The 101,194-nt window shown below is 36.7% G+C and overlaps 2 protein-coding genes across 6 annotated transcripts; one reads left to right on the forward strand and one right to left on the reverse strand.

The window, feature by feature from the left end:
* Window positions 1–14,862: 14,862 nt before the first annotated feature.
* On the forward strand, window positions 14,863–89,682 carry ALS2 (alsin Rho guanine nucleotide exchange factor ALS2). 5 transcript variants are annotated; one of them, XM_036927970.2, is made up of 36 exons: window positions 14,863–15,335; window positions 17,508–17,640; window positions 22,782–22,877; window positions 29,302–29,382; window positions 30,611–30,765; window positions 33,921–34,858; window positions 37,923–38,280; window positions 41,410–41,578; window positions 42,491–42,587; window positions 46,492–46,569; window positions 50,698–50,880; window positions 52,518–52,689; window positions 54,550–54,730; window positions 57,007–57,072; window positions 61,564–61,726; window positions 64,071–64,202; window positions 64,587–64,715; window positions 65,091–65,161; window positions 65,564–65,630; window positions 66,516–66,718; window positions 66,832–66,897; window positions 67,944–68,042; window positions 68,650–68,814; window positions 69,927–70,038; window positions 70,246–70,323; window positions 75,056–75,189; window positions 76,098–76,265; window positions 79,621–79,738; window positions 80,514–80,671; window positions 83,332–83,454; window positions 83,957–84,133; window positions 84,992–85,037; window positions 85,249–85,310; window positions 85,851–86,000; window positions 86,243–86,339; window positions 88,356–89,682. In XM_036927970.2, the coding sequence occupies exons 4-36, from the start codon at window positions 29,363–29,365 to the stop codon at window positions 88,392–88,394; spliced, it is 4,974 nt and encodes a 1,657-aa protein (XP_036783865.2). In that variant the 5' UTR covers window positions 14,863–15,335; window positions 17,508–17,640; window positions 22,782–22,877; window positions 29,302–29,362; the 3' UTR covers window positions 88,395–89,682. The 5 variants fall into 5 exon arrangements, with proteins under 5 accessions (XP_036783865.2, XP_036783864.2, XP_036783867.2 ...); XM_036927969.2 differs by lacking the exon at window positions 17,508–17,640; XM_036927972.2 differs by lacking the exon at window positions 17,508–17,640 and having other exon boundaries at window positions 76,101–76,265.
* Window positions 72,132–73,564, reverse strand: LOC130684069 (putative protein SSX8). Its single transcript, XM_057503691.1, has one exon. It carries the CDS (start codon window positions 73,215–73,217, stop codon window positions 72,786–72,788), a length of 432 nt encoding a protein of 143 aa, XP_057359674.1. The 5' UTR covers window positions 73,218–73,564; the 3' UTR covers window positions 72,132–72,785.
* Window positions 89,683–101,194: the final 11,512 nt, after the last annotated feature.

Below are 101,194 nucleotides of genomic sequence, written 5' to 3' on the forward strand. Positions count from 1 at the left end.
CTTAATTAAAAAAATTTTTAATAAAGAATACCAAGACATTATTTGACCTTCTCACTTTCATTTTTTCATGAGTTTAAATATATACCAGGTATACGATGATGTCATCACTTTGACAGCTAGTCACTTGTGTACTTGTGCATTTTTGTTTGAAAATGTCTGTTTTAACGTCTAATATGGTAATTTCTAATATGGTATTGATAAATATAACCCACATGAAGAATAGCTCTTTGAGGTCCTCAGTAATTTTTGAGGATGTATGGAGGTTCTGAGACCAAAAATATGAAAACTGCTGCTATAAGAAGCAGGTTTTACTTGGTCACACTGAACGGTGTTCTAAAGCATTTGTAACAGTTCACACTCCCACCAGCAGTGGTTGAGTGTCATTGCTCCACATCTCAGGCGCATTTTGTACTATCTTTTATATTTGCCAATCGGATGGTGAGATTATATGGTATCTGACTGTGGGTTTAATTTGCATTTCCCTGGTTACTAATGAAACTGAGTATTTTTTTTCCATATATGAATGTGTTTCTTTGTGAAATATCTGTTCATGTCTTTTGCCCACTTTTCTCTTTAGTACATATCTTTTTCTCATTGATTAGCACGATTTCTTTATATAGTCTGGATACCAACCCTTTGTCAGTTAGACATATATATATATATATATATATATATATATCTTCTCCCAGTTTGTGTATTATCTTTTGTAATTGTATTGAATCTGTTGATCAGTGTGGGAAAAATTGGTTATCTTTTCAATAATGAGTCTTCCTAGCCGTACACATAGTGTATCTCTCCATTTATTTGGTCTTCTTTCAATATCTCTCAATAAATTTTAATAATTTTTTCCACACAATGAAGTAATATATAGTTATAAAAAATGAGATATCTATATAATGACATGCAATGATCATCAAAATATTTTAAGTGAAAAAAGCAAAATGCTTTTGTGTGTTTGGGAGTGTGGTAAAGCAATGAGGGGAAATAAGAGTAGTCAGTAGTTTTGCTAATAGTAGCAATATTATGATTATTATTTTGAAGCTACTACTGGCATATTTTGGGGTTAAACAAGTAAGTAATTATGATAATCTCATTAGAAACCAAATTTCCCTGCATAAGAGAAAATAGACATAAATATCAAATTAAAGAAATTAAGTAAAGATTACAGTATCTTAAATTCGATTTGGAAATATCAATGTGAACTTATAATTTTTTCCCTTAAAAAATGCTATCAACCAAAAAGACCTAGAAACAATGACAACTGAATAGCAATGAGCAGGCGTGGTACTCAAATCTGTGGTCTCTAAGTACTGTTTTCCATTTAAAAACAACAACAACAAAAAACAAGCATGCTTCAAGAAATGGTGGCTGAATGTCTGAAGTATGGTATCTAGGAAGTTATCAAGAAAGATATCCAGGATTATCTTAAGTCAACGGGAGTCATGTTGAAAGCATGTAAAAGCCAACTTGAAGGGACTCCCATTTGGCTCAAGATGGGGCAATCTGAGTATCAAGAAGACTGCAATGGATTAAAATACACAAAATATGTAAAATTCATAACTTTATATCAATTCTAAACAAAATGGTCACTTGGAGATTTTCTATGCACCAACTCATTACTCTGAATATTGATAAATAAAGGAGGGAAATCAAATATATTTTGTCTTTCCTTTACAAATTGCTTTTCTAGGGTTATTAAAAGTCAATGAGGGAGAAATTCTTCATAGAAGAATTCCTTAATCAAAGCAGAAGAAATGATAGAAGTAGAAAATTCACTATTATGCAATCCCTAATGCAATAACAGAACTAAGCAAGTCATAAATGGATGCTAAAAACATTAGGTGAGAGATTGATATAAGGAACTTTGTACTGAAGGGTCAGGTTGACACCATCTGAGTCCACTGGTCAATTTTAGCTCCACTAAATTTGATACATCCAGACAGCATGTGCCTTCTAATGTGATACAACAGAAAGAATATAGCACCACCTGTGATGTGTTTTTGACTAAAGAGAAGAATTTAACCTGAATCTAATTCAGTGTCTAGATCTGATACCAAATTCCAAGAAATATGGAGGACAGAGAAATCATACCCTAATAAAGCAAATAGCCTAATCAGAATAGACAACCTGATTTCTTAACAAATCAAGAGCATAAAAAAAGAGAACCAGAAAGTGTTAAGAGACACAACAAATGCAATAATGTAGGACTTGTTTGGATTGAACAAATCAACTTTTAGGGTAAAATATCTCTTTCTTCAGTTTTACTGAGGTATTATTGACAAATAAAAATTGTATACAGTTAAGGTGTACAAGGTGACATCTTGATAGATGTATACATTGTGAAATGTTTACCACAATCAAGGTATTAACATATCTATCACCTCACATAGCTAATTTTTTTGTGTGAGAACAATTATAATCTACTCTCCTAGCAAATTTCAATATACAATATTGTTAATTATAGTCACCCTAGTGTACATTAGATGTCTAGAACTTATTCATTCTGCATATCTGAAACTTTGTACCCTCTGACCAACATCTCCCCATTTCCTCTATGCTTTATCCCGTGACAGCCACTGTGGAATGACATTTCTGAGACAAGTATGGAAAATTAAATATGGTGCTAGATAATCTTCAGAATTTTTCATTTGCATAGTGATTATGCCTTTAGAACAATCTACCATTAGAAATGCATACTGAAGTATTTATAGGTGAAATGACTTTGTTTCCTTGCTTTAAAATATTTCAGAAAAATAACATTGGACTGGAGATAAAAAAACAAAATTAGTAAAAATATCGATAATTACTTAACCTGGGTCACACTGTATGAAGGTTCATTTTGTGTGTTTAAGAATATTCTAAATAAGAAAGCATAAAAAGAACAATATTTCTACAAACACATTAAAATGAAATCCGTACATTTTGATTATTTATTTCCTTATATTCCTGTCTACTTCTAACAAGGCCAGGGTTAGAGTGGGGGGGATAGGAGAGGCTTTAGATAAAAGTACAGTAATAGTAATAATAATAATAATAATAATAATGGCAGTGGCTACTGTATCAGTGCTTCTCTGTGCCAGACTCCATGCTGACCCTCCAATGGTACCATGACAATGAGTAGGTACCATTATGATCCCCCCAATCTGAGTCTATTGAGTTTAAGTAACTTTCCCAAGGTTACTAAACTAGCAAATAGTACAAAATATTTATAAAGTTCCCCAAAGATTACCACATTTTATTTAATGAGGAGACACTTAATAGTATTTGCACAAAAATCTCAGTTTGGTTGCTTTTCTCATTAATTAGTAGGCTTTGGTTTAAGTTAGTTTTTATATTTCGGGTGAATCAGTAATAGGTAAGCGACTCTAGTTCATTAATCAGGAGGCATGTGATATCACCTTCAGTTCAAATAAAAGAGTATAATTCTGAAATCACATGTCTTCTGTCTTCCTGGAGTACTTCAACTTGCACTGAGAGTGCTGTCTTCTGACAATAAGCAGAACTGCAAGCAAACAGTATCTGGGTCTCCCTTGTTCCTTTACATATATTTATGGTCTTTATTTACATTATATTAGTATTGCATATTAATGTGCTATTTGTTTACTTGTACTTAGTTTCCAGTACCAGTTATTTCCAATGCTTTCAAAAAAGAGCAAGGTTCAAAACTGATGATTTATTGAGAAAATATCTGAAGCACAATGACCATACTTCTAAATTTTGCAAGTTCTTATTGATTTAAGAAAACAATTTCTGGAGCCCTGGAAATTTCTGCTTAAAATGCCAAATGCCCCAGTTACTGTTTTTTGCTTAAATTCTGCGCTCATGGCTCCAATACTAGATTCCTACCTCTTATTAAGGTTCTTTCCACAACCTGGCCTTTACTTTTGAAAGAATAGTTTACCTGTTATAGATGAAAACTGTTAACTACAGACAAAATGCTCAAGAATGCTGAGTGATACCATTGGTGTAGATCCACATTCTAAAACTACTGGAAAGCAATGGCAGGTTAAAATAGACATTTCACAGAAAGGTAAAGAAATCTAATTGTAGGTGTTCTTATGTCAGAATGGCTTAGCTTGTGAAACCATGCAGTTATACTGAACACTACACCAAAAAGAACCCATTGCCTAAAATTGTAGGAATCCTTGGGAAATCTGTAGATGCAAGGAAAGTAGAAGACTTCCTATATCTAGTATAAGCAAAACAATGATGTTTCTACAGATCAGATGTTTTCTTCATTGTCTTTTACATTCGTATGATTGCTTGTTTGTTTTAATTTCTGGTCTGAATGTATTAAGGGAAAATTCCAGAAATGACTTGAACTGATGATTTGGTGCCCACTGGAATGGAGGACACCAGTTTTATATTTAATTCAACATAGCACCTTCAATACAATAGCATGATCTTTTAAAGGAGCAAATTAATGTTATTTTATGAAGAACAGAGTTGCAAATACAGCATAATCAGGTCCCATGGTAAGGCAACTTATCACATATGTAGTCCAAGTCTGTTATAGGTAGGAAAAAAGTGACAGTAATAAGACAGACATATGGTTGGTTTACTTGTATTTACTCGTAACAATTCTGTGGTCAGAAGTATTAAGAAGTATTAAATGTTTTTCCTGAGGCCACACAAGTAAGAAGTGGTAGAACCAAGATTTGTACAAGGCAGAACAGCTTCTAAGTCCATATTTAACCTATTTGACCATTTCTCTTGATACAATTTAAGAATAGGGAGATAATCTGTCATACCAGAGTTTCCATGCCTGTGCTTAGTCCTCCCCTCTTTACTTAGGCCCTATCACCTAACACGGCTACCATTTTCTTATTTGTTCTAACCAAGCACTTCAGTTACATTATCTCATCTAATTCTGTGATGTAGACATTTGTTCTCCAAACTTTACATGAGAAAACTGGAGATTGCCAAAAGTTCCTTAGAGTGTAAGTGTCAGAACTGAATTAAACCCACAGGTACTGACTCCAGAGTCTATGCTCTGAACCATGTTTTCACACAATGAGCATCCAGGTGGGTCCCTTATCTCAGCATGCTGTTTCCTTGCACATGGAAGGGAACTTTGCTTCCTGGTACTCAGAATGGTATCCTAACCCACTTAAAGAACTTCCTCTCTGACAGGAAACATGTATTCCTGAAAGCAGAGACTAAGGGAAGCACCCTCCATCTGTGGTCTTCAGCTCCATGCATCTTTTTCAAGTAGCCCCTCACAGTCCATACAATTCGTCCACTTCAGAAATGCTCAGTCTAGTGACTAAAGAATAATGGTACCTTTATATGAGTTGTCATTGGTAATTTTTGTGCAATACATTAAAATCTCTGATGATCTACTTTAACATCACCTCAAAGTTTCTTGCTCTGTCAGAGTAGAGTGGCCTACCAGGAAACAGGTCCTTTTCCATGCTGAAATGTAGCATACTCCACAGTACTAAAAAGCAGTATTTTTACAACTGTTTGAAAGCATCTCCTGCAAGTTACTATTACTTTAAAATATGCATATATTGTGCATACATAAATACAAATAAACACAACTTACTAAAACCTTACTTGTAAATTTCTGATCCCCCAAGATGTGTGGCAGACCCTCTGAGACTCCATCCCAGGATGCCTGAACCCCTTCTGTCCCTCCCTCTGGAAAGCAGCAAGCCTTGTACTGACAGCACCACTCGGTGGCCAGGATGGAGAACTGGCCAAATCAACTTCCCTCCCAACTTCTTTTTCCTCAAGAGAACATCCTTCCCAAACCTCAAATCTCCTCCTCCCACCACACACTCACCTGTTTTCTTTGGACTTTGCCACTCACAGCCAGGTGATTCCATCTCAGGCAATCTCTCAAATTTACACACATCCCTTAAAATAATCTTTTTTCTTCACTCCAACCACTTCATAAATTTTTCTTTTTCTTCCAACTGTCTTTGACACATATATAAGCCTAGAGGTTACTAGGGCTGGGCAAACCAGATGTGGCCCCAAGGCTCTGAATGTCAGAGGGTTTAACCACATTTTTAAAAATTTAGCATGTGAAAAAAGCAAATTTATGAGACCTTTTCCCCTCAGAACCAGCTCCCAGCCTTCATTCTGTAAGAGAGGGAAAGTTGATGGAGGCGAGGACTCAAAGTTAAAAAAACGAACTTCAGAAAATAAAAAGGAAGGAAGGGAAGGAAGGAAGGAGGAGAGAGGGACAGAGACAAAAAAGAGAGAAAGAAAGGAAAGTTTACCTGGAGGGCCCTTTGTGTGCCGTCTTTCCCCACTGCTTCCCACCAGTGCCCAGGTTGGAATGACACATACGCAGCACCAAAAGCCCTTCAGTAGTCAAGACAAATCACAATGATAAATCATCTTAATGCAACATTTCCAACCAGCCGATTCCCACCACTTGGCTGCCAGCATGGCGGGTTTATGAAGGCAGACAGTGGTGTGCAAACCGATTAGCAAGGCAGGGGTTCTATTTGTAGATGTTTTTCCAAACTGCAGGGCTTTTACTAACTTTTTCCGATTCGTTCAAAATGTGGGAGGACATTTTGGTCATGTATGTATAAGGGCGCACATTTTCCCTGTTGCCCTGGCCTCCAGTGTGGCTGGACTGGGCCCTGCTTCCCACTCACGCACCCCTTGTCCTCTGTGCCCCAGGGCTCCACAAGTTACAGCCAACTCTGCATTCTTGCCCCTTAAAATCTGCTTTTCTTTAAGCACCAGCATTCATAAAAAATTACTCAATAACAAGGGTTTTTCCTTTTCCTTTTTTAAGTTACAAAGTAGTGCAAAAGTATTGCTTTCAGTTACATTTTTCATTGTAAGTCCACATTCTTTGAATGGCATCATAATAACATTTGTCTATTAGCTCAGGAACTAAACCATTATCTCTGTTTCTATGGAAAACATGTTCTACGTGTCAAACAACTCACATGCAAATAAATTTTTGAGACACTTTTTTGTAGGTTGGGGCCTAAATGCTTTTTAAAAATGTTTATAACAACTTACATGTTATACATTGTAATACATACACAAAAAGAGGCCCTTGAGCCCAAACTATTGCTGCTTCGTTTTAGGGTAACAAAAAGTGACTTGTAAAGCCCAGCTTAAGATCAGAATGCTAAGATATGTCAGTAGAACTTATTGTCAACAAAACTGATACAAGGAAAAAATGAGAGAAGTGTAACATTATTAGACACATAACACATAAAAATAACTCAGATATAGTCATTTAATTTTCTGAATTTTATTTAAATACAGATACATTTTACTAAAATATGCTTGTTCTAATGGTTACTGAGAAGTCATAATACAGGATTTATGGACATATGTCTCAACAACTCTCATAAAGCCATGTGCTTCCATTCTAAAAATAACAAATAAGCATCTGTTACCTACATCTCATGATTAGTCATTCAATCCATTAATTATTTTTGGTATGAGATGAGTAGAAGTATTTATATTTAAATTACTCCACCAAATTACAGTATGTCATCAGCAGGTCTCTGCTCCTCGTTTTGGTCATTTCTTGCATGAACTTTAGTCATGTAGTAAAATGATCCCAGATGTCAGAGTTGGGTGCCTCTTACCTAAAATCTTCAGCCACTTAGAATCTCAGCATCCATTTTCTTAAAACAAAGGTCTACGTTGTTTTTAACTACCCTTTTTAACTTGGGAGAGAAATATAATCTAATTCAGTAAGAAGTGTAGCATGCGTGTGTACACACACACAGACACACACACACAGCCTGTTTTAATGGTTAAGTAGACTAAGATACTCAGACTACAATTACTTTGAAAGCCCAGAAGATCTTCCTGTGGTATATTTTGAGAAATCCTCTTTGATCACTTCTGATTAAACATCCTCAAAGAATTCCACCCCTATGGAATCAAGGTTAAATTCCTCAGCTTGGCTTCTAACTACCTGACTGGATCCTGGCCTGCCCACCTCTACTCCCCAGTCATCCACCTGCTCTTCATTATATTCATACCGGTAGCCTCACAAACCTTCCCCTGTGTGCTGACTAAACCTTACATATTTCTCATCCGACATGTTAATTCCTCCCCTGTACCTATCCCTCTGTCAAGTCCCAGCCAAGCTTCCATATCTGCCCTGCACCTTTCCTTGCTTCTGTGATTCCCCACCAAATGCCAATTTCTCCCAAGGCTGAGCTCCTAGATGACTGATTGTCTGAACTATGCATTCTAATCACTATTTCTATTGTTTCCTTAACATGTTGGCAAGCACATTCTTTTGAAGGTATGAACTATATCTTATACTCCTTTCAGATTCTTAGTAAACTGCTGTTACATGAATTAATAGCATTTATATATGTATTACACACACATACACATACATGTATGGGATGGGAGCCTAGAACCAGTGCTTACATATTGCTCATTCTGGCCCTGCCCTGAGGCCTATCCCTGTACACTGCCCTCTATGAGTCTTAACTGTTTCTAATACTGGCCTTCATTGAGCCCATTACTTCTTCCCTGACATCCTTTATCACCTCTTTTTTAAGCTCTACTTTTTACCTTAGTCCTGACCTTAGACTTCAACCCCTTGAACCAGTGGAAGTTGAAGTAGGAAGAAACATTGAGGTTTTGGAGTTTGGAGACCTTGATTTGGAGGCCTGGGTTTGAGTCCCTCTGCCACTTAGAGTATCTGGGTTCACTTGGATAACTCAGTGGGCTTCAGTGTCTTCATCTATATTTTAGGAATAACTATACCTATCATGGTATTGTTTTCAGGATAAAATATACCTGTGAAGCATTTTGCAAATAGTACATTATAAAATATATTGTATTTCAGTATTATTAAAATTACCAAATATTATCATCTTCCAGAGATGGCATCACCCACCCTCCCCAACACACCATACTCACCCATGGTTTAGGGCCAGTAAACCACTGCCTTCAATCCTTTTACACTTCAGGCCCACCTTGTCTTCTATAATTTTAAGGATAGAAGAGTAGGAAAATCACTCCTCAATTCCTCCCATTGGCAGTCACAGGTTAAGAACTTCCTAATGTCAGCCAGGGTAGCTGGCAGAAGAGGCAAGTATTTATGTCTCTATACTGAACTGCCTTTCAACAAATTGTTAAGTTGCTCAATTTCAATAAACAATTTTATTGAACAATTACTAAAGTGTAAGGCACTGAGCTAGTCTCTAGAGAATTTAAGAATGAGAGAAACACTGTCTGGGAGCTTAGAATCTAACAAGAGAGACATATAGGTCTGCAAATTCGTGTGATAGATGCCATGCTAAAAGAGTTCATATGTAAAAGTAGATTCAACTGAGATCGTGTGCTGACAGCATTGAGTCTATATGGCAGCATAGAAAGACATATGCAGATGTCTTTTGTTTTTTTCCTTGCAAGGTCAGATTCTTTCCAATAGGAAATCTAGGTTTCTATCATATCAACTTTTTTTTAAATGATTTGGTTTGCAGTATCCGCTCTATACCACACTCCCTCCAGTTACTGCTCCCGTTTTTTATTCCACTTCAAAGCAAAACTTCTTGAAGGTGTTGTCCATACTTCCTCAACTCTGTTCTCTCTTTAACTCCCCCTACTAAAGCCTGTCTCCTGCTCCACTGAACTTGTTGCCAAGTCACCAGAGATTCCACTTATCTAATCTTATCTCCTCAGACTTTCTTAGCAACATTCAACACCATTTATCTCACCACCCTTCTTGAAAGCCTCTGATTTCTGTGAAGTGGGCACCTTTCTTGTTTTTCCCTCTACCTCTCTTGGAACTCCTCTGTAATTATCTTCCCTGGTTCCTCCTCTGCTCAACTTTCAAGTTTGGATAACCCAGTGCTCAGTCCCAGCCTTATTAACACTTCCTACCATGTAATTTCATCTAGTCCCTTTAACTTTGAATGGCACCTATGTGCAAACAACTCTCAACTCTGTCTCCAGTCCTGACTTCTTCCTAGAATACCAACTGCCAGATAGACATTTCCACTTGGATGCCAAAAAGACCTCTTCAACCATGCCAAGATTATTCTTCTTACTCTTTTCCAGTTATAAAATGGAATTCCCATTAGTCCGTTACTCAAGAAAAAAACCCAGGCAGCATACAAATCAAATATCATATCTAATCCATTATTATATCATGCCAATTCTATTTCCAGAGAATATCTCAAATCTAATTTTCCAGCTTGCACTATCATCCTAGTACAAGGCATTCCCTCTCTTCTGGCTTAATGCAATACCTCCTACTTGGTCTCCCTGCTTCTACTCTTACTCTCCAGTAATCTGTTCAGTCATTATCAGATCAGGTCTCTCCTCCCCTCAACACTTTCTAATGGTTACCCTTGCATTTATAATACAAAAGAAATGCATATTCTGGCCTACCACCAACCCCTACATATCTTTTCTACAACCTCATTTTCTACCACTCTTCCCTCTCACACACACTCTGCTAGATATTTGCCTACTTTCTGTTTCTCAAGCACAAGTATTTTTCCAGAGACCCCACCAGCCTTCTCGTCTAGATCCTCCACACCTTCTCAATCTCCAAATAGAGGAGGGTCCCAGGGCTCAGGCCTCAAACTGCTTCTCTATTCTATGGACAACTTCCCAAGTTATATTTCCTGTCCTGATCTCTCCCCTGACTAAATGGGAAGAGTCAAGTAAATTTGTAGATCTAATTGGCTTTACTATGCATTTCATGAATCAGGAACCAACCTCATCAGCAAGTAGAGAAATACTCCCAGGAGGTGCACAAAATGGAAGGTTTTTATAGGAAGGTGGAGCAAGAGGTGTTTTTTTAGCAAAATACAAGATCAGGGATTGTTTAAGGTAAGGTCACCCTCCCTTAGGAGGAAGAACAGGGGGTCTTATGCAAATGACCTCACTAAGTATGTGGAAAACCAGGTTGATTGGCTTAAAATTCCACTCCAGGGAGAGGCTGACTCTGCAAGTAGGTTAGGCATTTAGCCCCAGTTTGGTGTCTTGGCCTAGCAAAAGTGACCCTATGTTGGGCCTGTGTTTTTCTTTTTAACACCCTTCAACACAAGACTCCTATGTGTAACTGCCTACCTGACATCTCCATTCAGATCCTTAACAGCCATATAAACTATAACATGTTCAAATATAAGTAGTTGGTGTTTCTTCCCATTTTCCTGAACATGCTTTTTCCCGGTCTTTCTCATCTCAATAAACAACAGCACATTTTTACCAATAACTCAGGCCTCAATTCCCCTTTCTCTCAAAGCTCATGTCTAATCCATGAGCAAATGCTATAGACTCTATTTCCAAGATACATCAGGAATTGAACTCCTTTCCGCCTTCCTTCCACTGCCACTCTAGGCCACACCATGACTGTTTGTGTTATCGCAATAGCCTCTTAACTGATCTCCATGCTTCCACTCTTAAAATTCTATAGTCCGATCACTCCCCACAGACCAGAAGAGTCATCCCTTTAAAACAGAAGCCAGATTGTAACATCCTCTTCTCAAGTCCCTCCAATGTTTGCCCCTATCACTCAGATAAACCCAGAGCCCTTTCAAGGCCTAAAGGATCTGTTGCTACCTGGAGCGTTATCTATCTGACCTCATCTCCTTCCTTTCAATCTCTTCTCATTCAGCTCTACCCACTTTGCCTTCCTAGCCTTTGCCGTTACTTTATCCCTTTGCCTGGAGTGTCAGATATTCACATGGCTCTAGAAGTCACTTTTAGATCTCTGTCCTGATGTCTTAGAAGAGAGGCTTTCCCTGACTGCCTTATATAAAATCACACTCCCTCCTGTCTATTCCCTTACCTTTCTTTATTGTCCATAAAAACAACATTTATATAGCACTTATGTGTCAGGTACTATTCTAAACGCTTTATATTTAATCATCACATCAGTCTATAAAGTAGGTGACTTGAGTGTTCCCCTCTTATGGATGAAGAAACAGAGGTACATAGAGGTTATATAACTTGTGCCAAGGTCACAAAGCTAGTAAGTGTTGGATGTGAGATTTGAACCTACGATGTCTGGCTCCAGCATGTGCTTTTAGCTACTGCTATACTATTCTGCCTCTTTATAGCCCTAGCTGCCATCATATTTATTTATTATCTCCCACTTTTCCCGCTTGTGTCAGTTATCACTCCATAACCAACCATCCCAAAACTTAGGGGTTTAAAGAAACAATTTATTACATCTTGGGAATTTGAGCCAGGAATTCAGACAGGGTTTAACCAGGGTATTCTGCTCCACCTGGCACTGGCTAGTATCACTCAGCTTAGCTGCATTCAGCCAGTAGCTGGACTGGCTTGGAAGATCTCAAGAGGCTTCACTCACATTATGACATCTTAATGCTTTTCAGTGTGGCCTCTCTCTTCACATTGTCTTTTATCAATCTGTAGTATAGAAGCTTCTTTAGAGCATGGCAGCTGGCTTCTCAGAAGAGGATGTGGAAGCTGAAAGTTCTTCTTAAGGCTTTGATTCAGAAGCACCAGAACTTCATTTCTGCCACATCCTATTAGTTAAAAAAATAAACCCACAAGGCTAGCCCATAATTCAGGGGAAGAAGAAATAGACTCTGTCTTTTGATGTTAAGAGTGGCACTGTATACATATAGGAAGGAGTTGATGGCTGCCGACTCTGCCAGTCTGTGGAGACTACCTTCCAGACCACCAGAGTGCAAGTTCCAGGACAGGAGAGACTCTCGTTTGTTTTATTAATTATCCTGTGGCTTTAGTGCCTAAAACAGTGCCTGGCATATAATAAGCATGCAATAAATATTTATTTAGTCCATGAATTTAAGGGAAAGAAACAGTCTGAAAGAGAAAGGAACAGTCTGAAGGAGTAGGAGGAATACCCAGAAGGTATGTGTCCCAGAAGTCAAGAAAGAAGAGAGGGAAAGGAAGATAAGGCTGAAAACTATACACTTTTTTCACGTTCAAAAGTTATAAAAATAAGTAAAATTATATATATATATCCAAACTATAATTGTAAAGTTACAAGTTAAACAGTACAACATGGCATAGAGTGAAAAGTGAGTTTTTCTCCTACTTTGCTCCCAGTTCTCTTCCCCAGCAACGGTCAACTTTCAACGAATGCTTTCAGACCCAATATATGCATATACAAAGACAAGGGTATATACTCTCTCTATACTCTGTGTCTCTTTCTCCTGTGAAAAGACACACACACATAACACACAAGTGATAGGCTACAATACACATGATTCAGCACCTACCTTTTTTTCTTTTAACAACCCAACTTGCAGATTGTTCTATATCAATACATATAAATCATCCTCTTTATTTTAAATGGTTGCATTGCATGGTTCCATTCCTAGACTGTATCATTAGATTCCAAAATTAAGGGGTGACTACTGGTTTTAGTAGACCTGAAAAAGCAGAGATTGCAGATTGGGATGAGGAAGATTGGGAGGTCAGATTGCAAAGAAAATAGGACAGAGGGAAAATTAAGATGGGACAGACAGGAACAGGTGTATACACTGAAAAGTGCAGAGAGGTAGAGATTGAGAATATACAAAAAAGAAGGGATATGTAATGGAGGAAAGTCTCTAAGGGGACTGGAAGGGATCCTGAGTTCAGGTGGAGGGATTAACCTTCAGATGGCAGAACACCTCTTCTAAGGAGAAAGAGAAGGAATGGAAGGCTAGGGCTGCAGGTAGGTTTTAAAATAGTGACTACTAGGAGTTAAGGAAATCCATTCCTAGTGGTCCCATTTTCCTCAGAAATGTAGGAGGTAACGTTTTTTATTTTTTATTTAATTTTAGTTTTTACCAAATGGGCTTGATGCATAGAGTTCAGTAAGAAATAAGGAGAGCGTGTAGGTTCTAATAGCAGGGGACAGGAATAGCTGAAATTCTGACCAGCAGTGTGTTAAGGACCAGTTTAAGCTTGACTGCCTGGCTGTATGCAAGTCGCAACTGAAGTTGGACACCTTTGGTTTGCAATAGTGCCAATTCTTAGGGCTATGGATTTCTAGCACTGGTGCAAGAGGGGACTAGATTGTTGAACTGCTGCAGACTAAAGGTTTTGCAAGTGGGTGTAGGATGAAGGAGAGAAGTGAATTGAGGGTGTTTGTGAACAAACAGACCATTTATGCCCTGGAGGTTCAGACGCTGACTACACATCTGTCCTGATGGTTTGAATACAGGTTTGCAGATCCAGGGATGGCACACTGCCTAGCAGCAGAGTTTGCACCCACGAGTGGAGGCTCCGGTAAATCTCCGGAAAAAGCTGACTCGGGGTGGAGCTGTGGCTGTAGCCAGCAGACTGTCGTCAAACTGCGCTGGGCAAGCAAACTGGTTTTACTCAGATTGCATATTGGGGAGACCTCTGGGAACCACAGGAGAGGATAATTCATTTCCTCCTACCCCACTCCATCCTTCGCGATTGTACCTAGGTAGTAAAAACAGCGAGGGCACTAGGGCCAACCGGCGCCGCCTGGCGATGACGTCATTCACGGGGGCAAAAGCGACCACTGTTAGCACGCAGTCCGTCGAAGAAGTTTGATGATATTTTCCTCTTTTCACTATAAAGAGCAGCGAACTTATCCTTCTGACTCTCGCAGTTTGAGATGGCAACAAGGTAACTGCAAGCCCCCAACCCCTCTCACCATATCTGTCACATGGCAGCGCTCGAGTAGTTAGGCCCGGCAACTCGCGGGTGCGTCACTGCCAAGGGCGTCCCAAGACTGCGAATCTATCCCAAGGGCGGGGCAGCACTCCGGAGAGCGTTGTCCGCAGTAACGAGGGCCCCTTGGATAATTTTGTTCCCTACCAGACTCCGTCGGCATCTAATCCCACCCACTTCGGAAGCGATCCCCGCCCGCCAGCACACCCACTCTCAGCACCTCAGCCCCTCAGCCCCGCCCCTGCCTGGGGCCCCGCCCCCCGTGAATCAGCTGATCTCTCCGACGCGCCGGGCTGCCAGGCTCGCGCCGGATGCAGACCGCGGTACTGTCGGTGTAGTGTCAGGTGAGCGAGCCCGGTTCCCGGGTCAGCCCTCGGCTTCGGAGGGCTGACTGACCCGGGCCTTCTGTGTGCGGAGGCCGGGGTCCGGGAGAGAGGCGCAGCGCGCCGCGGGACCCTCGGAGACGGCACCCGCCTCTTCCCAAGCCACCGTCCGCCCGACGGCGCCTGCCGGTGGAGGAGCGCCCGTCGCGGCCACCTCTTCCCGGCCCCGGGTTCTCCCATTCGCCCGCATTCCTTCCTCCCAGACGGGGCGCCACTGCAGTGGTCTCAGCCGCGCCAAATTCCTCCATGCCCCCCACCTTCCCACCTCCACCCACGATGTCTTCCTCCCATTCATTCGTGAAGATTTATTATTGAATAAGCGTTGAGCAGATAAACCCGGGTCTCCGGCCTCGAACCTTGGTAAGTGGCCCAGGTGGGTTTGCCCCCAGTATGTAGGTCTGGAGTAGACTGAGGGTTTTAGTGGTTTGAAAGGCGTTTGCGGAATAAAGAAAATGACTTTGATATTAAGAATTAGTAGTTTAGCTAAGTCTTTTGGCATGTCAAGGGATCCATCAGACGGTGGTTAAATTCTTTTGAGAAGTCAAGACAGGAAAATGATATAGGGGCTATCAAAAGAGGAAATGTTCTGACACTGGCGTTTGTCTTCTGAGTTTTAGGGCTACTTTGGAGACAAGCAACTGCAGGTTGGCAGAACTGTTGTACCACTGCTTAGGACTTTGATGATGAGAGGAGGAAAAACACACTGGCTAAAGTAGCATAGCCAAGCATATTCTCATTTTGGTTTAGGATGGAAAAGGAAATAACTGTTGAATACAAGTGCATATCCTGAGTCTTTTGCCTTTTAGATATGTTGTTGACTGTAAATGTTCTTAAAAGAGCTTTAAAGAATAAAATTGTGTGATGTATGTTTGTTATGAACAGGTATGCAAATTGAGCAAACCTATTACTCCAATATTTTTTAAGTTTATCATAAATAGGAATGATTTGGTGTGACCACTTGACCTTTGAGTGAATGAATACTCAGAGTATTTAAAGCAGTGAAAATTTTACATTTGCAGTAAATTGCAATATTTTAGTCTTAATAACATAAGCATAATGTTTAAAAGCCTAGGCTTTGATCTGGACATAGTTGGAGTCACATCCGCTTAGATTTTTGACTGCGGGAAAGAAAGTTACTTAACTTCCCTGCTTCGGTTTCCTTATCGCCAAATTGGGGATAAAAATACCTTCCTCATAATTGTACCTTTGCATTTAGTGGTTTGCATATATCATGTTTATTACAGTGACTGGCACATGGTAAATATTCAATACATATTAGCTATTTTTATAATTATTAATGTCTTCTTCCACTTTTTCATGACCCAAACTAACACTTTATTTTCCTAAAATTGGTGGGAGAGGGAACTGAGTATTTTTAGAAAAGAACTATACTTACTTTTTAAAATCTAGGGATAGTTTATAGATAATTTTATGATTCATCAACTTCGAGAAAATATGATTTCAGTAATTTTGGTATTCCGTAAGGGTATTTTAATGTGGAAAATATGCTGATGGAGTCTATAGTTTAAATTTATTACTAAATATGGTTCAAAAATTATAAGTAATATTGGCAGATTAAAAATCATAGTTATAGCAATAAAAGTTCAAAGCTGTTTCACAATATTAATATTTGTACAGATAAATATGCAGAAAATGAAGTACCAAACAGGTCATCTGGGAAGGGGAAGAGTTGAGTGGTATTATAAGCCATTTATTTTTAAAATAGATTTAAGTAGTGTGAACTGGAATTCCTTTTCTCCAGATTTTAGGCTTTCAGAATTTAGGATGTCATTTGAAACACTTATCCTTTGGGCTTTTTAACTGTAAAAAAGCAAGGGTATGTTGAGAACTTTACTGAGATCTGACTTACATTTTTGTTTGATTAAGTGGAAAGAGTACTGTTTATCTTTTCTTGAAAAGCATAGGTTTAATACAGCATTGCTGGATACATTCTAAAATTATTTCCAAAGAATATAACTGACTTGTGATATTCTCCTATAATTCTGTATTAATATGGGTTGAAAAACTAGGAAAGAGTAGTGATTTTCGATATGGTGTAAAAGAAGGCCTGTTTTAATGTAGTATGAGGTTGAGCCCCTTTCAAAAAAGAATGCCGTGAGGATTTCAATGACTTCTGATTCGTTTGGTTCTTTTTATAACTTTGCAGAATGAAACCTACCACATATTCCACCTGTGTTATGGATATAGATTTTTCTGGAAGTCTCTTTTTTTTTATCAGTTTTTTTTCTTTTAACTCTTCTCATCAGTCATAAAGTAATAGATTTTGTAGGTTATCAGTCATTAAAAAAATGCATGGTAACCACAAATAAAATAGCAACAAACTCTGACTTGGTCTTTTTAGTGGTGCATTTATTTTCCTATCCCCATCTCCTGCATTATGTCTTGCTGTTCACCTGCATCACACAGTTGGTAAAACAGCTGAGCAGTTGGTAAAGTAGTTGAACTTACTATGTGGGTAGAGCAAAGTATTTAAGTCAGCAAGGTAATGAGTACTTTTTCTGGTTCTTGTAGAGTTACTCTTATTGTAGAGTTCTTTTTTGAAGAAAATGTGCAGTTCCCTCAACTCCTATGAGAAAAAGACTGGTCCTACGAGAAGACTGGCTGTACAGTTTCAGTTCGCTGCCGCCGAATTGTGCTCAGAAAGGTCAGCTTTAGTCTCATTCATCCCACAAATTGATCAACTCATGTTTCCCTTATTATCGCATATAATTTAAATATATTTTCTTCCTCATCATCATACAGCTCTTCAGTTCACATGACCTACCTATTAGAAAGGTGGTCGTTAGACTGAACAAGGCATTTGGGTGGGCCAACTTTAATTCCAGGGATCTTTTTTTCCACAGACTAAATTTTTGTTGAGTCAAGTTCTTACCTAGGGGCAATTGCTCAAGCAAACATTAACGGAAGTGATTATAGCAGCTCTTAAAATAGCAATAAAGTAGAACAATTCAGCTGTACTTTAGTAGGGAAATGGATAAACTATGGTTTTATTCATACAAGAAATACTATCTCCTATAAAAATACTATCTCCTATATAAATCTATGTTTGTCAGCATGGATCCATCCCAAGTACATAATAGTGAGTGAAAAAAACAAGTTGCTAAAGGATATATACAGTATGATGCATTTATGTAGAGTTTTAAAATAATATACATTGTTTATTGATTCAATAAATGTAATCAAAGTACATGAAAGTGTAAGAATGTACATGGATATTAACTTTAACTTTAGGAATAGTGGCTAACTGGAGCAGAATTTGGATGGAACTCTTTAATATCTATGTATAACTTTTTCTTCTATTTTAAAGAGAGCTGAAGCAAATATGAAAATGTTAGTATCTGTTTTAAGTGAGTGATGGGTACATGGATTTGTTCACCATCTGTTTATTTTCTATAGATTTACGTATGATGAAGATAGTTTGTGGAACTAGCACTTAAAAATTTTTTTTATTTCTATTCTAATATTCTATTTAACTTACTAAATAGAAAATAAAAATTTTATTTATAGTCAGAGCTCTCCCAAGTATACTTTATTTTACTTTCTAGTCTCAAGGTGGTTGATTCTGAAAAAAATAATTCTTTTCTCCCTGCAATAGGAAAAGAATGTGCCAGCGCAGCTCCACTGTATAAAGCTTTTCTAAGGAGAGGTGACAGACCAATTGTTTAGTCAGTTTTACTTTGCTGTTTGACTTGTGCTCCTAGGAAAATACCTTTCTTAAGATGAAGAATGATCCTTCTTAAAAGGCTCCAAGGGATTTGAAATTCTAGAGACTCTTGGGAAATGCAGGCACATACTGATTGTGAACTTTCAAAGTATGGGGAGCAGATTGTATCAGAAAGCCCTTAAAGGATTTGGGCAGAGTGACTTATACAAAATTACCACAGATATTATGTGGTCATTAACACCTTTTAAAATTTGGGTTGGTTACATTTTATTACAACGTGGTAAACCCGAGTTTATATTGTGAATGCAGTGTCCTAGTTATTGCTCAAAGAAAATTCTCTCTTTATAGGTATTAAGTAAACAAGATGATAATATGTTAAAAGGCTGAGGAATGAATAGTAAATTTAATAGCTGACCCCTAATATATAACCTCAATATTTAAATTTATGAATTCAACAATATTTTCATTCCTAATCAAGACTACCTATTACTAGCATTTTCAAAATAAGTGAAACTTATATTTCCATAGCAGTATTTTTTGGCACTTATGTTTGGTTATGTGGTCCCATGATGACCTTAAGCTCTAGATATAGCAGGTAAAATAAGCCAATATACTTTGAACTGTATTTCTTCAGTATTGTCTTTTTAAAAAATTACAGCCATTTTAATAGAAGAATAGAAAAATATTAAAGGAATAAACAACTTGTACCAGAAATTATATGGTATCATGCAATAACAGGCCCAAATTATTGCAGTACCTGGGAATTTGAAATTCAGTTGCAAGTATAATATCTATCGAAATGTTCCATAGGAATTTTAGTAACCTGGGAAAATGCATTTTTAAAGTACACTGGGTACAAAAAGGAGCTAAAAGGGCATTGCTGGGTTTTTTTTTCACCCTGTTTGACCCCCTCCCCACCATGGATAATATCTATTTTAAAGGATTCTCATAGTTCTAAGAGTACAGTTTTAGTACTCTTCAGAGTGAAATTAGCAGGCCATAAAAAAGAGATTGTGAAGCCTTAGTGTCCCTGATTGCACCAAGCTATCTTCAGGTACCAAGGAGAAAGAGGTAATTCTTTCCCAGGTTGTCTAACATACGCAAAGTGACATGAAATAAAGGCATCTTCAGTGTTAGCCAGTATGTATAAGAGTCTATTCTGGGTGGGGAGGAAGGGAGAAGGGGATTATAGGGTATTATGATTAGCATTCATAATGTAGGGGGGTCACAGGGAAGGCAGTAATAGCACAGAGAAGACAAGTAGTGACTCTATAGCGTCTTACTATGCTGATGGACAGTGACTGCAGTGGGGTGTAGGGTGGGGACTTGATAATATGGGTGAATGTAGTAACCACAATGTTGCTCATGTGAAACCTTCATAAGATTGTATATCAATAATACCTTAATAAAAAAAAAGAAAAGAAAAGGTCTGTTTTGAGAAGATGCTGTCTTACATGTCTGATAGTGACTTTTATTACAGGCGCTAGAAATCGTTTGGAAGTCCATGGGTTGGAACTTATGATCAAGGCCTGGCTCCACTGAGTACTCACTTAAATGTTGCCAGCTTGTTACTGGTTACTATGGGTACAGGAGTGTGTCACTTAACTTCTAGGAATTAATGTATTTTGAATCAATGAATTAAATGCTTTATCCCATTAGTAACAACATTATACATAACAAGTACTTTCTAGGCCAGCCCATTGACTTTATTCAGTGGATTAATACACAGACTTCGTAAACTCTGGGCCATGTTTAAGGAGCTAGTCAATTCCCATAAAGGTGTCAGGCAATGCTGCCTGTGCCGGAGCTGAAGGGGCCCAACCTTTGGTGACAGTTGCTTTGTTAAAGGCTTCCGTGCATGGTGAGTGTTCCTCAGCCTGCAGCAGGGCTTGTAGAGGCTTTGGTGGCAGAATAGCCAGGAAGTAGCATTGTTCATGTATGGATGAGTTGTTAAGTCAGGTGTTTGAGTCAAAAGTTGACTTAATCCATCTGTAAACATTGAGCTTCTAAAAGAAAATATTAGCATTTGCTCTGTGTAAAGTACCATAGTGTCTTAAATTATTGTTTACTACATTCACAGTGTAAACTCTGACTTACCACATAGTAATAAAATGCAACCAACTCAGATTTCAAAAAGAAAGTGTTGTAAATGACTGCATGAAATCTGTAATAATTTTGTATCAGATTAATTCTATGTTCAAATTCCTTTCAGGGCATCCTGATACAATTTACCCCTGTTGTTATTTTTATTGCCTTTATCTTAATGTCTTTTCATTCTAATCACTAATTATCATTACTTTTGTAACTGTAATTATTGCTCTTATTTTAATCACTCTACCTGTTTTAAACCAGTAAGTGAGATAGGAGAGTAAGACTGAAAGTGCCAGGCTTTGCTGGTGTAACATGCTAGCTTTCTTATGCCTTGAGGGTACTGTCTACTTTATAGAGAGCCATCATTCTAGTCCAAAAGACAGAACATCCTAGTGTGTAAACTCTTTAGGGACAGAAACTCATTTATTTATATAGGCCTAATCTGTCTACAGTTACTTATTGAGCATTATATGTTAAGCAGCTGGGATAGAATAGAGAATAAGGTATTTTTGGCTTTCATGGAAGTTTTAGACTAGCATACAAGGAACATAGTAAATGAAAAAAAACACATGTGGTTTTAGATGTTGAAATTTAAGCATTTGAAAGTTAATATACTTATGACTTGAAAATTTACCTTCACTGAATTATTAAGGCCAAAAGGACATTAGTCAGAGAATAATTTTACTAGAGATGTATACATGGGATCCTACATAACTTAATTTTCTCTGTCCTTTTTTTTTTTTAATCTCCTTTCTCTTTGCATTTGGGATAATAGTCTACCAACACATTTCTGTTCCACATTTAAAAAATCTTACATATTTTGCCCTGTTCCTAAAAAGATATAAGGCAGTTTACAAAAAGGTATAAATATGGCAAGAACAATAAACTGAATGAATGGAGCCAGGAATGAAATTAGAATACATAGTGCACATACCTCAAAGTCCTAGTAATTTCCAGCATCTGTCATATCCTTATCCTCCCACCACATCTGTAATCATGCCTATATCTCTACCTGTTTCCTTTCTTTTTAAAATGCAGACCTTTCCTCTTGTTAAAGATCAATCCCACCACAAGTGTTGTGAATGCCATCCTCTTTCACTTTGTCCAGAACATTGATTCTGCCTGTGTCCTCATCTATCTTGTATCTAGGATTAATGTCATTGTCATACAAACTAGTTCAACTATCTCTCATCACCCCACCCCCACCCCCACACAAAAACACACGCTTGATCTTCACATACCAGCTACTGCTTCATTTCTCTTTTTGCCATTTCAATAGTATTTCTCAAAAGAAATGAACTTTATTTTCATGTCCCCACCTCCCGTTTACAACCAACTTACTCCAGTCTGGTTTTCAGTCCCTACCCCACCACTGAAACTGTGGCCACGCCCAGCAATGTAATCTGTGTTGGGATATCCAGTGAACACTTCTCAATTCTTGTCGTCTGAGACCTCAGCGCCTTGACCTAGGTGACCAGTCCCTCCTCCTGAAAACACTCTCTGCTTTGCTTTTATGTATTCACACAGACTCATGATTCTCCTACTGCTCAGGCCGCTTCTCACCTCAGTGGTCTTTGCTTATTCCTCATCCTGTCCAGCCTTTGTCCTGGAGCTCCTTACAGCTTGATCCTGTCCCTTTCTTTTCTCTTAATACACACTCCAATGATAATATTCATATCCCTTTCCAAGTTTATGTCAAAAGTTGATACCTTTCTTCTGAACTCCATACTCATAGCCAGCCGCTCACTTGATATGTACTCTTGGATTTCTCACAAGCATCTTTAACTTAACGTAAAAAACTTTATCTTACCAGAATCGTATCTTCCACTTCAGAATCCTATCTCGTACACTCTTCCCCATTTCAGTAAATAGTACCACCAGTACATAGCTGTTCAAGGCAGAATTAGAGATCATTTTTGAGACTCCTCCTCCTGTACCCCCACCAATGTCAATATATCATCAAATCCTAGTTGTTCTAGGACAAACCACCTCTCATTTATTTAACTCTTTCTCTTCCACTAAATTGGCAGATTTGCATGAAATTAAAGAGCCCAGGACTTCTTTCTCCACTGAGCTGAGTATTTGCTGGCAGGATATATTGCTGGGAGAATTAATTTGGACACTAGGTGAGTATGTTTACTGTAAAGTCAACTTAAAACTTATGAAACAAATGTAAATCATTGCCAGTAAAATAAATCATTAAAGCACCTATAGCATGTCTCGTAAGCAATGAGACTTCCTAGTGTACTCTCCCAAGATGAAGTTGATGTTAAAAGTACATAAAAGAAACTAAATAAACTATAAAATAGTTAAAGGTTGGGGACCCCTACCAAAAATGAAATTTGTTATTTCGGAATACAGGTTCCTAGTCTCTTTCTTGAGACCCTTGAGGCAAGATATGTTTTGGTTTTTTTTGTTATGTTTCTGTATTAATATAATAAATAATAAGATCTCACAATGGGTCTAATATCTACTGTAATTTCAAAGGAGTGATATATATGTATGTACACTATATTTCAAGAATCTGAGTCACCTTGGCACTGTAAGTTGAATATATCTGTTTTATTGGTGACAAGTTACAAGTATTGCTAATACTGTTCCACTATGGCCTATATTTGTTTTTCTCTTAATTGAACTTTCATTGATATACAATCTTATATTAGTTTCAAATATGAAACAGAATGGTTCAAGTTACCCATGTTATTAAATCCTTATCCCCACTAGTGTGGTTACGATCTGTCAACATAGAAAGATGTTAACAGAATCATTGACTATATTTTCCATGCTGTGCTACTATCCCTGTGGCCAACTTACATTATGATTGAGAATTTCTGTGCCCCTTTCTCTTCCTCACCCTCCCTACCCAACCCCCCCCCCCACTAACCTTTCCACCATGGTAACCACTACTCACTTCTCAGGGTCTATGAGTCTACTGCTATTTTGTTCATTCTGTTTTGCTTTGTTTTTATATTCCACGAATAAGTGAAATCATACGGTATTTGTCTTTCTCTGCCTGGCTTATTTCACTTAGCATAATACCCTCTAGGTCCATGTATGTTGTTGCAAGTGGCAGGATTTCTTTTCTTTTTATAGCTGAATAATATTCCATTGTGCATATATAACATATTTTCTCCATCCATTCATCTCTTGATGGACACTTAGGTTGCTTCCATATCTTGGTTATTGTAAATAATGTGGCAGTAAACATAGGGGGGCATTTATCTTTTCAAAACAGGGATTTTGTTTTCTTCAGGTAAATTCATAGAAGTGGAATTACTGGGCCAAATGGTATTTCCGTCTTTAGTTTTTTCAGGAACCTCCATACTGCTTTCCACAATGGCTGTACCAGTTGTATTCCCACCAACAGTGTAGGAGGGTTCCCTTTTCTCCATATACTTGCCAACACTTGTTATTTCTTGTCTTTTGGATAGTAACCATTCTAATGGTGTGAGGTGATAGCTCATTGTGGTTTTGATTTGCATTTCCCTGCTGATGAGTGACATGGAGCATCTTTTCATGTGCCTGCTGGCCATGTGTATTTTTTATTTGGAGAAATATCTTTTCAGCTCCTCCACATATTCTCTAATCAGCTTATTTGTTTTTTTGATGTTGAGTTGTATGAGTTCTTTATATATTTTTGATGTTAACCCCTTATTGGATGAATCATTTACAAATATATTCTCTCATAACATAGATTGCCTTTTTGTTCTGATGGTGTCCTTTGCTGTACAGAAGCTTTTTAGTTTGATGTAGTCCCACTTTTTGACTTTGTTTCCCTTGCCTGAGGAGATATGTCCAGGAAAAAATTTCTCATACTTATGTTCAAGAGATTTTTGCCTATGTTTTCTTCTAAGAGTTTTATGGTTTCATGTCTCTCATTCAGGTCTTTGATCTATTTCTAGTTTACTTTTGTGTATGGAGTTAGACAGTAATCCAGTTTTATTCTCTTGCATGTAGCTGTCCAGTTTTTCCAACACCAGTTATTGAAGAGGCTATCTTTTCCCCATTGTATATTCATGGCTCCTTTATTGTATATTAATTGACCATATATGCGTGGGTTTATATCTGGGCTCTCAATCTGTTCCATTGATCTATGGGTCTGTTCTTGTGCCAGTATCATCCTGTTTTGATTACCATAGCTTTATAGTATAGCTTGACATCAGGGAGTGTAATACCCCCAACTTTGTTCTTCTTTCTCAGGATTGCTTTGGCCATTTGGGATCTTTCATAGTTCCATATGAATTTTAGAATTATTTGCTCTAGTTCACTGAAAAATGCTATTGGTATTTTGATAGGGATTGCATTGAATCTACAAATTTCTTTGGGCAGGATCATTTTGACAATATTAATTCTTCCTATCCATGAACATGGGGTAGATTTTCATTTATTTTTGTCATCTTTAATTTCTCTCATGACTCTCTTATAGTTTTCAGAGTACAGTCTTTTACCTCAATTGTTAGGTTTATTCCTAGATATTTTATTCTTTCTAATGGAATTGTAAATGTAATTATTTTCCTGATTTCTCTTTTAGCTAGTTCATTGTTAGTATATAGGAATGCAAAAGATTTCTGTGTATTAATTTTGTATCCTGTAACCTTGCTGAATCCACTTATTAGATCTAATAGTTTCTTGGCAGAGTCTTTAGGGTTTTCTGTGTATAATATCATGTCATCTGCAAAAGTAACAGATTTATTTCTTCCTTAACAATTTGGGTGTCTTTTATCTGTCTTTCTGATTGCCGTGGCTAGAACCTCCAGTACTATGTTGAATAAAAGTGGTGAGAGTGAATATCCTTGTCTTGTTCCTGATCTTAGGGGAAAAGCTTTCAGCTTTTTGCCATTAAGTATAATGTTAGCTGTGGATTTGTCATATATGGCCTTTATTATGTTGAGGTACATACCCTCTGTACCCATTTTGTTGATAGTTTTATCATGAGTGGATGTTGAATTTTGTCAAATGGTTTTTCAGTATCTATTGAGATGATCATATGGTTTTAATCCTTTTTGTTAATGTGTTGTATGATATTGATTGATTTATGAATATTATACCATCCTTGCATCCCTGGAATAAATCTCACTTGGCTGTGATGGATGATCCTTTTGATGTGTTTTTTAATTCAGTTTGCTAATATTTTGTTGAGGATTTTTGCATCTTTGTTCAGCAAGATACATTTTTGAATCCAGAATTTTTAAATCTTTAGAGTAACACTTCACAGGAGACCTTTGGTTTCACCTTAAAATCCTGTTAAATATTTGCAGCAAAATAGGTTCCACTTCATAATCCTGTTAAAATTTTGCAGCAAAATATATGAATATTCACACTAAAAGGGGAAAAAAGCCTCACGTTAGTTCAGGTCGGGTTTTGCTGTCAGATGAGTTTTAGGCCAGATTAGATTTCCCATCAAAAGAGTTATTTAAAAACTTTTAGTTTTCAGAGTTCTTTGGACTTTGGATGTCTGGTTAAGGCATTGTGGACCTCTAAGTAGTTTGTAGCTTTTCTTTCTAGCAGTAATTTGGACACCTAGATGAGATTTATTTTCACGGCACTCCCAGATCATGGTGTTTAAAAAGTGGAGTCAACTTGAAGGTTTCTTTTGTTCTGAAGGGCCATCTGAGAGTTTAATTGCTTTACATTTTTCACTGTGAAGGAGATAATAATTTGAAGCATAGGGTGATTTACTTTAAAATGAATCTACTTCTGTGGCTCATAGAACTTAATAGCTGGAGGAGATGCTAGAGTCAATTTTGCTCATTTTACAGATGTCATTAATCTCTGGAAAGGCCACACAAGACAAAAGAAAAAGAAAAGTCCCAAATTTTTTGATTGTTTATACAACACATGGCTCTTTATCAGTTAGTTAATATAAAAAAAGACTGTAAAGAAAAGTTACTGTAACAGAAGTAAAGAAGCAGATTTCGGGGATCCTGTTCCCCAAAGGGATGTAGAATAAGGACCGTAAGTCTCTCCTAGGGAGAAATATCCCCAGAGGAAGCCCCATGATTAGGCAGTTTTGCAACAATTAAAAATGTGAAGCAATGAGAGAACATAAGGAAATTTAAATGCTATTTGAATGGTTGAGGCAGGTCTTACAGATTTCTTGGAGAAAGGGTCATAAGAATATTAGAAAAACAAAAAATTTCAGCTTACTTTTTGTGTATGGGTACATAATTGAGAAAAAATGTTAGATTAAATGGATTTGGTTAATGCCACTTACATTTAAGTATGTGAGATAAAACTTTATAACATAAGCTTCCCACATTTAGCAGCAATATTCTTTTTTAGTTAAGTTTCCTTAGCAGTCATCTCTTTTTCTCATTGCTCTGTTTGAGTTTCAGGCAGATATGTTGTGGAAGAAGTCAAACACATTAAAACGAAATGAGATAGCTCTATAAATATTGATACAGAAGGATGTCGGTGAAATAGTATATTAGCTAGCTTTCCATTGCTACTGTAACAAACCACTTCAAATTTAGTGACTTAAACTAACACATTTATTGTTCAGTCCTTTAGATTAAGAGTCCAACAGAAGTCTCACTAAGCTGAAATCAAGGTGTCAGTGCTGTGTTCTTCTCTGGACACTCTAGGAGAGAATCCACTTCCTTGCCTTTTCCAGTTTCTAGAGGTCACCCTCTTTCTTTGGCTTATGCCCCACCTTCCCAACCCCTAACCCCAGACCCGTGTCTTCAAAGCAAGCCAGCAATGTAGCATCTCTCTGACCCTGCCTTCATCACATTTCTTTCTTTGACTTCTGCTTCCCTCTTCCATCTCTAAGGACTTGTGATTACATTGAGTCCACCTGGATAATCAGGATAATCTTCCTATTTTAAATTCAGCTGATTAGCAACCTTAATCCCCTTTTGCCTTGGCACCCTATATATTCACAGATTCTGGGCTTTAGGACATGGGTGTCTTTGGGGAACATTATTTGCCTACCATATATAGTTAGTAAAAAAAAAAAGTTGCAAAGAGTTTATCAAGATGTATTTTTGTTACTGTTTTCAGTTTGTTGAGTTTTTAGGTTTGAAAAAAACGAATGGTGGTGAGAACTCATATGGCGTAAGATGAAATTCACATTAAGAAAACTGTATTCATAAATATGACATTGAAGAAGAAAGGTGGATTGTTTCATTTACCAAAAGATTCTCCACATTTTTGATTGTCAGGCAGTAGGACAAAATTCAGCTTACCTTCAGTGAATCTGTTGCCTGAAGTGAAGTGCACTTCCACACTCTCCCAGAAGAATTCTCTGGTTTCCAAGTATTATTTAACTTCAATCAAGTTATTCCTTGATCTCTGATAAATAAGGACAGGTTAGATCTGGCTTCAGAATTTCTCTGTACACCATGAACGTACATGAATTTTACTAAAAGTTAATTACTGTTATACACAAAGCATAGTACCACTTAATAATCATTTATTAAATTAATAGCATTTATTAAATCTATTCAGATATATCTTATTTACATAATACTTTTCACCCACCTTTGAATGATTCAAAATCTTTCTAAAATAAGTATTAGGTAGAGAGTAATTTCCTCCAGATACACAGATGGGAAACGGTAAGAATTCACAGGCAACCTGGAGTAAACAGATGGATCTTATGTCACTCCTGCTGGTATGGTCTGTTTTCAGAGCATGGTGACCATGCTGTATCCTTTTGCAGAAAAAATAATAAATTTGGCCCCAGTATATATATATATTATGGTTCACACAAATAAAACCTCTTTGCCTTCATCTTCATGAGTTTAGGTGCCTGTAAAAATTGAATTTTATAGTTGAAATGCATATAGGATCTCTGTTTATATTTTTCTCTTACTTATTAAACATTGAGTTTCTGAACTGATGGGTCATATTTCAACCACAATTTTTATGTAGCTCCTCTATACTATATGTATATATAAATGGTGGATTTTATTTTAAAATTCAAACTTTTTTCTCCCAACCCTTTGGATTATGGTTTAGATTTAAGGTTGATTTGGGGGAAATAATGATAGTTCCAAAAAATGGAAATTTATGTTAATCATATGTTAATGATGTGATTTTTGTGTGTGTGTGCATTGCTGAAAAATCTGAATTAGAACTACCTGAGTCTGGTAAAACTGAGGAAATTTTAGAAATTCTTTCTGACTTAATTGGTATTTTAATGTTCATATGCTTCTAGAAGAATTTTATATATTTATAAAATAACTGCAACATGTATGAAATAGTTAACACATTGAGTTTTCAGAGTGAACTTCCTCCTTTATAATAAAAAGAAAAAAAAATGTTGCCTGACAAAGTACAGCTTAATCATAGGTAGTCTTTTCTTCCTTTGACATTACATTTGACAGTAAACAGGCATTTTTATAAGCTCAGTGGGCAGGCTCAGTCTAGATATTTGGCTTTGGCAGACAGGATATGAAATAGTTTAAATAGTTGCATAGCATATTTATTACCCAGTGAATGTGCACTTGTTAGAGGGTTGTCTTTTTTTTTTTTCTTTAAATCTGAGGGATAAAAAAGCAAAGAATTCTTTAATTGCTGTTTGCTTACCTGTGTTTTCCTATTTAGGTCTTTACATAACCTTTTGCAAAGAGGAAATGATTTGGTGATGGAGTGCTCCCACTGACCGATGGACTCAAAGAAGAGAAGGTAAAACCATTTATTCCTTCTCCCTGTTCTAGGAAAACACAACAAACAATTCCACATATGTGTGGCTCTTCTCTTCAGTTTAATTTTCTTGTTGATGGTTATTAAGTAGGAATAGTGACATCTGTGTTGATTGGTGAAGAGAGAAAGCTATTAAAGTAAAGCTGATTGGTGATAATCTTTGTTGCTAGTTCCTTTCTTACGTTTATAAAAAGGCACAAAAATCTTCATCATTTTAAAGCTTTTGAAGCCATTTTTTCTCACAAATAATTTCAGGTTTTCAGCAGTAGCCTTATTAATTATAATAATTTATCCTTAGAAAACTAGTCATGGATGATATTTTTTAAAAGGAGGATTAAATTTGTGCTTCCTTTCCATAACACCATAGTTAGCTACAGGTTAGAGAAATATTAGTTAGCAAAAGTGGAGAAATTCCAGTTATTGTAACTTAAAAGAAAACCAAAAATTGATTCTGTCCTCATTAAAATATTGGCAGCAGTGTTTTAGAGGAAAGAATATGAAAAAAATGTAACACAATGGCAATACATAGGAAAACTTTGTATGAAGGAAACCTAGGGTATTTTAATATGCCCCTTTTGAAAAAGAGGCAACAGTTAGGATATGGTCATTTTTATACAGCTCTGTGTTTTGTTTTCTTTGAGCCAGAGTCATCAGATGCATAGAATTCTTTGGTAGAACATGATTAAAGCATGAAGGATTTTACTGGTACCAGTTAGAAATTTTATTCTTAAAAATTTAAGTATCAACTATAGAGCTTAAACTCAGTGTACAGTGAAATATGAGTCCCTGTTCCTCCTTTCTCATCAAATACTTCTTTTTACCACATTAAAAAATAAAATTTTAAAATAAGACTCCAATTTGGGACATGCTATAACTTCAATATCTAAGCAAGGAGTTAATGTATTGAGAAGTTAGTGTCTTGAAATTTTATGCTATTAAATCATAAAGCTTCAAAAAATAGCCCGGTTTTATATGCTTCTTAGGTAGAAGTAAGTAATTTGTGGGTTTAGATTATCCTCAAGCCTTTTATGTAGTTGTTTTAGCTCTGCTGCTGTGTCATCCCCAAAGCATAAAACAAGTGCTAGTTAAGCTGTCTGACCTAGCCACCCGTATTCTGGTAAAAGGTATAGAAATCATGGAAGTATTCCGAACAAGAGGTGACAATTCTGAATTGCAAGAACAATTGAGCTATTTTTCTTGATGTTTGTAGCTCATCAGAGGCAGAAGGATCCAAAGAAAGAGGCCTGGTCCATGTCTGGCAGGCAGGATCCTGTTCTGTATCACCAGAGAGATTGCCAGGCTGGGGAGGAAAGACTGTTCTTCAAGCAGCCCTTGGAGTGAAACATGGAGTCATTCTGACTGAAGGTATTGAAAAGAATGACTTAACAAATACTAACTGAAACTCTAACAAGTGCCTGTGTGTGTAAGAGCAGGTAAGAGTTACTGGATACTCAGAAGAATAAACTCTGCTGGAGCCTATACTCTTCATTTGCAAACTATGTTCTTGCTTTCTTTATTGAAGTCAGATTAGTTCTTAAATTTAAGATATACCATCCACAGAATAAAAAGGGATAGTTACAAGTTTTACATTTTTTAGTAATAAGTACATGAATAACTTTTTTTGAAAGATAACCTATTCAGAGGCTCTTGCTGTCCCTTTGTTCATTAAATGTACCAGGATTATAATGCCAATAATAGCTAATGCTTGTTAAACAATTGTGTGTGCCAGGCACTGCACTGAATACTTTATATGTATTATCTCATTGAGTCTTCACAACCACCTTATGAGGTTGCTACTGTTATTATCCCAACTTCACAGATGAGGAAGCTGAAGGTCAGGGAGGTTAAGTAATTTACTCAAGCCCACAGAGTGTTAGAGTCAGGATTGGAATCCAGAGAGGATTTCATTGCCTACTTTTTAAGCTACTTGGCTATACTGACTCAGTACAGTTTTTCTCAGGCATAAATAGCAGCTCATAAGAATATATTAAAAATGTATAAATCTGTAACAGATAAACCATAAGCTATAATCTATAGAGAGTTACCTTTTATTTTGATGACAGTTTACCAACTCAATCATGGTAAATTTGAGTTAAGCCAGGACTGCCATCAACTCCACTAATTTATAAATTTCTACTCTGTAAGCACTTATTAAATATTCAATAATGCTTTGGTAATTTTCTTGTAGGCACTACAGAAAGATAGTCTAGGAAACAAAGCTTAAATCTGACCTTGGTGGCTTTATTATGTAAACGTGGATTTCTTTCTAACCTTTATTCTTTCTAATCTTTATTATTATAATTTATTATTGTGTTAAGCCAGAACTTGGAAAAAGTGTTATTTCAAAAATGGGAATTATCATCAATACCCACCCTGTATTTCACAGTGTACAGTTCTAAAGCATATATAAATGGACTCTGTTATTGTTCTTTTATTAGTCCTTCAGTTAGGTGTCTCATGAACTTGGTATCTTTTAATTAAACATCTGAAATCATACCTAAAAGTCCAGAACAACCAAGGGAAAACTTTAAAAAAATATATAAATAGCCTGTCATTATTCATATTTAAGCAGAGTCCTGATTTTAACTGTAAAAGTTACAAAAAATGTATACAAGTGTGTAGTTTGAAATTTCATAATGATCTTGAATGCTATCTTCTCCAGGTGAGAAAATAGTACTAATTGAATGCTAGAAATTTTCAAGCTTCTTTGTCTACTCAGTTTGACCATTAGCTCATAATTCAACAAGGAGCTTTCATTGATTCACTATTCTTGCGGTACTCCAGTTTTTAAAGAGGCAGGTGTGTCTAAATATCCATTTCTTCTCAATATTGATCTCTCAAGTGGAATAACATCAATTGCAAGAATTGGTGAGCTGTGGCAAGTGTTTATTGCTGTATCACTTGAGAAGAAAAATTTAAAAGATCTTAACCAGTGAGCTTATTTTCTCAGTACTCTATCCAAACTAGAAATACCCTAATAAAAACTCTCATCTTCCCTCTAGCCATTATTTGTGTTCTTTCTCACACAGATCTTGTAGTGAGTTAATTTGAGTATATAAATATATCTGCCATGTATAATAGGCCAAAGTTAAAGTATATATTTTTTTCATAATCATTCAATTGCTGCTTTGTGGAGAAAAAAAGTAGTTCTTGTTTCTTCATTAATTTAAAAAAACGAATGATTTCTGGTCATATGGAAAAGTAAGGGTAGTGGGCTTAGTTCAATATTTTTCAAAATCCATGGCCAAGTCGTTGTTCCATTTGAGTTTTTTAGCTAGTATAGATCATATGCACATGCCCCCCAACTCCCACAGTACTGGACACAGGCAGGTCATCATCACTTATGTACCAACGTACTGTTGGTGCCTTTTTTTTTAAATTCTAAAGCTACCCAGTCAGCCTTCATTCTAAAACTAGCCAAGTCATAGTTTCATTTGTTTATTGTGATGATTTGCTTTTTAAAGAAATGGCACCTTGGAAAGGTTATTTAGTACACAATATATATTACACACAACGTTTTAAAATTACACATAATATGATAAACAACATGAAGACAGACACATCTCATTATCACTGTGCTTTCTGCCCAACCTGGAGTAATGAAGCTAATTTCTTAGTTCTGGCCAAAATGAATCTCTGATATTTTTATGCCATTGCATTATTTTCTGCTGGTCTGACTTACTCAGTAGTAGTGAATGTTGTAGATGTTATCAAACATGTCTGTTTTATCTTCTGCTTATTTTATCTTATCATGAATGTTATTTTGTCTTTGAACACTTGGAATCTGCTTCTGTAGTAGCCTACCATGATAGCTGTCAGTAGTGGATCGATGCTGGGAATTTCTAGGATAAGGCTGAAAGAAAGGAGCAATACGCTTCATTTAAAAGTAGCCTCCTCTATCTGGCTAGCAAATTTGCTCACATTTTTTTTTTTTTTTGAGAGGGCATCTCTCATATTTATTGATCGGATGGTTGTTAACAACAATAAAATCTGTATAGGGGACTCAGTGCTCGATGCACAATCGTTAATCCACCCCGGGCCTAGTTCTCGTCGGTCTCCAGTCTTCTGGGGCGTGGCGGGCGGGTTCCTGCATGGTGGACAGGTTCTTGCATGGTGAGTGGGTTACATGGTGAGCAGTGCAAGGGCAGTCATCACAGAAACCCTCGGTTTTGATCACGAAATTTGCTCACATTTTAAACAGAATTTTATCTCTGTCATTCAGTCTGTGGAATAATAAAACCGGTCCCTGATTTCTGAAAAAAAAAAAAAAAAAGTAGCCTCCTGCAATTTGTAGAAGTTCTCACTATATTTCAGAATGTTAAGAGGTGTTATTAAAAGATGTATACATTTGGAATAATATATACGTTTGAACCAAATATAGCTGTGCTTTTGAAATATAAAAATCCTATTTTGTTTAATGTAAAAGGAACTAAAAGTTTGCTGATAAAATTTCTAGTTATTACTCTAACTCTCTCCTTTTTCTTTTTTCTCTCTTTTTCTTTTTTTTTAAAAACCTTTAGATGGTGAGGTCTACAGTTTTGGGACTCTTTCCTGGAAAAGTGAACAAGCAGAGATTTGTCCAAGTAGTCCCCTTCTAGAAAATGCCCTGGCTGGGCAATATGTTGTTACTGTGGCAACAGGGAGTTTCCACTGTGGAGCAGTAACAGACAGTGGCATGGTGTACATGTGGGGGGAGAACTCGGCTGGCCAGTGTGCAGTAGCTAACCAGCAGTATGTCCCAGAACCAAATCCTGTCAACATTTCTGATTCTGAGACCAGTCCTTTGTTAGCAGTCAGGATTTTGCAGTTGTCTTGTGGTGAGGAGCATACTCTGGCATTGTCAATAAGCAGAGAAATTTGGGCATGGGGTACCGGTTGTCAGTTGGGTCTCATTACCACCACCTTCCCAGTGACAAAGCCACAAAAAGTGGAACATCTTGCTGGGCGGGTAGTGCTACAAGTTGCCTGTGGTTCGTTCCACAGCTTAGCACTTGTACAGTGCCTTCCGTCCCAGGATCTGAAGCCAGTCCCAGAAAGATGCAATCAGTGCAGCCAGCTCTTAATTACTATGACTGACAAAGAAGACCATGTGATTATATCGGACAGTCATTGTTGCCCATTAGGTGTAACGCTGTCAGAATCCCAGGGAGAACACCAGGCCAGCACTGCCGTCAGCCCCTCCGCTGAAACCCTGGACAGCCAGGGAGAAGTATTTGAGAGCACTCTTGTAGAACATGAACTTCCTGTTGCTACTGAACTAAATGTTGGAAATGTTCAGACTGCAAGTGGCGATGCCATTTTCTCCCAACAAGACACTACGGGAACAACTGAAATTTCTTCTGCCAGAATTATACCATCATACCCTGACACTCAGACAGCAAATGAATACATGCAGAAACTGTCAGAGCATTCAATAAGAGAGAACTCTGAGAATGGTGAAAAGCCAGTGCCATCACAGGTACATGCTAAATTTTACAATGTAAAGGTCATTCTGGAGTTGAGCTATACGAATTTTAGAATCTTTAAAATGCTTAAAGTTTGGTAGCATTTTTAATTTTTAGAGTTTGACTATAAATCCATCTTATAATGCAATCCTAGATAAGAAAAACCTGGATAAATTCAAAATCACTCTTTAGGTTTAAATTCTGGCTCTTTCTGAGGTTGAAAGATTTATTGCTGGGCTTGTTTTATAAGTAGCAAAACCCCTGTTTTGTTTCCTAGTTCCTTTCTCACTATGGTAAGGTACTGAATTGTGGTGGCCCCTGAATAGGTTAATTTAATGTAATTGTGTATTCACAAAGATTCCTCTGACCTGTATTTGTACCACTCTTCAAATTACGTAGTGAAAAGTCCTTTCCGTCTTTATCAGGGAAGGTTGCTGTGCAGTTGATCCCTTAATTAGTGGCAGATTTTTAAAAATTCCTGGCATTACATATTGTTTGAATTTTTTCAGCTGTACCTGTGGTCCCTACTGGGCTTCACTGTGGGAATAGGATTAATATTTTCTTCATCTTATTTAAAACTACTCTCACTTTGAAAACTTAAAAATGACAAAAATCTGTTTACCAGTAGCATACAGTAAAGATTGAGTTTCCTGCTTAAAAGAAATTGTTTTAAAAGGATAATCTGTTTTTCATTCCTAGGGTAAGCCTTTTGATTTTGCTTTTACCAAAACTCTAAAATAAGAAAATGAAACAAAACAAAAACATCTAATCATAGAGTAACTGTCCTGTGGTGTTTTCTTCAGGTTTTGAAACCACATAGCCTCTTGATTCTTTATTGTTACACTGTGAGAATGAAAACATGGCTTAGAGGTGTTTGTAGAAACATTTCTGTTTCACAGTTTACTCATTGAACCTTGTGGCTATTTGATTTTTTTTTAATTATGAAAAAGCTGCTTGGAGAAAAGGTATTATAAAATTCTAAATGAAATGAAAGTAATAATTTAAGAGAAATGTATGTAGAAAATCTCTAGACTTCACAGAGAAGATACATAGTGACTCCATAGCATCTTACTGCGCTGATGGACAATGACTTGCAATAGGGTGGGTGGGGACTTGATAATATGGGTAAATGTAGTAACCACAGTGTTGCTCATGTGAAACCTTCATAAGATTGTATATCAATGATACCTTAATTTTAAAAAATTGAAAAAAAAATGCTGAAAAGGTAGCCAGAAAAAAAAAAGAAAAGAAAATCCCCAGACTTGAACATGCTGATAAAAAAGCTTGACATTTTAAAAATCATTCCTCTAATTTTTAAATTTGAAGTAAAAGTTTATTGTATACAGTTTACTTGGCTATTAAATTACCATCATTGAAATTACATTTTCCTTTTGGGCTTACTTTGTTAAATATGTAAATTTTTTTACTACTTATGCTAATTTTGACTTATGTGTTCATACTAAATTTATTTCAATTTTTATGAATAGTGTCTCAATCATACAGCTAATTCATTAGGAATTTATGTAGTTTAGGACAAGTGTTTTGTCGTCTGGCTAAATACAGCTAAAAGAGTATTTTATTTTTGTGAAAAAAAGCATAATATTTGGCAATGAAGCATGTATCTTACTATTGAATTTTATTATTGGTTCACTGGGATTCCTAAAATTATGTCTTTCATCATATTTGCATGTTATATATTTTTGTTTTATTTCATGTATAATTAAATATAATTATGTAGAAAAGTCAGAACAATAGCTTAAAGTTTATATAAAATGAAGTTTTGTGACTTACCTCTACCTATTAATAAGAACCCCCTAAAATAGTCACCCCTAAATGTAAACAAAGGGTGAAAATAGTGACCTTAGTTCTTCTGAACAGGTTGTCATAAGAACCCTATCACCAAGGAAGTAATGGGCTTTGTATTTATTGTTTGTTTTATATGGTGTATTTGCTTATTTTGTTGAATATTTTAATTAAAGACTCACTTGCACAGAAATAGATCCTCTGAATTTAGTATTCAATTCAACAAAATGTACTGAGTACCTACTACAATTTAGGCACTGTGCTAGGCAACAGGAATTATTCTCTGTAAGAAAATCAGAAACCAGTGTGAAAAAATTGTTTTGTTTTGTTTTTCAATTCAGGACAAATTATAGAATGTACGTATACCCTTTGGAGCCTTTGGGTAGCATAAGAAGCAAATTTTTCATTACCTATGTTGAAAAGCTAAAAGCTTTTCGTATGTTTAGTAGGTACTTCTAATGACTTTCCTTTTTAATAAACAAAGATGCTTGACAGCTCAGAGTAAGTTTCAACTGATTTTTCATTAAGATATTAGAAACTTTAATTTGACTTTCTAATACAACTATGAATAACACTAGAATATCAGCTCTAAATGTTAATTATTAACCTGTCACATTTACTCTCTATGGTAGCAAGAGCAAAGGTGATCCTTCAGTTTACATAGCCCCTGGGTCATAGAAAATAACTCATTGATGAGACAGTAGAAAGATTTTAAACTTAACATAATTTTGGGGGCTGATGGGTCAGAGATACAACTTATTTTTTGCCTGTGTGTGCTGTGCCTAAATTTCCATTTATAAAATCTTTTAGGAAAAGCCCCTTTTTTAAAGTATAATTTTTCTGATATTTTTTAGTAGCAATCTGTGTAAATTTTCCTAAAAAGTGATCAATAATAAAACTTCATTTCAATCTGCTCTGTCCAGGGCTTTCACAGTATACTTTATATTAAATGCTATATTTTCTATACCTTTCTTCCCTCTCCCCTTCTGCTATGCTTAGTTTTATAAAAGCAGCTGGGACTTATTTCTAAACACCATAAAAAATAACACTCAAATGAAAGGAATGCCTTTGGTAAGGAACTATATTTTGAGTACACATTTTTTTATCATGTGTTAAATCTGTGATCAAGAGGGGATGCCTTTCAATTGGAGATGAAGAGACCTTGTTTTAGAGTCTTATATTTGCAAATGGGGATGTTAAACTTTCTTTTTTATTGATTGCTTGTTGTATAAGGAATTACATTTTTATATGCTTTTTTATTTGTATATATTTTAGCCTCTCGTAGAAGAAGCAATTCCTAATCTTCACAGCCCACCAACCACAAGCACCTCAGCCCTAAACAGTCTAGTGGTCTCTTGTGCATCTGCTGTTGGTGTGAGAGTGGCTGCGACATATGAAGCTGGGGCCTTGTCTCTTAAAAAAGTTATGAACTTTTATAGTACAGCCCCTTGTGAACCTGGAACTCAGGCAGGCAGCAGTTCCATAGGCCCAGAAGGCCTGAAAGACAGCAGAGAAGAACAGGTTAAACAGGAATCAATGCAAGGAAAGAAAAGTTCAAGTCTTGTGGATATCAGAGAAGAAGAATCCGAAGGAGGAAGCCGAAGACTCTCCCTCCCTGGATTGTTGTCACAAGGTAAGGAATAGCCAGGTTTGAATTGACTTTTGATGAATCCAGGATACTCTTCACATCACGTGCTATATTACGATAAGTTAGCTTTCTTAATTGCTAAAGCTGACGGATTGAAATGTCAAAATGTATTTAATTTTGGTCATTTAGGTAGTTTTAAAAGAAAGTTGCATATTTCTCTGCTTTATAGGAAGGACTTTAAAACCTTTTTCATGATGTCTGCCTCTGCTTATGAATCTAATATTTTATTGTTTTGGAATGTAGCAATAGCCTCCTTATTTCCTCATTGGGTCTTGCACTCCAGATTGGTGAAGTTGCAGATGTGGCCATTGGATAAGTGAGGAATTACTGTACATGATCTGAAAGTAGAGATAATTATAGACTTCAATAAGAGAAAACTATTCTCTGAAACTGCTACTAATACAATTCTGAGAATATTAAGTATGCAGTTGGTTCTCCTACATATCTCTACCAGTTCAGGAATCTGTCATGTAGACTTTTGATTCTCAAAATGTGTCCTGCAGACCAGCAACAGCAGCACCTGGGAATCTGTTAGAATTGTAGGATCTCAGGCTCTACTCCTAACTTAGTGAATTAGAATGTGCACTATATATTACACAACAGGATCTCCAGAAGACCACTGTGCACATTAAAGCTTGAGAAGCATTGGATTAGGCCAAGAGTTGGCAAACTTTGTTTGTAAAGAACTAAAGAAATATTTTATGATTTGTGGGCCATATGGTAAAACTACTATGTTAAAGCCATAGACCATACATAAATAAATGAGCAACACTATATTCCAATAAAACTTTATTTACAAAAATAGGCAGTCAGAAATAATCCAATTAAAAAATGGGCAGAGGAACTGAACAGACAGTTCTCCAAAGAAGAAATTCAGATGGCCAACAGACACATGAAAAGATGCTCCACATTGCTAGTCATCAGAGAAATGCAAATTAAAACCACAATGAGATATCACCTCACACCAGTAAGGATCACCACCATCCAAAAGACAACAACAAATGTTGGCGAGGTTGTGGAGAAAGGGGAACCCTCCTGCACTGCTGGTGGGAATGTAAATTAGTTCAACCATTGTGAAAAGCAGTATGGAGGTTCCTCAAAAAGCTCAAAATAGAAATACCATTTGATCCAGGAATTCCACTTCTAGGAATTTACCATAAGAATGCAGCAGTCCAGTTTGAAAAAGACAGATGCACCCCTATGTTTATCGCTGCACTATTTACAATAGCCAAGAAATGGAAGCAACCTAAGTGTCCATCAGTAGATGAATGGATAAAGAAGATGTGGTACATATACACAATGGAATATTATCCAGCCATAAGAAGAAAACAAATCCTGCCATTTGCAACCACATGGATGGAGTTAGAGGGTATTATGCTCAGTGAAATAAGCCAGGCGGAGAAAGACAAGTAGCAAATGATTTCACTCATATGTGGAGTATAAGAACAAAGAAAAAACTGAAGGAACAAAACAGCAGCAGAATCACAGAACCCAAGAATGGACTAACAGTTACCAAAGGGAAAGGGACTGGGAAGAATGGGTGGGAAGGGAGGGATAAGAGGGGGGAAAAAGAAGGGGGCATTACGATTAGCATGTATAATGTGGGGGGAGGCATGGGGAGGGCTGTGCAACACAGGGAAGACAAGTAGTGATTCTACAGCATCTTACTACGCTGATGGACAGTGACTGTAATGGGGGTTGTGGGGGGGACTTGGTGAAGGGAAGAGCCTAGTAAACATAATGTTCCTCATGTAATTGTAGATTAATGATACCAAAAAAAAAAAAAATAGGTAGTTGGCTCTGTTTGACCCATGGGCTATCGTTTACCATAGGAGTCCTAGACTGTACTAAAACTTAACCTGTCTTACTCTACTCATTTCCTACATTTGCTCCATTTACTTATTGCAGCCCTTGTGCCACTCAGTACTTCTGTTATCATGATTCTAATTCTCGTTGTCACTAGATTTTCATCAACACAAATAAAACCCTTAGTCCTCATTAATTTGAGAGTGTGTATCTGTGTGTATATAAAGAAAGCCCATAAATTCTGTTAAGCCTGCAAGGAGAATCTTGTGCCAACATTTTTCTTATTCTGAAATGTCTTTTAGCATTTTCAGTATAAATGTATTTGAGATCTCCTTGAACGACAGTGTGGAATATTGATTTTCGTCATGTCATTAGGCCATATGAAATATACATTCCCATTGACAGACTAATTTCCCTAGGTTAAATTTTACTTAGTAATCTAAAGTATCTGTAGAAAAATTTTACATGTACTCTTTTTCCCTCTCTTTAAATGATCTGGCATACATCTTTGAGGACATTTTAAATAGATTTACTTAAGTCTCTGTATGCACAAATGGATGGTACACTCACCTGAAAAGATTGATTTTAGCCAGTGATGATCACGTTTTTGTGGTCTACAAGTTAATGACTAGGTCTACACTTAGTGACATTCGGTGGTTTTCTTCTAAACATATCCTTTCATCAAATTGGTGTACAAGATTTACATAGTGTTATGTGCCTTTGTTATAATTTTGAATACTGAAAGGTGTTAGCTTTCTTTTTTAAAAGATTAAGTTCTCTGTGAAATAATTTGAAATAGGCCAGAAAAATACAAAAGCTTTCTAGTACTTCCCATTCATAGTCCTTTAACCACCATTTAAACTTCTAAATTTTATATCTAAATCTTTTATTATAATGTTTATATTTGAACTTAGACCTTAGCTTTTAACTTAAAAGGGAGAAGTATTTGTTAAGTTCCACAGGATGTCACGTAGACATCCTGAATAACAAATGTTATACAGAAAAGGATTCTGTGGCCAAATGTTTGGAAGTGGGGCTGGATTAAAAAAAATTTTGTAAGGCCTTTAATTGCAGGACTTGTCAGGGCCTTTAGCATGCTAATTATGTGTGAATCTCTATAGGGCAGGTAATGGGAGGAGAGTATTGTAGGCAACATTTACCAAGCTCCTTTAAGTGTTAAATCCTCATTTTTGCAGAGAATCTATAGAATATGCTTCACAAATACCATGTTAGTGTATTTCTTTGAAAATCAGCAGTTCTCAAAATCCACCCATCTACTCCCTTACTCTGTCTCTCGTTTGTTTTCAGTTTCCCCCAGGCTCTTAAGAAAAGCTGCACGGGTGAAAACACGGACAGTGGTTCTGACTCCCACGTACAGTGGAGAAGCAGATGCTCTCCTGCCTTCTCTGAGAACAGAGGTGTGGACTTGGGGGAAAGGCAAGGAAGGACAGCTGGGGCATGGTGATGTTCTGCCTAGGTAAGTGCTGCCTGTATTTACTATTAAGAATTGACTTAAACAGTTAATCTCTGCCCTGTAAAGGTCTCTAAATCCCAACTTCCTCATAGAGGAAATCTGGTTTCCTTCTAGTTCCAGATTATTGTACACCATCAACATCATGATTAAAAGAAAAACCAAAAAACCTATCATCTCAGTTTTGAATTTGCTCCTAACAATAAAGGACTTAAGTATCCATGGTGTACCTTTCCATCTCTTCATCGATGTATATCCATCTTGGAATACAGAAAAGTATGTTTGGAATAAGATTGTATTTCATTGAAATACTTGAATGGTTCAAATTTTTAACTAAAAAAAGCACCAAAAATTTTTGCCTGAAAGGTGTTTCTCTGATGATGCCAAATTAACTATAACTGTGATAGTAAACCATGTCTATCCATGTAGATCAAGGAAAAGCTGTCATTTAAGAAAAACTCTTACGATATTAACAAATAAGGTATTTGTGAAGATGTGTAAGTGGAATGATTAAAACAGGCAGTTAATATAAATGTCTCTACTCTGCTAACTACAGGATTAAAAAAGAAAAAGAAGACTTTTTTCTTAAAAAAGAAACTTCCCTCTGTGGTTGTATTTCATTGTGTCATAAGCAGACTTACTCTCTGCCATAGTGAATCAGTTAGTAGTTTTATGATTTTCAACAAATTCTGAATTATGGTGACTTCTCAGTCATTGATAGAAAAACATTAAAACTATCCCAAAATACTTAAAATATCGAGGAGTAGATTGAACATATATCCAGTATTTTTATTTTAATGTTTTCTTTTGAAATGTCCATTTTTTACTTGAAAGCACTTACTCTAAATTTGAGAAAGGCCATGATTCTTGCTGGAATATTTCTTTGAGTTTGTGTGTGTATATGTGTTTTTCTTTAAGGCTTCAACCATTGTGTGTAAAATGTCTGGATGGTAAAGAAGTAATCCATCTGGAGGCAGGTGGTTACCATTCTCTTGCACTTACTGCGAAATCCCAGGTAGGAAGCTTTTTAAAAACAGATCTGAATTTCATGGAAGGCCAACATGACAAAATTACACCATCATTTGTTGAGTATCTTCTTTGTGTCAGGCAACAATACCGTATCTTATCTGATCTTTCCGATGTTTCACATTGCATTGTATTATTTCCATTTTACAGATGAGGAAAGGGAGGGTTCAAGAAAATACATAACTTGCCTAAAGTCTCAAGTATAATAGAGTTTGGATTAAACATCCATATACCTGATAAATAAACTTTCTAGAATGTGCTGTCATGAAAAAATAGAACTAAAAATTTTCCAGGGATTGGTGATTTTTTTTTCTTCTTTGTTGAAGAAAATCTGTAAGTAAGACACTAAGAAAACAAAAGGCATTTCTCTTTTAAAATGTGGAATCTGAAAGTGATCTCCAGAATAGCTAAAACTGCCCATATATGTAAACCCTAAGAAAAGTAGTTCTTTTAAATTATTCTTAAACATATTCATATAATGATTCTTTATCAGTCATTTTATATTTTGGGGAAAAGTCAATAAAAGATTCTAAGCCCTTAAATATTTTATTTTATTTTTAATTTCAGATACTAGGCTGGCCAAAAAACTAACATAGCCCATATAAATAAATATAAATGCCAGAAAAGAAAAGCATAATTTATTGTTATTACCATGATAAATCATCCAAAAGCTTAAAAATGAGAGATTAGGAAGGTGATCAATTACAAGATAAACATAAAAATGCTAGTTCTGTTATATATATAAAAATAAAACAAAATGTACTTAGAGGAAAAAATTGTTTACAATTATAACAAAGTATTAAAGAAATAGGAATATTCTTAATAGGAAATGTGTAGAGCATGTGTGACAGAAACTCAAAAAGTCTTCTGTTAGGTTGTTAAAGAAAATAGATGTGAAGGGAGAGAGATGTTATTTTTTTTTATTTATATATTTTTTGTAGATAATTATTTTTTATTGAAGGGTAGTTGACACACAGTATTACATTACATTAGTTTCAGGTGTACAACACAGTGATTCAACATTTATATACATGGTAATTCTAGGTACCAGCTATCACCATTCCAAGTTGTTACAATATTTTGACTATATTCCTTATGCTATACATTACATCCTGGTTACTTATTTATTTTACAATTGGAAGTGTGTACTTTTTTTGTTTGTTTGTTTGTTTTTTGTTGTTGAGAGGGCATCTCTCATATTTATTGATCAAATGGTTGTTAACAACAATAAAATTCTGTATAGGGGAGTCAATGCTCAATGCACAATCATTAATCCACCCCAAGCCTAATTTTCATCAGTCTCCAATCTTCTGAAGCATAACAAATAAGTTCTTACATGGAGAACAAATTCTTACATTGTGAATAAGTTACATGGTGAACAGTACAAGGGCAGTCATCACAGAAACTTTCGGTTTTGCTCATGCATTATGAACTATAAACAGTCAGTTCAAATATGAATACTCACTTGATTTTTATACTTGATTTATATGTGGATACCACATTTCTCTCTTTATTATTATTATTTTTAATAAAATGCTGAAGTGGTAGGTAGATACAAGATAAAGGTAGAAAACATAGTTTGGTGTTGTAAGAGAGCAAATGTAGATGATCAGGTGTGTGCCTGTAGACTATGTGTTAATCCAAGCTAGACAAGGGCAATAAAACATCCACATATGCAGAAGATTTCTCTCAGAACAGGGGGGGTGAGGTTCTAAGCCTCACCTCTGTTGATCCCCAATTTCTCACCTGATGGACCCCCCTGCGACTGTGCCTGTCTTAGGTTGTTCCTCCCTTGAGGAATCTTACCCGTCTCTGGCTAACCAGTCATCTTCCGGGGCCATACAGGGAAATGTAAAGTTGGTAAGTGAGAGAGAAGCCTTATTGTTTGAAAAGGTTAGCTTTTTACTTCTTTGCATATTTATGCCCTGTGAGATGTTATTTTTAGATGAAGTCAGTATTGCAAAAATGCCATTTCTCCCCAGGACACTAAATCAGTCTACTGTAAAATCATACAATTTCCAGAATAGTCCAATATAATATTTACAACTTGATAAAATGATCCCAAAGCTATTCTAGGAGAATAGGTATAGGAAGTGAGTCACGTAAATTCTGAAAAAGAATGGAAAGGAAGTGTAAGAATTAGCCTTATAAAATATATTGTAAAACTACAAACAAATCAGTGAAAAGGAAGTATACAAAAGTATAGAAATAGACTCAAGTATGTATGAGAGTTTGATATATGATAAAATTGTAATCTCTAATCAGTTGGGGAAAGAAGACTGAGTATTCATTAAATACTGTTGGAACTACTGGCATCTTATTTGCAGAAGAAAATTAAGATAATTGTACATATTCTACTCTGGGTGGATTAAAGATATAGACGTTAAAAAACAAAACCTTGCACATATAAGAGCAAATACTTGTTTTCAGTAACCTTAGTAATAGAAAAGGACACTACATCAGAACCAGAAATTAGAAAGTAAAGATTATATGTTTGTCTACATAGTAATTCAACAAGTTCTAAGTAGTAAAAATACCATAAACAAAATAAAATATACAACTAGTAAAATCATGTGACATATATGACAAAATGTTACTTCCTAATACATAAAGAAGAATTGTCAAAGAACATTTATATTCCATTCATAAAAGAAGAAATAGAAAAGTCCAGCAATGAAAAGATGGTCAACAGCTTAGTGAACAAATTTAAATTAAAACAACAGTAAATTTTTTCTCATCAAATTAGCTAGGATAGCATTTAATTGGACCTTGCTGAAAGACAGTTTGTCAGTGTGTATCAGAAATCAGAATGTGCATATTCATTGATCCAGAATTCTTTGCATAGGAATTTATCCTAAGGAAATAGATACACAAATATGTATATTCCAAGATTTTTCATATAATTTGTATGTTAAAGAATTAGAAATTATTAATAAATATACCTACTTCACTAGGTAATTGATCAAATATACCCACAGTGGTATTTTATATAGTTGTTACAAACGATGTAGCTCTGTACTTAACTGATATAGGAAGATGTTAGCATATAGTGTTAGGTAAAAACATCAGGTCACGAAACATTATTGATAGTATAGTCCCATATTGCACTTTACATTTTGTGTATACATTATATCCAGTTAGGCATTAAAATTTATGGAAGCATGTGTGTGTGTGTGTGTTCCCAAAACAAATAGTAGTTGTTTCTAAGTGATTGATTCATCAGTGGCTTTCACTTCCTTTTCATTTCTTTGTACTGTCACAGTCTTGTATAATGACTGTGAATTACAAATTATAAATCAGAATAAACAAAACCATTTTTGTTAAATAGTCATTGTGATCTAGTTTCTTTTGTCTGCAGTGGAGCATACTTGTGTTTCTCCTACAATGACTTTTCACATGTGAAAAGGCTTTCTAGTCATGCCATTGTACTCCTACCTACAGAGTAAAGAATCATGATTACTTTTTCTTTATAGCATTTACCTTATTTATCTTTGTTTATATTTTTATCTTATTTTCTTTGTAAGTGGCAGTATAGGATAATTCCCGGGATTAAGTCTGGGCTCTGCCACTTAAAAATCTGACTTTTATGGGCCAATTTCCTTATCTGTTTAAAAAAAAAAGATTATCATGAGAATTAAACACTAATTAATGCAAAAAAGGTCTTAAGAACAATGCCTGGCAGGTAGTAAGCACCTGAAAAAAGTTATCCCTTGGACTGTGGCATCCTATTGTACTCTGCCCTTTATCTCTGGTCTTGTTCAAAAATGAATTTTCTTATTATCTGTTATATTTGAAAGCAGAAAGACTAATTTATATGTTACTATAAAGATTCAGAATTAACATGCAAAATCAGATTCACAACTGCTACCTGCTTTCCTGTGGCTTTCTAACAGGTTTACTCATGGGGTAGCAATGCCTTTGGTCAACTTGGGCATTCTGACGTTCCAACAACGGTTCCTCGTCTTGCAAAGGTACTTTCGAAAACTTGATAGCTTTTATAGCGACTTATTTCATAATTCTGTTATAACACTTTTTATTTCTCCATTTCATGTTTTAAAACATAATTCTATAATTGTAACCTAAATTTATTTTGATGTACTTGAACAAGATTTTTTTAAACCATGAAGTCACTTGTTTTCAAGCTAAATGTTCTTTTTTTAAATGTGTTAGTTTATTTTTCTTCTTAGTTTCCACTGTACATTGACTTTCATAGCTCATTTGTCTTTTTTTTAAGTTAAAATGAAAAAGTTGTTTCTTTTAAAACAAATGTTGACTTCTGAGCTTTATATTACCAAGTAATGCCTACTCTTTGACTTCTCACTCAAGGTTGACTTTTACATAACATTATTTGGTGGCATATGTTTTTTACATACATAGTCACAGTAGTAAAAGTATTTTGTAAACCTTTTCATTTTCTATAGTGAAGCTAAAAGTATAGACATTTTCCTTCACTATTGTGTAAGTTGGTTTTGTAATGTAATACTATTTAGAGGTTTGTAGCTTCTAGTCCTTTTGATAAAATTCTGGAGGAGTGTTTCTCCATCTTTTTTCCTGCCTCAATATCCTGCAGAAATACTAAATTTTCATCAGTAGTATTGACTCTTTATGCCGGATTTGTTTGGCAGGGAGGGGCAGGGAGTTTGTGTGGTGATAACCTAACAAAATGGAATGTGGAGCTCATACATTTGTGGTTTGATTCTGATATTTCCTCTATCCTAAGACATGTCTGCCCCACTGACAGTAATAGAGAGACTAAAAAAGAATAGTCCCCTCAATTTCAGGAACATGATTCAAATGTAAGGTACAGTTAATACATATTCCAGTAATTCATGTATTCATTGTGCCCTGTGCATCTATCACTATGTAAGACTTCTACAGCTGCCTTTTCTTCCCAGTAGGGAAGGAGAGAAATAAAACATTAGGGAACAGTTATTACTTCTAGCTCCAATCTTAAAAATATTTAGTATAAAACATAGCTGTGATAAATATTCAGTTTCTAATATTTTATCACATAAAAAGATTTGGTAAATTATGTTGTATTTTGTTTATTTGAACCAAAAAAAGCACATTTATTCATACTAAGGGAAGTTTTGTAATATAGCATGGAGACCCCTAAATCAACTATTTACTTAACATTTGGAGTCAGATGAGAGAGAATAGTTTGTTACAAGGTTCTAGTTTCATTACTGTTTAACTGTATATATAAAAATTTAAGAATCAGAATTTTTTCTGGGGGGAGAGGGGACTCAGAAAAGCAAAGTCATTTTCATTAACCTGTGAATTAAACATGAATGTCAGTGCAGAGTGGGATCTGAACTAGTTTTGATTAGAGACTAAGAAGACTCTTTCCTTCTACCAAAATTTAAATTCATTCTTTGCAAAATTAATAGGCAGTCAGTTGTTTGAATAGCCCGAATTTCAGAAGACAGTGTCTGTGCTGGAAGAGGATAGCTGTAAAGTAGTGGAGACAGACACACACACACACCACACACACACACACGCACGCCTAGGATTTGGAGCCTGTCTAGACACATACCCCCCCCCACACACACACACGCCTAGGATTTGGAGCCTGTCTAGACACATACCTCACAGAGCAGAGGTTTTTTTGAGGTTTTTTTGCCTCTCAGTCTAAGAGTCACAGCTGAAGATGGATTGGGGTACAGAGGTTGGGGGCAGCAACACTTTTCTTCAGATGAAATCTTAAGCATAAGACCATACATAAACTATTCAGTTTGGAACTGCTTTAGTTGAAGCATGAAGGGGGTGACACCTGGCTTTCCATGTTGGTCCCTGAATCACTATGTGGAATCCTAAGATTTGAAAGCCACTGGTTAAAGACCATGGTGATCAAACTTCTACAAACATCAGAATCACCTGGAGAGTTTGTACAAGAAGATGCTGGGTCCCACCACCCAGTAGCACTGTGGCCTGAGAGTTTGCATTTCTGATGTGTTCCTAGGTGATTGCTACTGCTGCAGAGACTACTCGTTGAGAACCACTGATCTAGGTGACCCATGTAGATGGGCTTCTAAAGGGTCCTGCCTGTTTCAGCATCCTGGGAGTAGACACAGTGAAGTCACATCAGAGAGATAGTGAGTTTCAAGTGGGAAAATTGAACTGTAGCACCCAAGGGTTTAGAATGGAATTTAGCCTTGTTAAATTCTCTTTTTAATATTGATTTTTAAGCACACAGCTGAATGTGAATGGACCGAAGCATGTCCTAGCTGTCAGAATAGGGCTCTAGAAGACTGCACCTCTTGACTGTAGTATAGGCTAAGTCCTGTGGGGACTTCAAAAACAATGAGAAAACCAGATATACGGTAATTTTTTTTTAAATTCCAGTTCTGTAGGTTTCTATAAAAACAATCCACTTCTAAGACCCATAGACCAATGGAACAGACTAGAGAGTCCTGTTATAAACTCAACCATATATGGTCAATTAATATATGATACAGGAGCCATGGGCATACAGTGGGGAAATGACAGCCTCTTCAACAGCTGGTGTTGACAAAACTGGACAGCAACATGCAAGAGAATGAAACTGGATTATTGTTTAATCCCATACACAAAAGTAAACTTGAAATGGAAAAAGACTTGAATGTAAGTCATGAAACCATAAAACTCTTAGAAGACAACATAGGCAAACATTTCCTGAATATAAGCATGAGCAACTTCTTCCTGAACCCATCTCCTCGAGAAAGGGAAACAAAAGCAAAAATGAACTCATGGGATTACATCAAACTAAAAAGTTTATGTATGGCAAAGGACATCATCAACAAAACAAAAAGGTATCCTACAGTATGGGAGAATGTATTTGTAAATGACATATCCGACAAGGGGTTAACATCCAAAATATATAAAGAACTTACACATCTCAGCTCCCAAAAAGCAATAACCCAATTAAATGGGCAGAGGATATGAAGAGACAGTTCTCCAAAGAAGAAATTCAGATGGCCAACAGACAGATGAGAAGATGCTCCACATCACTAATCATCAGGGAAGTGCAAATTAAAACCACAATGAGGTATCACCTCACACCAGTAAGGATGGCCAGCATCAAAAAGACTAAGAACAACAAATGCTGGCGAGGATGCAGAGAAAGGGGTACCTTCCTACACTGCTGATGGGAATGTAAGCTAGTTCAACCATTGTGAAAAGCAATATGGAGGTTCCTCAAAAAACTAAAAATAAAAATACCATTTGACCCTGGAATCCCACTCCTTGGAACATACCCAAAGAATACAACCTCTCAGATTCAAAAAGACATATGCATCCCTATGTTTATCACAGCACTTTTTACAATAGCTAAGATATGGAAGCAACCTAAGTGTCCATCTGTAGATGAATGGATAAAGAAGAAGTGGCACATATATACAATGGAATACTATTCAGCCATAAGAAAGAAACAAATCCTACCATTTGCAACAACATGGATGGAGCCATAGGACATTATGCTCAGTGAAATAAGCCAGGCAGAGAAAAACAAATGCCAAATGATTTCCCTCATTTGTGGAATATAACAATGAAGCAAAACTGAAGGAACAAAATGGCAGCAGACTCAGAGACTCCAAGAATGAACTAGTGGTTACCAAAGGGGAGGGGTTTGGGAGGGTGGGTGGGGAGGGAGGGAGAAGGGGACTGAGGGGTATTATGTTTAGTACACATGGTGTGGGGGATCACGGGGAGAACAGTGTATCACAGAGAAGGGACATAGTGGATCTCTGGCAACTTGCTGCACTGATGGACAGTGCCTGCATTGGGGTATGGGTGGGGACTTGATAATATGGGTAAATGTAGTAAACACATTGTTTTTTCATGTGAAACCTTCATAAGAATGTATATCAATCATACCTTAATAAAAAACTAAAAAGAAAAAAAAATCCAGTTCTAAATTTAAAAACTGAACAAGGGATTCCTTCTCACTCCTGCATCTGTTCCCCATTGATTGGGTACATTTTTGGCCAAGTTTTGCCCTCTGAAATATAACTGACTTTGCACCACACCTGTTTAAGTAACTAAGCATTTCATTTCCAGTAAATCTGAATTACTATCTGATTCTTTCATCTTGGACAGATAATATTTTGCTGTCATTGCAGGTAAAGAGTGAAAATGGAGTCTGGAGTATAGCCGCAGGCCAGGATTATTCCCTGTTTTTAGTGGATACAGAAGACTTCCAGCCTGGGTTATATTACAGTGGCCAACAGGACCCCACAGAAGGTGACAGCCTTGCAGAGAATCACAGTGGTACTAAGACTCCAGTACTTCTCTCCTGCAGTAAGGTGAACAGGAATTAGACCCTAAGGCCCACATTCAGTAACACACAGCACACGTTTTTGTTGTTATTTGTATGTATGCCTATTCTTAAGTATCTTTGACTACTGTATGAAACAATGCAAGCTCTTCCCATCACCCTTCACTTCTCTCCTTTTCCTGCTTATTTCTTTCCACAGTGCATACCACCATCTAATACAGTATATAATTTACTTATGTGTATTGTCTGTCCTCTCTAACTATACGATTACAAAGAGTAGGGATTTTAGTCTCTCATTTACTGCTGTATCCTCATAGTAAATACTTCATAAGCATTTTTTGAATTAATACCCTCATGTAGGAATATTAAAAAGCACATTTTAGAATTAAGTTTTCTGATTCTTGGAGCCCTCAGAGGTGAATTGGAATAGAAATAGAATAGATGAGTTTTTAACTGTAAAAAGAGAGTAAAAATTACAGGGACTCAAGCTAGGCTCTTGATAGATCTGACAGGTCTGTGGTACCATATTTCCCATTGCTACTCCTTCTCTTAACTTTCATTTTATTTACTACTGTTTATTCCCTTTTTCATTTGTTAATCTGGATTTCTTTGCATTCCTACCTCCTATCTCTTTTTCATAAACTTAAACCCTTGGCCTGTTTATGCTTTTTTTTCCCCCACTAAAGTAACTTATATCCTCAAAGTGGTATGCTGCAAGGAAATTAACCCTCAGAGCTAATACATTTTTAGATATCTTATTCTTATTGAATAATATACTCCATGGGCTGTTTTTTATTGTTTGTGTTTGTTTTTCTGGCTGAATATGTAGTTATGAATGTATAGGGACAAGATCTTCCTTGCTAGAGGCAACACTGGCCAGGGTTTGCTTCCTGACCTGTATGTGGCCAGTTATTCCAGACATACTAACTCACTCTTTGTAGTTGTTGGCCCGGGCTCCACATTCCCCATAAATGATTTCACAGTCCAGATAAATGGTGAAGCTGTTAAAAAGGATGAGGCTCTAGTATGTGTGTCTCTAGTTACCATGGATGTTAATAGTCCACAGGGTCTGCAGCTTGGTTGCCTGGTTTAATAGGAATACATGAATAAAGAGAGTGAGAGTTTCTGTGTGGTGGTGTCATGGATAAATAATCGAAGTTCTTTTTAAAGAAAATCCTTTTATGTTATAAGAAATAAAACCTAGACCCTTGACATTTTGATATACAGCACAGAGATCCTCTTCTTTCATTTATCCTGTTTCATGCAAAAAGTGGTCCTGAGACATGTATCTGTATCATTTGGATCATTGATTATTTAGGGTATCTGTGGTTCTACATACATGTAATATGAGATAAAAGGTATTATGGCAATAAATAAGAGTGTAGATGTATATAGTTATGTTTAGAGCCAGATATCCATATATAACAATGATGTACTAGTAAAGCAGCTCTAATAAAAAGCAAAGAAAACTAAGCCCTGATCTGTAGTTTGCCAGTTTTTTTGGTAATTTCACCATTGCTGATCTTTTGCTACCAGTGGTTTAATAACTAACTTGTAAAATTCCTGAATATTTACCAGTTGGCTCTCACCAGCTGATACAAGCCAGCTTAATTGTCCAAATTGCTGCTAGTAAATTATATTTCTATCTTTTTTCTTCTGTTTCAGCTTGGATATGTAAGCAGAGTGACAGCAGGAAAAGACAGCTATCTAGCCTTGGTGGACAAAAACATTATGGGGTATATTGCCAGTCTCCATGAATTGGCTACTACAGAAAGGCGGTTCTATTCAAAACTAAGTGATATCAAATCTCAGATTCTCAGGCCTCTTCTCAGTTTGGGTAAGTGGAACACCCCACAACCACATGCTACCCCCCTATTATCAAGACTCTCATTTTATCTATTTTTCCTATATCACAAAAAACCTTTCTGTGTTAATGCTTTACTCCTTTCTTTCTACTGCCCTCTTTTTGCACACGGGCAGTCAGCATTTACCAACTGTTTCCACTTTGTCAGCAGCGCAGCTGCTCTTGCCCCGTCGTAGCACTCCCAGAGCTTCTTTCACTTGTGGAAGTAGAACATGGAACTTTCACAATATTTGTGGCAGGGAAAGAGAAGCAACTTTGGGAGAGTTGATCCTAGGAGCTAGACTTATAAATAATACTTCTGGCCCCACTAATTCTAAGATACGTACATTATACTTCTTGAAGTTTCATTGTCTTTGTTCTGGTATGTAGAAGTATATCAAATAGAGATTCATTGGATTTACAAGTAGTCTCTTAAAATGTGGAAAACTGTAAGAGTCAAGGGTCTTATCCCACATTACCATGACTTGATTAAATCTGATTGCTTTTCTTAGGCGTGATTAGCTGTAAAGAGGGATTGAAGGTGAGGAGGTAATACAAGGAAAATGGATTATAATGGTCCTAGAAGGGGTGCTACTGTCCAGATTCATTAGGTACCCTGGAAGCTAGGAAGGCATGCAAAATAGAGATAGATAGGGGTTATTGAAGATAAACTTCCCCAGTTTCAAATATTTTTCTAGTTTTGACCTTGCACTCAGAAAATGAAGGGGAGGTTTTTCTTTCTCTTTCTCTGTCCTACATTCCTTGGCCCCCTGCTAGGACCTAGAATTTGGACCAATACCCTACTATATAAATTCTGCCTTCTTAATACATCAGTTTGTCCACATTAAGGTGACATTGGCTTGTGTAGGTCAGCCCATCATTTTTAATGGGAAAACATGTATTTTTAAAAATAATTTATAGTCTTTCTGAACACAGTCCATTTGTAAGTTGTGGACTATCTGAATTTGTTTTGCTTTTGTTTTCAATATGTTCTGCTTTTTTAAATATTGTAGAGTACCTATTGTATAAATTCCCCTCCAGGAGGGGGGCCCAATATCCCAGGAGTTTGGCAAGGGAAAAGAAATAATCCCAGCTGGAAGCTTCCTGGATTGAAGCTTCAAAGGAGAGGGAAATCTGCTCTTTCTTTGTCCTTATTCCTGATTTCTGTGTTGGTCTTACCTTGTCTGCTCATGAGCCTCACTGCTTGGAGAGAAGTTGTAGAAGTTAGGAACTTTGGACTGGGAAAAAGCTAAATTTCTTTATACCCTCTGTAAAGTTCAGAGTGACCTAGTCAGTCTGCTTGTTGGATTGCCTTCTCTGCACTGAATGAAGGTTTGGGCTTGTCTAGGCAGCAAGTAAAGCAGAATTCGGTATAAAAAGTTGAAACTGTTAACTAAGATGTAACTATAGAAGAAAGTTTAATTGTTGGCTGTCACTAACCAGTTGTGTGAAATTAGCTCATTCACTTCCTTCTCTTGGCTTCAGATTACTTATCTTCAAAAATGAGAGGAGAGTTGGATTAGCTCAGTGGTTCTCAAATTTGCCCGGTCTTCAGAATTACCTGGACAGGTTATCTTTTTAATACATTGATCCTTGGATCTTAACCCTGGCCTACTGAGTCAGAGTCCCTAGGGTCCCTGTGAATGTGTTTTTAACAAGTTCCTTAAATGACTGGATTCTGTGATTGCTGAAGTTGCTTTCTTTAACATTGAGATTATTTGTGTTCTATAGATGAGAGTATATCTCAATACAGGAAGTATTTTTAGAAAAGGAGAGTTTATCATCTTGATCATAAAAAAGTAGTCACATAATGAGTCTTTAGGTTATGTTGTCATCATCCTCATTTTGTTACAGAAAATTTGGGCACTGCAAGTACAGTCCAGCTGTTGCAGGAGGTGGCAAGCCGATTCAGCAAACTGTGTTACCTAATTGGTCAGCATGGAGCCTCTCTCAGCACCTTCCTTCAAGGAATAAAGGAAGCCAGGAGTTTGGTCATTTTGAAGCATGCAAGTCTCTTCTTGGATAGTTATACAGAGCAAGTATCCAGTACCGTGTTGTATTCAATCTCAGCAGGGTTATTCTTCCAAGGAGAACAGCTCCTTAATCAAAGGAGACTAGGTTAGGGAGAGTGATAGAAGGTAATAGAAATTGCAAAGCAGTATTTTAATCTTATGCCAACTATAGTTCCGCATTGCTCAAATTTTGGTTTTCTCTATGGGAAAAAAGGTTTAAAAACATCAAATTCTCATATTTCCTTTTATATTCTAGCAGAATGATTGATAGTGTATTTACTTCACATAAAATGTGCTGTAATAAATGGTTCTTTAGAGAAGTTTTACTTACTTAACTAAATTATACTGAAATTTGAGGAAATAAGTAACTGAACCAATTTGAGACCAACTGCTGATTGTAAATATGGATCTGTTCTAGTGTCTGCTTTTTACTGTGTGTAAATGGAGGGCTTAAAGACCAAACTATTTTTAAAGTAAAGAAGCTACTTCCTTAATATTTCACTCTTTTAAGTGAAATATTTCAAATCTATTTGAAAATGTTTCTCACTTTTTCTTAATTTGTAGTTTAACATTATGATATAAGGCTTCATTTGTTACTTTAGTGTATATTAGGTTATGCTGTTGATCTGAAGGGTAGGTTTAATTATTTATTCATACCTCGTCCATGCAACACATATTGAGTACCTACTCAGTGCCAGGCACTGTGCGGAGCTGCAAGAGAGCAGCAGCCACAGCAGGAGCCAGTGAAAAGCACCTGCTTCAAGGAGCTCATATTCTGCTGGTGTTTGGTTTGGGTCATTTTTCAATTTATTATTGAAAACTATACAAATAAAATTAATAAAAAGGATATTTAAAGTTGCCCATAATTCCACTGTATAGCCATTGTTAATAATCTTGGTGTATTTCATTTCAGACTTATGCATGCATGTGCAAATAGATGTGTGTGGTTTTAATTCTAAGCAAGACAATATATTTAAAGCTATTGCCTGAGATAAAATACCCTGATTAGAGAAACTCATCATCTTTCAGACATGAAAAATAACATAATTTGATACCAGTTTACTTTCTTAACCCTGATTTTGTGTGAAGGTTTTAGCTTTTACTAGTATAGTTTTTCTTTTTTGTCTTGTATTCATCTCGTAATCTGTCTCACTTCTTTCTCCCTACTGATACTTCAGAACTTATGCTTGGAAATGCTAATGTCTTGAGACCTTGGGCTATTTTTTTAACATAATAGTTTATTTGTATAGATGAGGCAAGTAAAAGTCTAGATTTATAAACCTTTTAAAAACTTTTTAAGTGTGGTAAAATGCACATAAAATTTATCATCAGAACCTTTTTTTTTTGTCATTAATCTACAATTACATGAGGAACATTATGTTTACTAGACTCCCCCCATCACCAAGTCCCCCCTACATACCCTGCTGCAGTCATTGTCCATCTGCATAGTAAGATGCTATAGAATCACTACTTGTCTTTGTAGTACAGCCCTCCCCATGCCCCCCCCACATTATGTCTGCTAATAGTAATGTCCTCCCCCCCTTTTTTTTCCCCTTATCCCTCCCTTCCCACCCATCCTCCGCAGTCCCTTTCCCTTTGGTAACTGTTACTCCATTCTTGGGTTCTGTGAGTCTGCTGTTGTTTTGTTCCTTCAGTTTTTTTCTTTGTTCTTTCAGCAAGGCCATTTTTAAGTGTACAATACTTTGGACTGTTTTTAATAGAATTTGCCTTCTCTCCCAAAGTCAACTGATTCTATTTGCCGGCCCAGGAGTGTGGAAGAAATGTACACATCTCAAACCAGTATAGCAAGACTTAATCTCTAGCAGTAGGTAAATACTTAGCGAACATTTTCTAACACAGCTGCTTCATTTTCACTCAAGCTCTTGTAACATATTTGTTTTCTTCTCTGTTGTTTATTTCTGAAAACTTAATTTTAATTAAACATTCAAAATTTTAATACTTTTTCAAGTTTGTTAAGTTACCAAAGTAAAAATCTACCAAGTAAATTCCAGCATCTTCTGTTTAACTTTAGGTGTTTGTAAAATGTCCTGTTACAGTAACAACTAAAATGTATAGTAATATCTAACTCAAATGGCTTTTTTCCCCCTGATTATTGTGAATTATCATGTAATCTGCCCTTCTCTTCAGTCCTTTACAGTTTATGAATGTTGACATCATGAAAGTTCTGAAACTCATTGGTGAGATATCTAGATGTACCTGTTCCAGATGCTTATTCCAAAACTGAAGAACAAATTTACATTTTGACACTAACGTACATGTGTTTCCTTTTTTGCTGAAGGTATTGCACATCTATTACAAATTTCCTGGTTATGGGAGGATTCCAGCTTCTTGCTAAGCCTGCCATGTAAGCAAATATATACCTTCCAATTACATTCTAACAACCAAAGATCATGTTTTATAATGTTCTTTATTTTTGAATGTCCAAGAAAAGCTCTGTCTTGGTCATTTGGCCAAACAAATCAAAATGTAGACTTTCACTAACATTTAAAAAAAGACAAGTATTTATTGGAAGTAGTATAGAATTGAAAAAGCCACAAGATGTGGGTCCTTCTTAGTGCTACCACTTACTATCCCTAAGAGTCTAGACAGTTCTCTTCACCAAACTGTGCCTAATTTTTTCCATCTGATAAACAGGAACGTTCTCTCCCTAGTTGTGAGGAACAAATAATGTATGTGACGGTACAGAGAAAAGTTACACAAATACAAAGTTTTTTGCATTTAGCTTCTGGATAAGTAATAAATATAAGAGCCCCTTAACCTGGGGCTAATCATCCTAAATTGTGTGGTTTCTCAAAAAGTATTGTTCAGCAACAAAGGCAGTTTTAAAAAATTAAGTTACATTTTAATAGTAAAAATTTCAAACATGTACTCACTACCCAGATTTAACAGGCATTAACGTTTTGCTATGTTTGCTTTTGGTTTTACATCCTGATAGAAAAAGTAACAATATCCTTATCTCATTTCTAATTTTAAAGGAATAGTTTTAATAGTTCACCATTAAAGGTGATTGCCTTAGGTTTTTCACTTAAATCACTTGTAGGGTTAAAAGCTCTCTTCTATTCCTAAAAGTAAAAGAGCAATTAATTTTTTTTAAGTGTTAATATTCTTTAGTTGCCAAGGCAAATTCAGTGGTCTTTATATAATTAGTTTTTTAATACATTGCTGGATTCAATTTGCTAATATTAAAGATTTTTGCATCTATGTGAGTGTGAGGTTTTCCTTCTCTTTTGAACTTGCCAGGTTTTGATAAGAGGATTGCATTAACAATTATAAAATAAGTTGGGAAGCTTTCTCTTTCTGTCTTCTAGAATAGTTGGCATGAGAGGAAACTTTGAAGACTTGGTAGAATTCTTCTGTAAAAAAATGTGTGGCCTTCATGGGGATATTTCCTGTAGGGAGTTTTTTTAACTACCAATTTCATTTCTTTAATGAATAGGTCTGGTCAGGTCTTTATTTCTTTTTATTGCTTTAATTATGCATTTTTCCTCAGAAATTGTTCACTGCATCCTTGTTTTTCAAATTAGCATAATCTTCCTACCATTGTCTTAAGATGTTTTTACCTCTATAGTAACTGGAGTTCTACCATACTTTTTCATTCCAATTATTATTTATTTGAGCCTTTTATCTCTTTATCTTCGTCAGTCCTGTCAGTGGTTTGCCCTTTTCTATTACTCTTTACACAGATCAAGCTATAGTTAATCTTTTCCTTTCTTGGTTTTCTATTTAATTATTTTCTGTTTTTTCTTTCTACTTTCTGTGTGTTCACCTCTTAATGTCTTCCAACTTTATGACTTTAGCATTTAATTCACTAATTTTTTAATCTTTTATTTTTCTGATGTACTCATCTAAGGCTATAGTTTCTCCACAAGTGTTGCTTTAGCTACACCTTAAATTTTTTGATACATTTTGTTTTTATAACCACTCAGTTCTAAATATTTTTCTGATTTCTTCTTTAATGTCATATATTTATTCATTTCCAGTATATAGGGTTTGGTTTTCATTTTTAATGACAGGTTAAAGAGTTATATTTTTACCTCATGTAGTAATTTAAAGATTCTTGATCTTGCTATTTTGCTTAATATTAATATAGTGACACCACTTTCTATTCTTTTACTTTCAACCTTTCTGCATTGTATTGTTTTTATGTATTTCTTGTAAGAAATGGATTTATTGCTTTATTTCTTCAATCTGAGAGCTTTTGATTTTTAATGGCAAGTTTAAATTTGTTATAATTTCTGATTTTACATTTATTATATATCTGTATATTATAATGAGTAAAAAAACTTATTTAACCTCCAGTGTTTGTGAAATGCTTAATCTTGGCCAAAGAAAATAGGAAAAAATAACTGAAAGCCAAATCGATAATTAAATGAAGCAGAAAGAAAATGGAATAGTAATTTTAGCAAATAGTAATACTTGCAGAAAAGTAAGTTTAATTATAGGGGGATGCAGAAATAGGTGAAGATTTGGGGCTATTTAAATGAGGAGGCTTCTGGGCTTTTTGAAGAACCATGGCAGTTAATAATCCTGGCACCTTATTATGCTTAATTGCTAACCTGCCTCTAGTATTTCAGAGTTGAGTTCACGGTACTCAGCGGTTGACCTGACTCCTTGTTAGAGCAGCTAAAGCAGATGACATTAGTGAAATTTTTTTTATTTTACATGTTTTTTACATGTTTTAAGGCAGTAATAACATCTGTTTTCAACTTCTGTTTATAAAGTCAATATTTAAAATTGTCTTAAAGTATTCATTTTAAAAGAGAACAGTTTGAGAGCCTCTAGAGCGTAGTTAGTGGCATTTAGTGGATCTTGGATGTCAGTGCTGAAGCTCACTCAGCTGATTTATCACTTAGCTGCTTACCTCAAGCTAGCCTGGTGGTTTGATCATGATACAGGGCTTTTTCCTGGTGGTGGGGCGGGTAATATTCTGGTATAACGTACATAATGTACGTACCATTTTAACCATTCCTAAATGTACACTTCCGTGGCATCAAGTACATTCTCATATTGTATAAACCATCACCACCACTATCTATACACAAAACTATTTTTTATCATCCCGGGGAAAAACTCTATACCCATTAAACAATAACTTCCCCTTCCTCCCTCCACCCAGCCCCTGGTGATCTCTATTCTACTTCCTGTCTCTATGAATTTGCCTATTCTCAGTATCTCATGTAAGTGGTATCATACAATATTTGCCCTTCTGTGTCTAGCTAATTTCCCTAAACATATGTTTTCAAACATATATCAAAATTTCATTCCATTGTATGGCTGAATACTATTCCATTGTATGTATGTACCACATCTTGTTTATCCGTTCATCTGTTGAAGAAAACCTGGGTTGTTTCTGCCTGTGCAAACCTAGCCATGTGAGGAAATGCAGTATCCCCACTATTAGATTTAAAACTCCCAAGAGAAAATAAGCAAAACAGAGTTTCTGGTTCAGGTTTCCTGAAAGCATAGAGGGCTCTTTTGGGAAAGTCTGTAAGCAAGGACATCTGAGTGAGTCCTGAAAAGTAATAGGGTTCACACAAGTTGCAATATTTCTGGTCTAGTACTAAGCATCCAGAAGAAATGTGGTCAGAGAGAGTATGTATTCACCATGTACTACTTAATTCAGGAGAGAGTCAAAGCAGAACACTTCGGTAGGATTAAATGAATGTCCTCAGCTGATCTCAGCAGCAGAACATGGAGGAGCAAGTAGGAACGTCCACAGAAGCCAAGTATAAATAAAAATCTGGGCTGTGTTTCCCAGCGCACTCTAAGTTCTACAAAAAATCCAGTGGGTGCCATTAAACTTCTGGGTTCCTGGAAGTTATTGCACCTTTTTCCATTCCAAGATAGTATTTCGTACTTTATGAGTTAGACATCTATTCCATACTTTTCTAAGGGATTATAAATGATTCATTCATGCTTTATAATCTTGTGTGACATTGTCTTATTGGAGGCCTTGTAGCTAAGAATTGTAGTATAATGCTTGTAAAGCACTTCAGATAATAGTTGGCTCAAAATTATTGCTCAGTAAGTGGCAAATAATAATTATCATTCTGTCCCACTCACTCACTTCTTTACAGATCTTTTAAATATTTTGGTCTGGTGAACATAATCTCATTGGTTTACTGATCCCCATGAAAATTTGCAATAAAATTAATAATGAATTTATATAAAATGATATAAAAACTGCATGTAGTGTCAGTTTGAAATGCTTTTGAACATCTCAGCATTGAAATCTTCACGTATAATTTACTTTACTATTTCCTGTTAATTATAGTCTGGCACCTATAGCATTGTATTACTCTCCGGTAATAAACTCTTAATTGGTGATCAACAATTGAAGGAAAAAAAGATGAAATTAGGAGTATTTTAATATTCCATACCAATCCTGTTGGAGCAAAGAGCTTTGTTTCTCCTCCAATATTTGTGTGTAGCACAACTTATTAGAGCAGTTAGTCTTGCCATTTATTGCTCTGACCCTTGGCTTGAAAATTAATGGGTAATGATGTCAGCTGGTCTCCAGTTATTCCCTGAAATTGTGGGATGCATGATTCATTTCCTAGAACTTCAGGCATAAGTCTGTGATTAACCATCTGTATTATAGAGTTACTATTGCTGCTATTTGCTGCTTTTTAGACTCAGAAACCCCATTTTTAGGCAGGGAAATTCTTTGAATTATGTCTGGTGAATGGGGATTGTATTTATCTTCTACTACCTTCATATTACCTAAAATGAGCTTTCTGAAAAAGGCAGTATCTAGTGAAGTATTTCTATTCAATATCATGTACTTTGTCAATACCAAGATGATTAACTGGATTTCTTTTTTCTCTTCCTCTAGTGATTTCCTAAATAAAAACCAGGAACTGTTGCAAGATTTATCAGAAGTGAATGATGATAACACCCAGTTGATGGAAATACTGAATTCTTTGTTTTTTTTGCCAGTCAGACGACTTCATAATTATGCAAAAGTTTTGCTAAAGCTTGCTACTTGTTTTGAAGTGGTAAGCTCCCATATATATCCCTTTTGGACATAGAGGAGAGAATTGAGGCACAGCTGAGAACTGGTCAAGCTAGAATTCATATCCAAGCATTTCAGCTCCAGAGTTTATTCTTTTAACCACTTTACTGTATTGTCTCTTTTGATAGATAACCTATTAAGAAAACCACTACATTTTTCTGATATGTTGTATTTTTTCTATCTTCTCTGCCTAATTATAGGCTCCCAGAAGACAAAGATTGTGCCCTACTTATTTTTTATTCCTGCACTTAGTAGAATTTTCTGTAGGTAGTAGCTATCACTAAATATTTCTCAAATGAATGCTAAAAATGAATTTGAGTAACTCTAAGAATTGTGGAAAGTAAAGCAATTACTCATCAGTATGAGGAGTGATTCTTTACCTTCCACTCACTCTCCACATGGCACAGCAATTAAACCCAGTTCTGTGGTTAGTTCTCAAAGATTGGTCCATAGAGGTTCCAAGACCTCTCAGAGAAGTCACAATTTTCTCAGAGACCTCACAGAAAAGATCAAACTATTTTCAGGACAGTACTAAAAAGACATTTGTTTTTCTACTGTGCATCATTTGCACTAACAGTGCAGAAGCAAATAAGGGTAAAATTGCTGGCTCCTTAGCATGAAGCAAGGCAGTGACAACAAACTAGTTATAGTCACTGTGTTCTTGGCCGCTACGCATTTGCAATTTAAAAACAAACACAAACATCAGTTTTGCTTATGAATATTCTTGATGAAGCAGTAAAAATTAAGAATTTTATTTAACCTCAGCCATTTAGTATATATCTTTTATTTTTAAAGATAGAATTGACACATACTAGTTTCAGGTATACAACATAACTAACTATTCAATGTATGTATGTATTTGTGAAATGATCACCATGGTAAGTCACGTTACATCCATCACCACACAGGGAGGTATATATCTTTGTAATACCAACGTGATAAATTGGGGAGAGCATGCATTAAGCAGTGCTGCTGCATTCCAGGTATGGAAGTTCTTAAAGGAAAATCGTAAGACTGAGATTGTTTCAGTTGAAAGCTGCTGTTTTTTTTTAACTTAAAAGAACAGTTGTCAGATAAACTGTGGTTATTTAGATTTAGGTATTCAGCAGATATTTTCTCAAAAATGAGTAAATGAGCCTGTCACTTCAAGAATTGACAGTCATTTGTTGCCAGTGATTAAATCTGAACTTTTAAGCAAAAATTAAAACATGGGAAACATATCTGTCACCATGAGCTTGGCTGTTTCCCAATACTAAAACTTTTTCAGCTGAGATCGGTGATAATATTAATGTGTGATTTTTGATCATGTGATTTTTGATAAATGTATGTAAAGTATCAACATTTGGAAGGTCTGCATAACTCAGCCAATATTTTCCAAATGTCTGATCCATGTGTTATAAAATCATGCATAGATAAAATATCTATGGAAGTATAAGATAGACCAGTGGCCTTAACAGCATACAAAAGTTCAATTCATGTAGTTTCAGATCTCACACTTCAACTACCCTCTAAGATTAAACTACCACTTAACAAGTTTTGGTTTAGTTTCAAAGAATATCTATAATTATGTGAATTGGCTATTAAAATTCTCTTCTCTTTTCCAACTATATAGGTTTTTTTTCAACTATATAGTTTTATAAAGCAAGATTTTCTTCATGTATTTTGACCAAACAACATATTGTTGCAGATTAAATACAGTAACAGAAGTGAAAATCCAGCTGTCATCTTTTAAGCCAAATAATAAGCAAGATTTGAAAAAACAATACATTTCTCACTAAACATTTTTTTGTATGGGAAAATATAGTTATTCTTTACTTAAAATATTAATGTATTTGAAGTGATTATAAAAGATTTTTAAATATCTCAACTTTATTTTCTAATATGGCAGATATCAACAGATATATCCACATAAGCAAAACAGAGGGATCCTGAGACCAAAATATTTGAGAATTTCTGCCCTCTCCTGAGTTTTCTGCTGCTCTCCTTCCCTGATAATTGCCAGTGTTTATTTCTCTCTCCTTTTGAGTGGTTCCTTTATTTCATATGTACCTGTATGTAGTAGAACTTTCTGGAACCTGTCATCTTTTTACTCAGCTCTGCTTGGTGTACCATGTCTGTTCTTAGGTTGGATTTCCTTCCTAAACTTAATACTGCTATATGCTATTTAAACATATAGCAGTGAATTCCAACAGCCAATCGAGCTGAGCATTACTTAATAAAAAACATCAGGAACCAGAGAAATGGAGTATCTAAACCATACTGAGGCTACAGATTCTAGATAATTGTTTGATATTCTTTTTTTTCTCTCCTGAATTATTGGCCTCCAGACATCTCCAGAATACCAGAAACTGCAGGATTCCAGTTCTTGTTATGAGTCTCTTGCTCTCCATCTCGGCAGGAAAAGGAAGGAAGCAGAGTACACACTGGGCTTCTGGAAGACCTTTCCTGGAAAAATGACGGTAAACCATGCCAATTGTCCTTCCCCCGCAGATAGCAGGCATATTTATAACAACTGTTACAATTTTCTCCATTCTACTTGTTTATGATGATAATGTTTTAATAATCTCATTCTAAGGGTGGTCTAAGGACCACAGAAATGGATGCTCTAAACAGCAACTCTCATTTCTAGGAATCCTCTTTAAACGCTTGTCTCACTTTTGTTTGTTCCTTATCTTCTTTTTAATCTTTGAGAGTGCTAATTTTATGAACTGTTTGGATCCCATCTATTAACACCAAACTAAGCTAAAACTAACCAGTGCCCTAAATGTGATATGTACCTTTTCATTTTCTCTCTGCATATTAAAATAATTTAGATTGTTTGATTTTTGTGTTATAAATTCCAGGATTCCTTGAGGAAGCCAGAACGTCGACTGCTGTGTGAGAGCAGTAACCGAGCCCTATGTTTACAGCATGCGGGGAGATTTTCTGTGAACTGGTTCATTCTCTTTAATGATGCCCTAGTCCATGCCCAGGTAGGCCAGATTCCTAACCTTAAAAAAGGCCCTGAAAGGAGGAATACTAATTTAATTAATTATATTATCATTTGTCAAAAATTACTGTGGTTTTGCTGAAACTATTGAGTAAAAGAATGTTTAGCTTGCATTGTGGTTTGGGTCAGATTTGGGGGAGCTTTTTAAGTTTCCACCTTGAAAATGAGAATCGGCCACATAAAGGAGTCCTTGCAGTAGAGATGATGAGAGCCATTGGCTTAGCTATGTTACGGGGACTATGTGGCTGAGATGGTGGCACCCACATGCACTTAACCATTTGGAAGGGGTTGTGCAACAGGGACTGCAGGGCCCACATGAGCTATCTCCAGCGTGCCTTTTTCATGTTCTGTGTTTCAGTTCTCCACACACCACGTTTTCCCTTTGGCAACGCTATGGGCAGAGCCACTTTCTGAAGAAGCTGGTGGTGTGTAAGTGTGCCCTCTTTCCCCCCAACTCTGATTGTCTCCCTCTGTTACCCAAGTTGTTTCCTTGGACATGACAAAAGCTCAGGAGGCTACCCCATTCTGCACAGTGAGGCTCACCCTCTCAACACGTAGGTAATAAAATGATCTGTTTGTGAAGACCATGACAGATCATGGTAAGGGGTGGGAGGGCTTCTCCACTGCTCACATCCTCACTGTTCAACACAGAGCAAAGGAACTCTGTGTCCTTTCTTTCTGCCACTTTGGGAGCCAAACCCACAGTACGACTGCATTTACATTTAACTGACTTCCACTCTTAAAAAAACAAGTTGCTTTTTATATTCAAGGATTGAAAGTGTAATGACAGGTTGTCACACCTCTTCGTGTTTATCCTTTTGAACATTTTAGGAATGGCTTAAAGATAACTACACCTGAGGAGCAATTCACGCTCATTTCATCAACACCCCAGGAAAAGGTTAGTCCATTGTGGTATTTTCTTACAATCTCTGGCCTTGCTAATTTCTGCCTCTTACAGCAATAAAGAAGAGATAAAAATTGCTACTGATTGGCTAATAACCCTTAATTATATCTGATAAAATTTCATTAGACCAAGACTATAGATTTTTGTTTTAGTTCTTTTTTCGTGTGATTTAATTTTAAACATATAGCAGTGAATTCCAACAGCCAATCGAGCTGAGCATTACTTAATAAAAAACATCAGGAACCAGAGAAATTAGTCACGCCAAAGTAAGCTAGCATGATTTAATGGGTGCTTGATGAGTTGTTGCCTTAAGCTTATTTTTGTCTTTTATTGATTTATTTTGTTATATAATCTATTGGTTTCATATACACAACACAGTGGTTCAACAGTTACCATATCATTAAATCTTAACTCCCTCTAGTGCATTTACTATCTGTCAACATAGAAAGATGTCATTGACTGTATTCTCCATGCTGTACTACCATCCCCATGACCAAATTATATTATGATTGAGAATTTTTGTGCCCCTTTATATCCCTCTCACCCTCTCCACCTACCAAACCCAACCCCTCCCCCATGATAACCTCTAGTCTCTTTTCAGTGTCTGTGAGTCTGCTGCTGTTTTGTTCATTCTGTTTTGCTTTGTTTCTATATTCCACAAATAAGTGAAATCATGGTATTTGTCTTTGTCCACCTGGCTTATTTCATTGAGCATAGTACCCTCTGGATCCACCCATGTTGTTGCAAATGGCAGGATTTCTCTTTTTTTTTATGTCTGAATAATATTCCATTCTGTATATGTACCACATCTTCTTTATCCATTCATCTACTGATGGACACTTAGGTTTAAACTTATTGACATTTACTTTTTGCTTTTAGACTAAGTGGCTACGGGCTATAAGCCAAGCTGTGGACCAGGCTTTGAGGGGGATGTCTGATCTTCCACCTTATGGAAGTGGCAGCAGTATTCAGAGGCAGGAACCTCCCATTTCACGCAGTGCCAAATACACTTTCTACAAGGATCCTCGCCTAAAGGATGCAACCTATGATGGACGCTGGCTTTCAGGGAAACCTCATGGCAGGTGAAAATGCTAAAGATGTATGCCTGGAGAGGGGATGGTAGTCAGTTAGTGAATAGGTGTTGATTATCTGAAACATTAATTCATGTGTATTATCCTTTTCTTATGTGTTCCAGAGGGGTTTTGAAGTGGCCAGATGGAAAGATGTATTCTGGCATGTTCAGAAATGGCTTGGAAGATGGGTAAGAAAATTATGTAGAACATGAGAGTGAATTCAACTTTGATCACAAATTACATTATTTTTGTGTTCAGTTATTTCAAAAGCAAATAGATTTTTGTTCTATATTTTAGAAAGGCATATACTGTGTTAGGGCTTATTAGGCAGATGTGTGAGCATGAAGAGAGCTAGGAATCTAGAATGCAGTCTTGATACCTAGAAAGAATCATTTAACCTAGATAGCCTTGTGATGTCAAGTTATACAGCCTTCCATATATTCAGATGGGACTGTTTTCTATCCATTTCTCTGTTGTGAAGACTGAAAACCTTGGTAATGTTGGTGGTGAGACTGTTGCAATAGTGGTGCTCTTTACACAAAGGATGCAGAAATTTTCCTGTCAGTAGTTTTAAGTCATCTTTAATTTCTGTGATATGCTAAAAGAAAGGTCTTCTAAGTGACATATTATTCTAATGGCATTCAAATGACATTATTTTTGTATAAGCTTGTCATGGCTTCTTTCCTAACCCTGTATAATTATTTACATAGTAAATTTATAGCAGTGAAGCATTTTGTATCATGTTAGAGAAGTAATTTATTTGACTATATAAAAAAGTTTGTTACGTAAATTAGGTAGGTGATTTTTTTCTGTGTGTGATTTTTATGATATTTTTAATCTCCTTTTAATAGAATTTTAGAGTGAGAAGAGACTTTAGATAATCTGATTTTACAGTATGTGGACTTACATCCCCTTATTGTACAGTATGTGGCCTTACTGAAGATGGTGCTGCTGATTGGGGCAGAGATAGGCCTAGGACACAGTTTTCTATTTTTCAGTAGACTTGGGATAAAACACCTAATCTGTCTGTGTAGGGGAGTTGAGGTCCCACTCTTCTAAGACTTCACAAAAAGCTTAGGTAGTGGATACAGCTTAAACCAAGACCCCATTTAAGCCTTTCTTCCTGGAGATTAATCTTTTTTTGGGTTCTCCTTGTTAAAATGTTTACAAATGACACATATAAAGGTAAATATGTCATAGATGGATCTTCTTATGTTTTTATTCTCCTTTGCAGGTATGGAGAATACAGAATCCCAAGCAAAGCATTGAACAAAGAAGACCATTATGTGGGCCATTGGAAAGAAGGAAGAATGTGTGGTCAAGGAATCTATAGGTAGTAACATTGGAAAGGTTGTTGGACTGGTGGTGTTTTTTCAAAGAATTCATGTAAACCTAAATGTTGGTATGTATAGTCAGAGTTCCCAAGGAGCAAAGTTTATTTACTTTTCTTATGCCTGAAATGGTCTACAGTGTTCTTTTAAAGATTAACCTCACATCTCTCACAAGAGGAAAATATTTATTATTTGTTCTTAAGCCATACAAACTTTATATATTGTACAAAACTACACAAACCTCATAAATCATAACTTTCTCATAGAGTCCCCTAAATGTCTTGCCTGTAAATTTATCTTACCTTATGTGACTCTAATATGGACAAAACTTGTCATTCTTTCCAAGATAATTTATTATTTCATTTTCCCATAAGAGACTAAATACATTTTTCCCATGTTAACACAGAGTATCACCCATAACATCTTTAGCTTCTTATCCCCAGTCATTCAGAAATCAGATTTTTTTTATTGGTGAAAAACAATCATATAAACAAATAAATATAGCTACCAGTTGAGACTTGAGTATAATTTTGAATTTCCTAAACTTTGGAAGAATGAGCATCAGAATCTAATGTGCTTGTGATCTTTATCCATTCTTTCTAACTACAGTTATGCCTCTGGCGAAGTGTTTGAAGGCTGTTTTCAAGATAACATGCGTCATGGTCATGGTCTCCTGCGAAGTGGAAAACTGACTTCCTCTTCTCCCAGTATGTTCATTGGCCAATGGGTAATGGATAAGAAAGCAGGATATGGTGTCTTTGATGATATCACTAGGTACAGTATTCTTCAGCTCCTAATCTCAGTTTAGTGTGAGAGGGTAAGGTTACTATACTTCTCCAAAAACAGTGATGAATTTATGAAGGTTGAGCGTCTTAATTTGACAGTATTGAGAAAACTTTTAATAAGAAGACAAAGTTGTCAGGCATCATTTTATCCTTTTGCTTATGAACCAAACAATAGGTAACTTCTTTGAAAGATCAGGATCATTAAAAATTAACACTGTACAAAGAAAAACCCTTAATACAATCAACAGATAATAGGAGTAAAAGTCTATGAAAAGTCTCTTTGGCGGTATGTAAATACCATAGGATGGTATCTAAACACCTACCTGTATACACCTTCCTGTTGGTTAGGGATTTGTTACCATGTCAACAACCCAGGAATCAAACTTAGTTAAATTTAGTCAACTAAACCTTGGGAAAGAATGTAGTTCTTTTGCCTCCATATTTGTTTGGTTTGGCCTGATTTACTTTTGGACTTAATATATACTCTTTTCCACCTAGTGTTTCTGTCTAAATGTGAGATTTTTAAAAATTTGCTGTTATTACTAAATTCCATGATTATTTAACAAGCAGTTTGTACTCATTTTGTCTTTTTAGTGGAGATTAGTAAGATTTCTCTGAGTTCAAGTAGGTGAAGAGTAAGCCTTTTATAATAAACCCCATTTCTTTCTCTTTCTCTCTTTTTTTTTTTTTTCAGTTAGGAAACTTTTGCTTAAGAATAAATTGTGCACAGGTTTGAGTCTGCCTATTGCATTTTGAATGAAATTATTCAGAGTTGAATTCTTGGCATTCTCTTTTTCAATAATGTAAAGTTATCAAGGAAATACATGGTTATGGACTTATACAGTATAAATACAGATCTATTTATATGCACAAAATATATATATCTATGTTGGGTAGACTACAATATTACATTCCTGAGAGTGCATTACTCTGAGTAAGATGTCTTTTGCTATCACATTATCCCATGTTCGAGGAGACAGTTAACCACTTAAAAAAAATGGAACTAAGAGTTATGCTTGATATCTCCTATGTGATAACTATTTTTTCTATGCCTCATCCTTATTATCATAGGTTTTTCATTTCTTTTCAATTTCTATGCAGGGGAGAAAAGTATATGGGAATGTGGCAAGATGATGTATGTCAAGGGAATGGTGTGGTAGTTACCCAGTTTGGATTATACTATGAAGGCAACTTTCACCTTAATAAAATGATGGTGAGTGAAATAACTTGCATGTAGTTAACTATTGACTTTTTAAAACTCTTAATGTCTTTATCTTTATAGTCATTTTATTAATGTTCTGCCTTAGTGCTGTTTTTCTTGTCTTTTAGATTATGTAAGGCTTTGGGGATATGGCTGCTTGTACTGTTAAGTTACTCTGCATTTTATGTGTTGTGATTTTTGTTTTGTTTCTTCACCTAGGGAAATGGGGTTTTACTTTCTGAAGATGATACTATCTATGAGGGAGAATTTTCAGATGACTGGACTCTTAGTGGAAAGGTTGGAAACTGACTTTCTTCTTTCTCTCTCTAGTATAATCTTTTATGGATTTTTTTCTTGACCTTTAAAAAAGCTATACCATAAAATTCACCTGTTCTAAGTGTACTTTTCCGTAATTTTTAGTAAATACACAATTGTGCAACCATCACCACAGTCCATTTTTCTATCATTTCCATCATCCAAAAAGATTTCTAGCACCATTTCCTACCCATTTGCTGTCACTTTCCATTCCCCATTCCCCAGACAACCCCTAATGCATATAATTACCCTGTAGATTGCCCTTTTCAGGTTCTTTCATATAAATGGAATTCTACAATATGTAGTCTCTTCTGTGTGGCTTTTTATACTTAGCATAATGTTTTTGAGGTTTTCCCATATTGTGTCATTCCTTTTTATTGCTAAATGGTGGTCCAAAACCACATTTTGTTATCCCTTCACCAGTTGATGGGCATTGAATGATTTCCAACTTTAGACTATTACGCATAATGCTGCTATAAAATTTTGAATACAACTTCTTGTATGAACATATGTTTTTATTTCTCGTGGGTAGATACCTAGGAGTGCAATGCTGGGTTGTATGGTAAATTGATGCTTAACATTATTATTAAACTGCCAAACTGTTTTCCCAAGTGGCTGTGTTATTTTACATTCTCATCATCACCATATGAAGATTCTAATTTCTTTACACTTTAGGCAGCAATTTTTATTCTGTTTTTCTCTTTGCCATTCTTGTGGATGTGAAGTTTTTTTAACTTACATTTCCCTAATGACTAATGACAGAGCATATTATCATGTGCTTATTAATGATTTATATATCTTCTTTGGTGAAATGTCTATTCAAATATTTTGACATTTTAAAAATTTGCTTGTTTCTAGTCTTACTGAATTGTAGGGATTCTTTACATATTCCAGAAACAAGTCCTGTATCAGATACAGGATTCACAAATTTTTTTTTCATTATGTGGCTTGTCTTTTTATTTTCCTCATAGTACCTTTTAAAGCACAGAAGTTTTTAATTTTAATGAAGTCCAATTTATCAAAACAATTTTATGAATCATACTTTTGATGTCTTATCTAGAAATTTTTGCCTAATTCAAGGTTACTAAGATTTTCTTCTAAAAGATTTATGGTTTTAGCTATTGTATTTTGGCATATGATTCATTTTGAGGTAACTTTTTGTGTATGGTGTGGGTTAAATGTCTAAACTGATCTTTTTGCATATGGGTATCCAACTGCCCAGCACCTTTTCCCATTGAATTTTCTTTAACACCTCTTTTGAAATTAATAAAAATAAACCATAAGGTGTGTTTATTTTTTGGACTCTGAATTATATTCCATTGTTCTATATGTCTCTCCCTATGCCAATACCATACTGTGTTGATTGCTGTAGATTTCTAGTGAGTTGTGATCAGTAACTGTAAGTCTTAATCATTTTGGCTATTCTGGATCCTTTGCCTTTCCATATAAATTTTAGGAGTAGATTATCAAAATCTGCCATAGAGCCTGCTGAGATTTTGATAGTGATTGTATTGAATCTGTAGAACAGTTTGGGGAAAAATTGGCATCTTAATAAGACTGAATCTTTCAATCCATGAACATGGAATGTCTCCATTTATTTAAGTCATCTTTAATTTCTATCAACAATGTTTTGTAGCTTTCAATGTGCATCTCTTGCATATCTTTGGTTAACTTTATTTCTAAGTATTTTTTTTATGTTATTGTAAAGAGATTTGTTTTCTGTATTTTTGGATTGTTCTTTTTTTTTTTTGCTTATTAACATTGTTTATTAAGTTAAACAAATAATGGGACTTTGTAGCATGGAGCACCTGCTGAACAGAAAACAAGATGAGGAGGCCTTTTCCAGGACATGTAGTGCAAAAAAGTAGGCAGGAGATGCTCATAATGGTACCGTCTGTGTGTATGTACATGCAGAGAAAAACAGCTGAAATCAGACTTCCCTCAGTAGTCACATCTGAGGTGGAGGGCAGGGCTGTTCTCTGCACAGAATACCTGACAGTACTTGTCTTCTAAGGCAGGTACGTGGATACATAGAAATATGCATTAGGTATAAGTCTCACTTATCAACAAAACTCTGATAATTAACAGATAGGCACATACTAAGAAAAACTGTGCTTAACTTTTCATCGTTGTAAACTCTTTCTTTCACTTGCTATACATCTGATGGCCAGGAGTTCACAGCCATGCTCATCCATGAAGAGCCACCAGGTTCTACTTCTTACCCTGGGCACTTTTCACATCCCTGAGGAGAGTCAGTAGTCTTCCTCGGGCTCACTGATCTCTTCATACACTATGGGGTCTTCCTTTCCCGCAGCCAGTGGGCCCAGATATTAGCCTTCTGGTTCTTGGATCCTATAGTGCTGTGGCTTTTATACTGATGACAACTCAAGTATGTGACTCTGGAAGCGATGATCTACTATCTTGAGTGGGGCTTGGTGAGCTCCTCAGCCAGCCTGGACCCAGGCCTGTCCAAGATCCATCCCCCCGCCTGGACCACACACTTGAATACAGCCAGGGGAGCCAGAGGAGGGGTTCCCAAAAAGCTTCCTCTTACTTGACGTCTTCATACTCTGTTGACCAGAGTTACTTGCGGCTTCCAGGAGGCTCAGCTGCTTCTCATCCTGCTCTGAGCCAAAAGTCACTGGTATAGGATTCCAGTCATGATTCTCCTCTGCTGGCTCCTTGGGCGTCTCCTTCAGATTCTGTATCTCTTGCACATTGGAAGCCCCCTCAGGAGGTTCATCTTCATTCTGTGAGGCCTGGTCTTTATCAGAATCATACCCACAGGGTTCTGTGGTCTCGTTTTTAGGACACATGAAAGGTGGCAAGGGGGCCCTGAGACCTCGACCAATCACGGCATCATAGTTTCTCTTCATATATAAATAGGTGATTTTCTCCGAGTATCAGCTTTGCCCATCTTCCTTAGAGAAGTATTTGGAAATATCCCTGAAGCCCTGGAATTAGGTTCTACTTTTCTCCATCCTGGGCTTACCTGTCTGAGTGAGGGCATGGGGGGAAGTCAGGTGACAACAGAGGGCTGGAGGTCTCTGGGGGAGGTATGAAGAACGACAGTTTTTCTGCGGACATGAGCAAAGAAGCCTTAAGCCTTTGAGGGGGGTCCAGTTTCTGTTACTTGTAGTTTGCGTGGAATTTGGCTGATCCTGAAGTAAAAATATAAAGATCCTTACTGGGGAAGCAGTGAAATGAGTGCAGTTTTACTAGTGGTTGGGGTTGGGGGAGGGCAGGGTGGATATGGAAGGAGGGGAGTGGGAGAAGGTTGAGGAGGGGAGCACAGGAGGTGGGAGAAGGTGTGAGGGAAGGTTGGCAGGGGGAGGCGGGAAGGCGAGATGGGCAGAGGAGGTGTAGGGGGTGTGGGGTGTGGGGGTGTGGGTGTGGAGGGCTGGGGGTGCGGTGGAGCCTGGATTGTTCGTTTTTATTTTATAAAAAATACAGTTGATTTTTGTATTTCTGTATCCTGAAACCTTGCTGAACTTATTTATTCTATAGGGTTTTTGTTTTGTTTTGTGTGTGTGTGTGTGTGTGTGTGTGTGTGTGTGTATTTTCTTGCATACAGGATCATGTTGTCTACAAATAAAGACAGTTTTACTTCTTCCTTTGCAGTCTGGAAGGCTTTTATTTCTTGTCTGAATGCACTGGCTAGCCTCTCCAGTAGAATGTTGAATAGAAGTGATAAGAGTGGACATCCTTGCCTTGTTCCCTATTTTAGGGGGAAAAGCATTAAATCATTCACCATTAAGTATGATTAAATGTTTTTTATAGTTAATCAGATATATAATTTTTATACTAAATCATTCCCCATTAAGTTAGCTAAACGTTTTTATAATCAGATATAGATGGTTCTTTTCCATTCCTAGTTTGTTGAATTTTTGATCATGAATGGGTTTTGAATAACATGATAAGATAACATGTCTGTTGAGATGATTATATGGCTCATTTGTTATTCAGTTTCCTTACTTCTAATTGGTCTGTTCAGATTTTCCATTTCTTCTTGAGTCAGTTTTGGTAATTTGGTTTCTTCTGGGAATTTTTCTGTATTATCTAGTCACCTAATTTGTTGGCATAAATTTCTCTTAGTATTCCCTTATAACCTTTTTAATTTATGTAAAGTTGGTGTAATACATGCTGTTTTATTCTTGATTTTGTAGTCTCATATCCTCTCTTTTTCTCCTTGATCAATCTAGTTAAATATTTGTCAGTTTTGTGTATCTTTTCAAAGAAAAACTTGTCATTTCATTTATTTTTATTTTTCTTACTCTCACTGATTTCTGCTCTAATGTTTATTATCTCTTTCCTTGTTGCTTTGGGTTTGGTTGACTTTTTTCTAATTTGTAAAGTGGAATTTTAAGTTACTGATCTGATATCTTTCTTATTTTCTAATATAGGCATTTATAACTATAAGTACGCTTCTAGGTACTGCTTTAGCAGCAGACCATAAATTTGAATAACTTGTGTTCATTTCATTCAGCTCGAAATATTTAACCAATTTTTCCCATGATTTTTTTTCTCCTATCCATGCATTATTTTCATATACTCTTTTTGCACATGCACAGGCACATACTTTTTTTTTCTTAAAAATTGGGGGACAGTAAAGAGTAAGTTAAAAAGAAAAATGTTAACCATTTAGTGTTTTTTTCTCCTGATGTTTTTAGTGGGAAATACTTCTAAATTCTAAATTTTCTCTAACTTTGCCTAGGGAATACTGACTATGCCAAATGGAGATTACATTGAAGGTTATTTTAGTGGAGAATGGGGATCTGGGATAAAAATCACTGGAACCTACTTCAAGCCTAGTCTGTATGAAAGTGATAAAGACAGACCCAAAGTTTTGTGAGTAACTAGGGTTAATTCTGGATTAATTATTGAATGTTTGGGGTTGTCTTGCTTTTATCAAACTGGTTAATCTTTTAAATGCAGAACAACTTTTCAAAGTCTTTTTTTGACCTTCGTGTAAAACTGTCCTTGACTTTCCAGCTGACACTACTATAGATAGCTAAATTTGTAGTCTTGGTTTAGATTATAGCCTTAGAGCATAGGTGTTTAATATAAAAGTTCTGTGTATGGGAATAATCTTACTGTTAATGGTTCAGGTATCCAAATTGATTGAAAGAGAGCATTCTTAAATGGAAGCCCTATACAACTTGATTTTGACAAGTAAAGACTAAACCTGTGTATATAACCAAGTGGAATAATAAATTCTACATATATGGAAAAAAAGGCAAAATCTAAGTGTCTAAGTGTTTTTTTTTACATGTATCTAGTCTCCCTTACTGTTTCCAGCTTTACCTTTGTTTTTGCATTTTGGTGGCATCTCAGATTCTTTGTCTGATTGGAGTTTGATATATTTTCTGTACCATGTTTATTGTTAGAGAATTTTTAGAGCCCAATATGTAGTTCATTTTACAATTCTCATTATCAGATGTGCAAAGCATAGAAAGAGTCTTTGTTTTAATTGGAACCAATTATACAAAATCAATTCTCTGGAAATGTAGAAAACAAAAGAGTCAGTCCTAATGTGCTTCATACTTAAAAATTCATGCACTTCAGCATCTGATAAACATTAAGTAGCTAAAAGCCATCACTTTAAAATTCTCATCCTGTGTTTTTAAAATAGAACCACTGTCCATCTAGGCAGTTCTGACAGAGAAGCATTCCCAGTTGTATTTAAGAAAGTTCCTGTTCTTCAGGATTTTTGCATAAAAGATGTGATTAATAGAAGCTTTCTGTGACTTTGTTAGCAGGAAACTAGGAATCCTGGCTGTGCCAGCTGATGAGAAGTGGAAAGCAGTGTTCGATGAATGCTGGCACCAGCTGGGCTGTGAGAACCCAGGTCAAGGAGAAGTTTGGAAAGCATGGGACAATATTGCTGTGGCCCTGACCACCAATTGGCGCCAACACAGAGACAGGTGAGTACATCCCTGTCCAGCATAGGGCAGAGTGTGGTAAGAAGATGAAACTTAAAAGCATTAAGTAGTCAAGGCTTGACACATTTACCACAATATAAAAATATAATTTAAAAGTCAGTGATATACTTCTGTTTCTAGGTAAGATGGATAAAACACACATCCCTTTATGTCCTACCAAACTCAGCTACAAAACCCAGAATACCTGACAACTGAAAAATAAATATCAGCTAGTGTATTGCAGAAGAACAATTGAATTCAGAGTGTCGCCAAACCAGTTAAAAGTTTACTGGTGTTTTTAACTTCAGTATCTTTCAGCCTGAAGTTGTAACCTGAAACATTGAAGTAAGCGCTGTCGTGTGGACAGTCTCAGAAAACACCCTCTGCTTCTGGCTCAAGGTGTGGAAAAGAGACTCCTAAAGTTCAGATAGAGTGGAGGGAATATGCTGGGCTTTCTGTCTCTCTTTTCTCCCCATTTTTTTCATGCTCCAGCGTCCTGGCACTTCTGTGGCCAGGAAGGCAATGGCACTTGTTAGAGCAGCCTTGAACAGGAAGCTTGCAAGTGCCAAAACTCCTGAGGGAGTGAAACCTTCTTCCCCTTTCGGTGGATCCACAGCCAAACCCCAGTGCTTTTTTGGCGTCTTTCTCTATCCTCCCACCACATGGCCCTAGATGTGGCACATTCATGGAAGTTGGCAGTGTCTGAGTAGGGAACCTCAGCAGGGATCCAGACAATTCCGGAGAGGTAATGGAGAGAGCGGAGCTCTGGGAAGCAACCTTTTAGAGTTGTCTGTGAGCTCCTGGGCTCACCCTAGACCTGCACAAGTATGGATTTGGTCCTAATTAGCATTCAAACACTTTGAGAACTGATCTAACAGATGGACTTCCACCAGGGCCCAGACTGACCAGTGAGTTGTACACTCACAGACTGACCCCAGTAGAACTGTAAAACCTTTGAGAAAGTAAACTGGCATGGAGACCACAGCCCACAGAAGGCTGAAACAAAAATATCAGCTGTTTCTGAGGTTCTTGAGATCACTTACATGTTCAGTGACTCACTAGAGGAGCTCACAAGACTCAAATACGTAGTCGTACTCACAGGTGAGTTATTCTTGCCACACAGTAAGGATCCACAGCCATTTCGTAAAGGAAGAAGACATAGGTAGAGTCTGGAGGAATCCAGGTGCAAACATCCCATGCTCTTTACCTTCTGTGATGGGTCAGAGTCCCCACTCTGCCCCCAGCAGTAAATGTAGTCACACATGTACAGTGTTTCTGCCTGGGAAGCCCAGTAGAGATTCAGTGGCCCGGGTTTTTACTTGGGACTGGTCATATAGGCACTGGTCATATGTGCTTCGCATCTACCAAAATTCCAGAGTCTCAGAAGAAAAGCAGATGTTCACCATAAATCACATTATTAGGATGGTCTCTGGACAGCAAAATACCTTTACCAGTTAGGGAATATTTCATATCAGTATAGACAACTTTTTAGAAGCTTAGTTCCCAGGTACCAGCCAAGGGCCAACTACACAAGCAGGTCCTTCTAAAGAAATAGTTTAAGCCTACTGTGTTTACACTGTTATGTATGTCAACATTGTCCACAAGATATAAACAAGACCCAGTGTGTCATAGTACTGAAAAATGTCCCTGATATAAACCAAGGTTTCTTGGCAATCAGAGAAGCACAAAAATCTAAACTCATTTGGGGGAAAGACCGTCAATAGAAGCACCCTTGATACAAATATTAAAATCAAAACTATATAAAAATCAAATCAAAATTTAGAACTGGAAAATAAAATAACCAAAATAAAACCACTGGGTAGGCTCAGTAGCAGAATAGAGATGAGAGCCAAAGAGTCAGTGAACTTGAAAATTGGTGAGTAGAAATTATCCAAATTGAATAACAATGAGAAAAAAAACATGGAAAAGAAAAAAAGGACCAGGAGAGTATAATATTTGTGTCCTTGGAATCTCAGAGAGGAGAAAAATTGTAGAGCTGAAAAAATATTTGAATAATCATTGAAAATGTCCCAAGTTTGGCAAAAGACATAAAGCTACAGATTCAAGAAGCTGAGCAAACCACATCGTGGAAGAAAAAACAGACATGTCTGTCAGTTTTAAATTGAAAGAGAAAATATTGAAAGCCAGTGCAGAAAAATGCTGCATTACATGAGGGAACCAGTGATTCAGATGTCTGCTATTTGTCATCTGTATCCTGAGGAGGCCAGAAGGAAGTGGAGCAGCAGGTCTGAGGCACCGAAAGAAAATCTACAGATGGACTTCTCCATTTTTTTTTCAGCTTCTATTTTTTCCTCTCCTCTCCTTTTCTCCTGCTTTTCTCTTCTCTATCTGCCTTTCTTCATATTTCCTTATTCTTACATGTGGCCAGTAACTCCCACAAATAGTGCCTAGTCTTTGGACCTAAAGAATTTAACAAATCCCTGTAGTGTAGGGCTTTGGTGGGGAGATTTGTTTATTTCTGTATTTGGGATAAATAGGGATTGACTATAGTGTTTCATTCATGAAGTTTATGGTTACCTTTTACTTTTTCTGTTAGAAGAAATGGAAACTCCCAGAATTGATTAGAGCTGTGGACTGGCCTTACTTGTGATGCAGATGGTCAGCCTTCACTGATAAGAGCCCATCAGTGTAGATGCTGAGACTTCAGCTTTCTAGTTACCCTTGGTTACAGGTTTGTTCTCAAGGAATGAGAATGAATGAACTTTTATATAAAACCACGTTGTTGCCACAAAGATCTTGTTTATCTAAAATAGTATGATAATAATAATGATTGTGCACCATTTCTATTTTCTAATTGGTTGTCATATAATAATAGAATGCCCTTACCAAAAATTCAGTTGATTACTAAGTATGTGTTTTATCTTAGCCTCTTCATTCAAAGCTTCCCTTTACCCATTCTGTGCTTACCTCACCACCTGTTGTGGAGTCCTCATTATTGCCTTACTTCTTGAGCTCATTTTCATTTCTTCCTTTGCCCTTTGATTTGTTGTCCTTTCTTCTTAGTGCTCCCTTTCCCTTCTATTCCATTTTTCTCTTGTCACTAACAAGTCTGTTACCAGTTTTCTCTTTAAGCTAACGTTACATATCTTCCAACACCGCAGAAGCACACTCTGCATTAATTGATTGTAGTTGGCATGAAGTAACATTAAATGCAGTTATGAATGAATGTTATGTAAACCCAACAGCAGGTCATTTACCAATCAGGAGTCAATTTGGGCCAAACACTGTGCTGGATATACCGTTTCACCCTTAGACAGTGACTGTTGCATGTGTACATTGCAATTATCTTTCTTTCTTGATGTGAAATACATAATAGGCTTTCTTTTCCCTTTTATAGTCCAGAGACACTGAGTCGTTCACAGACTCAGACACTAGAGAGTTTGGAATTTATTCCTCAGCATGTTGGTACCTTCTCTGTGGAGAAATATGATGACATCAAGAAATATTTAATAAAGGTAAACAGGAGTCAAAATTACACTGGTCTTGTAATTAATGATTCAACTACCGCAATATATCCTTCAAATCTGCTCACAGCTTATTGTTACCCTATCCTGTTTTGTTTTCTGAGTATTTCTTGTGTTAGTTCTCTGCTTACTAAAAGCACATTTCCAAATGAAGACTGCCCTATTATGATGATCGAACTTTTTCAGTTTTGTAAAGTGTTCAAGGGAGTTCTTGAGAACTAGGGTCAGAGTTTAAAATAGCTTTTTGTTGATAACATTAGCAAACTAGAGCTTGTATAAATAAAGCATGTGGCCCTCACCCCGTGGCCAGGTCCTCTTTACTTCCCTCTCAAACCCTGTAAGATCAGTTACAATTTAAAGTATGATGTGCATTGATATGGGGGTGCAGGAAGGGATTAAGAGAAATCAAGGGAACTGAGGAGTGACTGTTTCAGAGCATAATCAACTGCCATTATTTATTTTTCCCCAAGGTAACATTTTATATTTTTTTTGTGAAGTTTAAAGTATGTTACAACCTTCCTATTTTATGTCAGTATATCCAAAGCTATTTTCCCCAAATGTTAAAAGGATTCTTTAAGATTGGGAACCAACCCCTCCTCCATGTAATTTGGGTAGACTCAACACTTTGAGAAAAGTTAAAGTATTTGAATTTTCGTAGTCTAAAAGTTGACTCCTAACATTTTGAAAATTGTTTCTCATTTTTGAAACTGTTTGTTTCTGCTCTTAGTGCACATTGACTAACTTTGTTGATTCTCTTCCTGCTCAGGCTTGTGACACTCCCCTGCACCCCTTGGGCAGGCTCGTGGAGACACTGGTTGCAGTGTATAGAATGACGTATGTGGGTGTGGGAGCCAACCGCCGGTTACTGCAGGAGGCTGTAAAGGAGATTAAGTCCTACCTTAAGCGTATTTTCCAGCTGGTGAGGTAAGAGATCTTTTTGTTGAAGCCTACAGTGGATTACTAGTTTATATTAATGCCTCGATATCTTTCCCTTGAATCTAAAGATTAGCTTTGTGAAGAATCATTAATGTTTCTCTTTATCACAGAAATTATTCATCAAGAAAATGGTTTCATGCCACAGATTCTTAAATAGATTAGATAATTAAAGCATGTTTTTACTTCATGTTTATGGTATAAATCTTAAAAGAGATAAACCTTAGCCATTACTTGTTTCCTTTATGTCTTTTCTTACTTATTAAGTAGAATAGAAAGCTAAAATAAATTTGTGGGTTTTTTTAAAACTCTAATTCTGTTCTGAATTATAGTAGTCTTAATTGGATTTAATCTCTAGGCAAAATCATGTCTTTCAAACCTAACCACAGAGAAGTTCTTTCATCATTTTATCCATGAATGTGCAGGTCATGTCCTTTGACAGTATATTTGTTCATTCATTGAGTGTTTCCATGTGTTAGCCACATTCTAGGCCCCGGAGGAATTTATCAGTGGAAAAAAAAAAAATGCCTGTGTACTTTCATGTGGATACATTCTATTGGGGACAGAGTAAACAAAATAAATAGTGTGTCAGATGATGATAAATGTGACAGGAAAGGATGGGGCTGGAGGTAAGAGTTGCTATTTTAAACAGAATTTCAAAGAAGCCTGAATAATAAGGTAAAGTCTGAGCAGAGACTAAAGGTGAGAAAGCAACCAAGAAGTATCTTTGGAAAGAGAACTTCAGGCACCAAGCAAATCTGGAACTTGTAAAATTCGAGATATTTTACTGAGCTTTTAAGGCAACAAGTAAATACTAAAGATAATTATGTTGTCAGGCAGCTGCATCTGGGGAGATCACTCTGTGTACTAGGTGAAACCTCAACCTGGACAGGGGAGGATTCTTGACTCTGATCGAGAAAGAGTTCTTGACCAGTTGGATGAATGTTAAGCAAGGAAGGAATTCATTAAAGCAAGAGTAGAAGCAAATGTCAGCAGGCACGTAGGCAGCAGAGAGCAAGGAAGAACAGAGAGGAAAGGGTAGTTCATTGAACTGCTTGGCGTGGGGCAAAGCCCTTGCTAACTCCTAAAGTCAGGGTCACCTGGTATCCAGTGTCTGCATGGCATGGGGACTAAGCCCCTACCACCTCAGGATTTGGGGGGAGACACAGAGCACTGGATGGAGTGAGTTAAATGTTCTGAGAACCTCCACTTCTCTACTAGTCTGAAATAAAACAGGAAGAGAGAAAAGGATTGTGTTAAGACTAGAAAGCTGAATGAAATAGCAAAGTGACCGAAGGTAGAGGTCTGGTCTTTATCATGGAGAAGAGTTCAGAGACAAGTGTAGTCAGCTTATGCAGCAAGAAAGTTTATTTGATGTAAGATGGTACACAGTCAGATGGGAGTGCAGATGACCTCGAAGAGGAGGCATACTTAAGGGTTTAGGGTTTGGCGTTTTATTGGCCTTTTGGGTATGGGTCGACATAAGACATGAGGTATACAGGTTATGTATACAAATAATCCTTTGAAGTTTTGCCTTAAGAACAGGGTTGTTTAGGTGGCTGTGTTGGTCTGGGTCTCGGCATTCTTTATTCACATGGGTTCATTTACACTAGTAACTTTGGTTCCAAAGTTACTTAATTGATTAAGGGGCTGGAAGAAGAGGAAGAAAGCGTGTAGATGAGGTTAAAGAATAAGCTGGGCCTTTTCTACAGGCCAAGTAGATTTTACAATGGCATGATCCTTGTCCTATTTTCCTGCTCTATCTCATTCATATGTTTATGAATTTGTCCCAGAAGACCTCCTTATATTATTAGTCTCAAAACTGATAAATACATCTGGAAATATTGCAGGTTTTGAGGGGGCAGTGTGATCTATAAGACCACTGGGCTGGGAGTGTTTCAGCTCTGACATTAGCTAGATGGGTATAATTAAGGTAAGTTTCCTGACTGTTTTTAGTTTCCCAACTGTAAAATTAGGGGCAGAGGCAAGGGCAAGGGCAAGGTCTTTAAAAATAGGGAAGATTGCAAACTTCCTTAAAGGGCTGAAGTTTAAGTCTGTAAAAATAAAGAAACTTGTTTATGGTAGAGCCCACCATTTGCATATAGGAAGTCAGAGATAAAATCAAGGCAACTTAAAAGCCTAGACAAAAGCCTTCCAACAACTTAGCAACTTGATCATTTGGAAATTTTCAACAGCTTGACTTTTTTAAAAAACATTAAACATTTTTACATTAATTGGGTTTTCATTTTTTCGAAAAGTTGGACATTAAGTATTTCCCACTGGTATCTGTTTATACTCTAACAATCGTGGTCTCTGCTTAAAGAGTCAATACAAATTGACTTCAGATGAGATTTTGCCAGTAAGAAAAACATGTATCATGTAAATCAGAATTCTTCATTGTTTAATAACCGAACAGCAAAAAATCCATAGTTGGTCTAACAACACAGGAAGATTTTCTAGTGGTGGTACTCATCAGCTGCCCTCTTAATTTTATCCTGTGAGAAGCACCAGTTAAGAATCTCAGGGAACTAAAATATTTAGTTGATATAAAGTCTGATTTCACAGGTCCTTACATAGATTAAATAATGGAAATGTGTTTATCTTTTTTAGCCTCTCTGGAGTATATTGTATATTTTTTTATTATTCCTTAGATTCTTATTTCCTGAGCTCCCTGAAGAGGGCAGCACAATTCCTCTCTCTGCTCCTCTGCCAACTGAAAGGAAATCCTTTTGCACTGGAAAGTCAGATTCCAGATCCGAATCACCAGAGCCAGGGTAAGTGGAGTGCGGTGGGGAAAATGAAAGAAAGTGAAGAAAGGAGGCAGGGACCATATGAACCTATTCAAAGAATGCCAAGGAAAGGTTTCTCTGTACCTCAGTTTCCTTATTTCCAAAGTGATGTGGTTGGGCTAGGTTCCTGTTAGCTCTCAAGTTCTATTGGCTACACCCCACAAAAGGACACCTACAGATGACTGGACATAGAGGCTGCTGCGCATCTAACACCTGGCAACCTAGAAAATCAGCACAGAGAAATTACTCTCCAAATGGAAACCAAGTGGGTTTTTAGTAAGATTTTGAGTTAATGAAAAGAATCCATAGTTGGTCTAAGACAAAACTCGAGGTGGTAAGTTAGCTCCATATATGAAAGCTGAGTCATATTATAATTGCTTTTTTATTCAAGATTGCCCGTCTTTGCTTTTAGCTTCTAGAAGGGGAAACACTTTGATTCTGCATTCAATTTGAGTATTAATGCTTCTCCCTCTCCAATGTTTTATAGTTATGTGGTAACAAGTTCTGGGTTACTGCTTCCTATGCTACTACCTCGGCTCTACCCACCACTGTTTATGCTCTATGCCCTGGAAAATGATCGTGAGGAAGACATTTACTGGGAATGTGTCCTGCGACTCAATAAGCAGCCTGATACTGCTCTTCTGGGCTTCCTTGGGGTGCAGAGGTAACTACAGTAGTTATGAGAAGAATCAAATGGTTATAATTTAAAATGTAAACAGTATTATCTGGAATTGAGTACTTTGATATCTAATTATATATATGATTTGCAGTTTATTCACTTACATATCTTAGCAGAATAGTGATATTTAATCTTCTGAGAATTTTTGGAGATGAGCATGAAGTTGATTATTCTTCTGAGTATGTGTTTTATTGTGTGTGTGTGTGTGTGTGTGTGTGTGTGAAATTTGAGTTATCCTAATATTTTTGTAGCTCTTTAAAGCAAAATACATATATTTACATTTTCAAAAAAAATTTAATTATATTCAGTCTTTGACATTCTTCCTTTCCTTCATCTCTTACCTCCCTCCCTATTGGATTTCTAATTTAACAGCTTTTAAAGTGCTCTTTTTTGTATAGAGCATTGTTTCTTGTTATTCCAGGGGAATACCAAGTGGTTATACTTTCTGTGTAGTGTTAGATAAAGCTGATCACTCCAACAGCCAATAATTATGTATTTATGCTATCAGAAAAAAGGTGAATAAGCCTTACTTGGAAAGTAAATATCTTTAGTGGAATAAATTTAATAGTAAAAGGGAGATAAAACTGAGTAAAGGAAATATTTTGGCCAATATTTGGCACTATATATAATATGTAGGGTTAATGGAGTATAGAATGACAAATCTCTTAGGGACATGATGGGAGTTCTTTAATTACTTCTGGAAAGTTTATTAAAGCTTAACCTATCTGTGGAATAGTTATTTTAAATGGGGACGGGCAGGCAATTTAGCCATCAACTGTTTTTATGAGAATTAAGCTACCATAAGTAACAACTTGTATTAACAATGTATGGCTTCCATTGTAGGAAATTTTGGCCAGTGACCTTGGCAATTCTTGGAGAGAGTAAAAAGGTATAGATGATTTTAATTTCCTCAGAAAATATGTTTTTCTTTGGTAAATAATTCATGCTTGAGTACTAGTCTACTGAAATAAAATGAAAATTTTTTGCTATCTTGATACTGCACACCAAAGACCTGCACCGTGCCATCAGTAGAATTTATTTTTATTGTTACTGCAAAAGGCAGGTTTCTTGTTTGGCCTTCACAGATGCTCTTTTTGCAGGTTTTGCCAACCACAAAAGATGCTTGTTTTTCCTCAGCCATAGAATGTCTACAGCAGATCAGGTAATTTCTCATTTGTTGAAAAACCATATAAATTGAAGTAGTGGTTACTCTGTTATGATATTAATGAAATCTTATCTTTACCTAAGCTCTAGGTGCTCCCTCTACTCCTAGATGTTGTCAGACTCAGCTTGGAGGTCAGAAAGGCTCTTCTGAGACATTTGGGTTACTTTTCACTTTACAAGGCCCTTGGACTTTCAGAAGTGGTAGAGAGCCTACACAGAAATGCATTTATATAATCACATCTTCAGCCAAATGAAAATAAACCAAACTTCTTAGAGAAGAGCATATATTAGGGAAATAAGGTACCATGTGGGTAAAAGGAGATGATCTATGATTTAGTGAATTAGTGAATTCTTCCATGTGAACCATAGATAGTTGGAGGCTTCTTTTCTCAAAGAACCATAGGATTCTGGCAACTCATTGTGCCTGACTTGTCCAGCTTAAGGCACATGGGTCCCAGGAGGATATCCTGTCAAACAATTAATATAAAGTGGCGCTAGGAAGATTATAGGATATCTTTTGCCTTTTTTTTTTTAACAGCACAACATTTACCCCATCAGACAAACTTAAAGTCATCCAGCAGACCTTTGAGGAGATCTCTCAGAGTGTCCTGGCATCACTTCAGGAAGACTTCTTGTGGTCCATGGATGACCTGTTTCCTGTTTTCTTATATGTGGTGCTACGGGCCAGGTGACCAGTCTTTTCTGAATTTAACATTAGTGACTCATTATTTTGACAAGTCTGTCTCTTGCTTTTTCCGAACTGATGATAGGAATATGCTCTTCCACTAGAAAAAAATCCATTTCTGTTAACCTGTTCCACTATGATATTACCTTTCTGATGAGCTATTCTTTTATTTCCTCTCAAATAGATGAGAAGGAGGATGTACATTTAAGCAGAAATAACTCAATAGCTTTTTCTCATTGGGGCAGGATTAGGAATTTAGGCTCTGAGGTGCACCTCATTGAGGATCTAATGGATCCATATCTTCAGCATGGGGAACAAGGTATAATGTTCACCACCTTGAAGGTAAGTAGAGGTATTATTTAGTATTTTTTTAATCTCGAACTTTGCCCTTCATTTACCACGTTATAAATCTGTCATTAACCACTTTATATAAAAGTTTAATGCAAACATTTAGTGCCTTTAGAGCACAAATACTGTTAGTATTTTAAAATATGATAATATATTAAAGAAAAGTAGAACCAGTCATTCTTTATTTCATTATTCCCATATTATATGGGAAATTATTCATTACCCAATCTTCCCTACAAATTGACCTTTCAAATCATTATAAATGTTTATAAACGTAGACCCTCTGTATAAACATGACTCTAGAAAAGAAACAGAAAGGATCCTTAGTGTCCAAACAAGTATTCAACAGTAGGACTATTTAATGGAACTAAGATAAAACACAGAAGGTAGTATGCACATGAAAAGTGTGAGCTGAATCTTTCTTCTCCAGGTATTTGCTGAAACCAGCAGGTTACAGTGAGGTTCTCTGACCTGGGTACTCTCTAGGGAGTATTAGAAGTCATTTCACTTCCCCACTTTGATTTTTTTTTTTCTTTTTGAAATTTGATAGAATTCGTAAGCTTATTGAAAGAACAACAAATAAAAAATGGAAAAAACACTTCTGAAGAGAGGGGGAATAGACCTACTCTGCCACTTAGTAAAATATTATAAAATTATAATAATTAAGGTAATATATTATTGTCATGGAAATAGACAAATACCTACACAAGAGGGGTACCGTCAATATAGGCAGTATTAAAAATTTCACATATGAAAATGGAAACATCAAAGACAAAAATGAACAGAAAGGAATTATTTAACAAATAGTAAAATATTGGGATAGCTTATTAGCACTTTTGGAGGGAGATGGAGTCACTCATGTAGCAAATTACAGATGCTTTGGAATTTAAATAATAGGAAAAGGAAGAGAAGGAAGATAGGTAAATTAAAATGAGAAAAAAAACTAAGATTTAATGTCAGGTTTCTGGCTTGGGTTAATTGTTTAGACTTTTCAACTTAAATACCATTAACATTTCTATTAAATAAACTGAAAAGGGTGGAGGAGGAGAACTGGGAAAATATTGGTCACCCATGACTTACATTATTAGTATTTATGTTATATGAAGAGCATCTCTGAAAACATATCACCAAGGATACTACTATTGGATACTTGTTTGGATACTTTTTAAAGAAACTGATTTAATACATTTATATGCAGAAAAGTGCTCAACCTCTTGGAAAATTATAGGACTGCAGATGTAAACAAGGTGCCATTTTGTGCCTGCTACCTTAGCAAGTCTTTTAAAATTATACCCAGGGCTGGTGGGGTTACAGTGAAATCAGAATTATTCCCACATTGTTGAAAACAGATTAAGTAACAGTCAACCATTTGAAAAACAGTTGTTATTGAGATTGATATAAACATAAAAAATGTGTATGGAGTTTGAGTATTCTTACTCCTAGAGGTTTATCCTGAGGAATTAAAGAATGGAGAACATAAATTACTTGGCTGAGGTGTTCTTACAGTGTGAGTAACTCCCAGACCTGGATATTTGAGAATCACCTGGGAGTGTGCTTCATAAAAATGCGTTCCTGGAAATTCTGACTTATGAGGTCTGGAATGATGCTTAATCTTAACCTTAATAAACCTCAACATTTATCAAGTATACTAGGTGATTCTGATTACAGTGGTTTTTTGTACCTTATACTGATCAGCATATTCTAAATGTCCAATCAACAGTGTCTTATCAAATTAAAGTGTATCTACTTAGTAAAGAATATTATACAACTTGTAAAAAGTTTGTTTTAGAATTAGAGGAAAATCTGTGACAATTGGCTCTGCTAATTACAACTAGGCAAAATAGACATTGCTTAGGGGGACTGGAAAAAAACAGGGAAAAATGAGAGAAACTCGTTTTGTTGGGCTATCAGTATTAATAAGGGATTTCCTTTCTTTAGTCCCATGTGCATTGTTGTGTTTATGTAATTTCTTTCAAAATAAATTTTTAATTCCTTTGAACTTTTTTTCAGGCATGTTACTACCAGATTCAGCGTGAGAAGCTTAACTAGGCTGCGCAACAGCTTGACAACTGGATTAATTATGAAGAGTTTTAGCACCATCTGGCGTCTTCTTGTAGTGGCAAAAAAGAATGGTGTTGAAATTAGGATGTAGTATTATTTTGGTGGTTATATCTGAGCCTTATGAGTGATCATGGCCCTGAGCCCAGAAAACAACACTATAGAGTTTAAAGAAAGGATAGAAAAGGAGGTAGAAATCAGATTAGACCTGTCCCTGGCTTATGTTAACTTCCCAAAATATCATATATCTACTGTTTGAAAAAAGTTAATATCCTTCTACAGTAAAGAGTATGGCCAGCCACATGAAGTCGTAAGAAAAATTCTCAGTATATATAGCTTCTTATATTAAAGAAGTTGATGAATATTTTTGAGTTTCTGTTTTGCCTGCAGTTACCCCAGACCCCTTTGCAAGAAGCAGATTGTACTTGAAACTACAGTTGCCACATTATGCCTTCCTAAATTCCTTGCAATCATGTGTGCATCATTCTTCTTTGCTAAGGGAGAGGGAAAAGGAAATTTAAACTGCAGTTTTAACTTTTTCTAAGCTTTTCCACCAGGGTATTCATGATGGGAGAGGTTCTGTGCAGTGACTCTTATACCCTGACCCCAAACATGGAACACATCCAAACAGGAGTCTTCTGCCTCCTGATTTTGTTCTTGGATTCCCTACAGTGCTACAGAGTGAATACACTGGAATTAAACGCTGACTCTGAGCTACTGTGGGACCTCAGCCATCCACGTGCACATGCTGTATTCCACGGCCTGTGAAGGAGAGCCTGGAGAGCTTTTGCATGCAGCTGTGTTTTGGAGCAGAACTAAAGACTGGGAAATAAGGAAGCAAGAACTACATCCATCGTTGACCTCGTGTTGTGGTTCTTCCCTGTACCTCGCACTGAACTCACAGGGGAAGAAAAAGGAAACAGGCCTTGGCTTTTCCCATCTCAAAAGTATTGTGACACCTCAACACTTCAGTGTTTTGCTTTTTGCCTTTTTTTTTAAAATGTCCTATTGTAAGTGGTTGGTTTACACTGTACAAGTAACACTAGTAGCTGTTTGAATAGCATAGGTGCTCCTCTTCATCTCATCTCCTGCACACCATGGTGAACATAAAGAGTGTCCTCCTGATTTATGTTAGCATCAACAGATATTAATCGGTTTTGAAAAGGATCATGGTTTCTGCTCTACTTTATAGTCAAGACAAGTGTTTATTAAAATACTGGTTCGGAATGTTGGCTGTAGTCTTAACAGCAATTTTCATAATAAAAGACATTCATCTTTATGAGGTGGTTTTGTGATTGCAAAAGAAATGACACAGAGCAACCTAAAAATTTAAAACCCAGGCTCAGTATTTTGTTTGCCCACACTGTAATCTGTGCCTCTGCATTGGCCTCAAGGTCCCTTTGGAATTTTAGCTATCTCTTTCTTTAAAATAAACAAATTTAGGATGATAGCTGACCTCTGCTAACAAAGAACAAATTAACCTTCTGGTCCTAATAACCCAAGGACAAAGGTCTTAAAAGAAACCTGTTAATTCCTTTGAATAAGAGGTATATTTTGATAGTTACTGATTATTATTTTTTTTCCTCCTAAACAGTTTCAGGGAGGGGAAGAATGAAGACTTAAAATTCTAGTTGGAAATATTAGGCATTAGTTAATCATCTACTGGTCATGATGTCCGCTCTAGAAGATTTTCCATTTCACCGCTGCTTTCAACCAGAATGTGCTTGCCCATTGCTGGAAAGGGACCAACCCTTAGAGATTTGTTTATGTTAAACACTTTGCATTTCTATTAGGGATTTTGATTTTGGAATAAACATACAGAAATTCCACATTTGGCCAGAAAGGCAAATTTTGCTGAATGTCTTTGACCCCTTACAAGGGAGAAACATGAATAATTGTGGAAATGGGCAAAAAAACCCTGAGACCACCACAAAATTCTCAAATGATGGTAGGCCATCTCAATTCTAAGAAAACGTTATAATTCATCTTTTTGGAGTTTTGAATGGAATTGTCCCCTTCAGACTCTTCATACTATGTTTATACTGTATAGATAGCATATTAAATTTAATTGAATTTTCAGTTCTTTTGGTGGGCAAAAACAATCTCCAGGACAATGTCTATAAATAGGAACACCTAACACTCAAGCAGCAGCTTACAAGGATCTTTTACATGCATCATGAATGCTCACAGCAGCCCTCTGAGCTGGTATTAACCCCATCAATGTTGCAGACAAGGAATAACTGATTTGCTCACTCTCAGAGACGAGACTCCAACCTGGAACATCCCTACTCCAATTCCAGTGCTCTTTCTGACTATGGTGGCCAGAGATGTCATTTCATAGCTAGGTTATACTTAAAAGTTTATAAAGTAATATGTGAGTTGAAAATGAAAACTATTAATAAAATTAAGCACTTTTGATAGATACACTGTGCTCAAAACAGTCACAAATGTACCACATTTCCAGCTTGTGTTTTAACCTACAGTGGAGAGCAAAGGGAAGCCACATGTTAAATTCAGGATGAAATGGTTGATAAACCTCTAACAGTTGCCTTTTGATTTTGATTCTTAGCATTGCTGTCAGCAGTACCCTTTCTTTCATTCTTTCTGAGACATCTTCCAAATATTCTTCCTACTGACCCCTCCCTGTAAAATAAAATTCTCAAGAAGTAGCTGCAATCTGAGATAGAGACTGGGATGTTAAGTTCAGAACTGTCCCTTGGTATGGGACCTTCCAGAAGGAACCCTTTTTTTTCTAGGCCTCATTATTGGCTGAAGAGTCTTCCATTGTTTTCTCACATAATGTGAGGAAACCCATAAGGTTAATTAGTAAGTCAGCTTACTCTTGGGTGTCTCTACAGTTTTTCCTTTTATTAAAATAAAGATGCTATTATCTGTTGTGCGCTGTCTGTTATCCTGAAATAGTCAACAAAAAATATTAATCTTTTTGGAGTTAACTGTGTTCTCGCAATTTGAGAAAAAATACCAAAGTGAAGTTGAAAGTGATAGAAATTAGACTGTCCTGTGTAAGGAATACTTAAGAAGATTTGTCACAGGAGGTTTAGGAACAAAATTCAGTGGTTAGGCAGGGTTAGGCTTCTGTGGATTAAATCAAAGAGGATATGCAGAGATTTCATCTAGAAGAATGAGGTGACTTTGGCTGCTGATAGCCCACTAGTGTTTTTCTGCTAAAGCTTTTCTCTGGATGAGAGCAACATTGCATGTTTGCAGTCTTGCAGGTAAGAGACCCTGCCAAATGATCTTCATATGCCAGAAGAGGTCTATGAATGTCTGCCCTTCTGTTCAGTTGTTAAAAGCTGAAGGTAAGTTGGGTACTCTGATTCAAATGGTTTAGTTTCATTGTAATCCATAATAGAGAGCTTTGTGATTTTTGAAAGAGCAGATTTTGCTTTGGGAAACTTTTTTTCTATTAAAGTATTGTTGGTATACAATCATGATGGTTTCGCATACACAATACAGTGGCCTACCATTCACCCCAGTTATCAAGACCTCACCCCCTTCATTGTGGTCACTGTCTATCAGTGTAGTAAGATGTTATAATAAAGTCATAAATTGTATTCTCCATGCTGTACTAGTGTCCTACCTATATTGTGATTGTGAATTATCACCCCTTAATCCCCTTCTCTCCACCTATCCTCCCCAACCTGTCCCCTTTGGTAACTGCTAGTCCTTCCTCGGTGTCTGAGTCAACTGCTTTTTTGTTCCTTCTGCTTTGCTTTGTTTTTATACTCTACAAATGAGTGAAATCATTTGGTATTTGCCTTTCTCCACCTGACATTTCACTGAGTATAGTACTCTCTAGATCCATCGAAATTGTTGCAAATGGCAGGATTTCTTTTCTTTTTAGGGCTAAATAATATTCCATTGTGTGTATGTACCACCTCTTCTTTTTCCATTCATCAATTGATGGACACTAAGGTTGCTTCCATATCTTGGCTATTGCAAATAGTGCAGCGATAAACGTAGACATGCATATAACTTCAAATCAGGGATTTTGTTTTCTTTGGGTAAATACCCAGGAGTGGAATTACTTGGTCAAATGGTATTTCTGATTTTAGTATTTTTGAGGAACCTCCATATGCTTTCCACAATGATTGCACCAATTTACATTCCCACCAACAATGTATGAGTGTCCCCGTTTCTCTGCATCCTCACCAGCATTTGTTATTTCTTGTCTTTTGAACACTGGCCTTCCTACCTGGTGTGAGGTGATACCTCAGTGTTTTAATTTGTGTTTCCTTGATGATTGATGATGTAGAGCATCTTTTCATGTGCTTGTTGGCCATTTGTATTTCTTCTTTGGAAAAGTGTCCACGTCCCCTACCCATTTTTAATTATGTTACTTGTTTTTTGGGTATTGAGGCATATGAGTTCTTTATATATTTGGATATTAACAAATAAATCATTGACAAATATATTCTCCCACACTGTAGGATGCCTTTTTGTTCTGATGGTATTTTTTGCTATATAGAAGCTTTTTAGTTTGATGTATTCCCACTTGTTCATTTTTTATTTTGTTTCCTTGCCCAAAGAGATATGTTCAGGAAAAAGTTGCTCATGTTTATATTCAAGGGACTTTTGCCTATGTTCTCTTCTAAGAGTTTTATGTCTTCATAACTTACATTCAGGTCTTGGTTTCATTTCTAATTTACTTTTGTGTATGGAGTTAGACAGTAATCCAGTTTCACTCTCTTACATGTAGTTTTTGAATACCAGTTGTTGAAGAACCTTTTGCACATTGTATATTCATGGCTCCTTTATCATATATTAATTAACCATATATGTGTGGGCTTATATCTGGCTCTCTATTCTGTTCCATTGATTTATGGGTTTGTTCTTCTGCCAATACCAAATTGTTTTGATTACTGTGGCTTTGTAGTAGAGCTTGAAGTCAGGGATCGTAATCTCCCCAGCTTTTCTCTTCTTTTTCAGGGTTGCTTTGACTATTTGGGGTCTTCTGCGGTTCCATATGAATTTTAGGACTATTGAGAATGCTGTTGGTATTTTCATGGAGATTACACTGAATCTGTAGATTGCTTTAGGCAGGGTGGCCATTTTGACAATATGAATTCTTTCTATCCATGAGCATCAGAGAGCTTTCCATTTATTGGTGTCTTCTTTAATTTCATGAGTGTCTTGTGGTTTCAGTCAAGGTCATTCACCTCCTTGGTTAGGTTTATTCCTAGGTATTTTATTCTTTTTAGTGCAATTGTAACTGGAGTTGTTTCCTGATTTCTCCATCTGCTAATTCATTGTTAGTATATAGAAATGCAACAAATTTCTGTGTATTAATTTTGTATCCTGCAACCTTGCTGAAGTCAGTTATTCTAACAGTTTCTTGGCAGAGTCTTTAGGGTTTTCTGTGTATAATATGTCATCTGCAAACAGTGACATTTTAATGTCCTTACCAATTTGGATGCCTTTTATTTCTTTGTGTTGTCTGATTGCCATGGCTAGGACTTCCCAGTACTGTGTTGAAGAAAGTGGTGAGAGTGGGCATCCTTGTCTTGTTCCCAATCTTAGAGGAAAAGATTTCAGCTTTTTGCTGTTAAGTATGATGTTGGCTGTAGGTTTGTCATATATGGCCTTTATTATGTTGCAGTACTTCCCCTCTATACCCATTTTGTTAAAGAGCTTTTATCATGAATGGAGGTTGAATTTTATCAACTGCTTTTTCAGCATCTATTGAAATGATCATGTGGGTTTTGTCCTTTTCTTTTTGTTGATGTGATGTATGATGTTGATGGATTTTTCAAATATTGTACCATCCTTGCATCCCTGGAATAAATCCCACTTGGTCATGATGGGTGATATTTTTGTTGTATTTTTTAATTCAGTTTGCTAATAATTTTGTTGAGGATTTTTGTGTCTATGTTCATCAGGGATGTTGGTCTGTAATTTTCTTTTTTTGTGGTGTCTTTGCCTGGTTTTGTTATTAGAGTGATGCTGGCCTCATAGAATGAGTTTGGAAGTATTCCCTCCTCTTCTACTTTTTGGAATACTTTAAGGAGGATGGGTATTAGCTCTTATTTAAATGTTTGATAAAATTCAGCCATGAAGCCTTCTGGACCCCTGAGGGATTTTGTTCTTAGGTAGTTTTTTGATTACCAATTCAATTTTATTGCTGGTAATTTGTCTATTCAGATTTTCTGTTTCTTCCTGGGTCAGTCTTGGAAGGTTTTATTTTTCTAGAAAGTTGTCCATTTCTTCTAGGTTGTCGAATTTATTGGCATATAATGTTTCAAAGTATTCTCTAATAATTCTTTGTATTTATGTCATGTCCATTCTGATTATTCCTTTTTTGTTTCTGATTATGTTTATGTGTCTGCATTCTCTTTTTCTTGGTAAATCTGGCTAAGGTCTTATCTATTTTGTTTATTTTCTCAACCAGGTTCTGGTTTCAATGATTCTTTCTACTGTTTTATTCTTCTCAATTTTATTTATTTATGTTATGATCTTTGTTATATTCCTCCTACTGCCTTTGTATTTCATTCATTCTTCTTTTTCTAGTTTGTTAAATTGTGAGTTTAGACTATTTGTTTGGGACTGTTCTTTTTTCTTAAAGTAGGCCTGTATTGCTATGTATTTTCCTCTTAGAACTGCCTTTGCTGCATCCCACAAGTTTTGGGCTGTAGAGTTGTTTTCATTTGTCTCCATATATTGCTTGATCTCTGTTTTAATTTAGTCATTGATCCATTGATTATTTAGAAGCACGTTGTTAAGCCTCCATGTGTTTGTAGGCTTTTTTATTTTCTTTGTGTAATTTATTTCTAGTTTCATACCATTGTGGTCTGAGAAGCTGCTTGATACAATTTCAATCTTTTTTAACTTACTGTGGCTCTTTTTGTGGCCTAGTGTGTGATCTATTCTGGAAAATGTTCCATATACACTTGAGAAGAATGTGTGTCCTGCTGCTTTGGGGTGGAGTGTTCTGTAGATTCTTTTAGGTCCATCTATTCTAATGTATTATTCAGTGCTTTTGTTTCCTTATTTTCTGTCTGGTTAATCGGTCTATTGGTGTGAGTGGTATGTTAAAGTCTCCTAAAATGAATGTATTGCAGTCTATTTCCCCTTTAATTCTGTTAGTATTTGTTTTATGTATTTAGGTGCTCCTATATTGGGTGCTAAATGCAATTATAAATATAGATATTTATAATGGTTATATCCTCTGGTTGGACTGACCCCTTTGTCATGTAATGTGCTTGTCTTTTGTTACTTTGTTTTGAAATCTATTTTGTCTGATATAATACTGCTACTCCTACTTTTCTCTCCCTATTATTATAATACCTTTTTCCATCTCTTCAATTTTAGTCTATATGTCTTTGGGTCTGAAATGAATCTCTTGTATGCAACATATAGATTGTCTTTGTACTTTTTATCCATTCTGCCACTCTATGTCTTTTGATTGGTGCATTCAGTCCATTTACACTTAAGGTGATTATTGATAGATATGTGCTTATTGCCATTGTAGGCTTTAGATTTGTGGTTACCAAATGTTCAAGGATAGCTTCTCTACTTTCTAACAGTGTATCTTAAATTGCTGATTACCCTATTTCAAACAATCTAAAGTACTTCCCCCTCCTTCCTCCTCCACACTTTATATATTAGGTGTCATATTTTGCACTTTTTGTGTATTCCTTGACTGATTTTGTGAGTAGTTGATTTGTGAGTACTTGCTTGGTAGTTAATTGTTCTACTACCTTTGCTATGGATTTAGTTTCTCTGGTGACAGCTATTTAGCCTTAGGTACATTTGAATCTAGAGCCGTCTCTAACATATCCTATAGGGCTGGCTTAGTAGTGGTGAATTCCTTCAACTTTTATCTGACAGTTGTTTAATCCCTGCTTCAAATTTTAATGATAATCTTTCTGAGTTGAGTATTCTTGGTGGAGGCCCTTCTGTATAATTACATTAAATATATCATGCCATTCTCTTCTGGCCTGTAAAGTTTCTGCTGAGAAGTCTGCTCATAGTCTGATGGGGTTTCCTTTGTAAGTGATCTTTTTTCTCTCTCTGGCTGCTTTCAGTACTCTCTCCTTGTCCTTGATATTTGTCATTTTAATTATCATATATCTTAGTGTTGTCTTCCTAGGGTTCCTTTTGTTAGGAGATCTCTGTACTTCCATGACCTGAGTGTCTATGTCTTTCCCCAGATTGGGGAAGTTTTCAACAATTATTACCTCAAAGAGACTTTCATTGCTTTGTCTCTCTTCTTCTTCTGGTACCCCTATAATGCAAATATTGTTCTGTTTGGACTGGTCACACAGCTCTCATTATTCTTTCATTCCTGGAAATCTTTTTTTTCTGTTTTTCAGCTTCATTATTTTCTTGCTCCCTAATTCCAGATCACATAGAACTTCTTCAACCTGTGTAAGCCTGCTAGTGATTTGCTTTATTGTATTTTTCATTTCAGATACTGTATTCTTCAGCTGAGTGACTTTTTTGGAGGTCTCTCTTTTTGTTGAGGTCCTCCTTGAGATCTTAAATATTTTTCTGTAGATCCATGAACATGTTTATGGCTTTTACTTTGAAGTCTTTATCAAGAAGATTGGTGATTTCACTTTCACTTAGCCCTCTTTCTGGTCTTTTTGTCTTCTAGTTTTGTTTGGACCAAATTCCTCTCCTTTTTTTTTTTTTAGTGTTTCCTATGGGATAATAGCTTTGTGTAGGAGATGCCCTTTAGTGTCCAAAAGCTCAATTTCCTGTGCGGGAGCCCCAGCTGTTGGTGTGCAGTGGGCGGGGCACTTTTCTGTCTGGCTTGCAGTGGTCTGATTTCAGGTGGGCTGTGTGGGCCCTTGTCTGATCATGGGAGCAGGGAGAGTACTCAGGCTGTGCCACTGGAGGTGCTGTGGGAAGAGCTGCCCCCACCCAGCCTGCACCAATGGTGGGGGCACAGGCAAGCAGGAGAGGCACCCGCTGGGAGGAAGGAGCATTTGGAGTTGGCTTCTGCAGTAAGTACGCAGCTGAGCCAAAATAGGGCCACGAAGCTCTGCCTTCCCAGCGCAATGCCTGCCTCCACTGCCAGGTCAAGTGGGCTGTGTGCAGAGGGAGGAGCCTTGGTGCTGTGCTGCTGGAGCTGCAATGGGCGCAGCCGCCTTCCGCCCAGCCTGCAGCAATAGGGGGGCGGGGAGGCTGCAGGAGAGGGACTTGTGCCGGCCGGGACGAAAAAGCTCCTAGGGATGGCTCCTGCACACAGTTCCGTGGCTGCCCCAAAATGTGGCTGAGAAAGCTGGGAGGGTCTCCCTCTGCATACCCACGAGTAAAGTTTTGTTTTACTGCCGGCCGGCAGGCTGGCTGTGCCCTGCAGGGAGAAGCCTCCCCTCCCGGCTGTGTTGCCAGCTTGGGGGATGAAACGTCTGAAGCTCTGGAATTCTCCCAACCTGTTGGGGTGAGGGCAGGCTGGGGAGGTCTTGTCCACCTGAACTTTCTCCTAAACAGAAAGTACTGTGCACTCCTGCCCCTCTTGCACCCCTCTCACTGCTGCGAAGTCTTTCAAACTGCCTGCTCTGCTTTCTTTCTTGTGGGTGGGGGGTTCGTAGAGTGTGCCTGTTCTCAGCCTCCCTGAGTGTTCTGCCCGTCTGTTCAGCCCCACCAATCACCACAGCATCCTGCAATGTGGGCTAACGTTCCTCGCGCAGATCTCCAAGGCCAGGTGTTCAGGGTCCTGGGCTTCTACTTCCTCCCCCCTCTGTTCCTCTTCCTCCCTCCTGTGGGCTGGGGTGGAGGGATAGCTTGGGTCCCGCCAGATCCTGGCTTTGCCACTTTACCTTTTCATAGGGTTTTCTCTTCTTCCCCAGATGTAGTGAGTTCTGCAGTTTTCAGGTTTAATTGAATTTGCTGTGTTTTTGTGTTCTATGTGATTTGGGAAGGAGGTTTTTGCCTTGCCTTCTTACACTGCCATCTTTTTCCCGGAATCCTCCTAGGAAAGTATTTCTTAGGAATGGAATAATGAGTTGTCATGGAGATTCAGTAAAACTAAGCTTATGTCCTAGTCCTAATCAACAGTATTTTGACCCAGAGAAAGCCAGCCGTTTTTGTATGGGCAATTTCTCATTAAGTTTTCAAGTGCTTTTTCAGGCTTTGACTAGTAGAAAACATTATTTTGAAAAATGAACATAATATGGTAGGGGTTATGACATTTAATAGTAATGACTACATTTTTAAAAGTTCATGAAAATAATGACTTTTAGTGTTTAGGACATATTCCTTAGGAGTCAGTAACACTAATGCAACTTCTAAGTTAATGATAAGAACTGGCTGTCCTTCTTATGTTACTTAATGAGTCCAGAATTGCATATGGTTGGGTATTTAGTTACTTGCAGCCTCAATCAAGAATTCTTGTTCTCAAGACATCAGAGATTAGGTACGTCTCAAGTGACAAAGTTGCTCCCTAAGTCATGAAAAGGAAGACTAGGAAGAGACCATAGTCTTTTGCCAGATACTAGCATCTTTCAGTACTAATTATGGCAACAAAAGAGGAAAACTTGATTTTACTATACTGAATATCACTTTGAATGTCAGACTCCTTATCTGTAAAATGAAGGTTGCATTTGATTATCTTTAAGATCTCAGGCAGCCTAATTTCAAAGTTTGGGAGGGAAAGAGGTTGAAGTCAATGCACCCAGGCTGACGAGGAAGATAGGGGCACAGGCCTCAAGTCTGGCTGCCTCCCACCTCGGGACTGGTGTCCCAGCTGCTCTTTACCTCCTAGGGGAAGTATCAGCCTTTTACTTCCTTATCTTGGCCTCACATTTTTCTCCTTCCCAAAAACAACTGGAATACTGATTGCTTGCTGTTACAGGTGCAGAGGCTTCAGCAGTGAACAGAATGAGTAAGGTGGCTGCTCTCCAGACCCTCCGTAGACGTGACCCACATTGAGTCGGACAATGAGCAGGTTTAATGCAGAGAATTGTGAAGCCACCATAAGTGCTGTGAAGACAATAAGTTGCAACAGTTTTCTTAACTACCCTGAAGGAGGGAAACACGTTTTTTGAGGCTTCCTTCTACCGATTTTGCCTTAGCTTTGGGTAAATCCAGGAATTGGGTGGCTTAAACAACAGACATTTGTCATTGTTCTGGAGGCTGGAAGTGAGATCAGGATACCGGTATGGCTGGGTTCTGGGGAGGTCTCTTCCTGGCTTGAATAGCCTCCTCGTTGTGCCTCTCACGGCAGACAGACTGAGAGCAAGCCCTGGTGTCTCTTATAAGGGGGATAATACCATCATGAGGGCTTCACACTCATGAGCCCATATAAACCTAATTATCATCCAAAAGTCCCATCTTCAGACTCTATCACTTTGCAAGTTAGGGCTTCAACATCGCAATTCGGGAGGGACACAATTCAGTCCCCAGCAAATTCCTCATAGGGAAGCACAGTTTTTAGAATTCACCTAAGTTACGGAGATGAAAATTACTGCTTATGCTTTATGGCTGAGAAACTTTAGTCAAAATGATCTATTTAGAATGTATGAATTACTTCTCTGTGTAGCTCTGCAGTTGGCTGTAGTTTAATTAAAAGCTCTTCTAATAATACTATAGAAATCATAGTCTATCTGTAAAGCTCTCTCAAGATGAATTCATCTCTGGAATCTACAGTCTCTAGTGCCCCATCTCTGCATGGATAGACCTAGTCCAACATGCTGTCATTTGGTCATTAAATATGTAAGAAAAGTGGCCCACCTTACCATGCACGAAAAGCAGTTGGTTTGTTTAATCTGTACTGCCTGACCAAGGGCATATGATTTGTGAGACCCCCTTCGAGTAGCATTTTAAGAAGTTGCCTGAATATGAAGGCTTGGTGTCAGCTCCATCTGCTTGCTCTGACTTTTGTCTGTTTGACAGATGTTCTGTCTCCCTTTTCTATTCCTTACCCTTCCTCTGGGAAGGAAGATGAGTCATATATGCAACTGTTGTGCTAAATGATTTAACGGAAGCTCAAAAACTGGAACACAGGGAAAAGTCAGGGTTTAACCTGACTCAGCTGGGGCTGGGTGGCGTGGGTGGTAGTGGGCAAGGTGAAAACATATAATAATCAGGTTTTGGTCAAATCTAGTAAACTAAAATACGCCCATGTGACTGGAAAAGAACGTGTATTGGAAAGTTGTCTAAAATTCCATAACAGCATTCTGTGTTGCTCTTCTCACTGCCTTAGAATTTAGAGACAGCATAATAATGATCTTTTTCTAGAGCCTCCCTGGCTCAACCCTACAATCTGTCTAGATTCTAGACAGTGGTTCTCAGCCCTATCAGATTCATTACCCCAGTCTTTAACAACTCATTTAAAGTGTTCTTCTTTTTTTAAAGATCTTGATTTACCCTTTATTATCCTACTTTAACAAATGCTGCTGGTCCCTTAGCCATATTCCCTGGGTCCTTACAGTTTTGTTGCCTTCTGGGCCAACTTCCAACTGCCAGCACTTGCAATCGCTATCTGAAAATATGCCGGTAACAGGCTGGAAGAGCCAGAAGTAATACTTTCTGGGAAAAGCCCTCCAGCAATGACTGGCAGCATTGGTGTATAAACACCCCCACTCCATTATCCTTTGTTCCCCCATGGGATTAAGCTCCATAGCGCCCAGAGTGGCTACTTGCTTGATACACCTTTTTTGCTCTTTTTCCCCAGGCCTACCTTCATACCCCACACCTCTAGTGGTGTTTCCTGAGATCACTTTCCAAACAAATCACCTCACTAGAATCCTTGTTCTCTGTCCGATTCTGGGGAAACACACTAAGACACTTGGACAAAATTCAAAAAAAACCCATATATATATATA

Source organism: Manis pentadactyla, chromosome 6 (assembly GCF_030020395.1).
Source record: "Manis pentadactyla isolate mManPen7 chromosome 6, mManPen7.hap1, whole genome shotgun sequence".
Classification (NCBI taxonomy): Eukaryota; Metazoa; Chordata; class Mammalia; order Pholidota; family Manidae; genus Manis; species Manis pentadactyla.

Excerpts from the sequence above, each read along its gene's own strand:
- ALS2 (XM_036927970.2), top strand. The coding sequence starts at position 29,363 with ATGGACTCAAAGAAGAGAAG. Across the intron at positions 38,281-41,409 it reads CCCTGGATTGTTGTCACAAG|TTTCCCCCAGGCTCTTAAGA; the intron begins GTAAGGAATAGC and ends GTTTGTTTTCAG. Across the intron at positions 76,266-79,620 it reads TGGCGCCAACACAGAGACAG|TCCAGAGACACTGAGTCGTT; the intron begins GTGAGTACATCC and ends TCCCTTTTATAG.
- LOC130684069 (XM_057503691.1), bottom strand. The coding sequence starts at position 73,217 with ATGAAGAGAAACTATGATGCCGTGATTGGTCGAGGTCTCAGGGCCCCC.